The 121896-nt window shown below is 34.2% G+C and overlaps 1 pseudogene; it reads right to left on the reverse strand.

The window, feature by feature from the left end:
* Positions 1 to 24083: 24083 nt before the first annotated feature.
* LOC129234283 (membrane-associated guanylate kinase, WW and PDZ domain-containing protein 1-like) lies at positions 24084 to 116486 on the reverse strand (annotated as a pseudogene).
* Between the last annotated feature and the right edge of the window lie 5410 nt (positions 116487 to 121896).

Here is a 121896-nt window from a genome sequence, read left to right on the forward strand (position 1 = left end):
TGTGTGTATGTAGGTGTGTGTGTTTGTGTGTGGGGTTATGTGTGTTTGTGTGTAGGGGTATGTGTATGTGTGTAGGTGTGTGTGGGGGCGGTATGTGTATGTGTGTGTAGGCATATGTGTTTGTGTCTGTGTGCAGGCATGAGTGTGTGGGTAATTGTGTGTATGTGTTTGTGTATGTGTATAGCTGTATGTATGTGTGTAGGTGTATGTGTGTAGGGGGTACGTGTGTTTGTGTGTAGGGGTATGTGTTTGTGTGTAGGTGTGTGGGGGGTATGTGTATGTGTGTAGGCATATGTGTTTGTGTCTGTGTGCAGGCATGAGTGTGTGGGTAGTTGTGTGTATCTGAGTGTATGTGTTTGTGTATGTGTATAGGTGTATGTATGTGTGTAGGTGTATGTGTGTTTGTGTGTAAGGGGAACGTGTATTTGTGTGTAGGGGTATGTGTATGTGTGTAGGCATGTGTGTTTGTGTAGGTATGTGTGGGGGTGGGTATGTGTATGTGTGTAGGCATATGTGTTTCTGTCTGTGTGCAGGCATGAGTGTGTGTGTAGTGGTGTGTATGTGTATGTGTATAGGTGTATGTATGTGTGTAGGTGTATGTGTGTATGTGTGTGTACGTGTTTGTGTATGTGTATAGGTGTATGCTGCCGTGTGCAGGTAAACGGCAGTATCTATAAAAATGAGTTTTTGAGATATTTGAAGAAACGCGTTTTTGATTTCCCACAAATATCAATAAAGTATTGAATTTTGATTTTAGGCTCTTCTATGCGTTTATAGCGAAGTATTTTTTGGGCAGTTTGTCTCATTTTGATTTTGGAATCAAAATTTTAATTAAAGCAGATACTGATTTTAAATAATGCCGTTTACCTGCTGTTCGCAGTAGTAATTTTCATGCACTTTTACTGGTAATCAGCAGTAACTGCACAGTGTACTATTGAATGACTAATAATTACAAATTCAACTTAATACGAAGTAGATATGTCATTACGAAGTATATTTATTGCAATATGAATAATATATTTTATTTTAAAAAATATATAATACCGTGTATACACTTGACATAAATTTAATATAAATAAATGAAATGTAATTTAAAAATAAAATAAAAATTTATTTTTTTTACACAAATGTTTTTATGCCAATATAAAAATAAATTAATAAATATACATGTATATATAAATATATATATATATATATATATATATACTAGTCAAAGCAGCATTATTTCACAACGCATGTTCTTTAAAATACCAAAAACACACCATTTCACTTCATTGTTATGCATTGTGATTACTACATTGTGTCACACAAAAATATGAAAATACTAGCTTTCTGCTTCCCTTTCTTGCGGTTCACGGTTACTGACAATTTCTTTTCTTTTTGTTTAAGCTTTGGCTTAATCTTTGTCCAATTGAATTCTTTCAATCTGGGTTCGTACCTAAGAGAAAGCTCTTGGCCTTTGCTTGCATTCCTATTGGTTCCGGATCGGTTTATAACTTTGTCATTGGTGTTTGGCTAATCCGCTGTTTTTATCTTTTAAGCTGCATGCTCATCTGTCAGTTCCATTATGAACACTACAAGTTCCATAGTACTAATTTATTATTAGTTAATAAATACATATTCTTGATTAAATATAAATTAAGTTACAAATACATTTAGTTACAATTACATTACTCTGTTTAGCAGAGTACCTCCTGCATCCATGCCGGTGCATCAACAACCTGGCTCCAGTTATCGTTGCCAAACCACATTACCAAATTCCAAACATAATACATATGTTACATCCTCCCTTTTATTCAACATATTCACTTAAATATCCAGGCCGCTTAATTGTTCGACCAGATTTAGTTTTTGAAAATTGTCCATTCAAACTATTGTCACATGAAATTTGATTACTATTGTTAGTAGAGTTATTATTAGAAGAATGATCATCTACAGAGTTATCTTCACACAAGTTATAATCAAAATCAAATCTTTCAGCCTCATTTATAGGTCTATCTATTTTGGATGGGCTTAGATACTTACGATTTCTATAGAAAACACTTCCCTCATTTGTTTTTACTTTGTATGACCTAGGATTTTTACCTTGAGATAATATAATGGCAGATTTCCACATTTTGTTTTTAACATCCTGAACAAATATTTTATCTCCTACTTTTAAAGGTTGGAGGTGTTTAGTATTTCTATCAAAATAAAGTTTTTGTTTGCTTTGACGTTCTTTAAGTTTAAAGTTAATGTCTCTTTGAATTTTAGGTTTTAATAAATTCTTAGAAATTGGCAATTTTGTTCTTAACCTACGATTAAACAGTAGTTGAGCAGGTGACACACCTAAACCCGAGATTGGACTGTTCCTGAATTCAAGCAGAGCTATAACTGGTTTCTTATTTTCCTCAAGCGCTTTCTTAATTAAGCTTTTAGCTATGCCCACTGCTTTTTCTACCATACCATTACTTTGTGAATGGTAAGGACTAATGAAAGAAGGTATAATATCCCAACTTTTAGTAAAATTTAAAAACTCAAAACTATTAAATGGATTGTTATCACAGACAATTGTTTCTGGAATTCCAAATCTAGAAATAACATTTTCCAGGACAACAATCACATCCCTTACAGTTTTACTGTTAACCTTTTCAATTTCAATCCATTTTGAAAAGTAATCTACAATAATAGCATAATTTATACCCTTACAAAACATTAGGTCAACTCCAATTTTCTGAAATGGTCTTTCAGGAATACTATGAGGAATTAATGGTTCCTTCTGCTGCGACTTACGAAATTTCATACATATTTCGCATTTCTGTACTATGTTTTCAATGTCCTGTGAGAGACCAGGCCAAAACATAATTTCTCGAGCTCTGTTCTTACATTTTTCAATCCCTAAATGGGCTTCATGTATTAAGGACAACATTTCAGGTCTTAGGGCTTTGGGAACAATAATTTTGTCATTTAAAAATAACAAACCTTCAATAACAGTCAAATCATTTTGGAGTTTAAAGTATTTTCTTACTTCACCCCCAATTTTCTTTATAACAGGCCACCCCTCTTTACAATAGTTGATGACTTTCTTTAGTACATCATCCTCCGCAGAGGCCTTTTTAAACTGTTCAATTCTATGTATACTCATTGGGAGATACTTAGCAATAGAATGAATTGTTTGCAACATATTTGGGTCATCAGCTACTTTATCTTTTATATATGCTCTCGATAATGCATCGGCTAGATACATCTCTTTACCTGGTAAAAATTTTACCTCAAATGAATATTTCAATAATTTAAGAAGCATTTTCTGAAGACGATTAGATATTTTGCTTATTGGTTTTTCAACTATTGCTGTCAAAGGTTTATGATCACTTTGAACCACAACTTGATGACCATACACAAAGTTGTGATACTTTTGGAAAGCAAAAACTATTGCCAACAATTCCTTCTCTATTTGCGCATAGTTTTTTTCAGTATCTGTAAGGCTTCTCGAAGCAAAACTTACAGGATGGTCTTCTTGCAGAAGACAAACACCTATGCCGTCTTTTGAGCTGTCACACTGAATAGTGATTTTTTTTTTACTGTCAAAAACTTTTAACACAGGGGCCGAACTGATCAAATTTTTCACATTAGTAAAAGCTTGTTCCTGTTCATGAGACCAATAAAAATCTACATTATTTTTGAGCAACTCCCTTAGGGGAGCTGTTACCTTTGAAACATTCGGAATGAATTTCGATAAAAAATTTATCATCCCCATTAGTCTCCTTATGTCATGTTTATTCTTAGGTTGGTCTAGTTCATTTATTGCCCTCACGTGAGATTTATCTGGCTTTACCCCTTCTGCTGAAATAACTAAACCCATATATTTCACCTCTTTTACACGAAACTGCAGTTTATCAGGGTTAAACTTAACATTGTTTGCCTTGGCTCTTTCTAAAACCTGGGCTAACCTTTTATCATGTTCAGATTTAGTTTTTCCCCTAACAATGAAATCGTCAAAATAAATCTCCACGCCCTGAATGTCACTAAACAATTTTTGACTTCGCTTTTGAAAAACTTCAGGAGCTGAAGAAATGCCAAAAGGTAAAACATTAAACTTAAAACGTCCAAAAGGGGAATTAAACGTACACAAATACGAACTTTCTTCGTCTAAGGGACACTGCCAAAAGCCTTCTTTTAAGTCGAGCACAGTAAAATATTCATGGCCTTTTAATCTACTTATTATTTCCTCACTAGATGGGATTATGTGATGCTCTCTTTTAATGGCTTTATTTAAATTCCTAGGGTCTAAGCACAATCTTAAACTACCATTAGGTTTCTCAACTACAATTAAACTGTTTACCCAGTCAGTAGGTTTATTTACTCTAGATATAATACCCCTTATTTCTAAGTCATTTAAAGTATCTTTAAGTTCATTAAGTATGGCTAAAGGAACACGTCTAGGAGGGTCAATAACTGGAGTACAATTTTCTTTCAGTTCAATGTGATATGGGTCACCTGGAAACTTCCCAAGACCTTTAAATACTTCATTATACGTAACGAGTATATCATCTTTAGATGAAAATGCAATTTCATCAACTCTTTGAATTAAATTCAATTGCTTACATGCATTTAAACCTAGAATAGGTTTTGATACCACATCAACAACAACAAAATTTAAATTAACATTTTTGCACTTATCAGTTGAACATAATAATTTAACCTCTCCTTCAGGTTTCAATTTATAATTACCATACGATAATAACACAATATCAGTTTCCACTAAAGCAGAATTATTATATAATTTGAACTTATTAAACACAGATAATGGAATTATGTTTGCTTCAGCACCTGTGTCTAACTTGAACCTTATTTGATGTTTATGGATAGAAATGTCTTTAAACCACTTTGTTTCAAGATCATCTTTCCTATTTGACACAGAGTCAATATATAGATTCGACAGTTCTTGAGAACACTCTTCATGATTTACCTCATGAACTTTTTGTGTTTTGTTATTGTAAGATTTCCTTTTTGTACTCTTACACATTGCAGCGAAATGATGTTTACCTTTGCACAAATTACATAATTTGTTGTATGCAGGGCATTCCCTTATTTTGTGAGATTTGCCGCATTTGTTACAGTCAATCACACCACTTTTAAGTGACTGTTTACTTTTAGCACTTATTGGACGATTATTCCGCTGTGATTTAACCACATCAATGTCAAACTTTGACTGTGGATCTTTGATGGACTTGATTTGCACTTCACTTGCTTCCGATGCGCGAACAAATTCTGTTGCTTTTTGAAGGGAAAGCTGGGATTCCCTAAGAAGTCGTTCTTGGAGAGATTTATTTTGTATTCCAAGCACTATTCTGTCTCTGATCAGTGAGCTTTCTTGTTCACCAAACTCACAGGAAGACGCCAGTGTTTTCAGTTGAGTCAAGTAGACATCTATGCTTTGACCTTCTAACTGCACACAATTAAAGAACTTAAATCTTTCAAAAACGATGTTTTTCATAGGCACACAATGTTCTTGAAACTTTTTAATTACCACATCAAATTTCTGAGCATCGGCGTCATTTTCAAACTTGAAAGTGTTGAAGACCGAAACACCTTCTTCGCCGACTAGATTGAGCAGAATGGCTATTTTTGTTGCATCGCCTTTAGTAGATCTTTCTGAAGCGACTAAAAAATTATTGAACTTTTGGTACCATTTATTCCAGTTTTCTGCAACATTTCCAGCAGAAAAGTTCATTTCGCCAGGAGGCTTAAAAGTTTCCATTTTGAACACGAGAGTTCGTTATCTCAATACATCCGAGCGATGTTTACCACTTCTGACACCATGTCAGTTCCATTATGAACACTACAAGTTCCATAGTACTAATTTATTATTAGTTAATAAATACATATTCTTGATTAAATATAAATTAAGTTACAAATACATTTAGTTACAATTACATTACTCTGTTTAGCAGAGTACCTCCTGCATCCATGCCGGTGCATCAACAACCTGGCTCCAGTTATCGTTGCCAAACCACATTACCAAATTCCAAACATAATACATATGTTACACATCTGCTCTTGGCTTTTGTCGGATGTCTTTTCATCCATAAGCTCATTATTTTTTGCATTGAAAAAGGCGTTCCCTGTAACGCCGAAACACGTGTCTGCTGTAATTTACAAATTTGTGCTTCTGCTTACGTTGTTTTGTCTTACTTAATTGTTTGTCTAGTTTCGCCAACATTTCAAATTGTCTGCCCCCTTAAATGTATCAAAAGGTATGATTAAAACTGAAAATTGGGGGGAAGGGGAGTAAATGAAATGTCGGCAAAACTGAGAAGACACCCAAAAATCACAAAAAATAAATTACGAAAACGTTCAGAAGTTGTAAAGAAGTCAGTTTGGGCAATTCCCAAAAAAATCCAATTCGAGTGACAGGGGCCGTGGTAGCCTGATCGGTAAGGCATTGGACTCGGGACCGGAGGGCCTCGGGTTCGATCCTTGCTGGTCGAAGACCCACCGTCGTCATTAAAGGGGACTGGGCGACGTTAAATATGCTCGTGGTCTCAATGTCCTCCAAGTGAAACGATACCTCTGGGGGTGCTAGTACCAGGTAGCTATTAGCTCTTGGACTAGTTCTAAATTCTCATTAACTGCTCGATCCGGTGATGGTGCTGCCATCTATCGGTATATAAAAAAATAATGGAGGTAAGGCACTCAGTATGCAGACCTCGACATAAATGCAGTTGAAGTCAGTTGTGACTCTGAATCGAATCGAATCGAATTCGAGTGACGTCAACTATTCTTAAATAAAGTGAAACAGTTCCCTTATAATCCCGATCTTCATCAAATGCATAATATCCAGCGCTACACCGGCAATCTAAATTATTGTATAATGTACATATAACTTCTTACCGTAGAAATCGTCCCAAAATAGGGTCAACAATGATGCTACCCGAAATGTTTCCAATAAACAGTAAAAATTTGGCAATTGTTTGAAATTGTGTGCAAAGACAAAGTAATGGAAGTTTTTGCGCTGTTTATGAATTTGCGAATTAGTTGGCGAATTATTTTACGTATTAATAAATTTAAAAAAAAGATATGGCGATATTTGGTTACATGGTGAAAACCGAGAAACACAGTACGGCGTAGTCTTTAGCTTCAAAAACAGTGACAGTTGAAAAAAATGCCAAATGCCTTAGCTATTGAAATGATTCCACAAAAAAAGTTTGGCTAGATTCCAGCTGATTGATTAAATACCCAGTCAATACAAATAAATAAATTAAAAAAAAACACCATTAATTGCCTCAAAGTTGCATTAAAATGGAAAAAAAATCAGCCAAATCCTTGTATTATTTGCCAATCTTGGGCAAAAATCTTACTTCAAGATTTGACTTGAGAAAAGCCTTGAACAGTCACGAAAAGCAAAGATAGTCAACAATGCAATAGTCGCTATCGACAGGGAGTTGAGATGATACACTAAATATTGTATTGAGTTAAGGAAAGCCTTCGAATATGGAACTAAAAAGCTCATAACTCGTTTTTTATTCTACTTAGAAATTTCGAACAGGTGCCATCTTCAGCAGAAAAATCAGAGCTTTCGATGGACATATAATATTAAGATGTGCAAGTATTTTTTCATACCCATATTAGAGAATTTATACGAAAATTGTGTTTTATTGCCCCCCAAAGGGGGTTTGCCCCCCATAATGGGACGAAAACTACCCTATGTGTTATTCTGATGCATAAGCTATATTATTGTAAAGTTTCATCAAAATCCATTCAGTAGTTTTTGCGTGAAAGAATAACAAACATCCATACATCCATACATCCATACAGACAAACTTTCGCATATATAATAGTAGTAAGATATATATATACATTATAAATGAATTAGTAAAGAGGACATAATTTAAATAGGGTATCAACCTACGTCCACTTGATATAAATTTAATCCAAAACACATTTACGTACCTCCTCAGATACCAGATATACTTGCTGATTTTCTTGGGATAAAACAATTTCTTGGGATAAAACAGCTCCGATGCCCTCGTTGCTCGCATCAGTGTCCAGGATGAAGGATTTTTCAGGCTGAGGATAGGCGAGGATAGGCGTTGATGTTAAAGCCTCCTTCAGTCGTAGAAATGCATCTTCGCATTCTTTGGACCATTCAAACTTTTGCTTGCTCTCCGTCAGCTTATGCAAAGGTCGTGCAGTGTTGGAAAAACCCTTTACAAACTTCCTGTAGTACGTGCAGAGCCCCAGGAAACTTCGCAGCTGATGGATGTTTTCGGGACGACTCCAACTCTTGACAGCAGATACCTTCTCTGGATCGGTTTGTACACCCTCAGAAGAGATGATGTGACCAAGGTAGTTCACTTCCCGGCGGAACAAATTACATTTGGACGGGCTTAACTTCAGATTGGCTTCCTTAAGCTTTTGCAGCACCTTCCTAAGATTTGCCAGATGTTCTTCGAAGCCGCGTCCCACGATGATGATATCGTCTAAGTACACCAGACAGGATTCGTAAGAGAGTCCTCTTAACACTGTTTCCATAAGACGCTCGAACGTAGCTGGTGCATTGCAGAGGCCGAAGTGCATCACTTTAAACTGCCATAAGCCTTGTCCAGTTGTAAACGCTGTCTTCTCTCGGTCCTCAGGCTGTATCTCAACCTGCCAGTAGCCACTTTACAAGTCCAGGGTCGAAAACCACTTGTGTCCGGAAAGAGTGTCCAAGGTGTCGTCTATCCGTGGAAGAGGGTAACTGTCTTTCTTGGTGATTTCATTCAGCTGTCGGTAATCGACACAAAATCTAGTGGAGCCATCTTTCTTTCGGACCAAGACGATGGGAGAGGCCCAAGGACTGGACGAGGGTTCGATGACATCATTCTCCTGCATTTCTTTCAGGAGGGTCTCAACCTCTTCCTTCTTGGCACACGGTAGTCGTCTTGGATGCTGTTTAATAGGGGGTGTTCTCCAGTATAGATCCTATGCTGCGTTAAATTCGTCCGGCCCACATCCTCCGATGTAGATGAAAACAGATGCTTGAAGTCGTCCACCAATTGTTCCGCAGCAGTTCTTTTATCATTCGATAACGGCGCACTCCCAATTAACTTTGATGTCAAGGACTCAGAAGACACAGTCTCAGGGGAATTGATTCTTCTAATGATGCAGTTTACTGGAGTACAAGTTGCTAACACTTCACCTTTCCGGATATTCCTTGGCCTTTTACTCACGTTGGCGACTCTCACAGGAATTACATCCTTAGAAAGGTCCACAAGCGTAGATGCTACCAGCACTCCTTTTAGGCTATTGCTTAGGTTAGGGTATTCAATGAGTCCAAATCGAAAACTATTGCTTTCTTCAAGGGAGCCAGGTATTAATGATTCTGACCTTGAGGGAATCGATAAATCTGTTTGGGCTATTATTTGATGAGCGGATTTTACATCACCTTCTGCAGGGAAAACGGCTATGTCTTCTCTCGTCGATTGCAGCTCATTAGTCTTGAAGTCGAGAGTGAAGACATATTTCTTCAAAATGTCCAATCCGAGAATGAAGGGGTCCGTGATATTAGCGACGAATGCCGTATGATGGTAGGTGGCATTCCGAAACACTATTTCCAAATCCACTTTACCGTCAATCTCGATTTTGTCACCTGTCACAGTCTGGAGACTTACGCGTGGCGATGTCCACAGCAGTTTCAATCCAAATTCACGAGCCACATCTGTCCTAATGATTGTCACATTGGCTCCAGTGTCGACAATCAGTCTGCAGGGGTTCCCATTTACATGTGCGTAAATGAAAAGTCCATCACTGCCACTACTAGAAGAGGAAATCTGCAGAGCTCTGGTGGTGGTGATTTCCTTCCCTCGCGTAGCTTGGCGAGCCGGACAACTCCTTCGCAAGTGTCCTTCACTACCGCATTTCCAGCACTTCTGCTCTTGTTTCTTTTGGTCTGTTATGCTGCTCAGATGTCTTGCCAAGTCACCGAGTTGTCTCTCAAGTTCAGCGAGGTGGGACGACCTGGAATCAGACTCATCAGCTTCCTGAGTCCGGATTAGATGGCGATCCACACGGGTTGCTTCTTGGGCGGCCTCGTACTTCATCGCATACACAACAGCAGAATTCAGGTCTTTGACATCCGCCATCCGTAGAGCTTTCTGGATTTCCGGATCTCGAACCCCGTCGATGTGGTAGTTGAGTGCCAGGTTGTCTCGAACATCCGCAGGGCAGTCGCAAAAAGCAAGATGCGACAGTCTCTCGACATCCGCTGCTAGCTCTTGCAGGGTTTCCCCGGTTTTCTGGAAACGGGACTTCAACTGGAGTCGGCTGAAATTTTTCTGGCACTTCTCACCGAAGCGAAGCTTCAACGCAGATGTGAGGGCGGCGAAATCCAGGCGCTGGCTGTCCGGAAGAGTCTGAAGAATGTCCGCTGCGTCACCTCTCAGGGATGCTGCAAGATGGCAGGCCTTAGTAGCAGAGTCCCATCCGTTCGCTTCCGCCACTATCATGAATTGGGTCTTGTACACCTGCCACGAACTTTTCCCATCAAATGTGGCCAGTTTAATGGACGGTCGAGCAACAGATGTGGGAGCGCCAAACTGTACAGAGCTGCTTTCCGCGGTCGCCAATCTCCGTTCCATGTCTTTAATTATTTCTTCCTTAAATGTAGTAAATTTCTTGTCTTCTTCTTCCAACTTATTTTCCACATTGGCGATACGCTCTTCACAGTATCAAATTTTTCTTCCAGAGCATCAACTTTATCTCCCATGGTGGTTAGTTGATTCTCCATCATGGTTTTCATCGACGTTAGGTCACTTTTTATTTCATCTTGACTTGTAGTAATTTTAGCAGTTAAGTCAGTATTTAACTGTTCTCGGTTAGTCGCCAAACTTTCGGTCAAGTCACTTTTCACAGCATTAATTGCTTCCAGAAGTTGTTTTAATTGGTCATCCATTGCGCGAGTAACCACCATAAAAACAAAGTCTATAAATTCAAACAGTCTTTATGAAAAAAATGTCCAAAGTCACACTTACTCCAAGAAAGTCCAGAAGTAGCCCCACGTTGGGCGCCAATTGTAACGGATTCGGTGCGACTTCCACTTTCTTGAAATGAAGACACAGTTCTTGACAAAAACACAGGAAATTTATTTACACTATGTACAGGAAAGATCGTCAACAACTGCTAAATTATTCATCAGCAATTAAGCAATTATCACACAACACCGTAAACTCAACGTTTACACACGTATTTACTTCCAAATACGAAAACAACACAGCGAAATGCCTTGCAATAAACAGAGCAAATACGCTCTCAGTTCGAAATCTCAACCGAAACTCACTCTTTATCCAGCGTAACGGTTTATATACACACCGAAAGAAATCTCTCAAATATTCCAAACGCTTCTAGAAAATAGTAGACCGTTATCAAATTTTATCAATGAACAAAAAAAAGAAATAGGGGGGTCGTATACTTTAGCCATATGTTAAGGGGGTTGTATATTCATTACGGGAAACTATTTACAGGTTACGTTACTATAATAATTACTATTTACAGGATTTTTAACAATATATTAGGGTGGAACGAAAAAAACGAAGTTTTTATTTTCGAATTGTAATAGTGCAGAAAAGTTGCGATTGGTGATGACTTACAAAACAAAACAAAATTTTTTAAAATCGGATAATATCTTCCGATCCCGCAACGATCCTAAAAATTTGAAAAAATGGAAAATTTCATGTGTTTTTAGCGATTTTTTAAAAACTTTGCTCCAACGTTTCTTTTTAATACTCTAAGACGGAAAAATTACGATTACTGAAGAAGCCTTCAGAAATTTAAAAAAGCATATTGAAACCAAATAATACCTTCTGATCCAGGAACAAGCATGAAAAGTAAAAAAAAGGGAGAATTTCATCTTTTCTTAGTGATTAAAAATAAAATTGTTCTTCTTGTTTTTTTTCCCCAGTGCTACAGGGAAAAGCCTTTTAAAAAACTTATATTACACATAAACATTAATTTTTTCTTGACTTTTAAGGTATCTTCTAAACATGCAAAACTACCATTCTTTACAACAATGAAACATTTTCGAATAATAGAAAGTTATAAAATATTTACCAAATTTACAATCCAGTATACAAGTCTTTTAAGTGTTACTTGTTAAAGCTAATTTATAATTAGATTTTTTGGAAAAGTCGGGCATAATTGATCTAGATTTCAATGTTGTTCTTATGTAGCCATCTCTTGATTTAAATACACACATTTTGAGTGAAACCTCCGTCACTAGCTTCACACATCTTTCGACAGCTTGCGTATGGCAGGGGAAAAGTTTTATATCCCAGTCGGGTATAGTGCCTGTTGCAATAAGATTTTCAATGTCTTTATTAGGAACTTTTCGAAGAAAAGGTGGAGAAGGTAGTTTTGTCGTGTTCCAATGAATAATCTCTGTGTAATCTTCTGCTTCGAAATTTAGAGATGAAATGGCAAAGTTTCTAATGCTTTTGCCTTTAAAAACAGACTCCCTGACTTTTAAGACGTTTTTAAACGCTAGTTCTCTTGTGTGCCTCCTTTCATCAAACACCATTGCCATTAACAAGTTTTCGGGATTTGCAAAGAAAGTTTTTCTTTCAATGATAGGGTAAACAACTTGTTTTAGATTGTCAGGTAAGTATCGACAGGTTTGAATTGTTCTGTAAACATGAATGGCACCGTCTGTGAAATTTTTGCGGTTCTTTATTTCAAACCACACCGGCATGTAACATCTCAAAATGAAAGTCACTATGTCTTTTAACTCACCTGATAGGATCGATACACTTACGTACAGTCTAAGGACTCTATTTGCACAAGTGAGCCATCTGGAATGTGAGAGTGGGCCGGGGTCACGATTTGACAAATCAATTGGGCAACTGCCACCCTTTTATTGCCTGAGATATATCTAAAAGATATCTTTGATCCTTGCTCAAGCACTTTCAGTTTACATCTGGAATTGTACAGTCAATTGCTTGAAAATCTATTACTGGCAGTTTTTCGCAACCTCTGAGTTGTTCTCCTATTGGTCCAAAACACGAATTTGGGCCAGTTGTTCCACCATCCAAATACCGAAAAAGCTGGCGAAAAGGCAACTCAATGAAATGTAATAAAAAAATAGCCCATTGCAATGGTCGTCCAATATAAATTTAAAATTGACGAATCGCGCCACTTTTCCACCCAGAATTGATTTTAGTACCATCGCAACTTACGATGGCTAAATCATCCAGTGAAATTCTTTGTTCATTTAGATATGAAACAATGCTTTTCACTATGTCTTTGGCTGATCCAGAGTTTGGAGACACGTGGCCAATATAAACGGAATCATGTTCTTTGATAATAGAATAATGCTCTTCTTTCACTGTTCGCCGAAATTGCTTTGATTCAATCTTATCTATACATAAAGTATCATCTTTTCTTCCGTTAAAATAAATACCCCGAACGGAATCTTGTTTAATGCCACTTTGCAAATCTTTTCTATTTTGGCTCTTTTCTCTCCTAATTTTTTGTCTATCAACAACTTTGCAAGTATATGTTTCAGTCACTAAGCCAACGTCTTGAAGCACACTGAATGCTATGGCAGCAGTTGCACGATCAGATACGCCGTAACGATCGCTACTTAGTGCCGTTAGGTTTTCTTCTCTGGGTCGGTTGACTTGTAATCATTATCAGTTTCTCTCTTGACTGAACAACTTGGTTGTCCTTCATTTAAATTTAATGAGCCAGTTCCGGTATTTGTGCAGGGCAGTGGTAGGAAGTTATGAACAACCACCACGATGTGTGCCGGTGTTTCGTGTTCATTTGAATTTAATAAGGTTTTAATCCTAGAAATAAAGAACTTTTGCAAATTCTGAAGAAAAAAAGGGAATTTCGTCCACTACTCATCCATTCCTTATTCTATCTGTTGCTGATATCATCAGATTTCTCGGTGTCTATTACTGGGGGATTGGACCTTTTTTCGAAATTGAGCAAATAAAAATAGAATTAAGTATTTCAGAGGATCCAGAAGCATCCAAACGTTAGATGAGATGTAGTTGCACGAGATAAAAATAGTTTAAAAATTCTAAACGTATTAAATGGCTGAAAAAGTTGAATTAACCTGAGAGCGATATCTTAAGCATGTCTTTTACTTATGCCGTTACCCAATGCTTGGCTCAATCGAAAAAAAAAAATAATAATAATTTTTTTTCAAAAACTCGAAATATCTCTTGATAAAACGTTGCCTCATACCCCACAACGCATGTACCACAAAAACATTTATTAAAATTAAAAAAACATTTATATATCCCACATTTGGCCTAAAGTTTATTATTTTCTTCAAACAATTGATTTTTGCTATCTTTTAAAAAATTACATATAAATTTAAATAAAATATCAAATTGAAAAGTTATTAGTGGACATATTTTCAGATTAGCATTTGCAAATGAATTTTTTTTAAAAAATACATTTAAAATGAAAATGTTTACTTCAACTTGAAACTTTTGAACTTAGAAAAGTGGAGGGGTAAATCCGATTACTATTGAAAGTGAGAGGACAATTGCTTCCCTTGCCCCCTCATACGAGCCGCCTATGTCTACTTGTGACTCTGAGTATTTTTAAAAGGGATAAATGAGTTTACTTTCAAAACGGATTACGTCCAGTTTTATATTTTTTTGGAAAAATGAAAAAAAAAACTTTTTACGCACAAACTGTTAGAATTTCGATTTTTTCACAATGTTTTGGTAGAATAACAAGTGACAATTGGCATAAGTCTAGGAATTTGTCCCCAATTTTATCAGACCTAAATTGCGAATTTTCGGATATTACGTAAGGGAAAGTTTTTCAAAGATGAGACTTCCGAAAAAAAATTATATTGAATTTCTCAAAATGCAATTTTATATGCGCTTTGGTAAAGGAATATGGGTTCGGAAGTTTTCCCTCAGAAATTTTTAAAAATTGAACTCCTGAAACGCAATTGTAGGCTACCTGATGTCCAGATGAGAAAAGATGGGGTTCCGGGGCTCTCCCGGCATTTTTTGAAAATCAGAATTTTAAAATCATAAATTCGCGAAGGGATAAGGCTCGGAACTTTGCCAAGGAATTCTTCGAAATCGAAGTTCCAAAAAAGCAGTTTTAAATAATCTCCTAGATTATTTAAGAGGATTGATTAAAGAGGAGGGAGATTATTATGTAGAAGATAGAAGGGAGAAGGAAATTTTTTTGGGTTCTCTCCCAGAATGTTTCCAGAATTGAAGTTTAAAAAAACACAATACACTGTCTTTGGTGAAGTAAAAGAAAATCATTTAGTTTTAGGATCCCTATCTTTTATTTATTTAAAGTTGCTATTGCATTTCTTTTCTTTAAATTGGGAGGTCAGGAGTTGGGGGCTATTCCTACACCCAATGTTAGATCCTCTTTACTGAATAGGCCAACAAAGCCGTGGCCTAGATCACCTGCTATTTAGGGGCCTGCAAATGGCAAGAACTGTTTGATTGTCGAAAATTGTAATGAGTGTGTGTGTGTGTGTTTGGCTACAAGAAAGCCCCGAAAAAGTGCTTGACCTGCGACCTCTGATATCTTAATCGGGGGCCCTAAGTCAATAGGTTTTGGGTCCGTAGTGGGGCCAACCAATATAAGCATTTAAAACTAAGTTTGATTTGTGGAAAAAAAAATTTATTTTGGCTGCCTTTTTTCGGCCTCCGATAAAGTCAAGACTTTTTCCTGCTTTTGCTTTTCTTTCAGGATTTTTCCCTTCTTTCCGTCGCAGGTGGCCTAGAGAGTGGGCCCCAAAAAAGTGTTTGGCCTAGGGCTCCCGATATATTAATCGGGGGTCCTTAGATTAGTAGGCTCCAAGGACCCCCAGAACCAATATAAAATTTTTAAACTTAAGTTTTTTTTTATGGAAAAATTTTCTAAAATTGGATGAAAACAGAGCTTAAAAACTTTCGAGCCCCTTCCAACTCCGGGCCTTCCCGCATTGCAGGGTCTTGCGGTACGTAGTTACGATACTGAACTATGTAGAAAACGTATGGCCTAAACTTATGTATGGTTATAGTGAAGATAAAATTTTCAATGCAGATGGAACAGGGGGGTTTTACAAGCTAACATCCGACAAAACCTTCAAATTTAAAGGTGAAAAATGGCTAAAGAGAGGATAAGTGTTTCGATGTGTGCTAAAATGGCGGGAACAGAGAAAGGAAAATTATTAGTGATTGGAAAATCACTTAAGCCAAGATGCTTCAAAAATGCAAAAAACCTCCCAGTAAATTACGCTGCGAACAGTAAAGCCTGAATGACTTCAGAAATATTTACCAAAGAGTTGACAGCATGGGATAAAGAAAATTTGTAAAAAAAAAAAAGAGAGAGAGAGAAAAATTCTCTTGCTAGTCGATAATTGTCAGCTCACCTGCATCTTAAAAATTTGGAGAACACAAAGCTCGTACTTCTGCCTCCAAATGCAATGTCAGTCCTACAACCACTGAATCAGGACGTAATCAGAAGTTTGAAATGCTATTTTAGATACTTTTTAACTTTGCAATGGATTGAAAAGATGAAGAAATTAGAAGTGAGTCTACAAGATGATATTTATCTTTTAGATGATACGTGGAAAAGTGTAACCAGTGTCACAATACAGAACTGCTTTAAAAAAGCAGGGCTTAAAACCTGTCATACGGATGAAGAAAATGCTGGTTCCAACTATGATGATGAAGACATGCCATTATCAGAATGGCAGCAAAAAAGAAATCTCAATGTTTATAAAGATTGTCCATCTGTAGATGAATTCGTTGACGTTGATAACTGCCTCGAATAAATGCCAAAATAATATGCCAAAAAAACAGCTAAGCAGTAAGGATTTTTTTACCAAAATCTTAAAGTTGTAAGAAGTCAGTTCAATTTGTCAAACTGTATCTAATAATTATTAGATTTTAATGTGTATTTTGTAGAAATAAATTTAATAGCAATTCTGTTTTAAATTCACATATGCATTTTTTATTCTGCTCCAAATTATTTATTCACGGTTGTTACGAATAATGGTTAATACAAACAAATTTGTGAGTTTTTGACATTTTGTATTAAACGAGTTTGACTGTACTGAACTTAAATTATAGTCTTATATATTTTGATTTAGGATTGAAACCAAATGATAAAACAACACATTTATCAACAAAAAAAGCAAATTATCACAAAATACTTCAATATTTTATTATTCATTCTCTCATGTGAAAAAGATATGCATAAATTACATTTGGATAATAATGTACAAAAAAACAACTTTGCATTACTCAATTTTGTTAGAAGAATCTTCATTTCTTATTAAAATATATCAATACCAATAAAAATAAAAACTTCAAACTTACAATAAAATGAAGTTTAAAATACCTACAACAACTTTCAACAAACAACCAATATTTTCAAACCTAACAGCAACAGCACAAAAAACGAACATGAACCTAAACATTATAAGTACACATACATATAAATGGAATGTAAAAATTTTTAATCAAAAATTAAACTTCTATAAGAAACTCCTATCTCAGAAATGTCTTTATTGAATAAAACTTCACCAAAGACTATGAGCTCTATTTACATCAATTAAAATATATCATCACAAGAATATTATTCTTCAAGTTAACACACGCTTAACTCATTGAGCTGTGGGGGTTAGTCTATAGAGAGTAGTAGGCCCCATCCATTATTTTCAACATTATGATAGTTATGGTTAAATGTTTGTTATACACAGTTACTCTTAAGAATCATAAACATTGATAGAGCATCATCCATGTTGTAACACAGCCAGGGCCGATCCTAGCAGGTGTGCAGAGTGTGCGCCGCACAAGGGCGGCAAAAACAAGGGGCGGCCGCAGGCCGCTTCATATAATTTTTATAATCAAGCAAAATTCCTCAAGAATTTCTCACAAGATAACTTATAATAAGTAGAATAAATATGCTGATTTTTAAATGTTCAATTGTCAAAGTATGTGTCGATTTCCCGACAGCATAACATAGTTTAAGAAAAATAGAATGTTAGGGAACATTGTGTTGGTTCATTGTCCATTAATTCTACTCTTAACAACATGCTTCATTTGGTTGCAAATTTTGTGACAGAACCGGTAATCAGGCATGGATACAGGGGAGAGGAAATGCCCTCTTCTGAAGCATGAAATGGTGCCGTCTAAAAGGAGCACCGAGGGCGGCCACTAATGTTTACCCCCCAAGCTTTTATAGACCTAAACAATGAAGACATATTTTATTTAAATTATTAAAAAAAAAGCTATACTGATTAGATACTCTCGCAAGCATTTCAAACAACAAACTATGTATCAAACTCTGTGTTTAACAATCGAGGTGCGTGGAGAGAAAGTGGAAAATTGCGATTCCCATGAGACAATTTTTCTGATTAAAATCTTGAATGAATTGCCCGGTTTCAGATCAGGTAGGAGGACAGGGCCCTTGCCCCGGGAAGCAAATTTAAATGTAGCTCCAAAACGAAGATCCAAAAGGATGCCATGACCTCCTTGACGAAACTAAAGAAGGCTTAAAATGGCGTTTCTAGGATTTTACTTTCAGAAAATTTCGCTGGTTGAACCATCGATCTTAAAAACCCAATTAAATCTCTGATTGATCTCTTCCACCTTAACTTAATCAAACATAGCCTAAAAATGTTGGCTCCGAAATCCAAAACGTGTTTTCAGACGACAGCCCTTCCTATCATCAAAAGTCATATAAAATTGTCTTGGCATTTTTCGAAATTTTTGCGGTGGAGGACCCCAAAATCCATTCCCAAACATTACTACCAAAGACAGTCTCAATTAGCATCTTTAGAGAAGCCCCTAATTCCACCCCCTCTCACTTAACATATTGAAAAACAAACTAAATTGCGTTTTTCAAACATCAGTTTCAAAAACTTTTGGGGAAAGACCCTGGATCCCCCTTTTCTCCAACGCAATAACTATACCTGAAAATTTCGTTTTTAGACGGTTCCGTGGAGCTACAGCTTCCCGCCTAAACTAACCTGAAATTGACTTCAGTTTCAAAAACACAGTTCGTGAGGGCACACTGAACCCCCGCCCGCTCTTCGTCCCATCGTTATCAAACAATGCTTAAAATCCGATGTTGGGACTTATTTTTCTAAAGAATTCAGGAGGAGAACTGCCAGGCTTATATGTAACTTTTTACGGTGCTAGGGCATATCTATCAATCGTCGAGGTGAGGTAGACAAAAGTCTATAGTTATATTTTTCAGATATTAATGTTGAAAAATATCCGAGCCGTAGAAGCTTCCCAGTTTTGTTAACGTCACCCAAGATAATATAAAATTGCGATTTTAGAAATATCCGCTTAAGAGCTCCAAAACCCTTCCTTCCCAAAAATAGCCTATAATGGATTTCAGTTCCGAAGAATATCTTGGTTCGGAATATTTTCACGTTTCCCTATTGTTTTCAAATCTAGTCAAAAACGGGTGCTTGAAAAAATAGTGCCGAGAAATTACCGGAGGATAGCCGTCAGATCCCCTACCGTCACCAAAGACGGCCTAAATTTGCGTTTTAAAATTATATTTCAAAATCTTTCGATGGGAGACGATTGAATCTCCCTCCCTCTTACAACGTCAACAAAGGTAACCCAAAATTTCGGGTTTAAAATTTCTGTTTCGGAGATTTTTCGGGAAGAACGCCGATCCTTCCTAAGCTACGGTCTTAAAAAATAGCTTCAAATTGATTTCAATTTTGAAAGAATTATAGGAAAGAACTGCAACATTACTTTCACCTAAAGTCTCGAAAAAATTCCTAAAACTGCGATATTTGACGTCAATTTCGAAAATTTCTCCATGTACCTTGAATATACTTGACTCTTTGTCCCTGCAACCAAACACAACTAGAGATTAACTAAAAATATTTTTCATACGCCAATTTCGACAATTTTCTTGGAGCAATCCTCCTCCCCTGAACCCCTGACACCTCCCCCCACGCTTCCCCTTCCTCCGTTTCTTCTCTGATGTCACCGAAGAAAGACCATAAAATGCGTTTTCACGACTAGTAAATTTTAGTATCTATTACTTTCTTCAAAGATATAAATTGTACCTAAGAAGTTTCTTATTATAAAAAATTTCTTCTTTTTTATAATATCATTCTTCTGCTCCCCCCTTCCCCTTTTTAAATTCAAACTTGGCATAGAAATTTAAAGAAAGATTTATACAGACGTTAAAGATTAGTCAAAATATGCAAATTACACTTGAGGGGCGGCACATTAGGTCTTTGCACACGGGCGGCCGACACCCTAGGATCGGCCCTGAACACAGCTGAATTCTATGCCATGTTTTCTTACATCTTTGTGCAGTTCAGGGGGCATAAAAGCAATCTTCACTCTGCTAGAGACCATGTAAAAATTTGGAGACTGCTGATTGGCTGCCGAGGGAAAACATCTCTGTGTAGCTTGTTTCGAAAACTCTAATTATTGATTCATTTCGAAACAAGACATGTCTTCTGGACATTAAATGAGGGGAGGGGAAGAATTAAGAACATTCAAACGTGAATTCAAAACTTTTCAGGAACGAAATTTGTTACTTTGGATGGAGAAAAAACGTGGCTGATACATTTGCATCGAATGACTAATCAGGTGTCTCAAAACTATTATAAGGGCCCTAGCTGAGTAAAGGTTGCTTATATGCATCAGGGGGACAGGAGGGATGGATACACAGGGAGGGTCATAGGAGTCATGACCCCCCCCCCCCCCCCCCCAAATCGTCAATAATAATGTCCGTCCCACATTGCGTTCAAACACTTAATAATTTAAGAGATAATAGAAATCGTCTGCATTTTAACTCAAAAATTATTTAAAAAAAAAAAAACATTTGCAATACTATTTTGCAGTAAGTAACCACCCTAAGCCAGGACTAAGGCAGAAATATGTAAAATACACCGCCAGCTCAGTCATTCCATCAGAGGACCGCAGTTTCGTGCTTTTTAGCATTCATCAGCCTGGAATAGGAAGTAACTGAGCTGGAGGTGTTAAACTTCTTAAAGGAGCGAAGAGAGCCAAACAAAATGGCAGCTAATGTAGAATATGCACAAGATGAGTGATCGCAGCAATGGTACGATTCAACTCAAAGTGGAAGGCACAGCCTACCTAGCTTTGTCTTCAATCTTCGAGTTGAATGGTCATCGGTCGGGGGCCTTTTATAGGCATCCAAGCAGTTTCAGAAATTTTTCGTACCCAAAACTGTTGGTTCGTTCATGAGAAGGGGGGGGATTTTTCAGCCTGATCTCCAGTAAAATTATAGTCTGTACCCAGTCCTCCAAGTGAGGTCAACCCCCCCAATCTTGGTATTAACACATATTGCCAATCCTAACAAGCAGGCTCGGATCTTCCTACCCACAGTACCTGCCCCCCCCCCCACCCTCGGGGGGGGAGCCCATGGGGTCCTTAAAGGTCCTAACGGCCCAAGAAACTGGAAAAAACATTGAAAACTGGACTTTGCGATGTTAAGTCTAGCACTAAGATTTAACATTGCGAACAGATTTTGTTGCAGGGGGGGGGGGGGGCAAAATATATAGATTCGGGCCTGCTAATAAGGTAGATTGTATGCAAATACGGGTAGTTAAATCCCACCCAGAAGGCAATTTCTGGCTGCTCTACTGGAAGAGTTTGGTAGATTCTGAGATATTTTGAAGCAAAACATCAGCAAGAACATGATGCAGAATACAGCTGTGTTACGGTTACAGATGATGTTCTGCTGATGTTTATGACTTTAAAGTAACTGTGTATAGCAAAAATGATACAAAGAGGGGGGGGGGGGGTATACCTACTTTTGGAACACCCTGTACTTTCATTCCTTGTAATAACAAATACAAAAATGAAATTTTAACAGAGTATGAAGGGAGCCTCATGGTACATAAATGAATAAAGTTGCTTTATGCTCCCGTATTAAACATATCATAAATTCATACTTTTTTTAACTTAAAATTAAAAAAGCACACTTATGACGGTAAAAGTCATAAATGACTGAATAAGATTGCAAAATAGAAATTAATTGCTATTGTAAGAAAGTGGCAAAACACGATTGCTGGGCGTTCATATTTTTTTCCCAAACACAGACATTCTAATTGTACAAGATAACAAATAACTCCCCAAGAAGAAAATAAATGCAGCTACATAAGAAAAACTGGCTTTTTCATTTTGCAGTTCTAATTACTTGCACAAAAAAAAAAAAAAAATACAACATGAGATTCAACAGAAGTGAAAAATTTCACAGCAGAATTAGCTCAATTCCGAAAATGAATCTCCATGTCTAAAATAACAACACTTCATATCACAAACACCTAACAAAAGAATGAATACTGAGTCGATTTTTAGTAACTTGTATCAAAAATAATAAATACAAAGTGCCTTTTCTACATTTAACAGAGTATAGAGTTATAGAGCTTCCAAGAGATTTCAAAATAAATAACATGTAAAAACACAATGTTACACTCAACAAATTTGGCGCCATTTATTATTGCTTTTGGAAAGTATTTTTGCATTTACAGTACTTTTTGTAAAGTAAAACATTTGAGCAAGCAGACAAGAATAGAACAATAAATGATAGGGAGTTATGGAAGGGGGAAAAAATGAAGTATAGTACTTTTATGAAGACAGAGCGATATTTAATTCAATGAATTATTATTGAGCAAAATCTAAAGGTAGTCTCTGCATTTTACTCTTGTGTTGCTACAAAAATATTACTGTAATGGAATGGAGAACTACATTAGAATGTTTACTACATTTTTTAAAAATATAATTCTGCATCTCTCACAATCATCAATGAAAATTTTGACCGTTTTTTGAGCAGGCATATATAGTATTTTTTTTAAATCAGAACTACATAGCATAACATCTCAACATTTTCATGAATGAGACATATGTAACATACGAGGGTGTTTCGAAAAATAAAGATACAATGGCTCGCATTAATTGAAAAAAATTTTTATTTATAAAACATCAGATACTTCTTATTAACTGGAACTTTAATTATTTTTCGACATAATTACCCCCATTATCCAAACATTTGTTAAGTCGGGGCACAATCTTTTATATTCCACAGTTATAGAAGTTTGCCGCCTGTGTTCGGAACCACATTTCATTTTCATCTTTAATCTCGCCATCGTCGTGGAATGATTATCCACCAAGATGCGACTTCAGGTAAAGGAATAAAAGGAAATCGCTGGGCTCAAGGTACGGGCATCAGAGATCTCAGATGGCCGACCTGTTCTTTGTTCTACATGAATATCAGTCCAACTTTTAGAGAAATGGCAACACTATTTTGTGACATTTTGTCGATTCATAATGCCCCCATAAACAGAAACAATTTCTTTGTGAATATCTGCTGGTTGATGACTTTTTGCATGGAGTGCACTTCGCATTTGGCGGAATTCTGAATCGGCGCAGCCATTTTAAACACGACCTACTCCAACCAGAATCAACATTGCAATTTCGAACAACCGCGAGGAAAAAGCTAAAGGTTCAAGGTTAACACCTGTGTTGCCAACTTGCTCAACAAAACTTTTCTTTTCCTCTGGCATACGGTGTATCTTTACGTTTCGAAATGCCCTCGTAAAACTCCTAACAGTTTTTTACATAAGACGATTCTCTCATATAAAATTTAGAAGCATGTTTAGGTTGAAAAATAAATGATTAAAGAAATATAATTATTTGGACTGACCACACCACCTTACAATATTTAGCAAGTCACTAAATTTTCCTTAACATAAAAGAGTCAAAAGGGTACTAAAAGTACAGAAAACAAAATTAAATATTCATTGATTTCAATTAATCTAAACTACAAATTTATCATGACCGACACATACTTCCATGTCTTGTTCCAAAAACACTCAGAAAATTGATATGTTAACAAGGCTTTGACATTCTCAATACAACTATCTTAAAACTTTCCTAAAATACAAGGTTTCTTATCCCTGAAAAATTTTGGTAAGAAAATAGGTTCATTAAAAAAAATACACCAAATTTTGTTTTCATTTTCAATCAACATTTTAGTTACAAAATGGAGTTTAAACTGCAGCAAATTTGCACAACAAACTTCACCACAAAAATATTGACAATATTTCAGTTCTCATAAACTGTAAGTTATTGTTCTCAAGCCGTGGCTAAGGCAGAACTATAAGCAAATACCAGTTGCCAGATGATAATGTCCAGAGACAGTTTCCTCTTGTTATTGACTAATAAGTCTGGAATAAACAATAAACAAGCTGAAGGTAGATGGCTTTTGATTGAAGTAGAGATTACCTTCAAACTGGTAGCTAAAATTAATTTAGCACACCAGCTAGAGTCCACAAGCAATTTTAGCTAACAGTTTCAAGATAATCTCAGCTTCAATGAGAGGACATCTGCCTCCAACTCGGTTATTGACTGTTCCAGACTGATAAATGAATAACAAGGACAAAACTGCAGTCTTTGGACATCATAACCGGGCAGTCAGTATTTGTTCACAAATGGACAGTAACTCTTGATATTATCTCTCTTTATCACTTTAAATTATATCACAAATGCTTAAGTATTATACATTTATCATTTCCTAAACATATTTAAAAATTTACAGAGAAAAATATGTATGACTGTAGCAAAGATTAAAATGAGATACGTAACTATAGCAACATCCAATTCTTTTAAACAAAATACAAAACTTAATTTAAATATTTTTATTCGCAACAATTTATTGTTTTCAGTTGATCGAGAGAAGTTTAGGAAAAAAAATGTCAACTTAATTTTCATGAAAGTCTAAAAAGGGAAAGCTTATTAAAACAAACATAAATTGGAAGAGACTGGTTATGTCAAGTAATGTAAAAGAGTCATTTCTGCAACATTTGGCTATAATGAGATTTTTCCAACAACATCAATTCTTCTAGGGATTATAAATCGTGGGCAGAGTGGCAAGTCACATTTCCTTTTCATATTTCAACAGTCTTTCGCAACAGTATCCTTCCAGTCAAAACTTGGAAGGAAAAATCAAATCTAGTGTGTGTTCATCCGTTATTTTTTCAATGAAGTTTGGAAAGCAAAACTAATAAACTTTTTAAAATGTTAACATTATCCCGCACAAACTGATTGGAAAATGAAACCCTGCTCCCCAAAAGAAAAAAACAAAATAATAATAATAATAATAATAATAAGTGTTTCTTTTTTTGCTGAAATGATTGTTAACATCATGAAGTAAATCAAATAACATTAAATTATTTCCATTAAATTTCTAATAATATTTTCTTGTTAAAAATGCTTCAAATTAAATATTCACAATAATTATCAAGAAACAAAACACAAACACATTTCTTGAAACATGTAATTGGCTTAGAGATATTTTAAAAATTTTAAAACAGATTGCAATGCATTAGAATTGTCTGAAAATGAAATTGGACACATGAACATTATTAACAACCAAAACACCAAATAATTTGAATATTTTTCAAATAAATTAGTAAATAACAACCTTGACAACATTTAAAACAAAACATAACAACCAGAAAAATAAATAACATTCCTAAACTTTCAACATCACTATAAATTATTTTAATTGTGTGTACAGACTAACATTTCTTTCAACAAAACAAAGCTTAATACTCAATCGATAATACAATTGCATTATGTACACACAGGTATATCAACACAACCTTAAAAACTCTTCTTAGAGCTATATCATCAGTATTGCTCAAAATATTATGCAGTATAACCTCGATTTGACGGTTGTCAACGAGCTGAAAAAAGTTATAGATAAATTAAGGGTATTGTTAAATGGAGGAACATAGACATTTAATGCAGTCAAATCCGGATCAGTGAAATGTATCAATAAAGGAAATTGTTAAACCAAAGTTATACTGTACATTGCATACACTCATAACACTACAGCTACACAAATGGCAAAAAAATCAACTAAAAATCAAAAACAATAGAAAATAATAAAGTTTGCACAAAATTTTTAACAACTGTAAAACTTTTCTGCAAAACAACATTTCTTGACCACAAAAATATTTATATAAAATTTTTACAGACAATTTAAAGTTACAAATAAATTCCAATTTGATGTCCAAAAAAAAAAAAACCAACAAAAAAATTGTTTTTAAACAGTCAACTAGAAACTTTCAACACAAAAAACAAAAAAACAAGAAAAAGAAAGAAAGAAAATAATAGTTCACTGGTAAATTTTAGTAAGAGCAGAATAACATAATTTTAATGAAAAAGAAAACTTTACAATATTAAAATACTTTAAAATTGTACAGTAGAATACTATTTTACTTTTAGACAAAAATAGCATATTTCATATTTGGCAGTAAACTTGGTTGTTCTGCAGAAACACAAGTTTTAAATACCTTCAAAATGATTTCATATACTTTAAAACAATAAATAAGTTGGAGCGCAAAATGAATGAAATGACAATGCTAAAAAATATATTTAAAAAAATGGAAAGTTCATTTGTCTCAAAACAATAAAAGCTGGGATGTTTTGAAATTAATGTGACAGTATACAACAAATGTTATTGTGCTTTTCCTATACACGGTTTCTCAGTGTGTGACTTATGGAAATGAATTTTAAGTTTACAATGTAAAGATGGAATGCAGCACTTCTAAGTCAGGACTTCAAGAAAAATTATTCTGAAAAAAAAAAAAAAATTAGTATTATTTATGTATCAATGAATATCATGAAAATCAGAGTTACATTTTGTATATACAAAGAAATTCAGATAATTCGACATGGCTAGGGAACATGAAAATATATCGTGTGAAGTGGGTATCAACACCAAGGTTCCGTATTGTCTATTCTTACAATGCTCTCTGTATCGCTTATTTACTAGTGCTTACTATTTTATGTTACAAATATCAATTTCAGTAAATCATTTTTTTTTTCAAAAAATTACATAACACAGTAAATTGCATTCAGTATAAATACTTCAAAATGAAATAATACACAATTTGGGAAAAGATAAGAGCTTTGGTAACTTCTTTCTATCGGGACTACCAGAGTACTTTCCTCATCTAACCTTTTTCTTATTATTGCCTGTTTGGGCAGAGAGTGGATGTCAACTCCCCAGAATACAAAGGAGAATTCTATCGAGCTTTCAAGAACAGATTAATTGAGCAAGAAAACTATGAGTACAATTTTCAGAAAAGGTCGAGACGAAATAATATCTGAAGAAAAAAGTGGACTAGAACAGCAAGTGGAGAACGACTTAAAGGCATTTTGTAAATGTGTGTCAAATTGGAGAGTAGTTGCTGCTTTTCCATGAAATTTCAAATGGGTTAAGGACTTTTTGGACACCCTGTATTTTATGCCATGATTAGTTTTGAAACCAAGGAAATATCTAAGGTAGAATTTTTATCATGACAAAAATGTTGAGACTTTAGCGAGAACTTTCGACAAATGAACCATTTGTCGAATTTGATATTTTTAAAATATTGCAGGAATCATGCAATTCTACATCCTAGTGCAAAACCTGATGACATGAAACTTTACACTGCTTTTTCAAAAGTCATACAAGTTGCATTAAAATTGCTTTGCATATAAAAATTTATTTAATTGAAATCAAACAAAAACAAAAATTGCTGGTCAAATTTTAATGTACCAGAAACAAAACAACATACAGTAAACTCCTGCTTACCCGCAAGCGAATTATCTGCAGGTCAATCGACTATCGGAAACATGTATTTTTGCAGCAAAAAGCAAATGCCAATAGCTGTCTTTTTTTTTTTTTTTTTTTGAAAAATTGCAAAATTAAACTCAGTAGTTTTGTTTAATTTATTTACTTATTTATTTATTTAATTGTATGTGTGCTTTCTCCATCATATTTGCTCTTTGTTGATGTTAAGTTCTGTAGGTCAAAAATACAACACAATTTTACTGCACTGTATATATTTTCACTGTTTTTAGAAAGTAGTATGCATCAATACAGCTAAGTTTCTGAGGAAGGAAAATTTTTATCTTACTTGTCCCTCATTTTAGCCTTTTTTGCGGTTTATCCGAGAATTTTTATCATCCGCGGCACTTGTGCCACATAATTCCGTAGATAATTGGGAGTTTACCGTAGTATTCATAACAGAAAATGTTTTCAAGATTTTTAGTACCTAATGTTTCATGTAGATGACTACATCTTTTTATAAGAAGTTGAACTGAATTTCCTCCTTGTCTGATCAATTCAATTGCTTCAGCATGGGTCATATTCTTTGTGCCGATGCCATTAATTTCAACAATATGATCTCCAACCTACAATTTATACAATAAAACTCATTTATTTTTTTGAAGTTAAAAACATGTACAGATTAATCTTAATGTATATTATCTCAGAAAAAACCTTAATTTCAAGTAAAAAAGATAAGAATGCAAAAAATAATAATTAGTTTCAATGCTGCACACTGCTTTATTGCTGGAAACCAAAGAGATTTTTTACCAAACAGCTGGTGTTTGCATTTGTAGAACAATCATGTATCAAACCAATATAAATACTCACTTTCAATTTGCTATCTTGTTGAGCAGGACCATTCTCAGCAATTCTTAAAACAAAAAGTGGCATATTATGAAATTCTTTTCCTCCACGTATACTAAATCCAAACCCTTTAGTGCCACGATGGAGATAAACTGTTTGGTAAAAATCTTCTTGGTCAAGAGATGCTTCTTCTGCCTATAAATACAACAAAGAAAAATATCTAAGATAAATGATACTGCATTTTCTACAAATATAACATGCCTATAAATACTTTGTTGCCTATAAATACAACAAAGAAAAATATATAAGATAAATGATACTGCATTTCTACAAATACAAAGATATTAATGTATCGGAAAGTGTTCAAAGGCGGGCTACAGGGCTAATAAATGGACTTTCTCATCTAGACTGATTCCAGGCTTAGAATGCTAAAAAAATACAGTCCTGAGCAAAGAAGAGACTGAGAGGACATGATTCAGTTGTTTACATTTATTAAAATGAAAGATGTTACGGGACTGAAGTTTAGCACTGAAAACAAGACAAGGGGTCATTGTTTTAAGCTATTTAAATCTCAGGCTAACATGGATATTAGGAAAAATTATTATTTTAGCAGGGTAGTGGAACCTTGGAACAGCTTACCGGAAGAGGTGGTAATGAGCAAGGGAGTAGATAGTTTTAAGAGGGCCATTGATCTTCACTGAGGATTGTAAATTGAATAGGATCAGTCTAGCTGGGCCCAGAGCATGTTGCTGGTCGTCACTTTTGTATTTGTATTTTATTGCAAATACAAAAACAAAGAATCTCTCATGAAGAGGTAAAATTTATATTAGTACAGAATCAATCAAACATATTCTTCCTATATCTCCCAAAAAAATGCTAATCTTTTATATGTTTAAATTTTCACTTTTTTTTTTTTTTTGTATCTATATATCTACCTATACCAGTGGTTCCCAACCTTTTCCCCACCGCCACTCCTTTTAAACCAACTAAACAAACTGCGACCCATTATGTGTCTTTTATATATGTGCGTGTTTAAGCGCAGACATTGCATATTTTACATTATAACTCACGGTGCTTGAGATATTTCATTTGTGCTTAATGTTTTATTTCTACAATGATTGCAGAAAAAACTGTTAAACATGCACTTCAAAACTTTTAAAATTCTCGTATTCTGGCAGTGGCGAATGCAGGATTTGGTTTCCGGGGGAGTTGAAATCATAAAAATGTTATATAGTCTTGGTGTCTCTTAACTTTCACTGAAGTGAATGGAGGCGTTTTCTTTTAACCCATTAAGTGCCAAGTCTCCCATTTTGGGAACCTTCGATTAAGATTTTTTTCCTCATCAAGTAATTAAGATATCATTTTGAAATTATTTTAAATTGAATGATAAGAGTACCTAACTTTATTGGTAATTTTTTCCAAAAGGTTTGGAATGTAAATTATTTAAAAAAAAAAAAAACATCAATTTCCCAAAAAATTCTCGTTTTTGCATTACATGGAAAAAAATCCCTAAAAATTATTAATACGAATTTAGAAAATTAGAAACATAGAATATGAAGCTAAATAGAGATTTTTTCCAATCACAATAAACAGGGGTCGAGAAAAATAAACTAAAGGGTTTTTATACGAATTTATTTACTGAAGTCCCAAAATGGGAGACTTGGCATATTCTGATTAGCAGAGCAAGGCATTTCTAGCAGAAATGGTCTTCGCAAATTTTGCATGAATGAACTCTCTGCCCTCTTTATTTTTTCCTGTTGAAGCCACAGTCCCCTTATTGTTTTCTGATTATTGTTCAAGGTCAAGAGCAGGTACTTTTATCAAAACAAAGACATGCCATTTGTTTAGAAGAAAGTTCTGGAAAAACAGGGTGCCCATCCTCCATAAGGAGGGTGATGCATCTGTCTGAATTTCTACAGAGCACCAAAGAGATTCCCCTAAAATGATATCAAAGATCGCTTTAAAATTATCCCCCCCCCCAAAAAAATGTCAGTAGCTCAGTCAGTGCCATTCACCCCTTCCCCCTGAGGGCACCCCTGAAATAAATACAACAAAGTCTAGGTCAGGGGGTTTCAATAAGGAAGGTTGGATTTCAATAGAGAATTTACTGTTTTTGGTATTTTGACTTTACCACAAGCATCAAACATTACGGAAATAATATATTTTAGCATATTACAAAAAGATGACTGCAGTATCACTTGTTTTATTTGTTGGATAAAATCGGTGAAGCTAGAACCACTGTTAATTCCTCAACTTAAAGCATGCAGGAGATTAATCTCTGAAACCATTACGATGATGTAAATCATTTTATCAAACATGTATTGAAGCAACCGAAACGTAGACTGAAAAAACCCTCACCTATGATGAAACAAAATTGAGGCGTCGTCTCAAAGAATATCTCTATGCTTCGAAAGTGAAAAATCTGGTTTTCAAATGCAAAAGCACTATATAACTATCATTTATCATTATTATTTATTTATTGAAGCTTGCCACGGACCCCCTACTAAGATCCGATAGACAGACCCTCAAGGGGTGTGTGGACCACAGTTTGGCCCCTTGTCTATAGAATGCTTGATGCCACACATTAACAGAAAGATATATTTTATGTGTTTACTTACATGTGTGCTCATGCATGCACTGTTAGTAAGCTCCCCAATTTTGACACCCCAATGAAGAACTAAACAAAATAACTCCTTATAATAACAGTGAACTAAATCACAAAATCATCATGACATTGTTTTATAAAGTATATATTCTGCCCATTCAAACATCTTAATCCAGATTCAATTAAGCACAAAATGAGATTCTAAAAAAATAACTAATAATTACTTATTTGTAAGTCACATCGCTAATAAGAAGAATTTAATTACTTAAGAGCAACACTTTAAGTCAAAGGATAAAACTCAGCGGATACCAGAAGACCTCATAGGATGTACGGGAAAAGGGAAGGAAATAATAAAAGCACAGTTGTACAACATGGGGTTAGAAAAACAATATGTTTGACAATGGAAATTACATAGAAGATCAACTAAAAAATGCTAGAAGGTGCCAACAAATTGCGATCTTTAAATATTCAGTGCTTTAGTACTTAATATAGCAAATAAAATTTACTTTCAAAATTACCTTCAACATGCTCATAAATAAGAAACACAATGGAATGAAAGTGTGGCAATAATGAAAATAAAGTGTTTTCCTATGAATAATGTAATGTAAATGCATTCATTACATCAAAATTCTTTCCAAAAAAACTAATTTAAATTATGTGTTACAAGCATAAGACTAAAACCAGCATTAGAAAAAAAATTAAAGTATTATAAAACTGGTTAAAAATTAAATCAAGAGGAACTGTTTGAATAATTTTTCCTCAAACCCACATACCTTTTGAGATGCAGAAGTAATACTTGATTCATCATCTGGAAAGGAAAAAATAAAGTACTTGATTTGCAGCAAGTGATGTTAAACAAATCAGATTATTTATTCTTTCAAGTCATCATTTATTTAAATGAGCAAGTACTAGGCTCCACCCAAACAAAATCGGGCTCAATCCCTGCTCTGAGACAACCCTAGCACTTCTCCCTTGCTTTATAGAATTCCTAAGACATCATGCAAAAAAGTAGGTAGGTGATGTAAAAGTACTTGATTTAGTACTTGTCCTATATTTCAATTAAGACTGGCAATTAAGTCATGAACAAAACCATTTTCATTTACAAGACAAAAAAAGAAAAGTGGATCACATGACAGCATTATGAAAACATTTTTAAAAAAGTGTTACTGTAACTTATTATATTTATCAGATGACTCATAAATACTAAAAAGAAAAAAGAAAACTAAGTGAACATTTAAGTATCAATTGTGTTTCTCCGCAGTTATAGCAAAGAAAAGCGATTTAGTCTTGTTCGCCCTAATAAGGAAGACTCTAGGCAAAGATCACTTCACACAAAGTTGAAGATAAAAACGCAGAAAAGTACTATCAAACTAAAAAGAATTGAGACTTTAATATCAATACATATAAAACTAGAATTTGATAACCTCAAAAACATTACCGAAAAGTTGATGCTTACTTCAACGGAAAGGAGAAATATCAGTCATATTCGGGACAACTTAATTTGTTATTTTCTGTAGTTGTTTTTTTGGCACTAATGGGCACAATTTGTGCATGTATGTACAGCATATGCAACACATGATCATATTCTCCACCCAATACTCCAGTGTCATATTATAAGGACACCAGAATGCTAAATGAAAGCGAACCACGGCCTTAACGGTTAACAATCTACTTTTCTTAGTTATCAAAGCATGGGGGGGGGGGGGGGAAATGACGGTTACGCAGTGACATTTATCGGTTACGCAGTGTCATTTATCGGTTATGCAGTGTCATTTATCGGTTACGCAGTGACATTTATCGGTACGCAATGATTTATCGCTGTGAATTTGTCAACTACATAAATTAGGCTACAAGAAAAATACTTTTCTTATACAGTTGACGCTCGTTATAACAACACCTGCTGTGCAAACGGAACTGGTTGCTATAATGGGAGGCCGTTATAACATATTGCATATTTTTAACCATTTAATAAAATGCACAAATAATTTCTCATAGTTATGGTTTATTTAAAAGACAATCAAGAAACAAACAAAATATTATTTTAACAACTTTATCAGTTTCTCTTTTTAAAAATTTTATGCGGCAATTGTAGAAGCTTTCATTTTTTCAGCCTTTTTTAGTTCGTACTGTCTTTCTGCGCAGTTTTCATCACTTCTTTGACCCTATACTAAAAACTATTGTTTTTTAATGAACTTATTTTACCTTTAGAAACAAAGTGTTGAAACATTAGTTTTTGAATAGTTAGTCATGAGGATAATACAAAAATTGTAACTTGGTTTTGGACGTTATGTTGGAATGAACGGTTCAGTTCAGATGCTCTAATGGACAGTAAGATAACATTGTATCTTGGAATGATTTTGATAAATTAGCACTGCAACTCTAACATACCTCAACTTTATGAAAAAGGTGCAATTGGCAACAGCACATGATGTTATCGATTTGAGTTATTCAAGGAAGAAGACAGAAAATGTCAAAATCAAACAAGGTGTGGACATTCTTCATTTACTTTTGATCAAGTTACAAAAAGAAAAAAAAATCATACTCAATCCTATCAGAATGTAAATGTTCTACTGATACCGAAGAAATGTGTTTTGAATTTCATACTAACAATAGGAAAATGTTGGAATTTGACACTTTTTGTTGCTTTATTTTTGGCAGAAACCAAATAAGCAAGCTTGTACATACCGTAGACAGGGGCGTAGCTAAGGGGGGTTTTTGGGGACAAACCCCCCCCCCCCCCCCCGAAACGTTAGTCTCAAAAAAAAAAGAGAAAAAGAAGAGAGAAGAGAAAGGAAAAAAAAAAGAAGAAAAAGAAAAAATTCCAAGCGATTTTTTTCTGACTAACAAAGGTCAAAAATCCACTTCGCTTCCCCCCCCCCCAATGCCATTAAAAATCTGCTCCATGTTGACCCTTAAGCATAAAGACGCCTCCCTCTGCTGCGACAATTTTTTGATAATTGAGTGAAACTTGACACTTCGCTTTAGAAATGAGATTGATTTGTTAAATCCATGTATATGCAGCCTTTCTTTGTCATACATTCTGCAAATTGTTAAATATGTTTAATTTTATGAGCCGCGCAGTGGGAATATTGCATACAGTGGAATCTGTATATTTCGAATTTCACATTAAAAAAATCAAGATAAAGAGGTTTTGAGATACGGGGGCAAGAAATTTTTTATGGAAATTTGAAATTTGATGGTGAAAATTTGAAATCGATACTAAAGACAATATTGAGCTCTTGATCAAAATTCCTCTTTATTAGTTTTGTTAGGTATTCATTCTATTATTACATTATTAAGTGCTTTATTGCGAGTTTAAGAAATCATTTTGACAGTAATAGAAACTTTAAGCATATCTTTTTCAAGAAAAAGTCTTTTATTGCTTTTTAGTCCCTGATTTTTTTTTTTTTTTTTTTTTTTATTCATTATTTATCCTCTTGAGGTTAGCAATTGCTGCAAATCTAACTTGGCCGGTATTCTACGGTTTTCCTTTTTTCATCACTTGAAAAAAAAACTTATACTTTCTTTTCACTCCTATCATTTCGGGTTTCTAAGGAGTCACAATTTTAAGAAAGAGAGCAACTAAAGAACAGTACTAATCCAGATAACAGAGCGAAATGGCTTTTAACTGGAATGACCTTTAACCATAAACTTGAAATGTTCATCTTGCATGTCAAACCTGTGAATTTCACCCCTTTACTCTTCTTCCAATAAAGTGCGCGAAACGACTGTCCTTTGGTTAATCTTCCTGGAAAGCCTATTCGTGAACGCATTTCTCCCTCTTTTCCACTGCCTCCTCAGCTCTTGAAGACAATTGCTCTGTTTCTGAGTTGAAGAAAATGTTTTTGTTTGCTGCTTTAAGATCATTTGGCTTCGAATCCGAAAATGATAGCATAACCGGAATTCGAGACGATAGAGTTTTTGTTGGTCTGATCTCGTGTGTGTCATAGGTCATAGTCAAAACGACCTTTGCTAACCAGAGTATCCAATGCAATCACATTGATTTTTCAGCCAGTATTTACAGCGTATTCTTTTGTAAACGTGCAGTCTGTTTAAAATAGTACATTCTAAGTGAAATGAGCGAAGAGAAATGAGTGAAGCTATAATGAAGTGAGCAAAACCGATAACAAGCTTTTTTAAACCCAAAGAAAAAAAATAAAATGACGAAAAGGATTGCTCTAAAAAGAGAAAGTTAACGTCGTCTGAAGAAAACGAAGTACAGTCTGCAAAGCAGCATTAGTCCCATCCGACTCTTCTGAAGGTAATTTTATTTTAATTCAAAAGAAAAACTGCATAGCATTACATGAATAAAATGTTTAAAAACAAAATGAATCTATATTATTTCTGTTAGCTTGGTTCGCATTAAAAAGTAGAAAATAAAAAAGACTTCTGTTTATAATACTCGAAAATTGCTGTTGCTCTCTCAAATAGATATTTTTGTAAATTCTAAAGCAGCTAATAAAATTAAAAATAAAGACTTGCGAGGAGAACAGATGGTATGCTTTTGAGCAAATAACTTTCTACCGCATATATTTCTTCCCTAACTTTTTTTATTCAAATTTTCTTAACTGCTTTAGAATTAGCATAAATGTAAATACATAAAAAGCAACATATAAATATAACGATATGAAAAGCATTTTCATTTTTTGCGGGTTATAATCCAAGAAGTCTTTTTTTATTTTATTTCATACTTTTAGTGCAAACCAAGTTTGTAAAAACAGTCTTTATAGTCTGACCACCGATGATATTGAAAGTCAAACATCCAGTTTACGGGCGGAAATGGAAGTACCTATTAGCTTTCAGGGATGCCAGATTTTGTAGATGTGTGTTAGCCTCTAAATTAAGCAGTCACACTGAAATGAACGGAACACGCTCATCAGATATGTGATTTCCCACTGATTTGGATAGACTGGTTTTGACAAGACGTTGCTAGAAAATTTCACTTTAAATTAAATGGAGGAAAAAGAAAAAAAGTTGAATTTTCCATAACATTTAAAAAAAAAAAATCTTTGCTTTTGTTTTGTTTGACACAAGTATCTGAATTGGGGCACCCCATTCCAAAGTATGTAAGATTCCCCTCCCTCTTATTTTTTTAATACTAAAAAAATTTATATATATATATATATATATATATATATATATATATATATATGTGTGTGTATATATATATATATATATATATATATATATATATATATATATATATATATATATATATATATATATATATATATATATATATACCGTAAAATCCCGAAAGTAACCCCCCTATCGATTATAGCCCCCCCCCCTTTTTTGTGGAAAATTGAAATTATTTTAAAATCCTGAATATACCCCCCCCCCCCCCCTTTTTCAACTGAAAAAAAATCTGATCATCTTCATTTTCCACTCCCTCTAAAAAAAAGGATAACATTTTCTGCTTTACTTGAAAAGCAATTACAGAGGTTTAGTTCTCCCCCCCCCCTTCGCCCCCATGTGCAGGTTTTCTTTTCTAAAAAAAAAAGAAAGAAAGAAAACAGAATGATTTGAACAAAAAAGAAAAAAATGGTCTCCACGGTTTATTCCTTCCAAAATGTTTAGACTCCTTTTGATGCAAGGGCGCCTGTTTTTTTTTTTTTGTTGACAGTATTACAGCAGAAATTTATTTGACTGTACTGCTTTTTATTTATTTTAGAAGGAGCGTTTTTGTTCTGACTTGTGAAAATGAACAATCTTCAACACGACGCCATTTTGAAAACGTGGCGCCATTTTGGAAATGCGTTGCTTAAAAAGTAGCGCGAAACTTAAAAATAACCTTTTTTAAAGGCAGAATAAAATAATTGAACGAGTTAATGATCATCAGAAATGTATATTTCACAAAATCAAATAAGAGATTTGTCTCTGTTTGTGTTCGCGAACTTTGCAAAGCTCAGTTTTCGAAATTACGATCTTCGTAACGAATTGGCGGCCGTGATTGCGATTTTTGCTTTCAGGGGTCTGTCCAGGATTTTTCACAGGGTCCGTTTTTTGTGAAAAATTAAATAATTTTGTGAAAAATGAATAAATTTTGTGAAAAATCAAATAATTTCGCAAAAAAAAAAAAAAAAAAAAAAAAAATTTTTTTGTTAAAACGAAATTTTATAATTTAGAGATGGCACAAACTGCATCAATTAAACTTAAAGTTGAGTGCTTTCCTCTTCTTATGTCGAGAATATCATTTTGGAGTTTTTTCTACTATTCTGATATTTGGCGGGGGGGGGGGGGGGGGCATCGCTCTCTCAAGTATCAATATTTATCTACCATTCTACATTCTGTTAAATTATACTACAAATATTTCTGTTCTGTATTTAAAATAATTGTAACAAAAAAATAAATAAATAACATAAAATTCAGAATGGGGTTCAGCATTTAACTTTGTGACCCAAGACACTCTTAAAAGGCACAGAATTTCGTTTAAAACTTATAAATTCCGTGATTTTTAATTGTTTACCTCTTAACAAAGCGTAATAAACATCAAAAGTTCGAAAAATCGGATTCCGATAGCGGATGCAAAGAGATCGCAATTCTCAAAGTGAAGGCATCAAAAGTATAAAAACGACTTGTAAAAGAAATATATTTTTGATAAAATTATTTTAAAATTGCATTTTAAGTCCTATGATAAACATTTCATTAACATCTGTGGACACAGTTGAAGCAAAAAAAAATAAATAAATAAAAAAATAAATAAATAAATAAAATAAATAAATAGATAAAATAAAATAAAAAACCATCTATTCAGCATTTGAATTTTTGACTCATAACAGAAAATGGAATTTTGCTTTAAAAACTTGAAATGAGAGTTCTAACAGAAATAAAGAGAATTTCATTTATTTGCATCCTAATAAAGCGAAGTTAGCTCGAAAAATAAACAAAATATGATTCTCATATCGGATGTTAAAAGATTGCATTTTTCAAAATGAAGACATCTAAAAAATAAAAAAAAACGGTAATTAAAAGAGTTTATTTAAAATTAATCATCCTTGTTAGCATCGAAAAATCAAAACCCATATAACTTTCTCCCAAAATAACAATTAAACATTGCACCGCACGGTAAAAATGCAAATATTGCCAAGCTAGTAAAATGATGAGAATATTTTCTAATCAACTCATTATAAAGGTTCAACGCAAGACGCTAAGTGGTGAGAATTTTGAAGTTGGTAACCCTGTCTGAAGCGATCATATTTTTCCCCACCCTTACTATCCTTTTGCAGTTCTAAGTTCATTTCGCAGATATATATTATTATTGTTTATTAAATCATGAGTGGGGAGAAAAGTGCTTACAAATGCCTTTTCAGAAAAGTTTACAACAACACCGCTGCTAATTAGCTGTGATAAAACAAACAAAGAACCATATTTATTTGGCAGTAGCAATTATTTATCGCTTGCAGGAGCATTGCAAGAGTGCCGATTTTTTTTCTTTCAAAATTAGCCGATTTTATATAAGCTGATCTCTCTAATTTGACTTCAAAAAAGGTTCCAAAAATTATCGGTTTATACACAGAAATATGCGTTATTTTGCTTTTAGATTTGTTCTTTCAATAAACAATTTGTGAAAGATCCGATCTTGTTTATCAGAATTTTGTGAAGGGTCCGTTTTGTTTGATCGGGATTTTGTGAAAGGTCCGTTTTGCTTGATCGGGATTTTGTGAAAGGTCCGTTTTGGTTGATCGGATTTTTGTGAAGGGTCCGTTAACGGACCCAAATATCCTCTGGCCAGACCCCTGGCTTTTATTCTGAAACAAGAACGTTAAGATTTTGCTTCTTTTACTGTAACCTTATTACATTCAATACATGATGAATTTTCAAGCGATAAATTATAGGGATTTCGCCAACTAAGGTACAAAATCCTTTCTTTTGAAAAAGATGGCGCCCACATGCAATTTTTTACTACTTGAAAATTAGGACAGGTTTTTATTAATTAATTTCTCACTCTTCATTAATATTAACTCTTATTTACTTATTTCTTTTCTGACTCTAAAATTAATTCTACTAAAAACAATTATTTTGGCTCATTTTTCAAAAAAATCTCGATTATAACCCCCCCTTCTGAAATTAACAAGTTTTGTTTTGAAAATAGGGGGGGGTTACTTTCGGGATTTTACGGTATATATATATATATACATATATATATATATATATATATATATATATATATATATATATTAGGGTGGTCCTTATTTATACGGGAAATTTTTTTTTCGGAATTCAACAAGTGACGCCCCCTAGTTTTGTAACACTATAATAAAAAGTAATGTGTGCAAAATTTGAACTCGATCGGTCAATAATAACACGTGCCCCTAGACCGTTGAACTTTAACACTTATGATAATTTTCTCACAAATCTTCGAGTTTTTACATCAGACCCAGTACATCGTTTCTCCTAGGTTTGCAAAATATTTTTACAGTGAGGTAGCACTAAAATTAATCTTTTTAATTACTTTATATCATCTAAAGATTTTACAATGAATAAGAATGAAATAATGCTTTAGAAACGTTCCTTAATCGTACGCTTTTCTCAATGTACCTCGATAGCGTGTATTTTTTTCCGATAGTTTTGGACGGTCAGTAAAATCAATTGTTTTTGTGACTCATTATTTGGTAAATTAGTTGCGAAATTCTTCGATTTATATTGTGCTCCTCCTTCAATTGTATCATTCCCAATTTTCAGTATTTTAACAATCACTCTTCCCATTAAATAGCTTCCTTCATTTTGCCGTGAATCAGGATCAAATAGGAAAAAAATCTTTTAGTGTTTGTAACTTATCAAAGTTTTATTGACTCGTAACTGATTCTATAAAGAGGAAGATCTTTACTAAAAAAGTATTCCAAATCATCGACTGATATCTGAAATTTGTTAAACAGTCATCAGACACGTCTTCCTTATCACAAGCATTTTTTGGACTAGTCATTTCCTATCTTCAAAGTTAATTCCTTCATCTGTTACCGACAAAGCTACTATTTTATCCCCTAAATACCATAAGTGACTTATGAATTTTCCAATCACTGCTTCTGCTGCATGTTTGTCATCATTTTGTACGCTGCTAGTTTTTCAGACATATTATATTATTCAAAGGAGCCTCGATTGAGTTGCTGCGAAAAACCATATCTTCATACAGCATTTAGTTGTAAAACAGCTTTGAAGGACTTTCTTTTCATGTAAGGTCAATTTAAATTGTTTCCTAAATATAAAAATTTTCAAACAAAAATTTGTTTTGCCACCCATGTGGCTCAGGGATAAGCTCTAGGTTGCCGAAAACATATCCCTGTAGGAGGAAATTCACCAGGAAATATTATTACAAGTTACGAGAATTCTCTGTAATCTTTCTCAATTCTGCTTTTTACGAACAATAATATGTCATCAACTTCGTTTTTTAGAATTTAAGTGGTATGTGTACTTGATTGAAATATTATAAGTTCTGAATGATGGAGATCATTTCACAAAGTTTTGAAGTGCTTAAATAATTGAATATCTGATCTAGAACTAAGAAAGGCAAGAACTTCTTTAAGGACACACTCTGCAGTACGATTTCAAGTGCATGATGATGGCATTCCAAATGTAATATATCAACGTTCAGTTTTTGCTCTAAAAAATTGCATGCACAATTTGTACGGTTGGTATTGCAAGTCATTGTATCAAACACTACAGCTAGAGCAGTTAGCAATAAAGAGCTATCATCTAAGATATCATGTACAACTGAAGAAATATCAAAGGAATTCCGAGTAGCTGTTCAATATTAGGACCTTAAGCTATCATGGTAATCCTGTCGGCGTTCTTTTTCCAGTTACATCTGAATGTAGCTTTGTATCCCAGTGAAAAACTACAAAATCTAAATTTAAATTCATGAAATTTAATTTTATCTCTCGAAGATTTTTTCTTGCTCTCTTAAGGAATGTACGATTGATCACTAGGTCATTTGGATTTAAATTTACTGCATCTACATAGGCTGTAAATAAATGAACATCTTTATCCCTAATATGGCATTTGTCTAACAGTGATGAAAGACGAGATGATATCAATAGTTGGCAAGCTTTTTTGCATTGTGGTAGACCAGCTGCAGAAAACAAATGTTCAACAGGTTAGGATAGATACCCGTTTTGGTTTCTAAATCTTGTGAATCTCAAGAATTTGATGATAATAAAGGACTATGTACTGAAGTAGAAGAAAATTAATTTATAGATTTCTACATTGTTCGATCTGGATATTTTTTTAAATTTATATTTTAGCTATGTAAAATACAGTATATTTTTATGTTAGGAGTAATCGAGGATTTTTCGAAATTTATACTTTAAAAATTAAAAATTGCATAAGCATTTAGGTATGTTTATAACTAAAGAACAGCGAATTAAAATATAATTGCAATTTCTTACATTTATAGCATTGAAATCTTGCGACTCTATTTGCCACACCTATTACATACACAGGGAATTTTGAAAATCAACACCCACAAAGCCTGGAGGAGGCAATTTGTTGCTGTCAAAGATCATTCATTAATGGCCTAGGTCATTCATTAATGGCCTATAGAATCCCTTGTGTTTATCTTGGTGGGAGGAAACGTTACCCAGCCGGTTGGTTGGAACAAGCGCAGAAAAGCGGTATGCTTAACCCAAGGCCATTGGTGTACATGTACCCTCTATAACATGTTAAATTTTACAGAATGAAAGTGAGAGAATGGTCAGTCTGGAAGTAGCAGCACCTATTCGAGGTTCAAAATTACTTTAAATATAAAACGTTAGAATATTTTTACATAAAAATGAGAAAATCCGCAATTTTTTCTCCGAAACTCAAAAAAGGGGGCCCTAGGGGCACGTGTTAATATTCATGGATTGTCTTAAAATTTTGCAAGGATCATTTATTTGTATAATGGAACAACTTGAGGGGGCGTCGCGTAAAATATCTGCAACTTCAAAAATAAGGACCACCCTAATATATATATATATATATATATATATATAAAATAAGTAACCCCCCCCCCCCCCGAAAGTCGGGTCTAGCTACACCACTGACCATAGATAACAAAAATGCAAAAAAAAATTGCAGCTATCTATCCTTTACCCTCCTATGGCATTATGGGTCACATATTGTGTTCCTTGTTTAATAGAAAGGAATGAAATAAAAGGGAATAAAAACACAGATTTTTTGCATAAGTACTTAGAGAGCACAAAATACAATAAAAATGCAAATAACAGAAGATTTGATGACTTTTCGTAAATACTTCCTGAATTCAAAAATCATTTTCTAATGAAATGAACTGAAAAATGCTCTCTTAATACAAAACAAAAAACATTAAATACACAGCAATAAAAAAAAATGCGAACAATAACACTTGAAACCTGACAAACCTAACATTCCAGATGTTTTTTTTATCACTCCCTACTTATTAAGGTTATGCCTTAGGATTACCAAGAGAAGCCACATGGCATATCAGATCGAATTGCTTCAATACAAATGAAAATACTGTTTGACCACGAATTGTATGTAATTCGGCAATCTGCCAATTAAAGACGATTCTATCTGAATGAATCTAGCAGGGGAGAAGGGAAAATAACGATGGGATTTCGATGCACGCTTTTTATAATGTCACTAGTGCCTTATTCATTTATTGCATTCTCAAAAATAAAAGAAAGGGAAACAAAAATTGTTACCATGGAAACAACAAAAAGAAAATACAATATTTTCATATCGTTCAGGAACGTAAAAGCAAAATAGTAAGCTCAAAACTTCATTGTGAATAAATATAAATCAATTAATTTTTGCCATGAGAATATAGATCGAATATACTTTAGATTTAAAAGACGTTGCTGTGAGCAAATTTTCATTTTTACAAAACTAAGGCTAAATAATAGAGAGGCAAAAGTGCACATCTAAAACAAAACAACTAACATCCCTATAAACTAATAGATACGTCCATTTCCGCCTATAAACCGGATATTAGCCTTTCCATGTAATTGATGGTCAGACAGTACAGAGCTTTTTCAGACACGAATGAATTCAGAAAAAAAAGTACCTTGAGAGCTGCCAATAGTTAAAGTCACCGAATAACCGCAATCTTTAATCAAGTTAACAATTTCCCCATGATGCATATTAATAATACTGATTCCATTCACAGCAATAATTGTATCCCCAACATGGAGCTGTCCACATCTTTCTGCTGGACTGCCTTCAATTATCCTTCCTGCAACGAATAATGGTATAGATAGAAATATAGTGAGATTATCTTTTTCTGTTACTACGCAAAATATATAAATGCAATTATTGTGTTCAACGGCTTATTCATTTTCTAAAATTGATTAACTTTCACCATTAAATATTCTCTATACAAATTGTGAAATTAGCACTACACAAATAATTTAACTTCATTAAATAATTAATATTAAAATATTTTCTAATTTACAAATATTGTATAAAAATAAACTTGGATTTTGATGTCTTCTTTCATTTGGAATTCTGGACTTATAATTTAAAAAAGGGGTAAAAAAGTAGCAAACCTGCAGAGAAGTCTACTTTTTATTGTTCAAAATTGCATTAATATCTTACAAAATCAGATCTAAATCTACTATCTGAAATAATACAAAAAAAGAATGCAAATGATAATGAACATAAAAATGGAAAAATATTTCACATGAAATCCTATGAATAATATTTATTGTATTTTGATAAATATATTTTAGTGAGTAAAACTTAGCTTCAAGTCACTTTTAATTTTAACCTAAATGCTACACAATGGCTTACTTTTATTTCATAAAATAGTGGTACCCACACGGCTTTGCTCGTAATAGAAAAGTTAAAAAGTTTTATTTGTATGGTGAATTTTCTCGCTAATTGGCTTGTACCCATGTTATAGTACCACGTTATAATTTCATATCTCTCCAATTGGCTTGTGCCCATGTTACGGTTCCACGTTATGATAATTTCGTAATTTACTCGTCCATCTTATGATAGTATTGTTCTTAAAATTGGAATAGAAAAAGAACCACATCGAATTTTTGAAAAATCGCTTCGAGGTGCACACATCCATGCTACAAACTAACTTTGCGCCAAATTTCATGAAAATCGGCCGAACGGTCTAGGCACTATGCATCTCACAGAGATCCAGACATCCAGACAGAAAGACTTTCAGTTTTATTATTAGTAAAGATTATACTATCCACACTATGTCTAGTATACTATCTTGTACTTAAGTTTTGGTAATATGTTACGTGATTATCTTCCACAAATGTGAACCGAGATGATGTAGTTAATAAGCATCGCTGGTTCTAATTTCGGTAAATAATAAACCACAATTTCCGTGACTACATACTTTTTAAATGCCAATCTTATTAGACTATTCGCCCTTCAAAACTACACCTCAAATTAATTGAAATCCCATACATGTACCATGTTGCCCACAATAACTTCACTAACATAAATTTATCTTGGTAATATTATCAACTTTTCTTATAATCAAAATATATTAATGCAAGAATGAAGGCTTTCATGTAGAAATTGATCACTTAAACCAAGCATTGAACCAACTGTCAATCGACTGCTTCAATAGAGAGGATTTTCTCTATGTATGGGTTAGTACAATTGAAACTTTGCAACAGACTTGGAAACGAAAAAGCAACCAAACTTGTTTTCATTTACAAATCATTGAATTTAACTCCTAAATAGAGAAATAGTTGGAAAATTTTCATGAAAAATAAAAATTATTGTGGTTGTCCCTTAGTCTACTTCATCTCCCTAACAATTCTGTGATTGAAGGAGTAAAATATCTAAATTAACATGAAGTATTTTTTATACAATATAAATAATTAAAACAAGAAAAAATCTGTACATTGTAAGCAATTATTTTCTACTAATTTATTAATTACACTTATTTATATTTTTAGTTTTATGTATTTTTCAATTTATACATAAAAAAGAATCTGATTTAGACATGTAACTTGAACAATTTAAATTGTTCGTATTAAACATACTTAATTAATCTTAAACCAAAACATTCCATTTCAATTTTTTAAAAAAAAATTAAATAAAAAAAACCCAATTTTTTTGAAATTTAAGTTTAAATCTTAAGAACACAAAAATCATACAGGATTCAAATAGATGGAAATTTATACTTTTACAATTATTCTGTCAATAATGGTTAATAAAATGGCTAACTCATTCAAAAGTTTGATTCAAAAGTCATATAAACTAACCTATTGTTGATCCTGATTTGCTTAATGAAGATATTATAACAAACCCAAACCCTTCATTGGCATTGCGGACAACTGTTACATCAAATGGAAAGGGAGATTCAATATGTTTTGTTCCAGCAGGGTTTCCATTCTCTGAAATAATTAAACAAAAATTTACAAAACCAAGTTTCATACATTCAAAACTATATAGCAACTAACAAAACCAAAAATACCTAAAACTCGTACAGGTCTCTGTAAATGCAAAGTCACCTTCCCATTATCTGCTGCAGCTGTCATTAATTGTACAACATGGCGATGTGATGTATTCATCACAGACTGACCGTCAACTCCTAAAATCTCATCCCCTGTCCTTAAGTTTCCATCCAGATCAGCAGCACCTCCTGGAACAATATGGCCCACAGCAACCTGAAGCATAAATTCAAAAGATTATCACTCAAAACATTTTTCTACTTAAAAAGAACTGAAAGTTGATAAAATGTCAAGCTGTAATAACCATTCACCATTTTACATAAATTAGGAATGGAAAAAGAAATACTAAGTCAAACTTCATTCATTGGACCTATAGGTACTTGTAACCAGGGTTCGTTGATTTAATCAAATGATTTTTCTTAATCATTGATTTAAATCAATTGATTTGAATCAAGTAATTTTTTAACAAAATCATTCATTAAAAGATTTTATTTTTAAAAACTAATTTTGCATTTTTTAAATGTGTAGCTCTAAATTTAACTACACTGCATTTTACAATCATAACTTCAACGGGCAAAACTACATAGATCCTATGTATGTGTAACAGATTTTCAGACTTTTACAATATTGCTTCCACTCCAAAATTGCAGTTCAGAACAAAATAATTATTATCAGTTCTTCTTAAACAGCATGACTAATATAGTTGAGAAAAGTAATTGTTTAACATATTATTAAACATACATGATAACGGAAACCTTATCTTTAAACAAAACATTAAATAAAATCACATTTTATCAAAACATTATAACGTATTTAAAAAATTTACTGTATATTTGGAGAACTTATCGTAATTTTAAGAGTAAGCTGAATGGATTCCTCAAGTGTATGAAATATTATGTTTATAAATGTAAAGTAATTAATATCTACAAATTTTTGAGGATTTTTAAAATAGCAAAAAATTTGATTTAAAAAAAAATTAAATTTCTTTTTAAAACAGATCATAAACCCTGCTTGTAACTAATTCCAGTGGCGGATCTAAGGTGAGCAAGCCCCAGGAGACAACTTCTTGAGAGAGGCAAATTCACCCAATTTCTGTGTTATTTTCGTTGAAACTCGATATAAAAAGTTTAAGGGACTAAGGGTGGCAGTTTCAGGTTTTTTGCGCTGACTTGGAAAAATTGTAGATACGCCGCTGACAACTTCAACAAGCCTTTAGCAAAAATAAATAAATTTCACAGAATATTTTCATATTTTTATATGGAAAAAAAACAACTTCTAAGAAAGTTTTTCCATTTGACACTTTTTGACCATAAATGAAGTTTAATTAATTACAACAAAACACTTAAGAAATTTGTTAAATTATAAAATACTAAAAAATGTTTCGGTGTGACAGGGTTCGAAAATATATTTTCAAAAACATCAAAAATATTCAATATTTTGATACATATTTTGATATATATATATATATATCCGATACTTTCAATCCCTACAAACTGAAGTCTTTAAATACAAACTGAATCCTCAAATCACTGTTGTTTATTTTCTTTATTATTATTATAATATAGACTTAAAATAAATGTTTCTTTCATTATATATAAATATACATTTTATGTAAAAATTTATACTTTAAATGGTATTGATGTATAAATGATATTTTGAATCACTTGTGAAATATGATAATTTATTTTTTTTTAACATAAAGTATAACTGCTACACTGACACTGGCTGTAATATTGGATACTGATGATTATATTCATATGCTGCAAAACCGATTGCATATATACATTAGGGGGGGGGGTCGATTTCAACTTTTTTTCAAATTCGAAACTGCCTGTGGTGGGAAAAGCTGTGTATTGGCATCAAATATTCTTATAAAAATGTTTTGGAAATCAAAATATATTTAGATCCCCCCCCCCCCCCCAGCCCCTTGAAGATGCAAAAATTAACGATTTAAAAACTTCCTATGAATATTTTCTTTAATCTTCTGTGGTGGAAAAAAATGTGCATAGGCATCTATGGTAATTCAAATACACTTAGGTCCCCCAGAGTTTCACCAAATATGTAAAAATTGACTTTTTTTTTAAATTTAAATATTCTTACGTATAATTGTTTTAATCGCCTGTGGTGGAAAAATTGTATAATAAGACCCTTTGTTGATGAACAAAATCATTATTATATCATATTGTACTTAAAGTCTCCGCCAAGCATTCGAAATTTGCTTATTTTGCAATTTTTCTTAGCTCTTTCTGCTTAGCTTTGACTGTCGCTGACTGATGGTGCGATTGCGCAGAATATATTTATTTTTTTCTTATTCTGTGATTTAATGAAACTATTTCCATTCCCACACCCTGCCTCACAAATTGGCATGTTCTTGGCATTTATCTAAGCAAATACGAACCGTATAGAAATTGATATTTACTGTCCTCAAGCGATATGTTCTGGAAGTTATCCAAAATCATTGTCCACCAAACCACCAGGCAAGCTATCTCATGCAAGGTGATTTACAACAGCAAACAGATTGCTTTGTTTATATATTGGTATAAAAGAACCATCACGTGAAATAGAGACTAGACTATTGTCGAATGCATTGTAAAAGTGCATGCAAAAGTTTGGTTTCTCACTAAACTTAGTCTTCACCTACAGCATCTGTAGGAAGTTGTCCACTACTCAAGATATCTCAGCGATTATCTGAAATTAGTAGTTGATCTTGTTATTCAGAAGAAATTGTTTTTATGGTCATCCAAAAAACCTGCTGATCATCATGAGCAACGACACATTACCCTCTGAAGAAATTAGGCTGTTAAACTGTTTATTAATACTAATAAGATATGAAAGAACTTATATTCATTTTTAAGCTGAACATATATTTTTTATAGCATTATTTTTTTTCTTAACCTCGAATTTTGCGGCATGCTAGATAATGCGGGGTAATACGGTATTAAAATGTTTACTTAAACATTTTTACTAATTAATAATATTGATATACTAATTCTGTCTTGTGTATACAAAAGTTTCAATGAAAAAAGCAGCTAATAATATTGTGGTGTGTTAAGAAATTAAATTATCTTACAGCTTGCATTATCAAAGTTAGTGTTCTTGTGTGGGATACTGAAAAAAAAATGTAAATAATGTAATTTTCTAAATACATAAATTTGCGCTAGAAATATTAAGATTTTTAATTTTCTCCCCAAGTAAAAACAAACTCTTTTAGAAAAAAAATCCAAAACTTCCGGGGGGGGGGGGGGTTTCCCACCTCTAAAAAAGGGAAATTATTACACAGTGCATGCAGTGCAAATTTAAACAGAACATCCAAAAGCACATCTGAAAAAGTCTGAACAGTTCATCAAACTGAACTTACAGGATGCACTGATTCTTCACAGAAACTTGAAATCAGTCAAAAATATCAATCTAATACAATTTAAATATAAGATATCTATTGAACTTATTTTTAAAGAAAAACAATATTGTGAAAAAATAAAAGAAACGAGCTGATGTGTGCATCACATGACTTCCTTTTACTCCAATTTAATGTCATTTCCCCATTATTGGCAATTTTAATGTGATTCAATTGTTTACTCTCTAAATATCACCAACAGTGGCCAAATTAAAACCAAATTTAAAATTAAAAAAAAAAACACATTGCCAAATTTATCACCAAGTTGACGACAAAACTTGGCGACCAAAAGATTAGCGATATATCGCCAAGAGTCCGCCAAATTATGACACCACTTGAGTTTACATCGAAATTAACAACGATTTCCCCCCAAAAAGGGGAAAAAGACCCCTTTAGAAATATCCGAATGCAACCAAAATAGAAGGTGCACAACTAGGACCCACTAGGAGTCTACGTACCAAATTTCAACTTTCTAGGACATACCGTTTTTGAGTTATGTGAGATACATACACGCATATGCACAGACATACGGACGTCCCGAGAAAATTTGTTGTAATTAGCTCTGGGGTCGTCAAAACGGATATTTCGGGTGTCTGTAGGTTCCTAGGCATATATCCACGAGTGGTCGGGTCGAAAAAAACTCAACATTCATTCGGGGGTGAGAAAAATGGATTTTAAGGCCGATTTTTGAGTGAAAATTTTTTTGCGAATACAAATACTTCCTTTTTTGTAAAAGGAAGTAAAAAGGAAAAACTTAAAATTTAAGAAATGTTAAAATTTACCTGTGATCCTTCTTCAGTGCCTCCAATGATTCTAAATCCAAAACCATTCTCCTGTCGTTGCAGGGACACTATCATGTCTTTGTAATTATAAGAATCATTTAGCTCCTCTTTTTTATTAGAATTCTGTGTGTTCCTCACTTCATTACCAACATAAGGTACAGGATGTTCATGCTCAAATGACGTTCCATGACCTTGAGGAGTAATAGGCTCTGTTCTCAACATGGTATTCAGGCTAGGTGGAGGTGAATAAAAACTTGGAACATTATTATTGCCATAAATGTTTTCACTATAACGAGTAAAATCTTTAACTGATGAATTAATTGAATTGTTGACATTTGAGCTTGCAATTTGGGGTGTATGATATGTTGCCACATGAGATTTATAGAGTGGTTGACCATAAATAACATTTTGATTAGTAGGAGAGAAAGAAAATCCATCTTCATTTACAGTATACAGGGAATTTTCAAAAAGTGAGTTCGAACCATTTCCATTTGAAATTTGTGGATATGCAGAATTATTTATAGTAAAATCATGGCGATGAATATCATGCCAAGACTGCTGATTATTTACATTATATTTTTCTAATGATAACCTTTTCAATGAATCAATCATATTATCTTGCGATGAATGTCCATTGGCATAAACTTGATGAGCATTTTCAGAAACGGGACCAAATGATTTCGGAAAGAAATCATCATTTTCTTTGGCGACAGCAGTGTCCCTATAATTGTGATTGTGCCAATCTCTTCCACGTCCATGATCTGAATACCAAGAAGGATTTCCGTGTCGTTCCGGGCTGCACTCCAACAAATCATGATCCGATTGGCCATAATCTGTTGATCGATGGTTATAAATTGCATTTGATGTTTTAGAATTCCAAGGAACGAATTTTTGGTTATTGCTAGTTTGGAATTCTGATGTAACAGGCCAATTTCTTGCGTCTACAATAGGAGTTTTGGGTCTAGCAATTATCACAGACTCTTTGTCTCGAGAGCTGTATAATTCTGCAGTGGGTGTTTTGCTACGATAAGAAATGTTATTTTTTCCATCTAAAAGAGAGTAAAAGTATTTTTTAATTCAATTTGAAAACTCTATGATCTAAATAACATTGCCAAAAGAGTTGAAACATTAATAGACATGGCACAATTTTTAAGAACTAAACACAAGAATCAGATTGGCTGCTATTGACCTAAAACAACAATGAAATTGATAAGCAAAACCTGAAGACTAATATAGTACAATCAGTAACTTAAAATATTTCAGAAGTAATTTTAAAATTCAATTTAAAATTTTGATGGATTGTGCCACCAAGAAACGTATGATGAAATATTTTCCCAATGCTTGCTCGCTTTTTTCAAGTCCTGATTTTTGAATCTTTAATGTGCACAAAAGTTTGGCATACATTGTTTTTAGTCACATGCAATTCAAGAGTGCCAATATTTTTAGATGCAAATTTGGCAAATAATGCTTATCATTGTTGTGGTAAATTATTTAATAACCTATAAATCATTTTTTTAAATAAATAAATTAACTGTTAAAAAATAAAATAAGCAGATTAAAGCTGGTATGTGTTTTAATAGTTTCTAACTTTGAAATAATTGAAAAATTTGTAAGATGTAAAAGGTTTGAAATCTCAAACACTGCATGCAATTTTCGGCAAGAGCTTGATGTTTACCTTTTTAACAGACTTCAAAAAGGAGGCGGTTATCAGTTCTTTTTCCCCACTCACAGCATCTCACCTAGTAAACCGATTTTGATGATTCTTTTTTTAATGGATAGGGGATGGCTCAACTTAGGTCCCATTACTATGTTTGACCATATTTGTTCCTCAGAAAAAAAGTTACGGGCAAAAAACAATAAATTTCATGCAATTTCCCTATTAAATGATTAAATATGAAACCCATTGTCATAAAAGTTTGGTGCCATATAACAGTAACATTAATAGTAATTGTATAATGATAATTTTGAATAAAGGTTTCTCTGAAGCAAGCATCTGGAAGTGAGGTGATGCAGTAATTATGATCTGCTTAGCCTTTACAATACTACCAAGTTAGGTTTACCTCAACTATACAGGATTGCATCACAAGCAACTTGTATGCTGTGAAATGCAAATTAGTTAGGGAAAACCTAATATTTAAATGGTTATAATTAAATTAATACACAAATGAATTCCAGAGAGGAACAAAGATAAATTTTTAGTGCCAATCGCTTAAAGTTTAAGGCATGCTTATAGTTTCTTTTTTTTAGTATGGAGCATTTTTATGAAAAAAATATGGTGAAGTTTCTTGATGGTAACTTCTTACTTTTACTGAAATACCTACATTAAAAAGATTGAAATAAAAAAATTCTGAAAAAAAAAATAGAATAGACTTCAAAATTGCTCTAAAAAGTGAAAAATAATTTTATTCTTTAAACACCGTCGATAATACTTTTAAACATAATTTTTGAAGTTGGCGCAAAAAACGATAGATAAGATCATTCACAGCCATAACTCAACTACAACTATAAATTTAACCAGGCCTAGTTTCTTCACTACCACATACATTATGCATTGATAACAGCATATTTGAGCAACGATATAAATGTTTCGTTCCTAACTTTGGATGATTTTCTGAAAAAAATATGAATGAAGCATGGTTACACTGGATTTAACTTTTTGTTTCTGCATCAACTTCAAAATTTATGTTTAAAAGTATTATCAATTGTGTTTAAAGAATAAAATTATTTTTCACTTTTTAGAGCAATTTTAAAGTTGGTTCTATTTTTTTTTTTTTTTTCAAATTTTTATTTTTACTAAATTAGTTATTAGTTCTTTAATTATTTATTCAGTTACGTAGAAGTCTTAAAATCAGAGTTGGCACGACATTGCACATTACAGTAAAAACCATCGTATTTAAAGTGGTTTTTACTGTCCTGTTCTTCCTCAGCCCATCCGCATCAGTTCGCGCGCTCTCCCATTCTGAGAAAAAAATCTTAAAACTTCTGAATTACTGCTTGTATTTGCGAGTCCTTTGCAGCTTTGTGAAAATTTCTCATAGACTATGGTGTCATTTCATGATCTTAAACTAAATTATCACCAAACTACTTTAGGAAACTGCTAATAGTTTGTTTCTAAAAATTGTCACACTGCTATAGTTTTTGTTTATTGTAGTTACAGCACGTATTATATTTAAAATAGGAATTTTTAAAAAAATTGTACAAGGTTTTTTTTTTAAGTGCATATATTTAATCATCAATTTATAGTTCTTTAATCTATGATTTAAAAAAGAATTTTTGCTAAAATAACATGTAAAACTAATATACAGAAACCAGTTGAAAAAGTAAGCTTTTTTTTTTTTTTTTTTTTTTTTTTTTGCACTAAATATTACACATTTTATAAGATTCTTTTGAGTTATAGATGGAACCGAAATTAGTTGTCTTGGTAATGTTGTGAATTTCCTTTCATAACTCTACCAACTGTTACATAAGTTTTTATGTAATAGAGTTATTGGCAATTTGCTTAAGCAAATTATTTTTTAAATGAACATTTCAGAGAAAAATATTATCAAATGCTCACTAATTAAAACTTATTAATGTTTATTTTTATGCATTACAAATATTGCAGCAAATACTAATTGATTAGATTACACCCCTTTAGCGTTAGAATACTTTTGCACAGTTTGAGACACTTTTGACTGTAAAAACCACCTGTCCTGGCCAAAAACCAGTTTCGGACAGTCCAAAACACAAACCTGCTTAAAATAGTTGATTACATCAAATTTTGAAACCTTTTTTTCCAAAAAAAAATTTCCTGAAAAAGTCCGATTTTTGTTTTTAAAAAAATGCTTTAAAAAGCCAGATTTTCGGACAATATGAAATTTTACAACAATACAATTTCTTGTATTTCTTACAATATCGGAGACAATCCACAAAATCGGCAGGAAAAAGTTTGACAAGGTTTTTTAATGTACCTTTTCAAAAATAAATTACATAATTCAAGGACCAAAGATACATTTTAATGTTCATACACTTGAAAACAAAACCTTTTATTTCAAGCTGTTTTCAAGGTTTTTAAAAGCATACGATATGAATCATGATGATTTAATATTCAACTAATAAAGTAGGTGAAAACTCATATTTAATTTTTTTAAAGTGTAAATCATACTTGTTTTTGCCAGAGAAGTATTGAAAGATGGAGAATGAAAAACGGAGCTACCACTATATAAACTTTCTTCATTTGGCCGTGACTGAAAAAAAAAGCAACATTAAAATCAAATAAACATAAAATAGGAATGCATTTACTAAATATAAAAAAAGGGAAACAAAATTGTACACACCTTTGCTCTTCCTTTGGATTTTACAGGTGACAGAAGTCCGCCTCGCTGTACAATTATTTCAGCTGCATCATTACAAGGGCAATCTTTTAAAATCTGGACGACATCAGAATGTTGAAAATTTCTAACATCATGTCCATTAATTGCACACAAAAGGTCATTCTCTTGAAGTTGCTTACATCTAGGCCTGTCCAAAATTTTCTTAACCTAAAAGTAATTGAGATATGAATCAAAATCCTCGAATATCTACCTGCAATGTTAAACTTTTTTAGCTTATTCTTATCTCTGAAATTCTAATTTCAGTTAACTGAAAATAATAAATTAAATAAAAATTTGTTCCTCAATGCATTTTTATACACATTGCAAAATATTTAAAAGGTCTGTCAACCTATTCACAGTCAGTTTACCAAACAGTCAACTAAGAACTGTCCGAGCATTTTTAAACCTAAAAGTTCTTGAGAAATCAGGGTTCGTGATTTTTTTTAATCAAAAAAGTTGGATTGTTTTATTTAAATCGGATTTTTTTTATTTAAATCAGATTATTTTTCCTTTTTTTTTTAAATCTTCAAAAGTTTGTAGATATTAATTACTTTACATTTATAAACATAATGTATTTCATACATTAGATGAATCGATTCAGCTTTCTTTTAAAATTAAGATAAGTTCTCTAACTATTCAATAAATTTTTAAGAATTATAAATATGTTAAAATGCTTAAATAAGATGTGATTTTGTTTTATGCTTTGCTTAAAGATAAGGTTTCTGTCATCATGTACATTTTTAATGTAAAAAAATATGTTGAACAATTACTTTTCTTAACTATATCAGTCATGGTGTACAAGAGAAACAGCAAATATTTATTTTGTTCTAAACCATAATTTTGGAGTAAAAGCAATATTGCAAGAGAGAAAATCTGTTACACACACTAAGAAGGATCTATGTAGTTAAGGTAGTATAATGTAATAGTTAAATTTAGAGCAATATATTCTAAAAATGCAAAATTAATTTATAAAAATAAAATCAACTGATTTTAATTAAAGATTTTGATTAAAATAATCACTTGACTCAAATCAATTGATTTAAATCAATGATTTTTTTTTAGATAACTTGATTTAAATCATGATTTTAATTACAATTTAAATCAAACTGATTTAAATCAACGAATCCTATGAGAGGTGAACCAAAATCTTCTAATGCCTACAACATTTACCTCCCTTCCCGTAATGCTACACACACACATTGCAAAACTATTAATGATACTACTGTGTAAAATTACAACAACAATTATACTTGTAGAAACAAAAACAATTAAAAAGAGTTTAAAAACTCTTCACTTGTTGTTGTCACGTTGTCGGACTTTGGGATCAATTTTTCTTCTTGCACCGATAAAAGGATTTGTGTTTATAACCTTGAAACAGCTGTTAGTAGAAACTCTTGAATATTGAATAACTCTTTTAAATTGTTTTTATTTGTACAAGTATACACTTTGTCGTAATTTTACTCATTTCAATGTACAAAGCTTCGACAGCTTTTTTACATAATGGTACTGGCCACTGGGGCTAGCGAGTGAATGGCGTAGAACAACACAGAATTCCAGTTATGACTGAAATAGCGTTAAAAATTAAATACTTTTCATGCAAAACATATTTTCAATAAAGGGACAAAGAATCAAGTATTAGCATCGATTTTCATGATATGTAAAGAAATTTGGCTACCTTAGATTTCTGAAGAAAACAGATGGAAAAGTTTTATGAGGGTAAATCAAATATAAAAGCTTTTTTTATACGTTTATTAAATAACTTATACATAAATCATTTGTTTAACATTTTGTAATATAGTCTCCTGCATGATCCACGGGGTTCGTACTCGATTCCAGAAATAAAATGAAGGAGATTTGGAGGAGTTTTGAAGGAGTAAAATGAGATTTTGAAGGAGTACTCTTGGGCTGTCTTTAAATGATGTCATACTTTGTTTCAACATATTCGATAGACTTCGTCCTTTGTCACATTTCACCTTACTCCTCTCCTTGTCACATGTCAAAACTTTCATAAATATATTGTCATAATAACTGCATGATGTCACTTTTTATCACCTTCTCACTTCCCCTTGCCACAATTTTATAAACCTGTCTCCCCCTCAAGGCATGATATCACTTGTGGATGACCCTTTTTACATTGTCAAAACTGCAGTTTACTAAACAATTGTTCTTTTATCACAATCACATCTACTTATGTGTTTTTAAATATTCAAATAATAATTAGATAAACTGACTTTTGCTGCTGAGAGTGGTGGAAGGAAAAACAATAATCATAAAACTACGTTTACTTCACTTTTGAAATGTCTTAGCCACCAATATTTTCACCTTCAACTGTTATGACTTTCATAATCAATTTGCAAATCACATCTTTATGAAAAAAAATAAACGTATAAAATTACTATTACATTAAAACGTCCCTTATGACGAAAATTAATTATCGAAAATTAATGTTCCCTTGTGACGAAATAAAATTATCGATTGAAGTATTAAATTACTTTCACAGAGGAAGATTATGTAGTCTTGAACTAAAAAAGAAGGAGTTTTGAAGGAGTTAAAACAAAAATGAAAGAGTTTGAAGGGCCCTTCAAAAATATTTCCTAATTGAAGGAGTATTGAAGGAGTTTTGAAGTAGCATACGAACCCTTTTGCCACCGATTTGGTAGTTTTTTTATTCCATGGTCATAGAAAGTTTGAGGGCCGGTGTTAAGCCAACTGCACACATGTTTGACTTCTTCATTGCTTCTAAATCGCTGTCCTCCCAGCGATTCTTTCATTGGCACACATAAAAAATAGTCAGAGGGGGATAAGTCAGGGCTATAAGGAGGGTGCTCAAGGGTTTCCCAGCCCATTTTTTTCCAGGGTATCCCATGTCAAAGCCACAGTGGGAACCTTGGCGTTGTCATGAAGGAGTATGACATTTCTGATGGGAATGTCCCGGCTTTTCTTTTGATAGGCGGCTTTTGCTGACTGTAACAACTGGCAGTAGTAAACTGCATTCACCGTACGTCAGTCATGCAGAAAATCTATCAATAAAATTCCCCTAGAGTCAAAAAAAAATGGTTGCTAGAACTTTTCCAGCAGAGAGACGAGTTTTAGCCTTAACTGGACAACCTTCGTTTTTTCTTCTCCACTCCTTACTGGCCATTTTGTGCTTGGGGGTATAGTAATGTACCCACGTCTCATCACATGTCACTATGTGCTTCAAAAAGGTCCTTCTTGCTGAAATCGATTCAGAAGCCTTTCAGCGATCTCCGACCTGACCTGTTTTTAGTTTGCAGTCAACAACCTTGGTACCCATCGAGCACCAATTTTTTTGAAACTGAGTTGATCAGTGATTATAGATTGAACACTTCCATAACTTATACCCACTTCTGATGAAATTTCTTCAACAGCTAATCGGCGATCACCTTCGATAAGGTGTCTAATCTTACGGATGTTGTCATCTGTGAGGCTTGATCTTGGGCGTCGATTATGACGTTCATTTTCAACTCGTTCTCGTCTGCCTTTAAATTCTCTCGCCACGTATACACTCGATTCTGAGATAGTGCACAATCCCCAAATGTGCCTTCAAACAGGTAAAATTTTCTGACGGTTTAACGCCTTCATTGGTTAAAAACTTAATGATAATCCGTTGCGCAACAGTCGAAGGCAAATCTTGCTCTGTCATGGCTGTACTAACGGTTAAATACGAGTCAGCGCGCGCACCTGTTGGTTCCCCATTCCTCATAAACCAAACATCTGCTCAACACAACATGATCTGGCTAGAAAGTGCATTCTAAGAAGAATAACAAAATTACCGTTTATATTTGATTTACCCTCGTAGTAATGAGCAAAAATTCTGTCACTAAAATATTTTTCATTCTGAAACAATGTGCGAATAGAATAAAAAAATTTTTGACTATGAATAATCTGTACAAAAAATTTTTAGAAACAGACATTTAAATGTTATGAACAATTAATCAAGCTGAACTTACACAATGTACAATTTTACAATGACACATTAAAATAACCAGTTAAATATTTATGTTGAACTTTAATCATGATTTGCCTAAAACAAATTTTTATACAAAACCGGAAAATTCCCAGCACTTACTTTTTGCCCATAAGAACTATCAGCTATTGTAAATCCAAATCCAGCAGCACCTTTTACAATCTCCACAGTTAAGAATTCTGGCATTGTAGAGCTTCTCATAGTATTGACAGATAACGAAGGAGAAAGTTCTTCCATGAAAGGATTCAGAATACCCGTGCTGTTATGCCGCAAAGAATGACCGTTTTCAGCAAACTTGGAGCTCAGATCTGGCATTGATTTCACAGCACGAGTCATGGAATCGGTAGATTTGGCACAATTTTCGGAGAGTCTGCTTGGCAAATTATAATTATCAGACCTAAATGAATACACATTATGGCAGCTGGATGGTTTAGTGTCTGCTACAGAGACGGCCACTGTTGTTACAATCTCTGTGTTAGGATCACTTGGATCAAATGGCAAAGTGTACCCCCGACACACTTGAAACTGGACAACTTCTCCCGCTGGAATGGTTTGAAACAGCTCAATGATCTTTTGGTTTGTATATCCAAGAACACACTGACCATTGACACGAACAAGAATATCACCTAAAAGAAAAGATTCAATTTATAGTCAATTTATATTTTTTAATACTTGATTCTATATAAACACAAACATTCTCAGTATATAAATTAAAATTTTAGAAGACTTTTTGTATGTCCTTACCAGGGACACCTAGATTAGAAATTAAGTGACCTCCCAAAAAATGTTTTAATTGACAAATTTTGTTTAACAATTCGGTAAATTAAAAAAAAAACCATTGCAATGTAGTCCCCCCCCCCCCAACGACACCTGGTCTCTCTTTTTATTAAGAGTAGGTATATGTGCATGATCATAATTTAGCATGCGGCAAAATTTTAAGTTTCATTCGGTCAATGAGTTTTATTCAGTCATTTTGGTCATTTTGACCCCTCCCTCATCCAAAAAAATTTATGTTTGGGATGCCTCAGCTAAAATCAAAATAATATACAAACATTCATACACTGAGAGAGACATAATATAGGGTTATTCCCCTCTAATTCAAAGAAATCCTATAAATCACTTTCAAATATTGCAGAAATCACAAGTTTGAAAATAACTGCTTTGTATAATCAGTACAAAAGAGATTGAAAACACAGAACAATATATAATAAAAAAAAAGGTTAGTTTGAATTTTGACATCTTGAATTCAAATTATGTTTTTCGCAATCATGAGTGTGTGTGTATGTAGTCGTGTGTTTGTGTATGTGTGCTGGCATGAGTGTGTGGGTGTGTGTGTGTATGTATGTGTGTGTGTAGGATATGGACACAACCTGGAGACGGTTTTCACTAGAGGAGCAGCATCAGGAGGTGCCGGTTGACGGTGGTGCTGCAGAGGGAGGCGGGTGGAAAGATAATCATAGGAACATCAAAACCGTCAAGTGAGAACAATAAGCAATGTGATTGCTCAACAATAATTTCACTTCTGAAGTACAAATGTGCAGCAAAAATTCTGACTCCCACTTTAAGAGAGAGTTAATTTTTCTGTGCATGAAAAGGTTAAGTGTTTGAGATTGTGATTATTTTACAGTAGGGATTTTCCCCATATTTCTACTTACTAAAAATCTCTTTTTTAGGGATTTCCGTTGTTTGGATGAAAATTCGTTAGATATTTACTTGATTAGGGAGTTCGGGAGAAGGCAATAAAATTTGGAGGTCTCTTGAACGAATTGGGAAAGTTGGCAGCTATGGAAAAAAAATAAGTTTTTAAAAAAATTCTTACCAGTAAGTAACTTGCCGTCACACCATGCGGGCCCATTCGGCACAACATCTTTAATCTGCAAAAATTCTTCTGCATTGTCTCCACCGACAATGGTAAAACCCAAGCCTCTTGAGCTCTTCACTAAGGAAGTGTGAATGAAAATTCCACGAAGTTCATCTGGATTTCGAGTGAAGATATTTGGTTTTGAAGAACTATGACCTATATGAAAAAAAATAATAATTACATTTGATGCTTCATTATCTTTCTTGAATTCTTGGATTTAAAAGAAGTTTTAAAATCATTGTTTCATTTAAATTATAAACAAAACAAGAATCTTACTATTAGTCATTTCACAAAAGATATCAAAAATACAGTCAAACTCGCTTGTAATGAGCCTTGCTTTAACGACAATTCAGATTTAAGGAGAATATCAGAAAGATTTGGTTGGTATAATGTTAAGTCAATTAGAGTTTAACTCTATTTTAAAAAGTGAACATGGAATGTGTGTAATATTTTTGTGATTCATAACCCAGTTTTTCCATTCTTGAAATCCTGAGAAAAAGTGATGATGACTTTTCTTCTTAATTTGTGGAATAGAGAAGCACTTGAAAATATATTTGCATATAGCAATATATTTGTTTGTGCCATTTGATTTTCTGCAACTCATTTTGAAGCATATACACAGTTTTTATAACTCTTACAAAAAGTGGTTTTTATCTTTCATATAAGTGAAAATTGAAATTACTCAAGGCATAAAAGGTGAATTATTGTTCTTTGTTTTCATATGCAATCAAAGTTGAAAAATTTTTTTGGCTCTAGTTTTAACAAGACAACAAACAATTTCATGAAATAGAAAAAAAACTACTTTAAGATACTTTAGCTTCAAATGTATATACAGAAAATAACTTTACTCTGAGAAAGATGCTATGGTTCAATAGCTTTTAAGCACATAGAATAAGCTCATTTTGATATTGAATGACTCAAAAATGTAAAACTTATAATGAAACACAACATTAGGGCAGCCAGTCATCTAAAATTTCAACTTGGATGAGGGTAAACTCCCTTAAAGTCACCACTAGGTTCTATATTTCTGTCCTTTAATTTTAAACAAAAATATATAGTTCAGAAAAATTGGCTCCCCCAAAGTTTTGGGTCACAAATTCTTCACGGATTTACATCAATCTTTCTCGAGGTCAGTCAGAAACATTTTTAAAAAAGTGGAAGGAAAACTTTCATGCCTGTAGATAAATACATAGAAACATTAGTTCGTTTACTTTTAGATATTAACAGTGTGCATAACTAACTACATCTTAAACTGAAAGAAATATTTTAAATAATTAGTAGAATATCGACAAAAAAACATAGTTAAAATTTTTAATTCAAAATAATAATAATAACAGGGGTCATTAAGCTTTTTCATGGTCAAAAAGTAGGAAAAATAGGATATTTTTGCAAAAAAAGTAGGAAAAGTAGGACACTTTTACAGAAAAGTAGGACTCTTATTTTAATGAAAAAAATGGGATATTCTCAAAACAATTAAAAAGTAATTAATCAATAATTGCAATACAAAACTTCCTTACATCTTTTTAGTTTCCCAGCAGATGTATTACATGCAAAAAAACACTATATTCGTCTAGGATACACACTCCTTTTTTTTTAAATTAACTTAACTTCTTAAGCGAGTTTCAGGAAAAAAATTAAATTTCATATTTAAGTCAATTGAAAATTCTTTTTTAGAATTTTAGGGATTTCACAGTTAATTTATATATATATATATATATATATATATATATATATATATATATATATATATTAGGGTAAAATTTATTCTCTTCTCCCTACTGCTGAAAATGTGTTTTGCACACATGCACTTTCGTCTGAAAATAAAGATGCAAAAAACACTTAAAACATTGCAATGAATTTATTAACTTTTTTAAAAATAATTATTTTTTTCTTGTTTTGTTTGTATTTTTACCCGATAATACTACCGATAGTATTCATTTCTTACTAATAAAGTAATATATCTAGGAGGATCCATTGCTTGAAAAATAACATTTTTCAAACACAAAATATTTTATTTGTTCAAATTCACTATAAGAAATCTAACGGCAACAATGAAATAAAACTGTCCCAAGTGCAATAAAAAGTAGTTTGCAAAAAAAAAAAATATTTCTTCTTATCTACTAATAATGAAACAATTCATAAACAAGATTGTAAAAATAAATTTAGTAAGCTTTTAATAAAACATCATTTAACACATTTCAATTAATTAGTGAAATGCATAAAAATACTTGTCTACTTCTAACAGAGAATCGCCAACTCCCGATAACAATTATGCATAGTTTGAGACTTTTTTTTTTTTAATCTGGTGACATCTAATGCTTATGGAATTATAGAACTGAGGTGGACAACTGATGCAACAATTTGTCCACAAAATTAAATCATTAACTTATACAAAAGTTTGAAATATGGACATTTTCTGACAGAATCCTAGATTTGCTTCCAAAGATTTGCTGTAAAAAACAATTACTGTAGAGAGCTGATTATCCGAACTCCTAATAAATGAACTGTCCAATTATTAGAGCACAACATTCCTCCCACACATTATTTGTATTTAAAATATGCACTTCAACCGTTTTCATATGGTCAGAAGAGCATCCTTAAAATTGCCATCCAATTATCCAAACTTTTGCAAATCCATGCTTGGGCCAGTTGGAATGTTGGACGCAGAAGAGGATTTTAGGGGGGGGGGGCACAGGGAGCATGTGTCCTTCCCAAAGGGACAAAAAAAAATTTAACTATGTCATTAACCACTTCTTTTATATTCTTTTTTTCATATCAGAAGTAAAATGTTTTAAACTGTTTCTTGGAAAAAAAACACACACACACAAAGCATCTATACATATAATAAAATAAGATGTTTGTGTGTGTGTGGCGCGCTTCCCGGGAAAACGGTAAGGCCTAGAAAGATGAAATTTGGTATACAGGTGTTTTTGCCGAAGATGTGCACCTCGGGCTTCAATTTTTGATATTTTAATTAGAAAAAAAGTTATGTAATGTTTTATGTGTTTTTTTGCACTTTTTACCTCACAGACCCCGAACCAATCGCACCACACAAATATTTTTTGTACTATAGTGTAGGAAATTTAATTTTAAATATGATGAATGAAAAAAATTTGAAGACGGAGCAATTTTTGTATTTTTTACGAATTTTTGAAAAAACCTTTAGTTTGCAGCTTTTCATGGGTTTTATTTTTTCTAATATCATCTTGCGAGAAGTATCAAAGCCTCATTTCTAAAATTTAAGTTGGTAATAGTAAAAACATTTGGCCCTCTTCAGAAGAAAAAATAAGCAATAGTTTTTTTTTTTACAATTTTTTTAATGCTGAACACATCATGTCTTTCCATGCATCGGTCGAAAAAAGGTTCTTCATTCCTTTATGCCTCTGACGTCACTACTTGGATTTTGACTCGTTATTTACGACGGAATCTTAATCGCAAACAATGTTAATCTTTTTTTTTTACTATATAGCTTACTTCTACATTTTATGACCTGATGACCACGTGTTTTTCCGGCAGCGCTTGCTTTTTTCTTTCCTTTTTTTGTTTTTTTGTTTTATTTAGGGATTGCATTTTTTCTTTTTCCATCCCCCCCCCCCCCAAGCTGGACGTTTTGCTGTATCTATATTACGTTACATTTCATAGTTGTGCGCATTTAATTCAATAAAAGCAGCAAGATTTTTTTTTTCTTTGTCAAACGATACTTTTTGCACACTACGGGGAATTTTGAAGATAACTTTTTTTTTGCTCTACTTAAATAAAAAAGCGGTTTTTTGAGAGATCTTTGTTTTTATTAGGAAATAGGCAGGGATGTTAAAATAAATAGAGATGGATAAGAAAATTTAGAGATGAATCGTAAAGGTAGATAGCCGCCGAAGGTGGCAATCTTGGCGTAAAAATGGCACAAAAAAAAGATAGAGATGGCTTGATTAATAATGCTGCCAAATTTATTTAAACAGCCGCCGAAGGCGGCTAACTTGAATTAAAAAGGTAAATGACAAGGTAAATGAGTCATAGGTGGCTGATTGCACAGAAAGGCGAATGGCGTAAGAAGGCGAACCAGCTGGTCGCCGCAGGCGGCTAGTATTTAAATAAAATTACATTGGTTTGCTGTAGGAGTAATGTTGCAGTCCGCAGTCAGTGTGAAAATATACATAAAACTCACGAGTTTCAAATTCATGGGCACATAATAAAGCGATTTGTTCATTAATTCTTGTTTCATAGAAAAAGTTATAATTATGGCAATATTTCTTAGTAATACTGTGCATTCTTAAACCTTTCGATGAAATTGCATACAGTTTAATAGGCTTAAAATGTTAAAAAAGACACATTCGAAATAAATTAGAATAAAATATTTCTGTTCTTTAAAATAGATTAATTGGCTTTAAAAGCTTATTAAAACATTTGAAAGGAACCTCATGAAAGCTTTTTTAAATTAAAAAATTTGGGGGAGGGCACTTTTTATTCTTCGGTGTCCCTCCCAAAAGCTATTTCTGTTTCCGCTCCTAGATGAAGGCTCAACTTTAGGTATTTTCATTCCTTCAGGGGATCAGGAAGGGGCAATTGATCTCTTTAGCATTGACAGATTAATGTAGGGATGCATTTTTTAAAGTGGGCATGATGTTTGCTTTTTTTTAATATAACATGCATTGAATATCTACCACTTGACCATTCCCACTGGAAAATGCAAAATGTAGGGCCTGATTTCATGTGAAGATACATATCATGTAATGCAAGAAACGGAGACACTAGTGGAAAAAAACTTCATTCATACCTGACACATGGGACTGTTTGCTCGGAACTTCATTGCACTCAGAGTTTTGGAAAACACTATGACGACCATTCGACAAAACACTCTGCTCAGTAGATACCGGGGACTGCCCCTTCTGTAAATCACACGTTCTGTTGCTTATTTCATCGCTAGTCGAAGCGTTAGTGGCCACGGTACCATTCCGGATCACCATGCTTCCCTCCGCTACTTTGCCATCTGCCAAATGTTTAGAAGGTTCATGCTTTTCATTAAGACAAGGAATACAGTGCAGATAGGGAAAGCGATGGGTAGAGGCAGGTGAAGAGGAGATATTATTATTCGGAGGAGAGAGTGGAGGTGGAGGAGGCTTTGAGGAGGAGGAGTTGCCATCAGAAGAGGAAGCAATTAGGAAGGACTCACTGTTGTTAGTGCTGGCAAGCGCATTTTGATCGTTATTGCTGCAGTTGGAGGTGTGAGTGAGAGAGCTGTTTCTGGAATTCCAAGGACCGGACCTAGAATCGGATATAAAACCTGGCCCGTGGTTACTGTTAGTTTGTTCGGGATGGAGTTGCCATGATGATGAGGAATGGCTGATATCAGCTAAAGACACTGTAAAAAAACATTTCAAGTGAAAAAGAATTATTAATGGTCTTGGAATGGGCAAAGTATAAAAGCAGTGTGGCATTTTTTTAAAGCAAATTTCAATTAAAAAATTTAATCACATTATTGTTTGTTACAGAAAACTTAAAAGTAAACCCTCATTAATCTAGACTGTATTAAACCAGACTTCCATTTACCCATACAGCCATTTAGATATACATCTATATAAATAAAACAAATATATATGTGCCTATATGTGTTTCCTATACAAATCCAGTTTTTGTCGGATTTCGACCAAATTTGGCAGGGAGGTACATGGGCAGCCTAGAAGTATCATGGAGGGGTTTTCCAACACCAAAAATGTTCCGAACTGTTCAAATTTTAATTTTAGGATGGCATTTAATGCCTCTTTCTACTTGAAATAATTATCTCATTTTCTTAATTCAAGTACTATTTGAAAGTCCGCAAAAAATATGTCTGAAGTTGACTTACTTCCTTCGAACTTCAAATAAATCAAGGCTGTAAAAATCACCGGAAAAAAGGTTATAAGCATTTTTAAGCTGAATGGAACATCCATATCAAATCGGGAAATTTATCGTTTGCCAACAAGCTCAGTTTAAATTAATGTGGATAAAATCATTTTTGATCTGTTGCCAATTTTTTTTCTTGACAGTGAACAAATTAAATTCTTGATTTTGCTTTGAGGTAAATTTTTCCCATTTGATAATTTTTTGGGTTTCTTTTTTTTTTTCTTTTTTGACTGCCAGCAAAAGACAATTAAGGATTGTGGTTGCATTAATGTAGGTGTCATGGTGCGTCGTGCTAAGTTTAGAAGATTTATAGAGAATTCATTAAAAGATAAAGAATTTACTTTCAAGACCGAGGAAGTAGAAGCATCACCGCCGCAATAACTTGAGTCCAACGACTGCCTTGAATGCCCAACGATACTAAAAATATGACTTACCCCCATGTTGAGTGTCATTGTAGGCACAGAAAAGAAACACTTTTGCTATTCTAACATTTACTGTAAGAGGTCGTTATGTTTCACTTGATAGACATCGATTTGCAGAATGGATGATCACCCGGGAGAGAAAAAAAGATTTACATAAGGACACGATATTACAAAGGTTGAAAAGTTCTTGATTGTATTAAAAATGGAGCTGGAACACAAAATTAGCTCTGAATGTATCTTGGAGACAAATACGCGATGGACTGTTCAGAAGCGGGGTACTAGCTTGGGTGACGATCTTATGAAAATGGTTCTCCCCCAAATAGTTCAGATTAATGAGGTTCTACTGTATTTGCATAGGTACACAAAACTACATGAAATCCATAAAATAACGATTTTTTAAAGATCCTAATTTTAAATGCAAACTTTAAGAATTTCGAAAACAAATGCAAGGTTGTAAAACAGAAAGCTGATACAAATTCACATATTTTTCAGAGTTCTCAATCACAAATGCATAACTTCTAGCTATAATGAACAAGTTTAAGTTTTCAGGACAAACATTCACTGAAAAATGATCACTGAAAAATCCCTTTTTTAGGGAATTTGATGATTTGATGAAAATTTGAGAGGACATTAGGGAGTTCGGGAGAAGGCCTCAAAATTAGAGTCTGCCGAACGAATCAGGAGAGTTGGCAGCTGCATAACAAGTTTTATCAACTATTTAACATGTAGCTTTGAAACTAGATAATCAGTGATGAAAAACTAATAACTACACCATTAGTATATTTTAAACCTTTAACAAATTCTACAAAAAAAAAATTTCTAATTCAATACAATATCCTTCAGCATTGTAATGAAGTAAATAGTTGTTAATGTCAGATATTGATTATAAAATTTGTCATAAAATTTTTTTAAGTTGAATGAACTAATTCTAAATTTAGAAAATGACATACCAGGGTCATTAACTCTTCGTGCTTGAATAACCGGGTTTTCGTATTGAGTACGTCGATTTACATGGCTAAAATAGAAAAAATAGACACAAAATGTAATCCTTCAATATCCTGTCACAAAATTTGTTTCAGTCGAAGTACACATAATTTAGGCCAGTTTTTATATTTAAATATACATACTCAATATAATATGTTCCATAATGAGGATCATCAATTCTTTCCCAGCCAAAAGGAAGTTCTAAACAAAAAAGAAGAAAATGATTGATAAAGTTTATTATATTATTAACAAAATGCAGGTTCAATTCAATATTTTCTTTTGGTTTTATTCCCCATATTGAAGTTACAATATTAAGATACTAACACACAAAACTTCAACATTGTAATGTTTGAACTCCTGTTATTTAACAAAACTCTGAGACTAAAAATTTCCCTATTTAACACCGTTTTTGTGGCCAAGAAGAGGCAAATGATAGGGATATTGGACTCAAGTTCGATGCCCAAGGCCATAAAGTCGTCTTGCCTATAGGCTTCAAAGTCCTTTCTCTCACGCATTGAGCAGTAAACGCTGGCACATGGAACTTGGAAAAAATGTCCTATCCCTTTAGAATTAGGTAAATTCATTCACATAATTAGGGTGGGTTATTAATATTGATGATCTGAGTTGTAAAATCTAGTGAAATGCTTTGTTAAAAAGCCCTCATTTCATTCTGAACTTCAAAAACAAAAAATTATTTTCAATGCAATTTTAACTTTTAAATTTTGTCAAAATGGAAGAACTTGCAGGTATGTATGTAGGAAGCATAGCATACAGGAAGCTTCATTCTTTACCAATATGTTGTCTCTGTTTTGTATTAAAACATCAAAGTTATTGCTTTCATTAAAAGAAAATGCATTCAATCTTATACAGTGAACCCTCTCTGAGTGGCCACCTGTCTGTTCCGCAAAATTTCAGCCGTTGAGAGGGGGTGGCCGCTTTAAAGTTGCAGTTGCAATATAATTCTATAATACACAATATAAGCAAGTCTAATACATAGAATGAAGTTTGAGACCGTTCTAAAAAGAAAATATATTATTTAATTATTGTTTACATTTTTCGAAGAAAGGATACAATTTGTGACTTAGGAGTTTAATCTTCTCCAACAATTGTTTTAAAAATCAAATTTAAAATGCTGCTTGTTGCAATTCTATATTTTTTTCAATTCAAAATGATAATTAAATTGCTCTAACCAATTTATTTGTCATTGCATCTGAATTTCTGATAACTTTATTTATTATCCATAAAATCACTTCAGTTGAAAGTTTAGTCTGCTCATGATTACAAAACGCAAATTGATTGTTCAGAGGCCGAATTAGCGCCTGATAGGAATAAAAATGTATTTGCTCAAAAGATGTTAATTACACACAGCAAACTGATTAGTTAATTTAAACCAATCCCAAACTAATATTAGATTTGATTGAAAATGCTTATTTTCCCTGATTCGTTGACCAGAAAATGTTTCTCTCAGTCGGCAGTGTAATTATCAAAGCTGTCCATTGCTGTCTCGTGTTTGAAAGAATTCGAAATCGTACTCTATTAGTTCTCTCGACGATTTTTCGCTTTCATATTGCTCAGAATTTCGATACGTAGTTCGAAATTCATAAAATAATCTCCGACAGTGCTGTTTACAACCCAGATTAGACATACACTGACCAACTAATAAAATAAACATGAGTGATATTTTACTCCAAAATTATCGGAATTCGTTAAAGGTCAATAAAAATTCTCCTCTTTGAACTGAAAAGCTGCAGATTAGAAACAGAAAGTGAATTGATTTTCCAGAAAAATTGAATGAAAGCATCCACTCGGTGGTCATTCAGAAGGGTTTGGCGGCCGTTGCTAGGGGTGTTTTTAACATTAAGTCTATGGGCTAAAAAATCCATGCTGCAAAAAAGTGGCTGTTAAAAGTTGTGGCCGCTTAAGAGAGGTGGCCGCTCGGAGAGGTTTCACTGTATTACTATGACTTAGAGTCATTAAATTACACATGCTATAATCTTTCAGTACATTTCTATAACAAGTTTTCAATTTTGTTTTGGGCAAACATTTGGGGACTTTTTTTTTTTTTTTGAAAAAATTTATGAGTCAAAGTTTGAATGAGTATCAAAATTATGCATCAATTTTTATAAGAACTTTTTGACTTAAGCATTAAACAAGAGTATGCCTAATCCCTGCTAATGAGCTTTTAACATAAATATGGAACTCATGTAGAACTATTATTAACTCTTACCGTCATCTTGGCAATCTTCAACCGTTTTTTTTCTGAATTCTAGATAACCGTGGATCTAGCCATTGCGAAGTACCACTGTTATGACTGCAAAGTTAAAAAAAAGATGAAAACAGTTTATACAATGAAGACTGAATTTAATATTTTATCAGCGATATCACTTTTTACAAGATTTATTTAAAAAGAATAAAATTTTTAAAAATAGGTAGGAGGGTACAGTAGTGGACAAAATTGTGGAACCTTTTGAAAAAAGTTGATTCTAGTGGTTTGATGTCTCATAAATCCATTTTTTTCTGTATTAATTCTGTAAATTAAGTATCATTGGAAAAGTAATTTAATCAAGATTATAAAGCAATAACGCTTGTTCAATTATCTGTAATATATCAGAAATTTTTGCAAAGTAACCGGAAAAAGAAGCTTACATTTATAGAAAATAGCTTTCCTTCGTTTGAATGTAGCCAATGAGCATGAATGTTTACAGGGCGAATAAGATGTCATTTTGTTCTAGCAATGTTTTGGCAATGGGCCAACAGGTCACAGGACATTTATCAGTGAATTTTGTAATTTGGTATTTTGTTTTGTGTCCTTTGATTTACAATTAAGCTTTTGAAACTTAGTTTTAAAAATATCATTATAAAATAGAAGATATTCTACAAAGAGTTGACTGGTCAACTAGGAAGTGATGAAAAATAGTAACATTAGTTGAACAAAGTTACAGTTACGAAGTAATTAGAAAAAATATTGATGAAAACTTAACCAAAGATGGCATTTCTAAATATTTGAAGATGTACAAGGAGGCTCAGTCTTGAGAGAACCAAACTGGTAAAGGCAAAAAAAGGTGCACAACAGCTATTGATGATAGAAGAATTAAAGGACTGGGCCTACATGACAGTAAAAAATAATCTGGGTGTATGCAAGGTGAAATGTCACAATGCAATGTGACAGTAATGCAAGGACTGTTTGGTGCAAACAGCATGGATTTGGTCTAAACGGATGAGTTACACTAAGAAAGCAATTTCTTGCTCTGAAAAAAAGGTGGAAAAGCTTAAACTGGGCTAAAGCTTGTGTCAACTGGACAACGGAAATATGTGACAGTGTAACTTGGAGTAATGGGACCAAAATCTCCATGTTTTCTAGTGATGACATAAAATACATATGGAAAAGAAATGGAGAAGTCCATCCTAAAGCATTACACCTATCTTGAATCATCCAGTAAGTATTATGACTTTTGGTTATATGAAATCAAGAGATGTGGACAGAATTCGGGTAATAAACAATAATTGGGGTAATTAGCAATTGGGGTAGTTAGCAATACACGAAGATACATAAAATAAATATTTGGGCCCAAGCAGCTGCCTCCTCCATGTGATTTTTTTCAAGATTATGAAGCATTTACTCGTATATTTCAAAAGGATTCAGCACCATTTTATGTTGCTGGTGTGTGCACAAGGGGGGGGGGGGGGGAGAAGGGACATCTGTTGGCTGGGCCCGAATCTGAAAGGGGTCCAATATTTTTAAAATGAGGGGTGAAATATAGGGGTAAACAATATGGAGGAGGGCCATAATATTGATATAAAGTTATAATAGCCGCAGAACTAAAGAACTTGGTTCACTCCATGGAAAGCCGCTGTAAAGCTGTAATTAAGGCTAAAGGTAACTAAGAATTAACTGGTATGGTGCAAGTTTTTGAATATCTCCTTTTTTCTATGTACGACACCTTTTTTCTTAAATAAATACAAAAGTGACGACCAGCAACAGGCTCTGGGCCCAGCTAGGCTGGTCCTAGTCAATTTTCAATCCCCAGTGAAGATCAATGGCCCTCTTAAAACTATCTACTCCCTTGCTCATTACCACCTCTTCCGGTAAACTGTTCCAAGGTTCCACTACCCTGCTAAAATAATAATTTTTCCTAACATCCATGTTAGCCTGAGATTTAAATAGCTTAAAACAATGACCCCTTGTCCTGTTTTCAGTGCTAAACTTCAGCCCCGTAACATCTTTCATTTTAATAAATTTAAACAACTGAATCATGTCCCCTCGGTCTCTTCTTTGCTCAAGACTGTACATTTTTAGCCTTCTAAGCCTGGAATCATAGTCTAAGTGAGAAAGTCCATTTATTAGCCTTGTAGTCGCCTTTGAACCCTTTCCAATACATTAATGTCTTTCTTAAGATAAGGAGACCAAAACTGAACAGCCTACTCCAAATGAGATCTTATCAAACTTCTATATTAGGGCAGAACTTCTTTAGATTTGTTTGAAATAGATCTATCGACAAGGTTCATACTCTTCCAGACAAAATGAATTTCAGGAGTTTTCAGGAGTCAAAAGCAAAATTTTCAGGAGTAATAACACGAGCGGTTTTTACAAGAAAACTAGTTTCAGTCTAGTTTAATCTACTTTGCTGTCAAATTTTTAATTGATTAGTAATTTTTTTTTTCTATTGCACTATTCAATCAACAAAAAAAAGGATTAAATATTGGATTCAAAATATTTGAAAATAACAGGAATACATAAAATATAAGATACATCGGCATATTATCAGTACTAAATATACTACAAAATAGCAATAGCACTACTAATTAGCAATATAGAAAATATGCTTAATAGCTGTTGCTGTTAACTTAAAAACTAGCACATGCTCTTGGTTCATTCTCTAGTGGTAGTTACCATCAGTAACCGTAATGGGCATGTTTGAACAGAGTAACAGGTCAGTCGGTTCGAACCATGTCTTTGCGAAAAGCACTGGGTGATCTGTATAATACGAGAATTTTGATGGGTTGCCAGCGATTCAATATGGCTGCCTAAACGGAGATGACATGGTATTAAAATTAGTGATTGTTGTTGAAAATTATTTTCAGGAGAGGAGATAAATCAGGAGGTTAAAAGAAATATTTAGGAGTTTTAAGGGCCCTTAGGAGAAAAAATTAAATTTCAGGAGTTTTTCAGGATTTTTAGGAGGCGTACGAACCCTGTATAGATAAACTTAAACATCCTATTGGCTTTGTTACTAGCTATGCTGCACTGTTGACTAAACTTTAGATCCTGACTTATTAAGACGCCCAGATTAAAAAATACTGTTTGATTAAAAATGATTGCCTTACAATCTTAATTAAATTACCTTTCCAGTGATGTATAATTTTAGAGTATTGATACAAAAAAAAGTGTGTTATTAGACTTCAAACCACTAAAACCAACTTTTTCATAAGGTTTCCACAATTTTGTCCACTACTGTATATTTAACAGGGTTGACAAATTGAGCCCATCATAAAAACCTGCTGGGTTTCTATAAACCGCTGGTTTTAACATGAATGAGAGGAGTTTTTTTTTTTTTTTTTTTCTTTTTTCAATAAGACTTATATTCTGCAGTTTAAGTTTCTTTGATTTATCAAAGCAGCAAATGGTAAATTTGAATCAATTAACATAAACTAAACAAAAAAGGGAAAAAGGAGTATAAAAATAGTATAGTAGGAAAAAGGGTATAAAGTAAACATGTTGAAATATGGCAAATTATGAGAAATATAACTTTTCGAAAATTACTACATATACTCGCATGTTAGTTGACATCATGTACAAGTCGACCCCCCCCCCCTACTTGTAAGGGGAAAATCAGGAAAAAATCAAAAATTACACATGTATAAATTGAACCCTTACCTTTAGGCAAAAATCGGGAAGGTCTTGCCATAATTTTTTTTTAATGATTCTCTTAAAAAAGAAGGAAAATTGAAAAATGGACATGCTTATGATTGAAAAAGTATGATTTTTTATACCTTTGCACAAAAGAGATTTAGTTTCTGCGATTGTGATTTGTGTAAAGGATTAGTTTTTACCCTTGTAATTTTTGAAAATTGTTATTTTTTTTTTTTTTTTGAACTAGTGGCACCCGCACGGCTTTGCCCGTAATAGAAAAATTAAAAGGTCTTTTGGTTCGCCTGTATATTTACAAATATAGTATGGTGAATTTTCTCGCCAACTGGCTTGTACCCACGTTACAGTTCCACGTTATGATAATTTCGTATCTCGCCAATTGGCTTGTGCCCATGTTATGGTTCCACGTTATGATAATTTCGTAATTTATGATAGTTTTTTTCTTAAAATTGGAATAGAAAAAGAACCACATCGAATTTTCGAAAAATCGCTTCGAGGTGCACACCCCCATGCTACAAACTAACTTTGTGCCAAATTTCATGAAAATCGGCCGAACGGTCTAGGCGCTATGCGCGTCACAGACATCCTACAGACATCCTCTGGACAGAGAGACTTTCAGCTTTATTATTAGTAAAGAAGATAAAGAAGATAAAGATAAAGATTCTTTCCCATTTTATCAAATTTCTGTGAAAAATGGGCTTAAAATTGGAATAGAAAAAGAACAAAATCGAATTTTCGAAAAATCGCTTTGAGGTGCACACCCCCATGCTACATACTAACTTTGTGCCAAATTTCATGAAAATCGGCCGAATGGTCTAAGCTCTATGCGCGTCACAGACATCCAGACATCTAGACATCCTGACAGAGAGACTTTGAGCTTTATTATTAGTTAAGAAGATAAAGATAAAGATAAAGAAGATAAAGACTAGCTGCGCTGCCCGGCTTTGCACCATCTACCTCTAAAATAAAAGTTATGTCAAGTGACGTGTGTTCAACAATTAGGCTTTAATAATGAAAAAAAAATGCTGTGAAACTTCTCTGCAAAATAATGATTCTTAAATTTTGTCAACAGCAAATCTGAAAAACCCAAACAAATTAAATGCAACCCTCTATTAATACAAATAAAATCCTTTATTATCATCTGCTGGCAGTCCAAAAAAAAAAAAGATAAATGGCCAAAAAAAAAAATATCAAAAGGGAAAGTTTTACTTTAAAGGAAAAAGCAAGAATTTTATTTGTCCACGGTTGAGAAAAAAAATAGCAACAGATCAAAAATGATTCTTATTCACACTAATTTAAATTGAGCACAGCAGCAAATGGTAAATTTCCGATTTGAAATTGAAGCTTTTAAATTGCTTTTAACTTTTTCCCCTGTGATTTTAAAACCTTGGTTTTCTTTTTCTAATTCAAAGGAAGTAATTCAATTTCAGAGGTTTTTTTGCCGTCTTTCTAATGGGACCTAAATCAAGAAAATCTGATAATTATTTCGGGTGGAAAGAGCCCTTTAATGACATTTTCGGATCCTAGAAATAAAATTCAAACTGTTCGGTACTTTTCTGGCATTTGAAAAAAAAAAAACCCTACGTTCCTTCTCGGGTGCCCAAGTAGGTCCCTGCCAAATTTTGCCTTGATCCAACGTAAACTGTGGGTTTGTACAGAGAACATACACATATTCTTTGTTTTATTTATATAAATTAATGTCAGTAACGTTTTGAGCTTCAGTCAGACCAACCATCAGAAAAAATTGAATCCAGCATTTCCTGTACTTTTCAAGTAGTCTGCCTTTTGCTGTAATTATTTGGTCTTTATTTCAGTCAGACCATGTAAAATTACATCAGAATGAGTGAGTATTTACTTATTTGGGCCTGTTGCTGTACAAAAATCGGGTAAATGTTCACGTTTTGAGGTAGGTTTCCCTCCAAGAAATGTCCGAGGAAAATTTCTGGAAATTTTGACCCATGCATAAGTCAAACCCCTCCCCCCCCTTTAATCTTATTTTTTGTACTGAATTTCTCATATTACATGCGAGTATGTAAGATACTTAAAATTGAATTGCCTTAATTTATAAAATAATGCAAACAATCTGTGTTTACTTCGGGGAAAAAAAGGGGGATTTTCCTGTATGTTGAATGAAGTCCAAACAATGATTACTAACAGTCAAACAAGGCTATCAACAGGGGGTGTGATCTAATAAGATAAACAACATTTTTTTAATAAATGGAGAGTTCATGTATTAAAATGCAAATCTATGCACATGCACACAGTTACCTCCAAGCAACAAATAAAAAATATTTTAAGCATGAGAATATTGATTCAACATAACCCTCTCAAAAGAAAAAAAAATAGTTTGAGCCTGAAATATTAATGATAACCCTTATTAAGTATTTTATATACATCTACCTTGCAGATTATTTACATTTGCAGCTGATCAATATTTGATGCATTGAATGCAGAGGAACAAATATGACTCAAATGAATTGCAATTACTGTACTTCAAACAGCAAATAAAACTTGATTATTGGTCTTAAACTAAAAAATAAAATCTGTATGAAATCAATATAGACTTAAAGAGCCAATTTAATTTAAATTTCCACTATAAGAGCACTAATTACAAACTTGGGAGAAGGTTAAAACTGCTTTTGGTTGATTTATTTTGCGAGATACTTCTAAAACTAATGAATGAATGATTGTGTGACAAATGTGTTTAATGCAATATAGCTTGAACCTGAGTAGTAGCAATCTGAAATTAAATAGTTCTCTTTTTTTTTTAGTACTTGGAGAACAGTATCTAAAATGAAGCATATTTGTAGATATGCTCTTTGATATTAAAGTGAAAAACTGCACAAACTACTAAGTTAAAAATAAAAAAACTAATAGTTTTAATGAAAAATTGACACAATTCGAATTTCCTACCAATGTTAAAATGCAGGTAGATTCAGACATTTTGTTTCTACCAAAAATTCATTCTATGGAACATTCAAAGGCATATTTCAACACTTGTAAAACAAAAATTTAGTACATAAGTAATTTTAGTTAACATTTTGATTTTAAAAACAATATGTTGAAACAAACTTTAATCTTTTTTAATAAATAACTTCCAGTCATCAAACAGATTATATATACATATATATATATATATATATATATATATATATATATATATATATATATATATGCTTATGCCCATTGTTGGACTTACTCAATGAAATATGGTTCTCCATTATTTGTAAATGCTTGCTCCCAATTGTCTGGCAATGGTCCTAAATCGCACAGGCCAGATCCATATTGTATGCTCTCAGTTGTAGCTACCGAATTACAGTTTTGGTAACCAAGATAAGAAAAGCCAGAAACTGGAGTAGAGGACCTGAGGAAATATAAATAGAAGTTTACTTTACGAAAACTGTATTCAATACACAACTGTTAAAATTTAAGCAAGGCAACATTCGCGACATGAGAAAATTTGAACTTCTGCTCTTCATATATATCCCTTGAATTTGAAATTAGGCTTAGTTCAAAAATTCAAATCATAAGGATTTTGCATTGATCTCCTAAAAAGCATATTTCAACTTAGAGTAGGCTAACCTGTGAATAAGTGCACTCATTTCCTTAGATGCACTAATAAGCAACAGTTATTTATTTCTATTCAATTCGAAAAAGAAAAGAGGAAAGGAAAAGAATACGTAAAAGCTAAAAATTTGAAAAGGCAGAAAAGGAAAAAGTAAACCATAAAACAATGAAAATAAAAGAGAAAAATTACTGACATTAAACAAAAGATGCCTAAAATTCAAAGCATGAAAAAGCCACATTAAAACTTTTGTTCAAAAAAGTTTTTTTTTCTATGGTGGATAACAAATTTCTATTATTGGTCACAAGTTGGATGCATTAAATTCCTTGCTGTACCATTTTTATTAAAACCCCCCAAAAATAAGAAGCATAACTATAAAAAAAGTTCACCCACTTTTTTTTTAAACAGTTACATATAACCATAAAAATGTCTTTTCCAGGTTGTTGATGAATCATGCATCCAAGGGCGCACATATAAGAGGGCAAGGGGGGGGGGGCTCGAGCCCCCCCCCCCCCCCCCATTTGAAATTAGAACTTCCTTGCTTTTAGTACTTTTTTCTTCACAAAAAGGTAAAAACATTACTTCTCCAGCCATTAAGGAATAATTTATTAAAAATGTCAAATTTTAATGACTCTAATCTGTCCTGAAATTAGTTTCCACGAGGAAAATATCCAGCTAAACCACGGGGAAAATATTTGAGCCCCCCCCCCCCCCTGCAACTCTGCATATGGGCACCCATGAATGCATCAACCCCCTGAAAGAATTTTACCTCAGTCATCGACGCACCTTCAAATCCTACTATATTCTTTTAAAAGTTTTTTCTTCCCCTTAGTTAAGGTAGATCTGAATAAAATTTTACAGCCAGCTTTCATTTAAGAAAGCAATTTAGAATGCATCTTAAATAATTTTTAGCAGAAGGGATTTTCAAAAAAAAAGTTCTAATTATCTTGAAAGAATTAAAAAGTAAAATTTTTTGGAGTTCAAGGGATTAAGACACATTTTTTAATCATCCATGATTTCAAATTGGAGATGCTTGAACTATCCAAGTTACACACCACAGTATAAAAGAGCAAGATTTTACATCAAATGTATCAAACATAAAAGTACATCAAAGAGCAAGATTTTACATCAAATGTATCAAACATAAAAGTACATCAAATAATAAATGCCACTTCGGCTTCTGCTTTTTCATCATTTCAAAATAAATCTTTTTTAAAAAGTTTGGTGATATGGTCCAATTTTCAACTTTTGAAATGACACAAATAAGCTAAACAAAATAAGTCAAGACTTTGTTCCACATGTAAAGACTTTTATTTGTTATCATTTCAAAAGGTAATGACATCAAAGGAAAGCAATCTTTTGATAAAACTTGGTTATAAAAAAAACAAAACATTTTACTCACCGGGTATTAGGGATGGTAGTGGAAACATTGGAAATATCTGCAGTTTTTGAAGCCATAGCTTCGACATTAGATCTGTTTCTTCGTCTTTTTCCTTCAGATGAAGCATGAGCTCCTGGTAAAAGTAAACCACTGGCAGGACCAATTGAATTGCTTCTCCTCATTGGAGAATGATAGTTATCTTTGGGAGGCATTGGTGTACCATAATGGTTTCCTAAAAACATAATTTTAACACTGTCATGCAATCGAAAATAAAAGGATGAAAATATACCTAGATTTAAGGATAACTGAAAAGTACTTTTTAATTGTACTGAAAATCAGACAAAGTTTAAATTTTAAACTAATACTGATATTTTGTAGAGAAAATATTTTCATTTTAAATGTGTTTCAATGAGCTTTAAAAGTACTACATTTTCTGCACATATCAAAATTACAATACATCTAACTTAAGGATAAAAAAAGCAAGCATGCCTACTTTTGCTTATATATTTCTTTCGATCCAAAAAAAAAAGCAATACAATTTTTGATGATTTGAAAAAAATGCCGCAGTTTTCATTGAGTATATGGTAGAATTGAAGCCATTTTGAAAACGTTCAACTTTTGAATACAATAAAAGCATATGAATGCTTTCGATCTCTCTGCAGCTTTTGATCGGAAAACTTGATTAAATTTGATGAAAGTATTTCATGGAGCATATACGAGCGTCTGAAACATTTATAGTTAACTAGCTGTACCCGACGCGCGTTGCTACGCCAACAAAAAAAATACATCATTATACTGATTTTCATGACAATCGGTTGAACGGGGCAGAAGTTGCTACTCTGCAGTGCCACCTGGTGGCGAGTGGCTTCAATGAGCATATTATGCACCTTCTCCGTGGAAAAATACATATATATAGCAATTTTCATAATAATCAGTCCAGGTATCAAGTGAAGCCGTGACTATACTCAAATTTTGTACTCACGCAGTTTGCAAGATCAATCAATCGCTAAAAATATCAAATAGAAAAAGTTTTAAATCCCCCCGTTGCATGAAAAGCCATAAAACAATAAAGAAAGAATTTATTTGTTCAAACTCAAGAAAAATGGCAACAGTTAACTTCTTATCAATGAGATCTTTCACGCGAATTAATTTCTGCAGCCGATAATTTTATTTGTTTTTATCCAATGGATTGTGACTTAAATTGGAATAAAAAAGGAACTATCGATCGGATTTTTTTCGAACTGGTCTGGAAACATTCCCAGTACTAAAAATAACAAACGGTGAAAGTTTCAGCTAAATCTGCTGGGTAGTTTTTGAGTTCATGGATGACATACAGACAAACATTCATTTTTATATATATAGAAGATTTTCAATATTTAGCTTCTTCACCATTTGAGTGGCTATTGCTCTTCTCTTATGGTGTACCGAAAATGTATAGAGGTGCGATTTTGCTACTGTTTATTGCTGAAATATTCACATTACCTAAACTACAATGTACTTCGAAAATTATAAGTGTCTGCCATGCATATTCGGAAAATTTCGGTAGTGACCCAAAATTCGGCATGCACCGAAATCCAAAATTGGTGTTGGTCCTATTTCTACCTGACTTCAAGCCCTATGCTGCACTTACTCTTAACTATGCAGTAAAAAATATAGATATATAAATAAAAGTTAGGTCCCCCCCCCCCCCCCCTCCCTTCTTTTCCAAAAATCATCGGCCATACATTGGCATTTAGATGTTTTTCAAGGCCGATGGGCCGATGTTTTCTCCATGTTAGCATCTGCCATCCATGCCAATGGCTAAATTTTCACGCTGATGCATCGGTCGAGTCCTATCCATAATACTGTTGCTAAGTACAAAAAAGAAAGATTTTGCTCATAAAATTTATTAACTTCCCTGGGGTAACACTCATAAGTTTCACATGAGGACACAAACTGCATTGAAATTTTAAAATGTCAGAGGAGCAGTTCAGTAAAATATATTTCAGCTGTGATTAATTAACAAATATTACTTCCTTATTCCATGCCCAAAAAAATAAAAAACCTGCTTGAAAGCATACAAAAAAAATTTAGGATACGTAAATGTTTTATTCAGGACAAGGAAATTTCCATTACTAGCTAACTAAAGTGATAGGAAAGGCTTATGAATTTACAACCATGGAAAAAACACTGAATGCAATGAATTAAATGTACAACAGTGCCTTACTACATGCTTACGCAATACCAAAAAAATAATTTTATCAACATGAAAATGAACAGAAGAAGTCAGGACACCAAACTGTCAATCATTTGGAAAATCACCCTTGTTACTAATTACTTATTCCACAAGGGGTTCACCAATTTCTTTTGGATTTAGAAAGGGGTTTGCAAGAGAAAAAAGGTTGGGAACCGCTGATCTAAAGTATCAATTTCAGACTAAAAGCTAAAACTGTCATGGTTGAATTAAAGATAGCAGGGTGGCAGCAAGATGGTTGGGGATTAAGCCCCAGAACCCTTGGTTTTCAGTCAATCCTTGCATGTTAATACATGTCAGGGGTGAGCACAGAAATTTTAGGGCCCGTCACCATAGACTAATAATAAGAGTAGACCGAGCTATGGCAACCCTTTTGCTGCTCATAAACCAAACCATGTGACTGGTGGATATACTAGCAACAGCGGGCGTTGATCGTAGCAGACGATCAATGCTCACGAGAAATAAAATAAATAGAATTGATGGAACACGGAAGAATGATCTTTTATGAAGTCCGATTTGTAAATGTGTTATTCTAAGTTTTAAATATTTTGTTAATATAGTGAGTTTTTTGTTTAGGTCGTATTGTGCATTTTCTTTAGTCAATTTCAATAACTCTCTAAGCAATTAAAGATGCAAGCGCCCAAAAAGAATCGGCAAACGGTAAGATTTTTACCTAAAATTTAAATTTAAGATACCGATTAGTACATGTTTGCGTTAACGCAAAATGTTTACGCCATTACGTTCACGCCAACACTGACATAGCAGTTCCAAATGAAATAAAAGTTACTGAAAACTGTGATAAAAAAACTAATACCAAAATAATGCATAACTAAAAGAAAAACAGTTCAATCTCTGCACCTGAAAAAAAAAAGTTATAATGAAAATACATTACGTCTTAAAATACATGTCGAGTGCCAAACTATAGATAATGTTGCCACCTAGCAACCATGCCGCCAAAGTTTTCGCCAAGCCTTCCACCAGTTACATGATGTATCCATGAACCAATTTTTTCATCAGCAAGTCTGGGAAAGCTCGGTTTACTCTTATTATTAGTCTATGCCCGTCACAAATGACTTTTACGGCCCCCTTTCCATATTGGTTACCCCTATATTTTACCCCTCATTTTAAAAATTCTGGGTCCCCTTCAGGCTTGGGCCCGGGCCAACAGGTGTCCCCCTCCCCCTCTTGTGCACGCCCCTGAATGTAAGTGCTGCGTGATCCCCGTTCCATCCTTTAGGAGAATATTCTGGCTGCATAAAGAGACAAGTACAGCTTTTAGAATGGAAAATCTACTTGCATCAAGTGCTTTAAAATGTTTTAGTTAACATCCAATTCATCAGGGCCTAGTAAATGCATGGTCAATGAACGTGGGTATCACAATTTTGGGGGCACCAAAATAGAACAAATTTTCTTTCTTCCCTTTTTTAAAAATTAATACTATGGTAAAGTGTAGCTTTTCTTGTGAGAGAGGCACCAACTTTTACCAGGACTGAGCATGACTTTGGCTTCATCAGGCTCTGCGAATCAAGCTTATCTTTTTAAGATTGAGACTAAAATGTAACCAACAATTAACTGGAAAGTCACATAAATTACAGTTTACTTATTTTGACAAAAACTTACCTTCATATATGCCACTTTCTAGAAGACTACCGCTTCTTTCTAATGCAATAAATTCTTCTACTGTTAAAAAGGTGTAATCCACACCACTGATTTCTCCAACTCGAGGTAAACGAGTTGTGCCTGAAATTATTAGCCTTTTTAAATGAACAGTCATAAATTAGGCATGATGCAAATCATGAAACGTGTAATACTTTCTTACTTTATAATTAGATAGTTGTTTACTTTAAATTTCATGATAACAAGACCATCCAAAAAAAATAATATACTACTAATAATACATACTTCCCACTGAAATATAGCCGACTAAAATTCAAGGGGAAGTAGAGGTGGCAAAGTTCAGGAAAAAAAACAGAAATTTGGAGGGGGGGGGGACATTTCTGTTTATTTCCATTTGGGAGAAATTTAAAATTTTATTTCTATGATATAAAACAATGCATTCAAAAATTTATAACATTTACTTTCCTATGGTTTTTTAGTTTAAAAAGACTTTTACATCCAATATCCTATAGGAAAACACCAACTTTCATCAATGCAAGCTGTAAGATTATTTAATTTTCATGTACACCAAAACATGCTGTTTTTCTTGCTAAAACTGTTATGTTTAAACTACCGAATTAGTATACTAATATTGCTGTTACTAATTAGTGAAAACATTTAATCCTATCATCATCAAAATTGAGGAATAAAATTCAAACATTGCCAAACATTTTTATTTTACTTTTGAAGTGCAAAGTATTATTAAATTCTGATTGAAATTATTTGTTTAAATTAGGTTGTTTTCAAACAATATTTAATATATCATATGGTCTAACGCTTTGGAAATTAAAGTAGAGTTCAACTTAATTGCCAAAAACCCACGCATTTGTTCATATTAGCCATTATTCATAACAACCATGAAAGATACTGTGAAAAAAACGAAGAAATGCTTACCTCTATTTAAAAAATACTACTACAAATATATACATTGTAATATAACTATTAGTACACTCAAAAAAAGAAACACTTATTTCTTATAAATGAATGTTTTTAGAAAAAAATGAGAAAGATGATAATCGACAATCGCGGAATAGCTGGTAATCCACAATAGAAGATGAACAGTTTTATCTCCGAGCAAAATTACAATGTCCACAGGTAGACAAATGCATGAGCTTTATGTTTTAGATAAAATATTTTATATTTTCTTCTTGATACACAATGAGACATCTGCTTCCAAAAAAAAGAATAATTTTTAAAAAAAATAATTACAATATTCAACGACGAACAATTAAATTAAAGAAAAGAGTCAGAAAATGTACGTAATATGCATAAAATTTTTAATGTAATTAGATAGCAAACCAAACTTGAGGAACAAATTGTTCCTTTTAGCTGTGATTTTGTATTAAATGTGATCATATGAAGCGAGTTTAACTTTACTGCAAAATTTAATGTTCAAGTGTCATCTTTTTTTTTCCTACCTCTCTTAGCTATGTATTTTAAACAGAAAAGAATTAGCTGTTAAATTTTAATAGTAATAAATTGACTAAAACTACTAGAGACGTACCGAGTAGCACTTTGGCCGAGTAGCCGAGTACCGAGTACTCGGCCTTTCACTACTCGGCCGAGTTACCAGGTACCAATTATGTTTTAAGAAGAACCACCGACACACATGTGATGAATTTTGAACTTATTGGAATAGTAGTATAGACCTCCTTGTCCATATAATAGTTAATAAAACTAAATTCCTGCTGAAATTTAATTACGCATTATGTTTAAACAATTTTGTTTGTGTCAAAAATTGTACAAAAAAATTATTTTTAAAATTAAAAATGAATAAATAAAAGGTATGTTTAATCAAGTTGGAATTAAAACAAATTACATTGAAATCCCTCGAATGCGGACATTTTTTTTGTCCGCAATAGAGAGGTGTCCGCAGGACAGGGGTTTAATAATGTTATTTGCATTGGAACTGGGGAATTCAAAATTGTCCGCATAAGAGGGGTGTCTGTTAGGAGGGGTTTCACTGTATACCAATCAATTATAGTTCTAGTCCGCCAAACATAAATAATTTTTAAAAGCAGATAAAACAAATATACAGGAACACTGCAGACACGTGTTTCTGAACCTCCGTTACAAGGAACATCTTTTTCAGTGCATAACATGTGAGCTAAAGAATGTAAAGACATACAACAAAAAAATCTGACTTTTGTCGGATGCTTTTAAATCCACGAGCTCCCATTTTGTGCATTGAAAAAGAAATTCCTTGTAACGCCAAAACACGTGTCTGCAGTGTTCCTGCACTGTGCTTTTAACGTTGTTTTATTTAATTTTATTTTTTAAGCAAAGGTATTTTTATATTTTTTGTAACTAATTTTTGGTTGTAGCAAAAATACATTTTTAATATAAAAATTCCATATTTTCTATACTTACCTTTTTTGCATAATTTTTGATAAAAAAGTTTTATTAACTTTGGGGACATTAAAATAAAGATTTATTCCATTGAAGCATTACAAACTTCATTTTTCTCAAAATTTAAATTTGACTTATAAATTTTAATTGTAAATGATTGCAGAATATAATGCTTGCTCTTGTTTTTTTTTATAAATTTTAGTATCTGTCTTGGACAATATTCAATTTTTTGCAACTACTCGGTACTGGCCGAGTATCCTGGCCGAGGACTGCTGATGGCCTTTAAAAAAAGTGAGAAAGGTGACAAATTTGAAAACAAAGGTGACTAAAAGGTGACAAAAAAGTAACTAAAAGGTGACCAAAAGCAATTTGTTAAGAACTCAAAAAACAGAAAAGGATTATCCGTTTTTACTGACTTTTACTAAAATAGCCTATATATTTCTTGTAAAGATTTCTTTACAATTTTGGAAATGAATATTATAGGGCTAGAAGTAGTAAAATAAAAATTTTAAGACATTTTCAAAAAACTTTCAGTGTAAACTCTAATTTGCAATCCCCAACTTATCAGCCTTAGGAATAAAAAAATAATGCCGAATAAGCAGGAATGCTGTCATGGTCTCTTCTGATTTGATCAAAATAGGGGTGATAAAGATAACGATGTGAGGGTACTTTTGTTTTTTTTTTTTCAATCAAGACACATTTGTTAGATGCATTGGTTGGCTGTTTTTTGGTTTTTTTTTTAAACATAAATTTATTCCTAATTGAATCTAGGAAAATAATATCGCATTCATCAAAAATACTGTAGTAGTGCATTTTGTTCCAAATAGGTTTACAGCAGTTTTTTTGTTCCAATTCAATAAATAAATAAACACTAACCGCCACTTATAAAATCTCTGGATTATAAAATCAGCAGCTTTTTGAAATGAATGTGGAAGAACCAAATCATTACATTACCAAACCATGTTAAAACCGTACTTTAATAAAATCAATTTCGCCGTTACATAAAATAAAGCTTTTGGCTAGCATTTGCTTCTAAAAGCTTTATTTTTACTGGAACTAGCCATATAAAGCATTGAAACCTAAAAAAAAAAAATCGGAGATTCTCTGAGACGCACCGAAAAAGGAAATGTTAAGAAATGTTTATACAGACCAAGTTCACTTTGCACTTGCGCAGTAAAAATAAAACCCAAACTAACCATTTCTGTGCAAACACAAAGTGACACTATAAACACAAACCAAAACTTTTCACTATTCCGCGCTCAAAGAAGATATCGAGGCACGCCTCCTTAACCCATCACCCCTTTTTCAAATCGAACCACTTGTGGCTGCTTAGTCGCAGGGTTGGCAAAAACCCGGGTTTTTTAAAAAAAGCCCATGGACCCATGGTTTTTTGGGGTTTTTTAAATAAAACCCAAAAAAACCCAACTAAAGCTGGGTTTTTTAAAAGAAATGTGGATTTTTTGTCTTTTTTTAGGGAAAATGTAGGGTACTTGTAGCATATTGTAGCGTAAGTATATGGACAAAGAACAAAAATGTCTTTGGGTAAAAAAAGCTGGAAAATTCAGCATTTTCTGAAGAAAAGTAAAAAAGACTACAAAGATTTCAGATTTTTTAGTTTCCATGATTACCAACAGTTAAGGCAAAGTTACTTCTCGAGTGATAAATCTATTGTTTGTTTGTTCGCTTTTAATTACTACTTTTTTTTTTTTTTGCATTTTACTTTATTGTATTTCATTTTATTATGCAAAACTACTATAGAACCTCACGTAGTTTAAATCCCTTTTTACTGAATTCCAGCTTAATCAAGACATTTCTTTGAATTTTATGTTGCCCGTTTTTCTATTTCTATGTACAGAGTAAGAAATATTAAACTTTTTCATAAGATAATGAAAATACTGTATATCCTATTCTGTTTTCTGTCCGATCGTTTGTAAAACCTGTTAATTTCTAAAAAATATACCTTGTTTATTCGAGATTTGTGACGTGTTGGTTTGCAGAAAATAATTCACATGAAAGCTTTTTAGCTTTTAGCTCGAGTAGGTACAATCTATAAATATTGAGAAAATCAGATGTGACAGGATTTAGTCAAGATAATTTGAGTTATTTTTGACCAGTTAAAGAAAAAAGTTTAATATAATTATTTAAAATATTTGAAGTATTTTTTTAATGCCGTTAAGAGTTAAGAAATGCTATTAAAGTTCAAAATTCATTTTTATGTCTGTGGTGAAGAACAATTAAAAAAGGAGTTTAAATTGTAAAAGTATTTAAATTAATTAATTTTTTAAAAAAATTCTCAGAAAATTTAAAAAAACCCAAAAGTGGGCAAAATAATGGGGTTTTTTAAATGGGTTTTTTCAAAAAAACCCATTGGGTCCAACCCAATTGGGTCCAATCCGGCCAACCCTGCTTAGTCGCGACTTTCGAAGTCAGTAAAAGTAAAACAAGCAAGTAACGCGCCTGGCTAGAGATGAGCATGAGATTCCGTGACTTCAGATGATGTCATTTGATAAACACGGAAGACAACTTGCATTCGATGACCACTCACTCAACAAAGTGTGTAGAAACAAATTGCACAGCTGAACTTTAGTCGAACAACACTCTATGGCCAGAAACACGATAGGAAACAAAATGGCGTTTAGATGAGACTTGCGGAAAATGCGTCTGACGGTCGAAGGGGGATAGAAAGACTGGTTCTGCTCATAGGGTGCAATTGCAAGCAATAAAAAAAAATGCTCGGATTTTCCGGTAGCATAGCTATTTTTCTTAAACAGCAACAAGGTGGGGGGGGGGGCCATATTTAATGCTACTTTTTTAATTAATTTCACTGTTAACATTCAGATACTTTTCAAAAATTTAATTATTTAAAAAAAAAATCATAAGACATTTCAAGAAAGGTGAGAAAAGTGACAAAAGTTGCAAAAGGTGACTAAAAGTAACCAAATTTTCAAAAGGTGACTAAAGGTGAGAAAGGTGATTGACTCCTCGGCCTGAGTATCTGATCAGAATTTGGCAGAGTACCGAGTAGTTACCCAGTACTCCGTACATCTCTAAAAACTACTTAACTTTGATTTTTTTTTTCTGGTTAATGTGTTATATTTAAATGATTGTTTAACATAAAGGCTAATGTAATGTGAAGAATAAAGAAAAATTGGAAAGCAACAAAATTTATTTGAACATTTGAGTGTTTTCTCTATATTAAAATTATTTTGAATGGGATAAAATTAATAAGTAACAATTTGAATTTTGTACTGTGGTACTATACTGTAACTTTCATTCAACGTATAAAAAAATATGTCTGTATACCAATAATCGAACATTTCAATTTGTTTACTATTTGGCTGCCAAATTTTGAAATATTCAGCTGAACTGAATATTCAGTTTGTGTGCCAAATATGCAGTATGCCGAATACCAACCAAATATTCGCTGCATCTCTACTAAACAGTAAAAAGCAAACAAATTTAGGAACAAGCATCTTTACATAACTGATTTGTGCAATGAAACAGAGCTTTTCTCATATTTGGTTAATTTTTTGCAAATAATATCCTAATTTTTGATAGAAAAGTCGCTCTGTCTTTTAAATCAGAACTATTACTAGACAAGTGACTTATAAAAAACAAAAGTTCATTGAATATAATATACACTGCATTTATGCCACAGCACAACAAAGCAATTAATATTGATTCATTCCATAAACTAATTATCCTCTTCCCTTGGGTTATCAGCAATAACAATTACAGCAAAGTATGTATTCAAATTTTAGATACATATTCTGCAGCTTATCCAAATAGTTTAATGCAATATTTATGTAAATGACTTTTCACAAAGTTACTCCTTAAGAAGCAAAATATGCGTTAAAAAATTAAGCAGAGTATTTTTGCTTTCAAAACAATTTTTTAACTCAACCTCTGGCAACAAGTAATTAAAATTTCGGTGCTTTTCTGTTAAAGGTGCATTTTTTTTTTTTTTTTTGGCGAAGGAGATTCCAATTAATTTATCGCTATTGCAAACAAAATATCACAACTCACAAGAGCATTTAACAAACTCAATTTCTAAATTTCAAGGTTGCTATTACTTGTAGATATTACTATTTGCTTTAGGGGATTTTCTATTGTTGCAAAGATAGAAAGAAAACAAGTAAGCAAAAATAAGGGACCCTTTAGATGCAATATATATCGACAGCACTGTCATCCCATTCAGAGACAACAGTTTCGCCTTTGTTATGAACTCATTAGTCTGGAATAGGGAATAACCTAGCTGTAGAGGCAAATGTCATCTCATTGAAGCTGAGAGCGCCAATAAACCGGCAGATAAAGTACATTTTCTCACCAGTGAGAGCCCATAAACATGGTGGGGTTGAATGCTTCCAAATTGAAGGCGAAGCTTTGGTATTAAGCTTTTATGGGAAAAGTATCAAAATTTCAATGAGGAGAGTAAAAATTTTAATACTTTTCCTACTAAGAATTAGACACTTGGGATCATCTCAGTATTTCTTACTATTATTATCATGCTCAGTTATGAAGTACTCTTTATGCTCAACTGTTTCTCACTAACTTTTCTGTAAATTAAAATCAAAAGTGATTATCTAATACAGGACTTCCCAAATTTTTTTTTTCAGCAGACCCCTTTCATTGACCAATATTCAGTGAGGACCCGCCATTAGAAAGAATATATACTTGCAATTTGTAGTTAGTTGAACTTGATTAAATTAACCATTACCAAGCACAGATGGCAAATTCACTATTTAAAAAAGCACTATATAGGTAATTTACAGTGCTTAACTTTTAGAATTTCCAAAGCCCAAAAATCAAATTGAACAGACAGAAATCAATAGGTAACAAAGTCATTAAAATTCATAGTCGAGCATAGAATTAATTGGAGGAGTGACACGTTGTTTTAGCTGGATGATTTTAATATATTGGGTGTAAGTATTAGTATTTGGAGTTGAATGTCAAATTTAGCATTTGGACCGCTTCGGCATTTAGTTTTGGTGGTTGCATGGATAGAAAAGATGTATTTGCAATGGTTAGGTTGTGGCTAATAAAAAAAACATGATTTACGGTGTTTAAGAAGCAGTCGGATTTTCCAGACGAAGCAGGGGGGGGGGGGGGTGATTGATTATAAGTTGTAGTCAGAAGTCCATTAAACATTCATTTTGATATATTCAGTAAGTACCGCCCTATAGCCAGGGGAGAGGCAGACATATATGAAATACACCGCCATGAGCTAGCTGTGTCATTCATGTCATTCAAGCCGAGGACTGCAGTTTTGTGCTTATTAGCACTCATCAGCCCGGCATAGGAAGTGACTGAGCTGGAGGTGAAAAACCACTTAAGGTACGCCACCTCTTAAGGTACACTTAAAATACACCGCCAGTTCAGTTATTCCATCTGAGGACTGCAGTTTGGTGCTTTTTAGCACTCATCAGCCCGGCATAGGAAGTGACTGAGCTGGAGGTGGAAAACCTCTTGAAGCCAAGAGTGCCAAACAAACTGGTAGCTAATATAGAATTAGTGCAGTAACTTACTGAATATACCATGCCTTGCTTGCAATCGAGTTGAACCGAACCATGCTGCGGTCACTCGTCTGGTCAGTGCTAATTCTATATTAGCTACCATATTAATACCATAATTAGTATTTCTGCCTTAGCCCTGGCTTAGGGCGGCAACTTACTACAAAATACCATGCTTTGCCATCAATCTTTACGTTGAACCGCACCATTGCTGCGGTCACTCATCTGTTGTGCTAATTCTACATTAGCTACCAGTTTGTTTGGCTCTCTTGGTTCCCTTAAGAGTTTTTTTGCCTCCAGCTCAGATAATTCCTACTCCGGACTGATGAGTGCTAAAAAGCACGAAACTGCAGTCCTTGGATGGAATAACTGAACTGGCGGTGTATTTTAAGTGTACCTTAAGAGGCGGCGTACCTTAAGAGGTTTTCCACCTCCAGTTCAGTCACCTCCTATGCCGGGCTGATGAGTGCTATTAAGCACAAAACTGCAGTCCTCGGCTGGAATGACTGAGCTGGCGGTGTATTTCATGTATGTCTGCCTTTGCCCTGGCTATAGGGTGGTAACTTACTGAATATACCATGCCTTGCCTGCAATCTTCGAGTTGAACCGAATCATGCTACAGTCATTCGTCTGGTCAGTGCTAATTCTATATAGCTAGCAGTTTGTTTGGCAATCTTGGCTTCCTAAAGAGGTTTTCCACCTCCAGCTCAGTCACTTCCTATGCCAGGCTGATGAGTGCTGATAAGCACAAAACTGCAGTCCTCGGTTCGAATGACTGAGCTGGCGGTGCATTTCACTCATTTTTATATTTCAACAGACTGGGTGGCATTGTCGAAACAGAAAATGGTGAGATCACCAATAAAAGATATTGCTGCATTTTCATCTTGATATGCTGAGAAGTAGTGCTGAAAGGACAACTCTATGCTTTGATGGTGTTCACATATTTTACCAAGCAAAGAGCTTTTTGAAAGCTCCACATAACTTTTCTTTGAAAAATCATTCAATACAGGAAAACACTTCACCTTCCTCTTCTCGACAGATTCAACCCAAACTGGATTTTATTTTTTGAAAGTATGTCCGATTCATTTTCATGAATAATTTCTGATAACTACAAAAATTTGACCAATCTTCATCATCAAAAATGCTGGCCAGTTGGGCGCTGAGTTTTACCAAAAGACCTAAGACGTAAATCCAGTGGCGTAAGTACGTACCGCACGACCCCGCAACGTGCAAGGGCCCGGAGTCGGAAGGTGCCTGAAAACTTTTGAGCTTTAATTTCATTCAATTTTATAATAAACTAGCAAAAATACCCGGCGTTGCCTGGGTCAGTAATAATTATGGGAAACAATCGTTACTTGCCCTTGTTTTCTGTTTTAAGCGAAAGAATTTAAAACAAACCTTTTTTGACGTGATTAAAAATCGAGCTTCTTCCTTACTCATTAAACTAAAATAGCGATAAGTATAAAGAACGGAATAATATTCAATTAGAAACGAAAGCGCGACATTTAAGCCTGTACAAATTTGAAGAATTACCGAAATAGAAAATTAAACTTTACATGTTTAAAAAGATTTATCTGTTAGTACTTTTTTTTTAAATCTAAAACCTTCTCTGTATGGCTATTGATGTACGAACTGTTTTAAAAACTGTAGCCGCCCGTGTTCCCCTTACACTTGCTTTAGTTATTTTGGGAAATTTCAATTTTTGTGGGCACTTGGTGCGGTTTAAAATCTTACCAAATTTGCGAGAATCATTTTGGGACACTTTCGATAATACTCCCCCTCCTTACTAATTTTTATTATTTTATTATAGAAATATTGTCGCAAGATGCTGAGATACTTTTGGTAAAAAAAAAAAAAAAAGGCGCTAAACGGTTTCATCCGAAATGTTTCCAAAAATAAGTAGAAAAATTTGGCGATTGTTTGAAATCGTGCAAAAAGAAAATTTAATGGAAGTTTTTGTGCGGTTTATGGATTTGCCTAATTTAGTTGTTGAATTATTTTTACACAGTATTTGTTTTTTTTTAAGTATCTTTGATTGGCGATATTTTGTTTACATGGTGAAAGCTGAGAAACATTATTACGTAGTCTTTGGGCTCAAAAACAGCGACAGTGGAAAAAACTGCCAAATGCATCAGCAACTGAAATCTTTCTGAAAAAATTCTGGCGATATTTCTGCTGGTTGGTTGGATATAGTGAGCAAGTGTCCAATCAGCATAAATAATAATAATAAACCATTAATTACATAAGTTCCGTTTAAAAGTAAAATGATCAGCCAAATCCATTCATTTTTAGCCAATCTTGTGGAAAAACGTTACTTTAAGATTTGACTTGAGAAAAGCCTCAAAAAGTCAGACGAAACTCAAAAATATTCAACAATACAACAATTCTTGGGAGTTGAGATGACACACTAAATAATGACTTGGGTTGATGAAAGCCTTCGAACAGGGAACAAAAAAGCTCATAACTCGTTTTTTATACAACTTAGAAACTTCGAACAGATGCTATCTTCAGCAGAAAAATTGGCGCTTTCGATGGACATATAATGTTAATATGTGCACGTTTTTTTCCACCTCCATATTGGGGCATTTATGCGAAAATTGGGCCTAAAATTGGAATAAAAAGGGAACTATCAATCGGATTTTTTTCGAACTGGTCTATAAACCTTCCCAGTACCAAACTGAACAAACGGTGAAAGTTTCAGTCAAATCTGCCGGGTAGTTTCTGAGATCTTAGGGAACAAATTTACCAAACTCCATTTTTATATATATAGATTTCCAAAAATCAAACTTAGTTTTAAAATCTTATATTGTTTCTGGGACCCCCTAGAACACCAGAACCTATTGACCTACGGTCCTTGGTTCAGATATTGAAGGCACTAGGCCAAACACTTTTTTGGGGCCCTCATGTAGTCAAACATTACAATTTTTGCTATTTGCTAAAACAGTTTTAGCCACTTGGGGCCCCCAAATTTCAGGGGCTCCAGGCCACGGCCTAGTTGGCCTACACTTTATACAGGCTGAGTAGAGAGAAGGGGGCCCACGTCCGAAATTCCTTGCGTGAAATCCATACTTTGGCTCGGTGCAAAAGGTATCATATTGCCCTCGCTACGCCACCAGTCATGGAAAGAAGGGAAAATTCCTGGAAAAAAAGAAAAAGAAGGAAAAAGTCCTGAAAGAAAAGAAAAAGAAGGAAAAGTCCTGACCGCACAGGAGCCCAGAAAAAGATAAGCCAAGAGAAGATTTTGGGTAGGTTGTGGATTGGGGGGGGGAAGGAAGGGGCCCGAAAATTTTTGAGCTTTATTTACATTCAATTTTATTAAGTTTTTACCTGAATTAAACTTAGTTTTAAATGCTTATATTGATTCTGGGCCCCTCTAGGGCCTCATAACCAGAACATATTGGCATAGGGCCCCCAGTTAAGATATCGGAAGTCGTAGGCCAAACACATTTAAGGGGCCTTCTTGTAGCCATACATTACAATTTTTGCCATTTTCTAAAGCAGTTTTCGCCATTTGGAGGCCCCCAAATAACAGGGGCTTTAGGCCATGGCCAAGTTGACCTATTCAGTAAACAGGCCCTGACATTAGGTGGAGGAATAGCCCCTAAATCCTGACACCCAATTTAAAAAAAAGAAATGCAATAGCTACTTTGCTTTAAAATTAAACGTTTTTGCTAACAATGCTAAATTACCTATTAAGTTTTCTTACATTTTTTTTCAAAATAAATAAAAGATAGGGACAGCCAAGAAGGTGGGAAAGAAAGGATCTTAAAACCACATAATTTCCTTTTACTCACCAATGACAGCCTACTGTAGTTTTAAACGTCAAATTTTAAAGAAAGACATTTTGGGACAGAGTCAAAAAAAAACTCATCCTCCCTAATATGTCCAAAAATCGCTTAAAACTGCATTTTTTGAAACTTTGATTTTGAAAAATTCCAGGGAAAAGTACTGAGCCTCATCCCTTCACAAAATTTGTGATTTTGAAAAAAAGATTTTCAAAAAAAAACCAGGAGAATCCCGGAATTCCATTCCTTCTTGTCAGGTCATTAAAGGCGGCTTACAATTGTGTTTTAAAAATTCAATTTTGAAAAATTTCCGGGGGAGAGCCTCAGAACCAATCATTCCTTCTAAAATTACCGAAGGTCATCTAAAATTGCGTTTTGAGAACTTCAATATCAAAAAAAATTGTTCCGGAAGTCTCATCTTCGAACAGCTTCCCCTTACCCTAAAAACGCATGGGTGGACCATTTTTGATGAAGTTAGAGAAAGAGATGAAGGGGTTCGGAATTTCGGCCCGGAATTTTTTGAAATCAAGTTTCTAAAAAAAGAAATTTAAGGATGGCTTACACTCGCATTTTTAAAACTTCAATTCCGAAAAATTTATTTAAAGGTCCCAAAAAAATGCCTTCTTCTTAATATCACCTGAATTCGCCTAAAATTATCTTTTTGGAACTGCAATTTCAAACATTATGGGACAGAGTCCCAAATTCAATTCCTTATTGTTACATCATTGAACGTGGCCTACAATTGCGTTTTTAAGAGTTCCATTTCAAAAAATTTCTGGGAGAGAGACCTTGCCCCCCCCCCCCCCTTTTTTTTCATTAACATTGACGAAGATTGTCTAAAATTACATTTTTGGAACTTTAATGTCGAGAGATTTGCGGAAGAGTACCGGACTCCTTTCTCCTAAGGTGACTCCCAACTATGCGTGTAAAAGCTTTCGAAAATTAATGGGTAAGGGCCTGTTCACATGTCGGCCATCCGTTCCGTCCATCACGTTTTTTTCCCTCCCGAAACAGGTTTTCTTTGCTGGTTGCCATGACAGCAAATCATCTTGGACGGGACCGGTTCCAATCAGAAGAACCTTGATATCTGACAGCCGTCAAAAGTAGGACAGCATTTTATTGGTTCCCGAAAAGCAGCGCACTCTTCTCTCTGGCGGGTGAATTCAGTTCACATGATTGATGCACGGCAACCATATGTGAATGCTACCCTGCTTTCGTCGGCAGTCCGTCACGTCAAAAAAAGGGGATGGACGGGACGGACGGCCGATAAGTGAACAGCCCTTAAGGTTCCTGAACCATCCACCCTCCTAACAATACTGACAAACGTTTAAAATCCCTGTTTTGTAAACTTGAAAAACTATAATAGAGAGTTCTGATCCTCGTCCTTTCACTTAATGTCATCAAAGGTGGCCAATTGCAAGTTTAGAAGTTCAATTTTGAAATTTTTCTGGGGGTTGCACCCAAACTCTGTTGTTTAACAATCATTGAAGTTCTTCTAAAATTGCGGTACCTATTTGAACTTCCAAAACAAAAATATTTGTGGGAGAGAGTCACTGACCCCTTTCCATAACGTTACAAAAAATGGCTTGTAATCACATTCTCAAAACTCCAATTTCGAAAAATTTATGACGAAGAGCCCTGAACCTTCCTACTTCCAAATATAGCCTGAAATTCTGGTTTTTAACTAGAATTTAAGAAGAATTTTAGAAATTCAACCCCCCTCCCTCCCAACCCTTATTTTTGTACAAATATTACATTTAAAATTATAAATTTATATTGTTAATTCTTCTTTTCCTCATTGTAACAAATTCTCCGGAATTCTGAGCTAATGATCCCTTTCTAAACTGAAAGATTAACACCCCCCTCCCTCTGTATATAAAAATATACATTTATATATAGATATACGTATATGTGTGTGTGTGTGTTTTTGTAAAAATATTGTGGGACCGACCAAGATCGAAAAATTGTACTACAAGTATACATTACATTTTTAGTAGGGGGCCCAAAATCAGATTTCGATGGGGAGCCGAAAATGTTAAGTTACGCTACTGCGTAGATCCAGTAATCCTGAAGGGGCTTTTTCCATGAGATAACCACCTCACTTCTGTAAGAAGAAGTGCAAAATGATGAAGGCTTCCAAATTTGTCACATAGTACTGTGAAAAACCTTAAATTCAAAAGCCCTGACTCCACAGTTGGACCAACTATCATGCAGCCCCGACTGTTTTTCCTCTTCTAATTGAATTTTGTGTAATTTTTCAAACCCAAGAATTCTTTTATTCTTTTACCAGTTTGTAAAGCAAATTTCTAGTTCCCAAATTGAAAAACATTATTTGAATACCACTTACTTTTTTTTTTCTGCCGCGGACCACAGTCTGGGAAGACCTGATCTAATTATTCCCTCCAAATAATTAAACTCTAGTAATTCAAAAACTAGTACTTACATGGGACTGTACGTTGGTATAAATTATCTCTAATTGTATTTTGGAGATCATGATCGATTGAACCTTTTTGGAAACGAGTGTTCAGAAAACTTCGTAAATCCTTTGTCAGATAGCCTGTAAAAAAAGCATGAATAATTTTTTTTTACGAAGAAATTATAAGTAAACGAGAAGATAGCAAACAATTTGAACAAAAAGAAGACCACAAATAATAAAAGATTTAAACAAAGTTATTAAGAAATTTAATCAATTGAGTAATTATATGTTTCATCTATTTGCAGTTTTGAAGCTTTAATAAGCAAATGAGAAAGACATGAAAAACGTTTTTAACAATAAGCCAATCTGCAGTAAAAATTAGGGATGCACTGGTTAATCAACAGCAATCGGTTAATCAACCAATTATTTTATAGTTAAAATTGCTTTAAGTATGCCTAGAACAAGAAGCAATGCTGTGTTAGTTCACCTCAACAAGTAAATTAGACTGCAATTCCAAGAAAAAGTGGACATGAGGGTTGAAATTTAAAAATTGTTTTAGCGCTACAAGTAATCTATCAAAAAGCTAATAACATGAGGTTTATGAAATTGTAAATAAAATTCTCATAAAAGTTTTCTTTTTATTATCATTTTGTGCCTTAAGTTATTGTAATTTTACAAACTTGTATTTAGGAAAAACATAGTACTTTCATTCACCTAGGATTACTATTTAAAGCAGCAGGATTTTTATTGTATACATACAATTACTATTTGTGACATCTTTCTATCCTTTGGAACACTTAATCTTCCATAATAAAATATTTAACAGGACTTTTAATATAAAAAAAGTTACAAGGTTTCGCTGTCACCCCTTTCCTATTTTAGCTGGCATATCTAATTGAAATATTCAACAATAGATTGAAAACACCAACACCAATTTTGCGTTCGTTTAGTTCCCATGTCACACGGAGGTGGTGAAATGCTGTGCTAATGTGGTGATAGAAGCTTCTTTGTTTGTGATTAGTCAATCGGCAAGAGATGACTTCATATGAGCAAAAATCAAACCTCGAAGAACGTGCTATCGTTTGAATCAAAATATGATTTCAAAGAATTTTCATGACTGGATGTGACGAACTGACTATTTTATGTGGCTTTAACTAACTGATACTTTTCAAGTCCCTTATTCTGTGAAATATTGATGTTTATATGTCAGAGCGACTGTGAGTGAGTAAATATTGTAACCAATGCACTTCTCTGTTTTATTAGTTAATACAACTAAATCCTCTTGATAGTTTACTTCTAATGTAAAATGAATAATACATTTATGCTTAATACATGTGGCTCGGCAGATGGACTCGAAATGTAGCCATTTCTATTTCGTGGATGCTGGGCTGTTAATGTAATCAAGTTTAACTTCACATCCATTTCAAACTGTATTCTGTACAGGCGTTGTAAAAAAGAAAACTGGACTTTAAAAGAAGAAATATTGCAATGTACAAAAAAGCTTTAAAAAAGTCAGTTTTTGGTCAATTTCGCGAAATTTAATGGCTTATGTGCGAACTTAATGGTGCAAAGACTGTAAATAATTGAGAAGATACATAAAAAGATTGTTCAAAGGAAGCATTTTAACCGCAGTATAACAAAAATTTGAAACACTAATATTTTCATAAAATTTTTTGAAAATTGCCCTTTTTCCCTATTTTTGGAGCAATTCCAGCCTTGGAATGACCCTCAAAGGGTTGTTCAAACTTGATTATATTTTACATGTGTGTTGTACTTACACATGCACAGCTTTTGGCAGGTATTCCAAATTAAGATTCGAAATTTCGTTTTTTTCGATCTACCCAAATAGGCAGTACTTGGTAGGTTGCATTTGACGAGCTCGACCGGGAGCGACCGGTTAGTTAATCATGTGACAGCTAATGATCACGTGCTCCAATCAACCAATCAACTGCTTAGAATGGTAACCACTAGTGTTCCCGCTAGGCCGTTTTTAAAGGGCGCAGCGCCCTGCCCTTTTCCATATCAGCAGAATGCGCCCTGCCCTTCTTTTAGATCGCGAAATGCGCCCCGCCCTTTTCAAAAATAAGAAATTGCACCCTGTGTTTTTAAAAAGATTCCTCAACCATCGTTTCGACCTGCCGCGATATCGGGGCAATTTTATTTGTCCAGCGATCGTCTGAAAAAACGTCCATGTCTTATCCTTGTTCCCAGAATTTCACCCTGAAAACGGCCCCATAAACAAAAGGGGAAGCAAATACCTAGCCGAAGAAGGGATAAGATTCTCAGAATTCAAAGAGGCTTATCAGTAGGGAACAAAGGCATGTTCTTCCCTTCTACTGAGGGTGGGTTTTTGAAAGGTTGTAGGAAGGAGTAGGGTCTTCTGGGAAGGGTGAGATCTTTGTTTCATTCCTTCCTATCCTTGATCTTCTGAGAATCAACAATGAGAGAGGGAATAGGAAAATTTCCTAACATTTCAGCCCTTTGTGTCCGTTTTTCGTCTGCACGTGGAAATTAGGCTTAGCTAATTTTAGCACATTGCTAGTGATTGTGTAGCAATCTTTTCACATCTGTTTCTGGAAAGTTAACTTTCTGATTGTTTCCTAAGAAGAACATAGTACAAAGCTTACTGGGCTAAAATGCAAGGGTATTTTTTTAATATCTTGGATTTTTAACCCCCACCCCCTGCCGCCCCCCCCCCCCAAACCGTTAGAAATGGAAAAATCACATTGACAGGGCGTTCATTCAATTCTTTCCTTTTTGCTAAGTATTTTTATTATCCTTGTATATGATTCATCTAACAGATTATTTAAAATACTTATTGACATAATAAAAAGCATACTTTTGACATACTTGTGTTTTTTTTCTAACTAAAATAACCTTGCACTGTTTCTTTTTCTTTCATAAATATTATACAATTGATTTTTTTAAAAAATCACAAAATTAAAATGCTGAAATATTAAATTTTCAAATTGTCTGAGATAAAAATCTTAGCTTGGCCCAAGCTGCTTATGCATTGCATTTAGGAGCACAAGCATCTGCCAACACATTTTTTGTTATGAATTTAAACAACTCCAAGACTAGGAAATAGAGCTTAAATAAAGTCTTTTTAGTTTTGCAACTTGCTACCACTGCATTTTTGAAGCACTGCACACAGTATTTTAAGTTAATTATTCTATTTGAAGTGTAATATATTTATAAAAAGGAGAATTTACACTCATCACAATGTTGATGTCTACTAAAATACTTAATGGCACATGCACATTAGGGTGGGCCGAAATAAGCCGAAAAAAATTTTTTTTCGAAATCAATTTTTGGATAGCGCGCAAAAGTTGCGTAGTGAGCTAGTTAGCACTCACAAAAAATTTCTTGGATATTAAAAAATATCTAGCCGGCGCTATTTGACACTGAAAAATCGAAAAAAAAGAGAAAAATGAATTTTTGTCGAAATTTTTTTTAAAAAACTAAATTCCGAATATTTTTCTGGAATGAACCGAAAATGTTATATAATGAGCCAGTTCGAGCCCATAAAATGTTTCATTGATTTTAATGAGCATTTAACCGCTCCTTTCCGACATAAAAAATTGGAGAAAAATGAAAAAATATTGACTTTTTTTAAAAACCAATGTGAAAATTATTTTTCAAAATTAAATCATAGACTAATTATATAAATAGCGCCATTAATCATAGTAATTATTATCACGCAATAGTATCATACACTTTCGAGAACTACATATATAGATAGTAAAATTTTAAAAAAAGAAATCTTCAAATTTGGTTTATAATACCTCATGCATAATGAATATTATTTTTTGGAATAATATTGTCCCTTGTTATCAAATGATGGAAGTTCTTTCCTAACTTGAAGTTTAGCACGAATGTATCTATCTCGTGCAGTTTCACCACGAACTTTTATTGCAGCTTCGGTTCTTAGTTTCACACAACGTTTCACAGCTAGCGTGTGACAGGGAAATTTCTTGAAAGTAAACTCTGTAGAATGTTCTTTGCACATTTCTTTCCATTGTTGGTCTTTTAGATGCATTGTAAGCGGTGGCTCTGTTACAACACAGTTTGCCCAATCAACTAAATCAACATAATCAACGGCTTCAAAATTGAGTTTAGGACGCTCAAAAAATCGTACACCATCCGAGCTCTTTGTCTTCTTATTTCTAGAGTTCAGAATGCGCCTAACAGCTAATTCCCGAATGTATTTTCTTGAGTCAAACAACATTGTCAACAGTAGCTGTTCAGGATGAGCGAAATATACATTACTTGAGAGAACTTTGAAAGTTATCTCCTTAACGTTGTCTGGAAACTGCCTTGCGAGAGAAATCATTTTCCAAAAATGTTGGCCGCGGTATTGGCAGTTCGGTTTCATTTTTATTTCAAACCACATTGGAGCATAAACTAAAATTACATACTTTACAAGCATTGTAAGGTTTTCTGATGGAGTTGGAGTGTCTATATACAAGCGTAACAAACGGTTTGTAGTTGTCAGCCATCGTGCATGACTGACTGAGTTTGCCTGGGCTACTGTCAGCCACGCTTGAAGGACAATTACCATCTTTTACGGCAAGACAGATTCTATACAAATATTGTTGTTCAGTACTTAAATTTTTTATATCTTCCATGTCCAAAACCAGAAGATTGCAGTCAATTTTATCAAATTTGACCACCGGATTTTTTTCACAATCTCTAAGAAGTTGTTCGATAGCTCCAGAATATGAATGTGGCCACTTCGTGCAACCGTCCAATTTCAATATAAGATGCCTCAGTGGCAACTCATTGTGGACATTGGACACAAGAGAGGACCCCTCTAATTGCTTAATTCCCAGCTGTGGAGGTGTAGAATTACAGCATTTCTTGTAGGGGGTTTTTGTCTCGTAAGTGGGTTATAAAGTCGAGAGGAAGAAATGGCTTGAGAAAAAGGAGAAGACTTGCGTTCAATTCATTAATCAGTTTAAAGGACTTCAGAGGATTCACATTTTTTTTATACTCAAGGGCTCTATTTGTCAAATATATATAAAATAGTTATAGATAATCTTAGGAATAATAGAAGTAGTTGAGTGCCGTTTATTATCCAGGAGAAACAATTGGAACCGAAGATTAAAAAATTAGCATCTTATGTAACTATTTTTTATTTGAGTGTGTGCATTTTTTTAAATTGGCGTACAAATGTCGCATAAAATTGATTGAATTTTCACTGTTTTTTCTAAGTAACGTATTGCGTAACATTTCAGTACTTACTTATTTCGAAACTGCTTTTATTTATTTTTTTTTTTTTTTTTTCATTTTTCCAATGTTTCAGTCTTAAAGGAGCGTAGCTAAATATTATACGAAATGTATAAAAGACTTAGAGGATTTCAACTAATTCACTGACAGATACTTCTAATGTTTGCTGAAACTAGCTTCAAACTTGTATTTTCGACCCCCCCCCCCTTTTTTTTTTGAAAAAAGTGCATTTTTGCCCTTTTTTTTCAGTTTTTCAAGGTCAAATATCGCCGGCTAAATATTAAACAAATTTAGCAAAATTTTTTATGGGTAATAACGGGCCCATATAGCAACTTTTCCGCACTATCCAAAAACAGATTTCCAAAAAAAGTTTTTTCGGCCCACCCTAATGCACATTACTGGGAAATTTCTTTGGTTGGAAGGGGAGATCAGTAATTAAGTACTGTTCTTCTTAAATTGAAATTCAAAAGGTTTTGAAATGCCTAGAATTTTTTTTTTTTTTTTTTACTTTTATAGGTAGTTAAAATTATGGCCTGAAAACTGTTTAAAAACACCCAAAGCCAAGTTTCAGCATTAGCTTAAATGTTCCTATGGAGTGTGGAAAATGTGTTTAGCTTAGATGGCATTTGTGTGTGTGTGTGGAGGGGGGGTGAGCTAACCCTATTCTGAAGACACGTGCGTTTTCAGGATGAAATCATATTTAATACTAAAGTCAGTGTTGACGGCGATCGACGGGTGGGGGGGGGGGGTCATGGAGCAGACTAGACTGTTTGAATTTTTGCAAAGTGTTTTAAGTGTTATTTCTCCTTTTAATTTTTTTTTTGGGGGGGGGGGCACTCAGTACTTTTTGAGTGGTGCATCATTGGTCTTGGATGGGGGGACACCGCATTGAAATAGTGCCCTTTTTTTGAAAAAGTGCCCCTTTCAAAGGCCAGCACCCTGCCCTTTTTTTTTCTAGAGTGAACACTAGTAACCACTGTGGTAACCGGTTGATCATAGATGGCTTCGGTTAGTAACCAGTTACTTACCGGTCGACCGGTGAGTTTCATCGAACGCAACCATAGAGAAATAATTTTTAGCATGAATAATTGATTATTGTGTGAGCTTCAATCGGAATTCGGAGGTGCAAACAATAAGTGAAAAGGACTTTGGAAAAAAGTTGAAAAACTCAACTTGAATGGAACTTTCTCTTTTTCATTAAAGATATAGCACAAAATAATAAAAATTTTAGGAATCTTACGGCAGTTTTTAAAAAATAAGGACTTTGAGGAAAATTAAGTCAACTCCTACCTGATTTAGTAATTTCGTGTACAGGGTTCAACTCAATTTTTAGAAATAAAATGAAGGAGTTTTGAAGGAGTAAAATGAGATTTTGAAGGAGTGCTAATGGGCTGTCCAGAAATGATATTGTCACGTAGATAGTGTAAGGAGACCAAGTGAACACTCTAGGTAAAGCAAGAGACGTAGTTTATTAACAGAGCACCACAGCTACACTCGGCTGAGAACTACTTCAGACAGAGAAACAAGTCACTTATATACAGTGATCGAAGATTCCAGAATGCAAGATTTGCATATTTTAAATTTACATGTTTTGAAACATTCTAGAAACTACTAGAACAGGAAATAAAACAAATAAAGGTAACTACAAGAACATACGATTAATTCTCTTTTCAAATCACCGACCCGCGGTCGGTTTCGAACCGAGGTCGTCGAGGTGGTAGTCCGAAGCCTACCCGATCACGCCACACCGGCTGGGAGAAGAATTGACTTTGTGGCATTGCTCCCTCCTCAGAACAACAGCGTCTCGCTGTTTCAGGATTCCTGGGATAAAGCTCTAGTCCTTGAGCGTGTTATGGGTCCTGAACGAGTGTGTTGGGACAATTGCTGATGGGTGTTCTCTGGAATAGGTGTAGCGTCTTCCTCTGCGGATTCGTCAGAAAGAACATGATCGACCATTATTTGGTCTTTTGGGTCATAATAAGGCTTCAGGCGAAGAACATGTACCACATCTTTCTGCTTACGTCGTCTGGAGCTGGGATCAAAGTCTTGTACCTCATAGGTGACGTCAGACAGTTGTCGTAGGATTTGATAGGGCCCGAAGTATCTTTTCAGGAGCTTCTCCGACAGGCCTATTTTCCTTACGGGTGTAAAAATCCAGACGAGATCTCCAGGCTGATAGTATACCATCCTGTGTCTGGCATCGTAACGCCTTCTGTCCTTTTCCTGAGCTTCCCTGGTCCGTAATCTCGCAAGCTGCCTCGACTCCTCCGCCCTTACTACGAGTCGAGTCGCGTAGTCGCCTTCTGTTTCCTCGGAGCAAAAAGGGAACATCGTGTCGAGGGTCGTTTCAGCCTCTCGTCCATGTAGCAAGTAAAACGGTGTAAATCTTGTAGTGTCCTGCTTAGCGGTGTTATATGCAAATGTGACAAAAGGTAATATTTCATCCCAGTTCCTATGCTCGACGTCGACGTACATCGATAACATGTCGGCTAAGGTCTTGTTGAAACGTTCCGTCAACCCGTTAGTCTGGGGTTGGTAAGCCGTCGTCATTCGATGGGCTACGTCACACAGGTGGATGAGTTCTGAAAGTAGTTTAGATTGAAATACTTGTCCTCGATCTGTGATAATTACCCTTGGCGCTCCATGTTTCAAAATAATTTCCTCAAGTAGGAACTTGGCTACTTCTGGAGCTTCAGCAGTTGGTAGCGCTTTTGTGACTGCATAACGGGTCAAGTAGTCGGTGCAGACGATAATCCATTTATTGCCAAGAGATGATTTTGGAAACCGACCTAGCAAATCCATTCCAATTCTATGAAAGGGTGCTGGAGCAGGAGGTATAGGTACAAGATGACCTGGTGGCTGTTGCGGAACGGCTTTTCTTCTTTGACATTCCCGACAGTGCATAACATATCGGCGAACTGCACGATACAGTCCTGGCCAATAAAATCGTCTCCTTATCCTGTCATAGGTCCTAGAGAATCCTAGATGTCCGGCGGTAGGAGTGTCATGAAAGTACTGGAGCACGTCTTTGCGCAGGTGCTTCGGAATGACTGGTAGCCACATTTTCTCGTCAGGATTGAAGTTCTTCTTACAAAGGACTCCATCGACTAACTCGTAATGACTTTTAATTGGCTCGGATCTCTCTTTGCTTCTTATTATTTTGGCAAGCTCGGGATCCTTCATCTGCTGCGCCTGTATATCGGTGAATGAGCTAAGAGCATTTACTTCTTCCGGACTGCAAACCACTCCGTCTACCGGATAGCGGGAAAGGCTATCGGCGTCCTTATGCTTCTTTCCACTTCTATAAACTATAGAGACGTCATATTCTTGCAGTCGTAATGCCCATCTAGCAAGTCTACTTGACGGATCCTTGAGTCCAATCAACCAGCATAAGGAATGATGGTCAGTAACAATGGTGAACGGCTTTCCAAAAAGGTATGGACGAAACTTGTGCACTGCCCATACAGCAGCGAGGCATTCTCTCTCAGTGGTGGAATAATTCTTCTCTGCCTTCGTCAGCGTCCGTGAGGCGTAGGCAATGACTTTCTCTTGTCCACCTTGGACTTGAACGAGAACTGCGCCAATTCCATAGCCGCTGGCATCTGTATGTAGTGCTGTAGGAGCGTTCTCGTCGTAGAGCCCCAAGACAGGATCCGTGGTGAGGGCCTCCTTTAACTTCTGGAATGCTTTAGCCTGTTCGCTAGCCCAGCAGAATTTTGTGTCGCCTTTCAGCAGCATTTGAAGTGGTTGAGCTTGGTGACAGAAATCTTTGATAAAACGGCGGTAGTAAGAACATAATCCTAGAAAACTCCTAACATCGTGGACATTCTTTGGTACAGGAAAACAGCTGACAGCTTGCAATTTATCTGGATCAGGGCGAACACTGTCCTCGGACACAAGATGGCCTAAAATTTTAATTTCTTGGGCGGCGAAGGTACACTTTTTTGCATTTAGAACAAGGCCAGCTCCCCGGATGCAATCAAGAACGGTACTTAATCTCGTGAGGTGTTCGTCAAAAGTTTTAGAAAACACTACGATGTCGTCTAAGTAGCAGAGACACATCGTCCACTTTAGGTGACGTAGTAAGTTGTCCATCATTCTCTCGAAAGTGGCAGGTGCGTTGCATAAGCCGAACGGCATAACTTTGAATTCATATAGGCCTTCCGGAGTGATGAATGCCGTCTTCTCACGGTCGGCTTCATCTACCTCGATTTGCCATTATCCGGATCGGAGGTCCATGGATGAGAAAAATTTGGCGCCCTTCAAGCAGTCGAGAGTGTCGTCTATACGGGGTAGAGGATAAACGTCCTTCTTAGTGATTTTATTTAGACGGCGGTAATCTACGCAAAAGCGCCAACTTCCGTCTTTTTTCCTTACTAAGACAACTGGTGACGACCAAGGGCTCTCAGACGGTTGGATTATTCCTCTGTCTAACATCTTATCAACTTCTTCTTGGATTATGCGACGTTCTATGGGAGACACTCGGTATGCCCTTTGGCTCACAGGTCCATGATCGCCAGTGTCAATCCGATGTTTAACCGTCCCTCTCAGGGATCGCGATTCTCTCTCTTGATCGAAAACTTCGGAGAAATTCTTAAGCACGTCTAAAAGCTTCTTTCTTTGCTGATCAGTAAGATTCGGTGCTAACATACTAAAGTCGTCGACATAACTGTATCTACTTTTCGTTTGAACCCTGCTAGGTGCTTCTGTGGCGCTTATTGTGCTGATATAGTCCTTGTTTATGGCTTCCGCATGGCCCAAAGCCATACCCTTTGGTATGATTTGAGCTGCAGCTTGTCCATTGGCTATCCACAGTTCGCCTCGGCCGTCACGCAATGTGATGACTGTAGCAGGAAGTGCAAGTTCTTTTTCTAACAGCAGGACTCTATTTCCATCAACGATCATGTCAGTATTGTGATCTCCACTATCACTGTTGACGAGTATTTTAGCCATAGAACGTCCAGGTATTGTGTAATCGTCTATAGCATGTAGAGTCCACGTCTGACGCTCTGGAACTTCCAGTAGTGTGTCGTCGAGTGTCAACTCATATTTTCCACAATCTATTACGGCTTGTGTTGCTTCCAGGAAGTCCCATCCAAGAATGACGCTATGACTACAACTCGGCAATACCGTAAATTCAAAAGGCTGGATACGTCCGTTGATCTGTAAGCGCAGCACACATTTCCCGAGCGGCTGGACATAAGTTCCATCAGCGACTTTCAGAAAGACTTTATCCTTGGTCGGGAACATAGTTTTACGGAGATGATGCCGAAACTGGTCGGAAATAATGGAAGAAGATGCTCCGGAATCGACAAGAGCACGTACTGGATGATTATCGACCATAACCTCAAGATGATTTCCGGACATCTTCGAAGCAGTCGGAGGATTTTCTTCGGCGGCGACCCCACCTCCTAGGGAAGTCGCAGGTCTTAGTTTTCCTCGTGGCGGCGGCTAGGAGAGACACTGGGACGGCGGTAAGGTGACGGCGTTCTGTAGCGGCGTGTCGGTGATCGTCCTCTAGTGGGGCTCGGCGAGACTTTTCTGGCGGCTGCTTGACTATAGTCGACGTGATCCCTCGTCTCGGCTCGGCTGTCCATGGCGTTTCCTCGGCTGGTCCGGTAAGCATCGAAAACAGCTCGTCGCTCGCGGCAGTACCGAACGACGTGTCCGGGGCGACCACAGTGGAAGCAAACAGGTCTGTTGTCGGTAGTTCTCCACATGTCAGTCTTCCTGGGTCGAAGCTCGGCCACGGGTATTGGTCGTCTTCTGATGGGCAGTTGGGGTCGTTGTGGTGGTTTCTGCACCACCGTCCACGGGTCACATGAAGTTGAAATAGGTGCAAGGGCGTCCTGCACCTCCCCTCTGACTATTGCCTCGATTGATTGCAGCTGCGGAGCAACTTCTGTACTTGGTGCGAGCAGGCGTTGGACCTCTTCTCGCACTATCTGGCGAATAAGTGCAGCTAAGTCCGTCTCTTCGTCCATTGAAGCCATCGGGACGACATTCGGCAGGCGATCGAATTTCACTCGAGCAACCCGCTTTTGTTTCATGTCCTCGATGTACTGACACCACTTAATAAAGTCCCCGGTGGTTTTCAGTTCTTTGGTTAGCAGTGTCTGATAGATGTCTTCTGCTACCCCCTTCATTAAGTGAGAAACCTTGTCGTCTTCTGACATGTTTGGGTTTATTTCTTGACAAAGTCCCAGAACACTTTGGATATAAGATGTCGTGCTTTCTCCAGGCCTTTGGGCTCTTTTCTTCAGTTCTTCTTCAGCTTTTTGCTTTGCATGTTTGCTGTCGCCGAAGATTTTTCCTAATTCGGCCTTAAACAGCTCCCAGGAAGTCAGTTTGTCTTCATTATTCTCGAACCATTGCCGAGCAGTACTGTCCATGAAGAAGTAAACGTTCGACAGGCAGAAAAGGTCATCCCATTTATTATGATGCGCAACCCTTTCATACTCCTTAAGCCACTTGTTTGGGTCTTGCCCAGGTTCTCCGCGAAAGACGGAAGGATTTCTGATCTGCTGCACAAGTGGAGTGGCTAGCACTGGCTTGGTCTCAGACGTATTAGTATCCGTGGACATGTCCTTGGTTTTCTTTACTCGGCCAGGCGGTGTGAATAGTCCGTACTCAGGCGGAATTTCTCGTAAGCGATTACTCCTTCGGAGTCCAGTCGATTCCAGGATGCAGAAGGATTACCCGGCGCTTCCACCAGAAATGTCACGTAGATAGTGTAAGGAGACCAAGTGAACACTCTAGGTAAAGCAAGAGACGTAGTTTATTAACAGAGCACCACAGCTACACTCGGCTGAGAACTACTTCAGACAGAGAAACAAGTCACTTATATACAGTGATCGAAGATTCCAGAATGCAAGATTTGCATATTTTAAATTTACATGTTTTGAAACATTCTAGAAACTACTAGAACAGGAAATAAAACAAATAAAGGTAACTACAAGAACATACGATTAATTCTCTTTTCAAATCACCGACCCGCGGTCGGTTTCGAACCGAGGTCGTCGAGGTGGTAGTCCGAAGCCTACCCGATCACGCCACACCGGCTGGGAGAAGAATCGACTTTGTGGCAATATGATATCACTTTTTTCGACACATTTAACTCCTTCCCCCCTTTGTCACAAAGTGTCACACTTCAACTTACCCCTCTTGTCCCATGTCATATTTTTTAAAAACACATTGTTATACTGACAGCGTGATGTCCCTTTGTCACCCTCTCTTTTCCCCTTGTCACAATTTCATTAACCCTTCTCCCCCACAAGATATGACATCACTTGTGGATGACCCTTTTTACAATATCATAACTGCGATTTACTAAACAATTGTTTTTTTAACACAATCACTTAATATAGTACATCCATTTATGTATTTTTAAATATTTAAATTATAATTAGACAAACTGACTTTTGCTGCTGAGAGTGTGGTGGAGGAATAATCATAAAACTTGAAATAAATGCCAAGCACCAATTAAACATGTTTTACTTCACTTATGAAATGTCTTAATCATTTAATAATATTTTCACCTTCAACTTTTATGACTTCCATGATCAATTTGTAAATCACGTCTTGATGAAAAAAATGAATGAATATATGAAATTACTACATTAAAATCGCCCTTATACCGATCGACCCTTAAGTTGTCGATCATTGAAGTATTTTAAGTTACTGTCATAGAGGAAGATTTATCTAGTCTTGAACTAAAAAAGGAGTTTCGAAGGAGTTAAAACACAAATGAAGGAGTTTGAAGGGCGAAGGGCCCTTCAAAAATAATTTCTAAGGGAAGGAGTATTGGAGAAGTTTTGAAGGAGTGTACGAATCCTGGTTAACTAATCATAAAACATGCCGTTGCTTTTCTGTTTTTATAATTATTTCCTCCAAATGGGGCATTCCAAGGTATTTGGCTGTTACAGACTCTACACTTCATAAAGATGTTTTAGCCTCCTACTCATGATTAGAACAAATAGTAAAATTAAACTTCTTGTAAATGATTAGTCCTATGTGTAGTTATGTCATAACATTGAAAAAAGTTTAATTTTGTGTTGAATTTCTAAAGATATAGGAAGATATATAGCATGTTACGGACTCTACACTAAAAAGACATGGAAATTTTTGCTTATACTATCTTCAAATTTTCTGTGAAAGTAATAACTACTCTTACCTAATGAAGGTTTTCCACTATGTCTCAGTTTATCTATAATACATTTAAGCACCAAAATATTTTTTAAAAAGGGAAAAAATATTTTTTACGGTAAAGGTCAAGATTTACGGTCGCCACTCGCCACGTGGCGACTCAGTTTTCAAAATTGGCGACTCCAAAAAATTTCTACAGTCGCCAACTTTTTGGGGGGTTATTTTTAATTTAGATCCCAAGAAAAGAATTTCAGTGCATCAGTACTATAAGGATTCACCGATAGAGATCGTACTCCGACTAAATGTTGTTTATTTTACAAAGCTTGCATGTTCTTTCTCACTGCCTGCCTGTATGTTGGTTATTTTACGATGCTCCTCTTACGCGATTTAGGCCATGTAAAAAAAGCAAGAATACAGTGAATTAGGAAGCCATTTGCTCAAGATTAGAGCATTTGCTCCTTTGTCTTGACTCTTTGTTTTTCAAGTAATTAGCGTACTATAATCATGATTTCAAGAAGAAATCATTGTATTTTAGATTATATTTCAGATTAATTTTGATTATTTCTTCAAAGTAATAACCTTTTCACGTTTAGTTGCTCAAATGGTATATTAAATTTATTATTTTTTTTACACCGCCTCCGATTATGCAAAACTTTTTTTTTCTTCAGGCCCATTTTAGAACCTGCAGATTATAGGCCGTCCGCAGATAATGCACAAGAAAATACGGTTATTAAACGGGGTTCGTACGCTCCGGAGAACCTGGAATCGTCATGGAAAATGACATAGTTAAAAATGTCAGGGAAATTTCAAATTTTGCCCCCCCTTCCCCCAAATTTTTTTTTGCAATTTTTTTCCCAGGGAATTTTGTACCTTGAGTTCTAATCTTCATTTTTATCGATGTTTCCTGAAAAAAAAAATAAATAAATAAAAGTTTTGAGGCAAAATGACGCTGGCAATAAAATAAAAAAGGACCGTGGACGCCATTTTTGCCCCTCAATAGTTCGAAAGAAAAAAATTCCTAGGGTGAACAGGAATTATGCACAAATTTAACGGGAGAGAAACATTTTCCTGCATCTAAAGCACAAGCCTGCGGATGGTAGGGTCAATTGGGAAAATCGTTTTTTAATCGAAAAGTCTTTTCAGCTACGAATGAAACGTAGTCGCCATTTTTGGTCATTTATAAGATGGAAGTAGACACGATGCTTAAATGTCTAAGTTTCCAAAAACAAAGCAGAATTGGATGTTTCCTTTAACTGCAAACTAATGAAAACAACGCAAAATGTGCTGCAACTTATTTTTTTTTTCTTAAAATTTAATTTAAATATGTAATTTTCTTGAGAAATGAAAAATTTTGTTCTTAAAACTTAATCTCATCCTCATTGCCTTGGACGCAAATGTGCTAGAAACTTTTCAACTGAATAGTAGTTTCACGAAGATTTATTATTTTTAAATTGTTTTCACGCCACAAATTCAAAAAATTATTTCTTAATTTTTGTCGTAGCCGCCATATTTGGTCATTCCCAGATGGCAGTGCACAAGGCTACTTTAGAGCCTAAGTTTCCGAAAATGGCATTGGATGTTCATTGCAGTGCAAACTCTTGATAACAACGCAAAATGTGCTCTTTTTTCCCGGGTAATTCGTAATTATTTTCTGGAAAAATGCGAAATTTTATCTTCAGAACATTTTTTTAAAATTCTAATTGATTTAGACGCTTTTGTGCTAAAAACCGACTATTTTGTCTTAATTGTAGCTTTTTAAGGATTAATTATTGATCTTTTTCTAAAACAGTTTGTTTTGCTTTAAATCTTGTTCTAAAAGTATGAAAATATTTTGCAAATTTCGATTCTTTAAAAGTGAAAAAAAAAAAATCATATTGTATGTTTTTTTACATAAACCCTCGAAGGTCGTTCCGATCCTATTTGATTCCCAATAAACTCAAACAGCCTTTATTCTGAAACAATCGTCAAAATAGGAAGACAAATTATTTAATTTAAAACTTGAAAAGGCAACTTGTTTTTGACCGCAGAAAGTCCCCCCTCCCCTGTGAGCCCCGTTTTATCATTCCTTTGCCATAAACAATGTTCCATGTTGTCCCATAAATAATGTATTTCATTAAAAATCCTATATATCATTAAAAATAGAAAGAAAAAAACTATATTTCTATAAACTATATCTTATATTTCTGCTGTGATGTGGACGCTAATACTCGCAATCGATTAGGAATACGTTCCATTGAAAATCGTTTAAACAACGGGGGCTAGTTTCTATTCGAATAACTGCTGTAATTTTTTAATCTTCAATCACATCAGATTAAAATATAATCCAAATAGCCAGTCTTTGATCGTTTTCCCTTCATAGTCATCCTAACATGGAGATGCTGCGTATGGAACGTAGTCGCTATGTTTGGTCATACCTTTAGTTCAAATAATGCAAAAAGAATGTTTTTTTTTCTGGAAATATATTCTTGGTAAATGCCAAATTGTATATTACTGGAGGAGGTTTGTAGTTAATTATTTTTATGCCAAAAAAAAAAAAAACTCAATTATTGAAAAAAATCAAATCATATGTTTATCTAATATTTTTTCGATTTCCTTCGTGCTAATTTTCTTACAGTTAATTCTTTTCATTAAACTAGTTACCTGAAAAGTGCATGTTGATTTTTACTACCATGGCATTTGCAATGATTTACAAAAAGATTTTAAAGGAATTTGTTGTTGTTTTTATGGGAAATACTTTTTTTTTCACTGTGTACACTACTTTATTTTTGGTTTAATGATTTTTACTTTCTTCTATATCTAATATATAGAAAAAAGTATTGGATTCGTGCAAATTTTCGAATTTCGAATTTTGACGGATTCGAACGTTTTGAGGTGTGCTAAGTCCATTTTGACCATTTTTGGAAAATGTCTGTCTGTCTGTATGTGTGTGTGTATGTGTGTCACGTCTGTGTGTGACCAGTTTTTTGTGGCCGCTCTACAACAAAAACTACCGCATGAAATCGAACGAAATTTAGTACACATATGTGCCCCTATGTGAACTTGTGCCCATTAGTTTTTGGCGCGAATTCCTCCAAGGGGGGTGGAGCAATGGGACGTTTTTCGAGTTACGCGTGCTTGCTATTCCTCAGGAAGTAACTGGCAGAATCAAACAAAATTTGGTCCATATGTTGGTATTAACAGGAACAGGTGCTGATTCAATTTTGGTGTCAATAACTCAAACGGGGGTTGAGCTATAGAACGTTTTTTGTCGTCAATTGTGACTGCTGTATCTCAAGAAATAATGAACGGAATGAAAGAAAAATTTATCGGCAAGTAGCCCTTAGTGGGTATAAGAACTGATTTTATTCTTGTGTCAACAGCTAAAAAGGGGGTAGCGCAATCACCCGTTCTTTTTTTCCATTTTGAGTGTCCTATCTCAAGAAGTAATGCTACGTTCTGGTTGAAATTTGGAATATATGTGAATCCATATGTAAACAGGCTTTGGTTCAATTTTGACGCCAATCGCTCCAAGAAGTGTTGATTTTTTTTTTTTTTTTTTTTTTTTTTTTTTTTTTTTTTGCGAATAAAAATATTTTTATTAATGCAACAATAAGAAAGATAAATCGTAATAGATTGTCGTCTGCGTATTTCTCGTGATTTTAATTGTATGGAAATGATCGGAAATATTATCTCAATGATTTAAAATTTTTAACTGTTGCCATCTTATGTTTGTTAACAAATAAAATATTTGTAATTAATTCAAGCAAGGCTTTTAAAATAACTTTCAATTTTCGCTCTTTGCTTTGCTTTTGCAATAATTCAGACATTGGGATAGTCGTCAAGTTTTTGCATGTGTAATTTTGTTTTTGTTGGGAATATTGCTTCCTCGTCAAGCATGGGGAGGGATCAGAAAAAAAAGAAAAATATAGAAGAAAGTTTCGTGATGGCCACAACATACTAGTTTATATTTCTTGTTAGCATTCCTTTAGCATCACTTTCATAATATTTGTTTCAAGAAATACAAATTGAAATCGCCCCCCCCCCCCCCCATTCTTGTACAAGAGCGCTGTTTTCAAAACCCGAAAAACTGGTGGTCACCAAATTTTTTGAGTCTAGTGGCCATCGGCCACTTGAAAATTTTCTGAATCTTGAGGTCTATTTTACGGAATTATTTACTGAAGAACTGCACGATTATGAACATGTTACGGACTCTACATATTTGTCACGTTCGAGTATTGTTTGAATTATTGTTTATAGAGTGTAAACAACAACAATACTACCTCATTGTTCAATAGTTACAATGATAGAATCAACTGTTATGACTATTTCTTCATCATATATGTGAAAGGTGCCCACCTGGGGAGGAGGGGAGGCATGCCGCAGACTATGCCATTGAAGTTTTTTAGGGGGTGTTTTGAGGGGCATTTTTCTCATTTTTGTGGAGAGATTTTTGATATTATGGGGGAGGGGGGTCTGTGGAATATTTAGGGGAGGTGCACCCAAGCTCTAGGGGGGGGGTACCAGATTGAAGGTGGCCTCTTGTTGGAACAGACCAAGTGATATGTTGATTTCTTCAGTCTTGAATTTTATATTTGAAAAGATAGGTTTTAATGCAAATTTCACTAACAATTCAACTTTTATAGTAGAACCTTGGTTATCTGAAGTGATCAATACCGGACCATCTTCGGTAAGTCGAAATTTCTGGATACCTTTTTTTGGGGGGAGGGGAGACATGTTAGGAGACATGTTAAGATGTTTTTAAGCCAATACTTTTTAAATTGCATTTTTTAAGTTAAGTTAAATTTTCTGTTAATTCAATTTAAAAAGGCAACATTTTTTGCTTCAGGAATCACATATATTTTTAAGCAACAAAATTTTGTTCATTTCCGGTTTAAATAATTGCATTTAATTAATTAAATGTATGATCAGTCTCATTCATGTATAGCACAAAAGATCTTATATTTTTGTTTAATGGCCCTAATATTAATGTACTAAATGGCATCTGACATGCCTTACTTTGTTCCTTTATTTTAACGTGAAAGTGATTTTTTTCTTTTTTTTGTACAATATATACTCGTATTTTATACTGGAAATTTTTCAAATGTCACACTGGAAATATACTGAAATTCGGGATCACTAGATCAGTCAACATCCCATAAGGTAATAGGGTAAATTGGAACTCGTTAGACCGGCCTTGATAATTTTAATACCTTTTTTTTTTTAATTTACGACCAACAAAAAGTAGCGCCTATAGTTCTACAATTCCTATAATGAAATCATATTGTACAGTTATTTTGAACAAATTTCAGAAACTTATTTTGCAGTGCTACTTTTAATTGATTAACTCTCATAACTAAGCAACTTTATTTTTTTTTAATGGTTTTCATGAAGAATGAAGCAATAAATTGAATTCCTCTCCTAAAATAATTTTTTTTTAGTTCTTAAGTATTAGCAGTTTATTTTTTGTTGTAGGGAAAAAATCAGGACAATTTTTTTTTAGACCAAGTGCCTGGGGTATGTTGCTTCACTTTTAGAAAACACACAAAAACTTTTAGAACAATTAAAAAAGCAATACTCCTATATTAGCAATAGTGAAGTTGCTAAAAACACAAATTGTGCTGATTGTTGAAAAAGTGTAACAGTAGATGTTTGTCAATTTGAATTATATTGATTGATCTTTAAACTTTGGTTTTTGATTCTAATCATAAAACATTTGTTTGGTACAAATGTTGGATAATATTTAACATTAAAATTGTAATAGAAGTTGGTTTTGTAATGTGGGGACACCGGGACTGTGGCAGGTTGGTTCACTCCACAAAGTTCTCTTAAAGTATTAATGGGGGAAAATGGTAATGAATTGAAAATTTTCTAGGGTGGTGAGAAATATTTAACTCATGGTAGAAAATGAAACTACGAATTGAAATTTATGATGAGATTTAAAAAAAAAAGAAGAAGAAAGGTAGAGAACCAGACCAATGTGCCCTGATTCCCCCTATACACTTACTTGTTCAGTCAAAATTCTTCTGAAAGTCAAAGTTTTTTTTTTTAAGTATAAGTTGTAATTTCATTTAAAGGGCTACTTTTTTTTTCTTGCGCAGGCTGTTCACACATTTTGGTAAAGAAAGAGCTGTGTTGAAACGGTTGCCAAATGTAGAGTCCGTAACGTTTTATAGAGTCTGTAACCAAATTTAGAAAATTAATTAAAAATACCGAATTTAAATAATCATGAAACTTATTTTAGAATATTGTAACACCATAGGTGAAGTCAAAAAAAATTCAATTTAGTGATATAAAATGCATAAATAAAAATTTTAACACAACTTTTCTTCTAATTATTGTTACGGACTCTACAATCACCATTTTCACAACTTATAATTTTTTAACGAATGCACTTTCTGATTAAAATTATTATACGTATTAGAGATAATCCTTTACTTTATTTGTCCCAAGCACCAGTTTTGGCTTGAAATTCGGTTCAAGACACTATTGAAGAAAAATTCAATGTAGAGTCCGTAACGTTAAAAGTTGTATTTTTGATGTTTTGATTGCGATTACATGGATAATATGAAGTAAATGAAGAAAAAAATATGACATGTGTGTCCTCTGGAATGTGCTTTTTTAATATATATAAAAACTTTAACCTTATAACAAGTTTTGTTACGGACACCCCTATGTCACAAATACCTTGGAATGCCCCAAATATGAGTAACATGAAATGAATGTAAACAAACAGTTAGAATAATCTTACAATTATTGAGATTTAAGCGGAAAAAAAGTTTTTTAACTACTTGGGACAGTTTGGTCTGGTCCAACATACTTTCAATGACGTGATTTTTTAGCATACTTCAGGAATTTTTAAGGCATATTTTGACATTTTATTATCCTTATAATCCAGCTCTTATTTCTCACTCAAATTATACTTACAACAAATATCTTTCTTACTCAAATTATAGTACTTTATTTTTTTCCTTACCTTGTTTTACTGCTTTGATCAGAACAGTATTGCCATTCCTGACATAATACTTCAGCAAGGACCATACATCTTTTTGGGTGTATCCAGCAACTTTCTGACTTTGGATTTCAAGAAGAATGTCACCGCTCGTTATGTTATGATTCGATGAGATGTATCCGAAATATGGAAATTCCCCATTGTCTGAACCTCCTTCGATGGTGAAATCAAAACTTCCATCCGAAATCGCTGACAAAACAGTTTCGTAAATTACGTTGCTCCAGTGGCCGCTGAGCAGATTTTCTCCCTCGGATTTGATGGGAGTAACCGGCCTTTTAACAGAAGACCTTTGCATGATCGAGCATGATTATCGAGCATGTACATTAATGATTGCAATTTTTATGAGTCAACAAACATAATAAAAATATGTAGCATATTACCGCAGGTGCTAAAACTTTCAATATATATAGTAGGCTTAAGCATTTTTAATTATTGAAGAAATATCACAGAGTTATAAAGTTTCTCATTTTAATTACAATTAAATCAATATACATAATCAGCGATAAAAACAAAATAATATTTTTCCATAGTCAACCTACATCGAAATGTACTCCAACAATATACATACTTAACATAACTCGTTTATATTTTTTGCCACATAACAAACACAATAATAAGATGACAGTTCAAACCCTCGTCCTTTGACACGCAGGACTATGCGCAAGCGCTGTAAGCGCTTTTCGAAATTCCACACAAGTGTGTTTTTTTTTTTTGGAAAATAAAACAAAACAAAAAAGATTTAGGGAAAATAAAATACAGAAAAACTACTTTGTGAATGTTTTCAAAAACCTGCCTACTAAAAACAAAAAATTATCAAGAAAACTTTCTCAAAATGTGAAGACCTTTGTTACTTTTAAAAAAAGTTCCTTTACCTTCAGTATACGCCTTTAATAAGACGATTCATTGTCCTTTTTCTTTTCGTTAAACGCTGATTATTTTAAAGTGTCCCAGCTTTAGACGACACTTTTGGGCACTCCCCAAGCCGTGTACTTCTTTGGCACAATATTGGAATTTGATTGGCAGAAGGACAGGATAACGTTGCCATGCGATATTGTCCAACGATTGGAATGGCTACATTGGAAAAAAATAATGAATGACCGGTTCCCGAAATTGGAAGATTGGGCAACGCAGATATCTAGCCGTCAATTGGGAGCTGGGAGCATTGGGCTCCGAGCATATTGGGCGCCGGGAACGGATGCCGGGCATATTGGGCACCGGGAACATTGGGTGCCGTGAATATTGGGCGCCGGAACATTGGAAGCCGGGAAGATTGGGAGCTCCGATTTTGGGCGCAGTTCAACATTTTCTGTAAACATAGCCGGATCTAGAACGTTTCCAAGCTGGGGAAAAGATTCAAGATGCCGCCCCCGCTCCACACACACACACATCCATCTTGCTTTAAATTTTTCTATCAAGTTGTACTTTAGTATTTTCAATAACCTGTAAAGTACGAAAGGGTTTGATTAAAAATTCACTTTATACTAAGCATGTCAATATGATTTTTTTTTTCTTTTTGTTCAAACGGAAATATACCATTCGCAACTCCAGCGCTCGAATACGCTACCTTGTGGTGATTTACAAAACTGCCGAAGAAACTAAAACATTGCCACGTTGCGTTCCACGTGTGTCTGTTGACGTAAACACAGGCAGTTTGTTCTGCGAAATGGGAAGCTTGGGGGCCGCAGATTGGGCGCCGTCGATTGGGCACCGCAGATTGGGCGCCCGGAACATTGGGCGCCGGGAATTTTGGGCGCCGAGCGTTTTGGGCGCCGGGAATTTTGGGCGCCGAGCACTTTGGGCGCCGAGCGTTTTGGGCGCCGGAAAGCGAATTTTGAAACCCTCAGTTCAGGACCGTCGCTATAGGGGGGGGGTGAGGGGGGTGTCTCACCCTCCCAATGATTTTATCCAGTCGGCAGAATGAGTTTGAGTCGGCATTTTCAATATTTCGGAATTTCAAAGCATTCATTAATTAAAAAATTAAAAAAGAAAAGTCAACAAAGTTACTTCGGCATTCTTTCGCCGACTGTTTTCTTTAGCGCGTCATTTTAAGGGCGCTTTGACTGGTCCGTGAGAAATATGCACGGCCCAATCGTCAAATGAACCAGATTCGGCATTTTTGACTTTTTAACCGACTTCAAAAAGGAGGCGGTTATCAGTTCATACCGTATGTATGTTTTTTTTTTTTTTTGTTTGTCCACTCATAGCGTCCCACCTAGTGAACCGATTTTGATGATTCTTTTTTTAATGGATAGAGGATGGCTCAACTTAGGTCCCATTACTTCGTTCGACCATATTTGTTCTTTAGAAAAAAAGTTATGGGCAAAAAACAGTAAATTTCCCTATTAAATGATTAAAATGATTTTGTAGCGAAGTTCGCACTTTTCATCAGTGGTAGAATTCTCGTCTCCCACAGGAGCGACCCGGGTTCAAATCCCGCCTAGGACAAAGTGAATTTTACAAAAATTTCGTTTCTACTGTTTCCCGTATTTTCTCGAATGTTCTATTAATTTCTGTATCTTTTCAAGTCTGGAAAGTTCCAGCACTTTTTCAAGTTGTATATAAGGAGATGTAACGTTCATTCGTGGTTCTGAATAAAGATCTCGAGTTGAGACGAGTATTCGCTTCATTTGGCTTTCACATTGTCTTCGCTATCTTCATCTACGCGACAATATGAAACTCATTGTTATAAAAGTTTGGTGCCATATAACTGTAACATTAATAGTAATTGTAATGATAATTTTGAATAAAGGCTTTTCTAAAGCAATACAGTGATATAGAGCCGCACTTCTTACTAAGTAACTTCTTACTTTTACTGAAATATCTACATTTACACTAAAAAGAATGAAATAAAAAAATTTTGAAAAAAAAATAGAACCGACTTCAAAATTGCTCTAAAAAGTGAAAAATAATTTTATTCTTTAAACACCATCGATAATACTTTTAAACATAATTTTTGAAGTTGGCGCAAAAACAAAAAGTAAAATCCATTGTAACCATGCTTCGTTCATATTTTTATCAAAAAATCATCCAAACTTAGGAATGGAACATTTATATCGTTACTCAAATATGCTGTCATCAATGCGTAATGCATGTGGTAGTGAAGAAACTGGACGTGGTTAAATTTATACTTGTAATTGAGTTATGGCTGTGAATGATTTTATCGATCGTTTTTGCGCCAACTTCAAAAATTATGTTTAAAAGTATTATCGATGGTGTTTAAAGAATAAAATTATTTTTCACTTTTTAGAGCAATTTTGAAGTCGGTTCTATTTTTTTTTTCAAAATTTTTTAGTTTCGGCATTCAGGAAACGTTTGATTTTTTTAAAAGTGTAGTACACATGGTACAGATTTAATAAGCATTGACAAGAGAAAAGAAAATGTGAACAGTTTGTACGGGCATACCATGTTTGACAGTGCTTCATGTTCATTCTGATAAATTCTTTTTTCAGATAGGATCATTTTTTTTTCAACTGCTCACTATATGCCGATTGCTTAATTTACGACTGCTTATTTTCCCGACACAATGAGCGCTCACTGAGAAATTTCATTTAGAGTCGGCATTTTTTAATCTTTTTCAATTGGTTCTGGGTTTAAAATCTTTGAGTAAAGTAATATGCAGCTTGACATGTGCACTTTTTTACCTTTAGAAGAAAAAATCAAAAACATAAATAGTTTGCATAGGCATGTCTTTGTGTATCACGTGAAAGATATAATCAATTAGCCGACAGCTAATTGCACTGCATTCTCAATTTTCCAGCGGTTACTTCAACAAAATTTGATTTTGCCGACATTGTATCCAGGGACGCCCCGAACTGAAATTTTTGGGAAATTCTCACTTTGGGGGGAAATCTTAATTTGCCGAATGATAAAATAAGGGTATGCAAATGCACCCATGAGAAGGGACACTCGGGAATTTAAAAATTGCAATTATGTCTCCAAATTTGCCGAACTGTCAGACGAAATTTGCCATATGAGGACATTTCGAGAGGTCACAGGGACCTCCCGTTGGGGTGCCTATAACTATCTCAGTCGGCAATCTATATATATAATTCTCTTACGTGCCGGCAAATGAAGGGGTGAATTTCTAAACCTCTGTTGGCAACACTTCGCCGATAAATCATGTAAACAAACTTCTACGTTGTTTTGAAATCTTGAATCACAGAATACTCAACGAACTTTTTTTTTTTTGAGATGAGTTTGAGTCGGGCTGTGGCCCATTTCAACCTTAATCAGCAAAGAAAAGCTCAAAGAAGGCAGGAAACCGTTCTTGAATCCAATTTAAGACGAGCCATTTCCAGAGTTGTATTCTCTGATTCGCTGCCGATAATTTTTAGCGGCTGGGGAATTTTCAGTCAGCAGTTCCTTCAACAGATCAGGTGCGTCACACAATGCCGGTAACCGCACCTTTCCGTCATGGCAACATTTAGTATATTTATTTGCAGTATTACGCTCTTTCTGCCAATAAAGAGCACCACAAAATTCGCATTCTTCACACATTGCTCCACAATCATGTTCATCGGCAATGTTGTTTTGAACGCGTAGGCGCTTTGAGCGTCGTCTATTCTCTGCTTCAGTACGACAGTTCAGTTCAAAATGAATAACCGAGAAAGAATTTACTTTACAAGAAGGACAAACGTTTGAGAAAATATGTTTGGTGCTCTCTGAGCCTGTTTTTAGTCATGGCCAGCTCTATGTGGCATTATCAAGAACAAGATCTTTTGAAGCAGTGTCAGTTGTGGCTCCCAAACGGGACATTTTTTATTGTGTATATGAGGAAGTTTTCTCAGATTAGAATATATAAGAGTGTAAATATGTAAATATATATAAGAGTGTAAATAATGTAAATACATCCCTCGGGGGAGCCTGTAACCCCTAGAGGGCGCGTCCCCAGGTGGCGGATAGGGGAATGCCTTCATTGGTTTTCCAATGGGTGGTAGAAGGGAAATAAAATACCTTCCGCGGACCAACAGGTAGAAGTGCAATCTATCCAAAGCAATGACAGACACTTTTGTATCTATAATGGTAAAGTTGTGCACATTGCCAAGGCAGTCATCTTACATACAGCAAAGTTAAACTGTCGAAAATCTGGCTAAAGCAGACAAATTAACATTATGAACGTAATTTTCATATTGGTTAAATGGATGGTGACCTAAATGCAATTACCAACTTTAATTTTTACGGAAAATTTTAGCTAGGCTAATGTATTGGCATACAGCGAGCGAGCGAAGCGAGCATGGATCGCGAAGCGATCCACAGGGAACTGCGTAAGCAGTTCCGGGGGTTGGCGAGCGATAGCGAGCAGGGGGCGATAGCCCCCTAGTTTCATTTATAATCAGCTTTTTATTTTTTGAGCTAATTCTGAATTTCCATGTCTTTGGTCATATTTTTTCCATTTTAACAGCTTTAAAATGCAAAGCACGAATTTGTCGCTAAAACAAGGCTGAATTTCATTTTAGTGTTTATTTTGTAAGAAGCTTAGAAAGAAAATGTAATCTTGAATTATTATTTAGAAATATTCGGGAATCTGTATTACACATTAAGGTAACCTAACTATGAGTAACCAAGATGTATGTTTCAAACATTTTTATTTTTATTTTTTTTTTCAAAATAATTATTCAGTACAGAATATATAGAAACCAACGGCAAACTTCAGTTTAAAAATACATGTAGATTAATAAACATAGCGTTGGGCCGTCGACTCATTT

This window comes from Uloborus diversus, chromosome 1 (genome assembly GCF_026930045.1).
Source record: "Uloborus diversus isolate 005 chromosome 1, Udiv.v.3.1, whole genome shotgun sequence".
In the NCBI taxonomy this organism is placed as follows: Eukaryota; Metazoa; Arthropoda; class Arachnida; order Araneae; family Uloboridae; genus Uloborus; species Uloborus diversus.